Genomic DNA, 114,376 nt, shown 5'->3' with positions numbered 1-114,376 from the left:
CCCTCATGGTCCTATTAGACGCACGGCTTTATAACACAGTGGGGGTCATCCGCAAGAGGCCAGACGGAACATCAGTGGAGGACTTTGGCTTCTCTCGTCACAGGGACAAAAAAACAACAACAACCCAACCTTCTCTAAACGCAATGTCAAGTGCAGGATTATCAATTAGGAAAATGCGCCAGTTTGTCTTTGAAGTGGGTTGAGGCATTTATTTGTTTACGTTTCAACATGAAAGACAACACGTGGGGAGCTAATTCCCGCTGATATAACCGTGACGGGGCGGGAAGCGAAGCCGAGGCGGGAAGATAGCGGGGAAGGAGCTCAAGTTGTCAAATCTGCCAGTGCACGTGTGCCTGCTCCTCTCGGAGGACTGGCGTTTTTGTTCTATATATATTTGAGGTGCATTTACCGGCGCCTTCCTCTTTTCGCTCGTTTCGAGCCAACAAATCTCACTGGTTTCTGTCTTTGTGTAATCCTCGGGAGCGCCGACGCGACGGCGAGAGCCGCGTGCACGCTGTGCCGCAGTGTCGTGGCAAACACACGGGGTCACCACCGCCGCTCTTAGCTCTCTGAGGCTCGTTGTAAATGAAGAGACACAGAGACTTGAGACAATAAAAAAGCGAGGGGAAAACTAAAGGGACTAAGCCGGCGAAGGAACATTGTGTCACAGGATTAGACAACAAAGCCCTTTTCTTTCCGTCCTCGGAAAGCTCTTTCCATTTCCGTCTGCGGGAGACACTTGATGATTTAAGCCGAAAAACAGAGGGGGAAAAAAACAAAGATGAATCTGACCTTCCGTGTTGCGCGAGTGACAGTTTGGCGTGTTGGAAAAAGATGGATGAGATACCCTCTCACATCACTATAGAGAACTCTTTGATGCAATGCCAAAGCTGCTTGAGTGGGTTAGAGGGATTTGGGGGGGGATAAGAGAAAAAACACACGAGCCTGCTGTACATGAAATACATAAAATAAATGATGTGGAATGGCCTGCTGGGCGATGAAGGACAGGACAAGCGGGAAGCAGGCGGGATGGCACCACGGGAGGCGTGATGTCAGGCTACTGGCTCAGTGGCTCGTGGAGCGACCGCCTGCGGTCTCAAACACCTGGCTGGTGGTGCGGCGGCTTCTCCGCCACCCTCACGCCCATGCAAAGCCACGAGGCTGTGGGCTGCTGCGGCGCGTTGGTGCGAGAGGCGCGGGAAGATTTTAGAGGTCACCCTGAGAGAGAGCCTGTTTCAAGGAGAAGCCTGGACTGTAGTAAACACTGGGATTGTGTTTTGTGTCGATGCTATTGTAAAACTCAAAATGATTATTATTGTGATTGGAATAAAAAATTGAATCTGTAGTACAGCATTTACTTGACACGAGGTGGTGTTAGATGGTTTGCAAGTCTTTGGATGTAATGTTGGGTAGCAAGAAGGTTGTGGGTTCAATTCCTGGCCTGTGTGGAGTTTGCATGTTCTCCATGTGTCTGTGTGGTTTCTCTCGGGGTTCTCTGGTTTCCTCCCACAGTACAAAAACATGCATGTGAGGTTGAATTGGAAACTGTAAATTGTCCATAGGTGTGTATGTGAGTGTGAATGGTTGTTTGTGTCAACGTGGCCCTGCAATGAACTGGTGACTCGTCCAGGGTGTCACCCTGCCTTCGCCCTATGACAGCTGGGAGAGGTTCTACAGACCCCCGTGACCGTGAGCTCAGGAATAAGCAGGTCTCGAAAATGGATGGATGGACGTAATGTCAAACTGATTAAAATCATATTGTGTAAGTACTCCATTCCGATCAAATTTGCCCTATCCAATCGGAATTTCAGAACTTTCGGACTGGAGGACGTATAACACAGTGTTGTGACTAAATAAGAGTCCGTGCAAAGGACTGGATTGCTTTAAAGTGTTTTTAATTATGTCCGCCACGTCACCTAACAATTGTACCACGTCGTGGAGAGTGATAATCGTTAAATCAATGGTATTTTAAACAAGGATGATGTTCCTGTGGCGTCACGATATTTAAATGAAACTGAGACACATCGAGCTAACGACTCTATTTTAAGTACTTGCAGGCCTCCAGGTATAGTTGCGTGTGGGATCATGTGATCATATCACAAATGGGCTGCTTGCACAGTGTACGACACCAGAGCAGCTCACAAATCAATCTTCATTTTCAATCGTCTTTATTCAGTGTTCCCATAAACAGTCCCTCAGCGTTTGGATTTGTTGGGTTTAGTTCTGGGTCTTGTAATCCTTCTAACTCCATCAAAAGTCATTATACACATTATACAGGCTACTATTTACTGTGATTTTTAGTAGCAATGCTGATTCTAAATGTGGTCAATATGTCATGGAGGATGGAAGAATTTTGAAAAAAAAAAGAACAGCCAGACTTTAAAGTTCACCAGACAATCCATCAAATGCAGCTAAATTCTTTATTAGTCATTTACTTTAGCAGTAAGCTCCCGGATGAAACCAAGAGCTTTTATGTGAAATAATTTATCTGTGAGCTCGTATGCCCAGCAACTACTGTGCTAGAGCAGCAAAAAGCGAAATATCAATCATTACTTTATAAAGGTCGAAGTTAGAAATAAAACTTCCCCTTTGTTCTGAATCTTGTAACTGAGGCAGCCTCCAGCGAGTCAAATCAATCTCCCATATGCCATAGAACACAACACAGAATGCAAAAAGTGTGTTTCAAAGTCCATCACTGCAGTGGAACAGTGAAAAGACCTTAAGAAAATCGCATATTTCACCCTCTGTTTACAGCCCCTCCTGCTAATATACCAAATATACTTTTGTTTCCTACTAAAAGCGATGCTTTGTTGTACACAGACTGCTAGCTATCTCAGCCTTTTGTGACATCACAAAGTCCCGATTCCCACAACTGCAAGTTTTAGCAGCTATTTTACAGAAAGTGGGTCAAACAAGAAGAAGTAAAGGATAGTTTTATTATTTCTCTTGAGTTCATTGACAGGCTGAAAATGTATTTCACTTGGAGAAGCATATCTCTAGGAAAGCATGTCATGCACAGTCCACTGTGGGACGAGTACGGGGAGATTATTTCTCAGTGAAAACCATGAGAGGAGTGAAAGTTGTCGAAATGTCACGTCTACTAGATGGAAAAAAATGCCAAGGACAATATTGGCGATTTAGATTAAAGTTGACAGTTACTGATATGGAGATACACTGGAGCTGGGAGCCAAGGAAATAAAACACGATAAGAGGATCGCGAAATACATAAAAAGAGATCAATTTGACAAATATGCACATCGTCTGCGAATGCGGCGTTATCGGCCCATTTCATCACATTACCTGGAGGCCATCATTTTCAGCCACCGGCAAGTCAGGACACACAGCGTTCCCGCGGGAGAGCGCGCCTCACCCTGGGTCAGTCCGGAATTGAAGTCTGTGCCAAAGCCAAGGTGCGCCAGGGAGATAAATCCACCTCTGAACAAACTCAAACTGTGGCTGAGATCATGTTCACAGGCACCAAAAGTAGCGTTCCATCCCATTTAGCTTAAATACACCCATTTGGTTATGAGCCCGCGTGCAGGTGTATTCAAATGTATGTATTAGTAACATGAATTCTGGTTCTTTTAAGCGAACCACGTCAAGAAGAGCCAGCTCTTCCGACCACCAAACAGCTCTTCATTTGTGTCTTATGATTGATATACTTAGACATACGTCACTTAAATTATCAAGAACATGATTGAACATGAAAATTGCAGTTTGAAACCTCAAAAAAAATTGCAGCGGACAATTGTTTTCATTGCACTCTGAATCCGTCCAATGAACATCTGGCCCCCTGGTGGAATCCCTCTGCCACACACAGCAGATTGAAACTCCATCCATCCATCTTTGATACCCGCCTCCTCCTGCACTCAGGGTTGCGGAGGTCTGCCGGAGCCTATCCCAGCGGGCACAGGGCAAAGACAGGGTGACACCCTGGACAAGTCGACGGCACATTGCAGGGCCACACACACACACACAGACACACACACAGACACACACACACAAGAAGGCCCCAGGCTGGAATCAAACCCACAACAGTTTTTACAGTGCTAAACACTGTACCACTGTGTCACCCAGACTGAAACTTTTGCATATTTTTTCCAACCATGTCGACCCAGCACATTTGTAAACCTTCATATCGTAAATAACAAATTCCACCACAAAAAGAAGTCAATGGCTTGGAAACTTTACAGGTCACAAGCAGCAGGTGCTTTCATCATTTATTTATTTTTGATTAGCTAAATAAGTAACACCTATGTTTGGAGACTTTGGTCGAGAGTGATTTTCCTGAATACAAACAGTGGATCCTTCAAGACCCGAGGCTGCCTTGTAGATGACAATTACAACCTCGCCATTAGACATGAATTAAGTTTTAAAATAATGACAATGTGAAAATACTCTATTCTCCGGCCGAATCCACAAGGCGAGAACCAACAAGTTGGTCGAGTTCCTCCCGATTTTCACGAAGGAGGAGTGCGGTTGAGGCGTGGAACTAAATCCATCCTAATACTGAGTGGCACTGGCCTGCATCATATCTGCCTTCCGTCTGAGCTCTTTAGTCCCCCGACTGCAGGCGCAGTCAGAGGATTGGATATACTTCATTACTGACAGTGGGAATATTCTGTGGGGGAAGTTTATCTCAAAGTTGTTTTTTTTCCCCCCCTCGTCATTATTATTTCAATTCCAAGAGTTATATTCAGGGGGAGGGGAGAGAAAATTTAGGAGGCGATGTAAGGGAGACCTTTTGTTCTACGGCCCCACAAGACGTGAAGAATATCTGCCCGTGGTCCCTCAGCAGAGACTGCAGGGCCTGCTGCTGCTGCTGCTGCTGCTGCTGCTGCTGCAGAGGTACCTCTCACTGGGAAGGGGGAGATAAAGAGGGAGCACGCCGCCGTCACTCTCGCTTTGTCTTCTTGTCTGTGCGGCGGCGAAAAGCTGCGCACGCGCACGTGTGTATTCTGAATATTCATCCCTTTTTTTTTTGCAGTTTCCTATTATCTATTTTGCGAGACGGAAAACACTCGCGGGGACATATGACAACGCTCACAAAGAACTTTACAGTAGCGGGTGACAGCGAGAGAGCAGGCCTCCGAGCACACGTGTAACCACCATCTGTGTAAGACACACACACACGGACACGCACACACGTACACACACACACACTGGAGGAACCGCAGGAGCTTTAAAAGCTCGCTGCGTGTCTCCCGCGAGGGATTTGCGGAAGATCGCGGCGAGCACATCGCAGGATTTTCCGTCGTCACCGAACACGTGTGCAGGACTCGGCCAAAGAGGAAGACAACATTGACAGATTGCATGAATAATTTGGGAACAAAGTGAGAGGCCTCACAGACCTCTGAATCACCGCCGATGACAGCTGCCTCCCATGACTTTCGCTCCTCTCTAATCTTTTTTAAAGCATATTATTTCCATAAATTCTCCCCTTACAGCTCTAAGCTGCGTCTGGATGCGAAGGGGCTTGCGGAGTCTCTGACACGGGGAGCCTCGGCTTCGGCCTCGGGGACGAGGAGGTGAGGGCGCCTCCAGGAGAGCGGAGGCGCCGCGTGATGTCGCCGCTTCAATCCAAAGCGAAAGGCTTGTTTTTGTCTTTTTGCTGCTTTGGCTAATTTTATCTGGCAAGACGCACAGAAGAGCAGCGGTGGGGATGAATGTGCGCAGGCACGCTTGCAGATGATAAATGGGGCACATGGGTAAAAATGATGAATCTCTACAGAATGGCAGGCATGCATAACGTATATGCATTTCCAGTCAGATCCAACGAGGGGTTGGGTTATTATGGGACTTGTTGATCAAGGAATTTAGATGGTGGCGAACCAAAGGAAAGTTGTTTACATCAACATTATTATTTCACCTCCAGAACAGTTTATTATTATCGTTTTTGACTGGACATCATTGAGGAAACTGTATATTTTGAGACTTTCTACGTACTAAACTTCAGTGATCTGTGATCTAATGACAGCAGTGGCCCAACAGACACCACAGAGCCCTCAAAACATTTCTGTGGACTGGGCTCCTGTAATCAATATCTAATATATGCAGTTATTTTCCTTTTGTATGTTCCTCTTATAATGTTATCTGAGCCGGCACAATACAGACTTTCCTCCAAGTGCGATAGTCCTTCTTTACTTCCTTTATGTGAATTTGACACATAGTCAGAATGTCAATGTTGTGCAAAATGGGACTGACCTTCTTGCTGCAGCAAATCTAGCATTTAATTTAATTGAATACATTATTTATCAATTTATTTTTATTTTTTTGTTTCAAATGTAAAGTGTCTCTGAGTGTCCAAAAAAAACACTAGATAAATTATTATTATTGATCCCAATATGTAAAATAGATTCTGTGCTATTGTTAATTAGAATTCACTTGTTGTCATGTGAACAACACGGACATGTTACATAAATGTCTTGAACTTGTTTGGGAAGAAGTGACAAACTGGGCCACTCTGACTGGAGTCACAAGAAGTCAAGCTGCAGAGGCTGATATAAATAAATAAATTTTTTTCACTTGAGCTCATTATTGAAGAGGGCTTAAAACCCTGTCTTGCGCGTGTGCGTGCGTCCGTGTGCGCGTCACGGAGAGGGTGGAGCGCGGCAGTCAGCGCTCGGCTTCGTCTGGACAACTCGGCCCTCCGGGAGCAGCAACTTGTGAAATGTGCGACGCTTCTCCGGGGCGAGCGGGGAAAACAATCAAGGTGCACTCAGCCCAAATCCCACCCGGCTACCCGATAATCCCTGTGGCCTTTATTAAGGAGTGACCTTTTTCTGCCTGGATTTAACGATTACTTTTAAATAGCGGTTTTTTTATTTTTTTATTTTTTATTTTTTGCAGTGGAAGTGATTAGGAAAAAAAGAAGAAAAAAAGAAAATCCAGTCCCCTGCACCACGTACAGGGAGGAAGACGAGCAGACAGGCTGTTTAATCTGCATTTCACCCCTGGACACACGCGCCTGTGCGCGCTCGCACACACGCAAAGCACCCTCTTTCAAAGTGGAAGTGGAAGGTTTATTAGAGTTGGTGGCCTGTGATTGTGTTTTAATGAAAGAAAGACTGCGGAGGGGCGATAAGGCCGCCGGTCGAGGCTGGGAGGTCCTCGCCGGGATTAGAATAATCATCAGAAAGAAGCCATGTCTTCAAAAAAAAAACGCACACAATGGACGAGGGCCTCTCCTGTCGTCCTCCACTCGTCCCTTCATCTCTCCATCAGCTCAGCCAATTGACATTCCAGCGCTGCCGCCGCCGCGTCGCTCGCCAACCGTCCGCCTCCTCTGTCGCTCCCGTGTACTCGCCGGAATGTGGATTTTTTTTTTTTTCTTTTTCCGGAGATTAGACAGGGGCAGTGAGGAAAACGCAGGGATGAGTCGTGCGCGGAAAAGACGAGTGTGAGACACGACTGATGCAGGAGGAACGCGGGAGACTTTCAAGTAGGAATTAATGCAAACGCATGATAATGAGGCATTCAGGCACAAGTGGCGTCATTAGCCTCTGTGATTTCGCCGTTCTCGTTTTTTAATGTCAACAATCAGCTGCAGACTTTGGCTCACACCCAGGAAATCAGAGTGGCGGGAGTGAGGGGATGGGGGGTGAGGGGGGGGTGCGCCACTTTTCATCAAGGACGCCAATAAATATCTTGTTAATGCAACGTGCGGGCCAGCGGCGCCTTGGCTTATTTAGCTGCATCCAGACATGCAAATGTGCTTCGTTTGCCACAAACTTTGCCGCCACCTGGGGCGTTAAGTTCAGATTTAAATACCATCGATGCCTTCACACTTTTGCATCAGAGGTTGAAATACACACCGGCGCTCATGGTACGAAATATTTGTTGAAAGTTTTAAGCAGCAGCTCAATCTGATTTGAAAAGCCAATTCTTCTGTATTTTCAACATTAAATTGCTCTATACATTATAATTAAGAATGTGTCCCCCCCCCGTCGAAAATGATGCTGTTTACACCAGAAAAAAACAAAAGTTTGGGACCGTGGAAGAAAGTTTCTCTGCGATGCAGATCCTAAACGAGTTTGACCTACCACGCCTTCGACATACGCCGACCCTCACCACTCACCAATCAACCCGGTGCGTTTCAGCCTGCTGGCGGCCAATCAGGATGCAATACACCCGACCGCTCAACAAACTGAACAAATAAGAGAGGCAACTGTGAGACAGAACACAAAACAGGTTGTTCTGATTTGAAACTAATCAAACTCAAGGGTCAAGTTGTGTATAAGGCCTTGCGTACGAATTAATCATGGGGAAAAAAAATATGTGTGTGTGTGTGCACGCACATAAAATATCCTGGATTGCTCTTTTCTGATAGATGCATAACCTGCATCCTCTCCTCTGTTCTTCTCCTCGAACCTCTAAAAATATGAGGCGTCTGGAGTTTTAAATGCTAATGTTGTCTTTCTGCCCGTGGTGTGCCGTGTTTTACTGAGGACGAGGTCTGGGGGGGAGCAAACACTGTAAAGTGGCAGGCAGTAAAACTTTAACAATGACCTCTGCGAGCTGGAGGAAAGCCGTGGGGAATAGTCCAGTCATATCTTCTTCTCAGACTTCAACGACAGACTTTGACCACGTTTTAAGACATACAGGCGGTTGATTGCTGTGCAATAATATAAATCTGACCTGAGCAAGAAATATAGTTGTACCTCGGGATGTGCAATCAATAAATGTGTATTTATTTAGGTCAAGGGTTAGGGTAACCTACCTCCTAACCCATAACTTTAACCCTATGTCATACCTACATCTGGGCAGTCTGTCTTTTTTGTGGATTCCCCTCCCTCTCTTGGGTGTGTGTGTCTGTGTGTGTGTGTGTGTTTCTCTCTCTTTCTCCAGGGGCAGGTCTCAGGTGCAGGCAGCTGCAGATCGTCACACACCTGATGCTGTTCATCCTCTTCAACCCTCCTCTTTAAAAGCCCGGTTCTCCAGCCACTCCCTGCCAGATTGTCGCCGTTATCACAGCAGTAACAACTGTCAGGCTGTGCCCTGAGTGTGTTTCATCGAACCTCTTGATCCAAGTTCCTCACTTCTGTCGTCGGGAATTGACTATCGGCTTTTCATCCCAGGAAAACTCTCTAAAATAAACGGTCAAAAGTCGGCTTCCGCTCTGAGTCTGTGCCTTGGTCCAACCTTCCCCCCACCTGACTGTCGCACCCTAACCCAAACCCCAACCCTAAACCCATCCCTAACTCTAAACTTTAACCCTAAGTCCAACTCTAACCTTAAAGAATATCCTGAAAATATCTGCTAATATTTCTATGCATGGTTCTGATAGATATCCCCAAACTGGTAATCCTCCAATAAAATAGGCCACCTGCTTTAATGAAGTACATGTGTGGGACGTGAAGTGTGTGAGTATTATTATGCTGTTATCTTGTGAGGGAGTCATAGATCAAGAGCAGTCTAAGAGCTTCCACTGCTCAGTAATTTAATGGATGGATTCAGTCTTCCCTGCTTGCACACTGACCCGGATACGTCCTCAATACCAGCACTGACCTGTTGTTAAAACCAATCCATTGTTGTGCATTCAGAGATTCTAATCTGCATAAACTGGTCTCAACCGACCGTTATTTGAGTGACATCATCGATGCATTTTCCTCCACACGACTATTCTGCTCTCTCGATATTTTCTCTTTTGTGCCAGTTGTGAAAATCCCAGTAATCCCAGAACCTGCAGCCCGTCTGACAGCAACAAGCACTTCCAAAACATACAAAGTCACTTTAGCCCTCTTTCCTTGTCATCCCGGTGCTGGCTTGGAACTTCAGCTCCTCTTCACCACGTCTGCACGTCTAAAGTTGCTGCCATGTGATTGGTTGATGAACTAATGCAGTTTAATGTCGTTTAACCTGATAAAGTGGCCAGTGAGAGTGGTTTCGTTGTGAGAAACAGTGCAGCTGTGCTTCGCTTTTGCAGGCGTTTGTGGGGCCAATCAGAGTTTTGCAACAGACAATAAATTCTGATTTCAGTTTATTTGTTTTAATTTCACTGTTGTTGTCAATTATTGTAATGTTTTCGTTGCATTTTCAATCACTGTTTCTGTGGTATCAACACAGCTGTGAGGACTTAAACAATATCACGCCTCATACCGCATCTATAAATATGCCTTTTTGTACCTTATGGAGTAACGGTATCTGGAGAGCCAAAATGGCCGACTTGCATTGCACCGCAGGTTTCCGCTATTGGATGCAGTGAGACATCCAGGACCCCGGTCTGTGTGCGCACCGAGATTGTGTGATGTGTCTGAACTTTCTGAACTTTTTCCTTTGCGAGCTGAGCAACAGGTGTTGATTCCACAGAGGAGAGGCGCCATCAGGGGAACCTTTGAGTGCGTCACCGCATGATGGAGGCAGAGCAGAACAGTGTGTTCCAGCTTGCACGCACTACTCCACCTTTCCTTACCTGACTCATCTGGAGAGCTTATCCTGACATCAATTCAATCGAAGTATTTACACGTAATACCTGAATTCTGATGATAAAAAGCCAGCGTCTGAAGTAAAAAAAAAAAAAAAAAACATAAAAAAAAACTTTTAAAAGTGCATGATGTGCTGTTTTTTATTTTATTTTTTTCACGGATCATTACACAAAAGGCTCCACGAAGGATTGGGTTGTACGCTGTGTTCCAATTACCGGACGTGGGGCGAGCTGAGCGATAAGGCGACAAAAGCCTGCAGGTGACTCAGCTGGAACTCAGCCTTATTTACCTCTTCTTAAAACTCAATCACCACGGTTAATCTGGAATAAAAAAAAAAGGCTTTGTCGGTCGCTGATGTGTGTCATAGCCTGTGTGTGTGTGTGTGTGTGTGTGTGTGTGTGTGTGTGTGTGTGTCTCTTTATGGCAGAGACAGGGGAGGAGAGGAGAGGAGAGGGGAGAGCGAGTTTGTCTGCAGCCTCCCCCTGCGGGGCGGAGGGGGATTATATTCCTCCGCCGTCATGTGTTCTGACATTCAGAACGTTATTAAGCTTCAATAGGCCGAGCTCAGGGTTCACTGATTACGCTCGCACGGGCTGAATCCATTATTCGGAGGTGGGGGGTTGCGGGAGGAGGGGTTTTCTTCACACGTCTGCGGCTGCTGGAAGTCGCTAGCACCTGCAACCGCGTCGCGCAAAACGCACAGCTGCGGCTACGCCCACGTGGTGCACGCTCAGAAACATTAGCATAAACGTTAGCCGCCATGCGCCAGTACTGCAACGATTCCGGTGTGGGTGACAGAACAAATTCGATTTGGGCGCCTGTTTGTTTTTTTTTTTTTTTTTTAAATGCTTATTAAAAAACAAACAGACCAGGGGAGGGACGAGAGTCAGAGCGGAGCTGCTTCTGAAGCGATGAACTCTGACCCTGAGGAAAACTGTCTGCTAAAAGTGAAGAGGCTGCCCACTCATGGGTGGTCCGCGGTGAATACAGCAACATGCGCTGGCTGGTGGGAGGAAGAGAGAGAGAGAGGGACAGAGAGGGAGAGTGCGAGAGAGAGAGAGAGAGAGAGAGAGAGAGAGAGAGAGAGAGAGAGAGAGAGAAAAATCCCCCGCTGCCATAAAAAAAAATAAAAAAATATCAGTGCCATTTCTGGATGGATGGGATTGACAATGGAGGCGCTGCTTTAGCCGCCGGGGTCTTGTAAGGAGGTCATTCTTTCTACAGAGGAGAGAAATATTGCATTGAAATGGAGGATTTTCCCCCCGTTTCCTGTTGGACGCTGCCTTGGTGGGACAGCAGGGCTTCCTAACTTTGACCAACGTGGAAGAAACCCACCGCCCTGTAATCCCTCTCATCCGTCACTCTGTCTCGAGCGATGCGGGCGGCCATACATCTCCCCTCTCCACCCCCCACTCACTCATCCTCACCCGTTCTATTTTCTCTTTTTTTTTTTTACTGTTTTTTTTTTATTTATTTTTTTTTATCTCTGGGCTATTTACAAGCCTCATCCATCTTCCCCCTTGCGGTGGCCGCCTGCTGTTGTCCGCTGAGATGGACAGATGGGAGGCAGGGAAAAGAGACGCATGGGTTCAGCTGCTGGGAGCTTCTCACTGGAGCTTCAGGAGGCCTGAGCAAGCGAGGAAGCGCACGTCTCAAGCGGGGAGTGCTAATCTTCAGGGCAGCGCAGAAACGGGGATGTGTCTTCTGATTGGCTGCGACCGTCCGTTTGGTTTTCCTGGACCCACTCTAATGGTCATTAACAATTTTTAAACTTTTGACTCTTCTTTTATTTGCTATTTGTTAAAGAAGACAAACCGCTGGCTCCAACTACTAAGTCCAATTTCTATATAATAGTATATATATATATGTATGTATAATTGTAATTGTATAGACTCACCAGTTATTTTTTTGTTGTATATTTTATCAGGTCAGGTTGTCGTAAATGAAGCTTCTCTGCATTACTCACTCCTCAGTCCCGCTGTGTCTGTACATGAAGAGACAAACCTGGCCCACGATCCATTGTATGTTTCTTTTTGATGTACCAAAGAACCACCCACACACACACACACACACACACACACACACACACACACACACATGAATGTGCACGGCCGCTCGTGGGTGTGTGAAACAGACATGAAGCCACGACGAGCAGACAACAGTGGAAGAGGGCAGACCGAGAGAGGCGGGTGAATTACCAGCGACCGGCAGGACAAAAATAATAATGAGGACGAGTCAACATCCGCCCGGCTGCCACTGGCTCTGCCCTACCGAAGGCAGTTTGCTCAAACTCTTCGTGAGGAGAGCAAACATTTCCTCCCTGGTTCCCTGCAAGACTCGGCACCGTCTCACCTATACGAGCTGGCAGCGGCATGTTGACCACTATTGATTTCCTTTCCTCCTCCATTTGGGAAAGAATGGCTTGCAGGAGACACTGCAGCAAAGCCGGGCCAGGATCCTTCCGTTGGTGTCGAAATGCAAGGGAGGCGAAAAGGGGGAAACTTCAGCATTCAGTCTATTTTTCAATAGCAGAGGTTTAAATTCTCAAGACCTGCTGCTTCCAGTGACACGTCCGGAAGTGCAAAGCAAGATCATTGGGGGAAATGTTTGGATGTGGAGCAACGCAGCAGTTTTATTTATTAATTCCAAAGAGGAGCAACAATGTCAAGAAATAAGTGATGTCTATTGCCGCACATGGTGTAAGAGCTTGAAATAACAAGGCAAGCTTGCTGGCTGGCTCGCTCAGAGCTGTACCAGTCTCAACAGGAAATGCACTCTGCCAACTGCAATCAAATCACGCTCGCAGCGAAAACCGAGTCTTTTCGAATGGCCCCACCACCTGATAGAGCAGAGGGTTTTCACGCCTTCGCTGGGCTGACTGTCAAACCTGTAATGTAAACAAGACGGGGTGATTAGAAAGATTTACATAATCTTCCAGCAGGCCAACGCTAGTGTCAAAAATAATGCTGCATTGCATTGCAAATTCCAGAATTACATAGACTAGTCCCCTATTCCTCTTCCCCTATATTACCAGTTAGGCTATGTTCATGTTAGTCCACAGGTTTGCCAGCAGGCTACAGTACAGGACTATTCTGTGGAAGTACTTGGCTCCTCCATGGTGTTAATCCGAGGAGTTGATATAGTTTAAATACTTGGGTCCTCTCTGGGTTTTATCTGCGTAGTTTACCACCAAAAGTGTGATTGTATTGTGAATGAATGATGGCTTCAATGCCAGCGCTTTGGGTGCATTGAAAGGTGTGTTTTACATTTAAACCATTATTGTTATATTATTATCATTATTATCTGCACTGAGGGTCAAAAGTAAGTAGCAGAGCAGAATTAATCTGCACCCGAGTGCAATTAACCAGCGTTTACTCTGTGGGTTGCAGTAAGACGTGCACTCCTTGCTTCTTTTCTCTGTTCTGTGCCTGATGTTTTCAAAGCTAAATTGCTCCTGCTGCAAAGAACATCATATGCCTCCATTAGCGTTGGTGCACCTGCAGGTGTTCCTGACAGCCTTCATTATTTCCCACCTGTCTTCCCTCTTCTTCTTCTTCTTCTTCTTCTTCTTCTTCTTCTTCTTCTTTTTTTTTTTAGTATTGTGACGCTGCAGAAATCTTCAAAAGACTCCATAATTTCAGGATGCAAATTACAGGTCGTCCATGATGTCAGGACCCTCGTCACGTGCGGATTTTAATTTTAGATACGGCCTGATTGCTTTGGCTCTTAAAACCAAGGGAACGTGATTTCATTTGGCCGAGATAAAGCTCATTCTGAGTGCGGTGACTCATCCGTACCCCAAAAACCTACAGGAGTGGAAGTTAGTTCCCTCAGTTTCTCACTTCCAACAGTTGATGCTGTAACAGAGCCATCACTCAGTTAATTGTGCATTGCAAGTTGACATTTTGACCGGTGGGAGGCGATGAATTAAAAATGCAAATACAATTTCGAAACACCTTCCTGGCAGAGGGAGAGGAAAGAGTGACAGGAAAATAGAGGAGGAGAGCTGTTAATTATACAGAAGGGTGGGCCTGCGGCTGTCGTCAAGAGGAAGAGTGGGGCCGCCTGCTCGCCGATGTCACTAATCATGCGGTGTGACACAGCGTGACATCCTGCACTATCCACGTGACACGCGCGCACGCTCAGATACAATCTATATTTATATAATGATAACTCTTAGCAAGAACAATGCAATGACAGCTAACCATCTGCTGGGCCCCGCCCCCTTGGATTCTTTTATCAAGTATTCTGAAGGAAAGACACTGAAATAAAAGCAACATTGACCATCTAGTGTTAAAGGGTGTATTAAAAATTAAAATGAATATTAAAACAGTGGTCTGGATGCATAGGAGTATATTAACCTCGACTTTAATATTTCTGTCTTCAACATATCAGAAATATTTTGGATCTATTCACATACATTTATTCAATAGGTAACTTTGAATTAAACAGTCAATTCATGCTGTTTGTTTCATACTGCTGGTGCTAAGTTTAGGGAACCCTTTCTTGTAACGTGAGATGGCAGTTACTAGAAACAAAGAAACAGCAAATGAACATAAAGACTAGTTAAACTCTGTGTGTACACTGTATGAGGAGCTGGCCACAAAGTGGCAACACAGCAGCTCTTGTTGTCATTCAGCGAGCCAACAGGCTAGTAATGGCCACTTGAATAGATCCACATCTGGCGTCTTTCTTAGATCCCAACTGTTGGATATATACAAGTCATGTAGCTCCTCTAAAATGAAAAAATTATATAAATGATAAAATAAAAATAATGGTAATACATTCATTCATTCATCTTCTATACCCACTTATTCCTATTCAGGGTCACGGGGGTCTGCTGCAGCCTATCCCAGCTGTCTTAGGGCGAAGGCAGGGTGACACCCTGGACAAGTCGCCAGTTCATCGCAGATAATGGTAATATAAAGGTTAAATACTGAATACATTGACAAAGGGGGCAGTGGTTGTTCCATTGATTTGCAGTATAAAAAATGGATGCTATCCATTGATTGCATCCAAGTATCCAAGAATGACTCATTTTAAAACATTTGGCCACTTTTGAGGAGTAGTAGTTTGAGAGAAACTTTAAATGACAGTAGTTCAAAATGGACCATCATCATCCGACCAAACATACTTCATGTCATTATGTCTAACTTTGGAAAAGCAAGCGATGGCTCGCTTTGGATTGCCGTTTAATGGCGGTCGTAAAAGTTTCTGACTTAAAGGTCTGCTGCCTCTGGTGACGCCTCCTTGCTCAGGCTCCTATTATGCTAATATTTGAAACCATGATCGCAAAAAAAACCAACAAATGGCTGCCCTGGTGTACAGGTTCTATCTCATCTCCACTCCAGTGCTCACCTGCATCAGTTTTCTGCCCTCCAAGCGCATTTTTCAATACAACCAAATGATTAATTTCAAATGCCTGGTAGACCAGAGGAAAACGGACATTGTGGCAGATTCTTTTTTGCTGCTTTTATCTTTTATCTATTCATTAGAAGCATTAACATCAAAGGAGATGAGGCAAACTTGAGCAGTGGGTGTTTGGAGGAAAATGCCTTGAAGATGTCAGAGGGTCAGAGGTCAGGTGGGTTTGAGACCATAGAAGAGCAACAGTAACTCAAATAATTACTTGTTGCAACCAAGTTATGCACTCAATATGTGTGCGTGAGCAGCAAGATGCACCTAAGAAATGGGTTTGTGGACTCAAAATAAGCGAAAAAAAAGAAAATGCACATTTTTGCTCTTGTGACTCTGTGCGAGTACGAAGTGCAAAAAAATTCAAGTCGATTGCACAATGAAAAGCTTTTGAATGAAACGTTATCCTCGCCCCCTCATCTTTACGAACCCGACAAGGACCATTAAATCGACAAACTTGGTGCCTTTTAATTGCATTTTACAGCTCATGGAACAGGGGATTTTTTTTCTTATTCTTTCCCATGGAGGACAGGCTGCCTGCAATGATTTTTTGGATCACTGCACTCCTTTGTGACCCCTAGAGCCCTTTATTCCACTCCACTTGCGATACCTAAAGTCATATAGCATTGTTGTTGCAGAGTCACTGCGAGTCTCCTTCAGAAATAAACCTGAACAAACATGCGTAGCTTATTCCTTTATTAGGTAACAAATTTTATTTATTTCTTTTTTCAAAAGTCTGATTTCTATAAGTTAGACTCTTACATTTTTTAAGAACTGAAAAAAAAAAAAACCTTTCTTGACCAGTTTCAACTGAAAAAATTCATAAACACCCTTCCTGTTAAAAAAAAAATCCAACAACAACGATGACGTCTCTGGTGAATCGAGTCCAGCAGTAAAGTCCCGTGAGAAGGTAACGCAACAAATAAATATTCAAATGGTGTTCAACCGCAATCACTAAAAAAAAAAAACCCAAAACAAAACAAAAAAGCAAAAACAAAACACCAACTGGAGATTTTTTGAAAAAAATTAAATAAAAAAATAAAGTTGCAACCAAGCAACAAAACCAAACAAAACTGACAGTAGCATGTACAGATTATTCAACATCAGTTCTTGTTCTTGTTTTTTTCCATCCACACTCCTCAAAGAGTACAACGCGGCGCCCAGCTTTCCGTTATGATACAAACATTGAGTCTTTTTTTTTTGTACAAATCTGTCATGGCATATAAAACATTTTTGCAGAGGTATAAGGCCTCCACTGCAGATTTTGCTGTGCTGTGTTGAAACAGAAACACCAGCAAAGAGAGAGACGCATAGATAAGGGAAGAAAAGGGAAAAAAAAAAAAAATCCAAACAATAATAATAATAATAAAGTACTCACACCGTGGGAAACTAATTCAGGTACACCAAGGCGTGTTATGGGTTGTACAAACATTTTCACTCAGGGAGGAGAAAAGCCTTTTTTTTTTTTATTTATATATACATCATAGGTGGAGATATGTATGATTTCAGTAAACTCTTGACTGCCCGTGTGTTGCGAGAGGTCACACATCGGATTTGGTCCGAAAGCAGGAACTCAAGAGAAAAGAAGAAGAGAAAAACAAAAACAAAAACAAAAAAACCCCGACAACAACACAGGACTCGAGCAGCTGTGGAAGCAGAAGAGGACGGGGGGAGCTGCTGCCTTTGTACAGGTGCTGTGAAACGAGCCGTGACGCGCTCTGAAGAGGACCTCCGGGTGTCTGACGGCAGGAAGAATCCCGTTGGAAACCACTTTTTTTCCTCCGGTCACCTTGAAGTAAAATGACACCCTTGGACCGGTCTGGTAGCGAGCGTGATGGACGGTGCTTTACAGGGCTTTAATCGGCCCATTCTTCCCCCCTCGACGAGCTTGATCCCGCTCTGCCCCGACGCGGAACGTCTATATTTCCGAATCATCTTCAACAAGCTGGGGGGGCTGAAATGGCTGCAGTCTGCAGAGAAAGAGCTGAGAGGGGAGAGAGCGCGGCGAGGACTGGCTGAGATGTTTGTGTTGGAGGAAGGCACAGAATGTACCCTTTACATCGCCTCTGGCTGTGATTCATTCCCCAGCGCGGTGCCTCTCACTCCCGCTCTCTGACACATCTCACCTGGAAGAGAGTTCAAGGGCTGATGACACTCCGCGTTACTATTATCGTCAACAAAGGGCAGGGAAATAACCCAATTTTCAGTCTTGCAAGTCAGGTCTGTCACACTGTGACCTATTCCGTTAATTTAAAAAATAAAATAAAATAAAAAAAATGGGGGGGGGGGGGGGGGGATTCTTGGGATGTTTGTCCAGGGTTGGGATCAGCCAGAGGGCCACAGGAGGAGCCCTGTCATCCAGTTCATCAAATTCATGTGCAAATGTGTGTGTCTGCGTTTATATAGACTGTGTAAGTATAGTTTGTGTATGTAAGTATGACAAACAACAAGCATCCTTCCGTCAGCAGCACACTGTCAATTCCAATCATGCAGAGATTTTCTGAAGACGTTCTGAAACTCCGCAAATCGCTCAGAAATCTCCAACCTAGGAATGAATTCAAAGGCTCAATGACGAACACTGTGTCATTTCAGCAATTGGGGATTGGGATCAATGCACTCGATATCACAGAACAGAGGAAGATAAGTTCTGGCGGTAATTAAGATTTGGCTCTCTAATGGACATGTGATGAGTTTGCTTGAGTTTGCAAGACATCAGAGATCCCCGCTGACGTTTCCAAGGAGGGAAATGTAACTCTGACAGTGGGATTTTAGACAATAACAAAGGAAACGATATACATACTGCTTGGATCCACCGACACAGAATGAGCTGGGGATTGTTTTGGGCTGTTGTCGGTGTGGGTTAGTCAATATAAAGTGCACTACCACTGCACTACAACAGGCCCTGGGAATGCGAGCGGGATCCATCAAGGGTGGTTTCGTCTCAACAGCAGTGACGTGCGCTCAGGTTGAATCTTCCCTCCGGCTCTTTAATGCCAAACTTGGGCTGTCAAGCTTTTTGTCATCGCTGCTTTCTGACGTCCTGGGCCTGCCACTCTGAATTCTCACCGCTTGACGTGAGCCCAAAGGAAGATCCGAGCGTTGACCGTCACGGACAAGTCCCCCGCTCTCTGAGCTCGAAGACTCGTCTGTAAATTAGCCAAGAGCAGCTTGTTTGGAGCCCTCAACTGGAGGTGTATCAGCTCTCAATAGACTACGAGGACAGCGTGAGTACCACTAACCACTTAGGTTACATTAGTGAGTTACTGACTGACTGACGGAGACCTTTATTTGTCGGAACGTCGGAACCCCAGGAAAAAAATTCCAACCAAAACTGTTTCAGTGTGTAATATGTGCGTGTGTGACTGTGCAATGTCTTGACAAGGCATGTAAGTGTTAAACGGGGGATGTAGCAGCAATGTACTGTGTGTGTGTGCGCGTGTGTGTTGGAGCCTGTTCTGCAACAGCTGATTCCGGACGGCATCAACCTCTCAGCTGAGCATGGGCGGAGCTTAAAAGCTCCTTTTGGCAGCTTTTTTTTTTTTTTTTTTTTCAAAACACGTGTAAACAGGTGTGTAAAACCTCTTTCGTAAAAACTGGCGCTACGCTACACGGAGCACGTTGTCCCTTTTTCGAGCGTTGGAAACAGAGAGCGACAGGGAGGAATGCGATCAAACAATGTCAAATTGTCACAAAAGTCTCCAGCGCCATCGTCCTTCCTCCTTCTCCTCCTCCTCCTCCTCCGCCACCGCATCTGTGCAAAAGACAAGGTTCCGTCGGCCGTCAGCAGGTTGTACAAGGTCAGCGGTGGAGGCGGAGCTATTGCACACGCAAAACTAACATCGACAGCTCCATTTAGATGGCACGGCGCGGATGTCACACTGAAGGAGAGAGTTTTGCTTTTTTTCTGTTCCCACGTCAACGAGCACGGTAGAAAATTCAAAAACACGCCCCCCCCCCCCCCCCCCCCTCCGCTGACGGCTTCGTTATTGCAGCACGATTCTCCCATTTGTTAGCTTGTTTGTTTTTTTTCCCGCCACAAGTCTTTTTCCAAACATCCATTTCTTAAAAAAAAAAAAGAAAAGAAAAGAAAAGAAAATTAAGATTTTTTGAGAGGAGTTATTATTTATTTTTTTTCAAAGAGTGCACTTTGGCAGTAGTTTCAGTCTTATTCTGGTGTGGGAGGGGCAACACTTTAGTTGGGCCAAACCGGACAGCCATGTTTTTAGTTGATTGATGATTCTGTTTTTCTTTTTTCTTTTTTTGTGAGTCTTGTGCTCTTCTTCTGCCCCACCCTGCCTGTATTCCTCGCCGCCAGCACGGTCGCCAGATGATCACATGCCGGAGGCGCCCAGTCCCATGCTGGCGGTGTGGCTCATGCAGGGCAGCGTCTGAACGGTCTTGGGGAAGTCGTGGGTGAGGATTCGCCCGTTCTCGCCACCGCTCCCGTTACCGCTCATCCTGGTCAGGGTGGAGCAGCGCATGGCGTCGTTGATGGATTGCTGTTGGGGGGGGTGGGGGGGAGAAACACGCAGCGATAAGTCAGCGCACCTGCTGGTCACCAAGGCAACAGTCAGAGCTACAAATGTGCTCTTTTCTTTTTATGACCTACGTCAATCTTTTCCCTCCAGCTTCTGAAGATTTGCAAGACTGTTTTGAAACCTTTCTGGGGGTTTTATTTTATTTTATCTTTTTTTTTTTTTTTTTTAGATGAAATGCATGTACATTAACAGTTAAATGTGTCAGTTTAAAATAAACTGCTGCAAATATAATCATAAGAAAATATTTGTACCTGTCTTTTATTGCGTCAAAACAAATAAAATGTCTGAATTCTTTTGAGATGCGTTATCTATTAATTGCACCTGCTCTTTACTAATCCAACAGGAAAGAAATAGATACAGATTATATTTATTTTTATGTGCAATAGTGCACACATTTCTGTATGTATTTGTGTGTTCCAAATTGCATACTTCTACACTAAACACTTGATGATTCTAGTGCGTTAGGGTGCAGTGAGTGCTAACAGAGAAGAACCGGGGGGGGAACAAAACAAGTCAGGTATTTGCACATTTGCATCAAAACAGCACAAATATAAAGTTGAATGTGGAACAATGAGCGCGTGAGAGGACGTGTTTTCGAACTACCCACCGCTACGGTGGAACCTTTTTTTATGTCTGCTAGCTGCTAGCTACAAACGTCTGCCAGCTTGCTAACATACAGCCGGAACTAACGTTGAGGTGTGCGTTTGGTTTTCGCACACCTCAACGACAAAAAGGTCATTCTTGCCGCAGTAAATTTGGTTGTCTGTCTGTCGGGATTTGCCATTTGATGGTGGCAGAAGAAAAAAACCAAAGACTAAACGCTAGCGTGTTAAGATTAGCGCGCCAGACTGTATACAATGTGCGGTACTGTGATGGTATACACTTTGGAACACACCGTAGCTGATTTGGTTTCGAAGCGCTCTCTCGGAGCCCGCGGGGTGTTTACGCGAGGTGAAGCGCTGAACTAGCCGATGTGCATCCGTGTCCTAATTTGTAGAAGGAGGGGCAGGAGGAGGTCTGGCTGGTTAGATTGGGAGCCGAGGCTTCACTCGTCGATTTAATGGCTTCATTCTCCACTCCGTGGCTGGAAAAAAAAGCCACTGGGACTGAAAGTTGACCTAATGATGTGTGATCTACATAGGTGTGTACGTGTGCGCGTGTGGGTGTGTGCGCATTCCCTTTTCTGTAGCTGATTAAATTGGGCAAAGAGAGTGGATCAGGAGCAACTAGTGAGCGCCGCGCGGGGACGGGAGATTTACTCCGGCCTCTAATTGGAACGCCGTTGCAGCTTCTTTCAAGCCAAACAGCATAAAGGCGCCAGTGGACTAATAGGCTCGGCACCATTCTCATCAGCATACTGATCAGGTGCCACTTCACGGGGCTGATTAAACAAAAGAGACGGATGTTGAAGATCCCTCCTTATCTGGGCCGGCTTCATCCCTTTTTCCTTTGCTTCCAATCTCTCCGCGACGGGTACGTTGGCGAACACAGGGGCTTTGATGTCGCGGGGGTCGAAAATTGATTCACAAAGCGGAAGATAAACAGCTAAGAAATTGCGCTGGGAAGGAACGCAAGTGAAAAAAAAGAGAGAAAGTAAAAAGTGCTCCCCCCCCCGCCCCCCCCCCAACCTTTCCTGGAAACACAACAATTCCAGGTAAAAAGACTCGTCCAGGTAAAATAAAGCAGAGATGGAGACACATGTGATCTGCGAGGGGGGCCTGCCTCATGGTATAACATAGAAAGGAAGTTCACCACAATGGGCCCTGCTGTTGGCGAGACAGTCAGCGAAACAGAGGAGAAGGAGCGAGGGGGGGGGGGGGGGGATAGATGCACCACTGTGATTCAAATTGCCTTTATACCTGCGCTGCGGCGCCAAACGCTTCCACTGCGAGCGCTTCCTGCTGAATTATTGTAATGACTGAGTGTTGCCAGCGTGAGTGCAGAGAGGCGTAAAAAAAGTGTTGTTTGTTTTATTTTTGTGTGAGCCTACATTTCTATGTTACCACTGACTGACACTGTAAATAATAACAGTGTTAAACATAGACAAAATAAAAGTTGTAATAATAATTAAAAATAATTAATTAATACTAATCAAAATAATGATAATATTTTTAAAATAAATACTACTGCTACTACTACTACTACTACTACTAATAATAAAAACACAGTTGGCCTTTTGTAAAAATCAGTGTGTGAACCTGATGTCCTCCCGTGAGGATCTAAAGTCAACTGCAATGCTAAAAATGTGCAAAAACTAGCCAGGATGTGAATAAATAACAGGCATAAGGGCAATTTCAGAATCAGGTGATGCCACAACACTGCTGGGAGCTCAGCGACGTGAAGACGGAGCGGCACAGGCAGAGAGAGAGAGAGGCACAGGAGAGCGTTGGCACTGCGGTGGAGGGGAGGGGTGAGGAGGCAGATGTCATCATCATCAGCAGCAGCAGCAGCAGCAGAAGCATCATCATCATCATCATCAGCATCATCATCAGCATCATCATCATCATCATCATCATCATCATCATCACAGTGGTTCTGGTGGCAGCGTTTCCTACCCCGTGGCTGTGCTCTCTGCCCCTTATATCTTAACAGTGTTGTTGGCGTACAGGCCGTAGCTCTGCAGCTCTGTGTAGGGGGCGCTAGCACCACTGTCTAAGGTTGAGCAGTGAAAGGCCTGAGCGGCTGTGGCGGCAGCGGCCCGCGCGGTGGACACCTTCATTCGGCGCGACTCGGTCCGCGACTTGTAGCAGAACTCCACCAGCGCCACCAGCATGGCCAGGCCCAGGCCACCAATCAGGATGTAGAAGACTCCCGCCACATTGCTGAGGCTCAGCGCGCTGGTCTTGTCCTGGAGGGGGGGGTCGGGGTGGGGGGGTGGGGGTTCGGTGAGGTGGGGAGAGGGCAGAGCAGGACCAATCAGTGAAGCGGGTTAAGGATTGACGAGAGCAAATCAGACAGCTAGACAAGCTCACGCAGAGACAGACAGACAGACAGACAGACAGACAGACAGACAGACAGGCGGACAGACAGACGGACGGACGGACAGACAGAGAGACGCGAGTTTCACCCACGGGAAGCCGAACATGAGCCAGTTCTTCAGCAACACTTTTGAAAATGGAAATTAAATAAATGAATAAATCGATGCTCGCGCTCAAACTTGCACACAATCACACTGGCAACACACGTCAACTGCAGACAAAACTTAAAATAAGAACTCAATGGGTGTAGAAATCTTTTTTTAAAAGAACGAATTAGCTAATTTAGCTAATTTAGCCTCAGCTAACTGAAAGCATCGCATCAATGCTGCCTTGTTTGTTTCTGCCGCATTGTTACAAGTACGGACTACTACAAACCCTCAGTCCCGAGTTTATTTTGTAGTTTATAGTTCTCAACACTCCATAAAAGATGACGCCTGTTTCTCCACTCGTGAAACTGTTCTCCATTCTCGCACGCTATCAATTCCGTCGCGACGTTGACGACTCAACAAACATTTGCGCTCCATTAGAGGGGCCTTATGGATGCCGTAAAACATTAGCTGTCACAATTATTGGCCTCCCACGGGACCGCTCGCGCAACCTCTTTGGCACGTCCTCACACGCTGATTGATGAAATGTCGCATGACAAATCGCTTTTGTCGCGCGGCGTATTTCTCCCGCCCGGCCCCGCACCCCGAGCTTGTGAAGAAACAGGAAGTGCAGCGGGTGTTTGGAAAGCCATTAGTCAAATCCTACCGGTGCATATTAATTGCAAACGGATCCTCTCCGACTGCGTCTGGTGAAAATCGACACCGTCGTGTGGATCGTATTTCCGTCGGCGCAGGGGCAAAAAAAAATAAAAATAAAGCACTTTCGCGGCGACGTTTCCATCCACAGTCGCACTATTTCTGGCTGTGCGCTCGCGGTGGCGGGCGGTGATCAGACGTTTTAATCTCGGACAGGCAGGGGGTCTGCGTGCTTTCGCGGTGATTTATTCCATTCTCAAGGCCTTTCCCCCGAAACGCACTGCATCCATCTGCTCTCGCAGAGTCTAGTTATGTAGTTATGGACGATATAAAGTCAAAGTACAGATGCAAGCAAAACTACTTCTTGTGGGCTGCTTCCTCCAGGGGTCACCAAGCCTCTGCTTCTACCGAACCCTGTCCTCTGCATCCTCTTCTCTCATTTTCCAAGCCATCAACTTTTCATTATCGCTGACACTCTTATAGGTGAACTGCACTAATCACATTCATTCTGTATGCATTCATTATTGCATTGGATTATTTTCGCAGAGACTCACTTGTCTCCTATACGCGCGTCAGTGTGTGTGGTGTGTACGTTGATGACTTTGTGAAGTCCTCACTCAGACAGAAAGACAACCAGACAGCCAGACAGATAAACACAAAGTCTTTACGTCTAACAGGTAGACCAAAACAAAAGTTCAAGTTTTAAACTAGTCATCCGGGCAGCGTTACCACACCATCGACATCAATGCTAACACACGCACGCACACACCCACACAGAGCACTACACAAATAAAGGGCAACGACATCCCACAGCTCATGCATTCATGCAGCAACGGCACAAACAAGTCTTTAGTTCAACATTGGTTTATACAGTGGGTCATTAGTCTCTATCACAGTGGCATCGATTTACATTTATGTCTATTTATAGCCCCTAATGTAATAAAACCTTAAGGCTGTCTTTGAACTAGTGGGTTTAATGAGGACGCTACATCACTGCATCTTTTTTTGTGGGGACACGAAGAAGAGATTCATGTCACACGGGGATCTCTGGCTACACAGCAGTGCTTCACACTTGATCATGCCTCTGTTGGCAGTGGAGCTCACGCTTAGCCCTGGTTCATTAGCACAGGGTGACGTTCATTTGCTTACCACGTGTTTATGGCTACTTGCTAAAATATATTAGTACTTAAGCCAAAGTATAGCAAGATATGTGTTTGTTTTTGTTCATAGTTTTAAGCACCAACATTCAACCAACCAACATGCTTTATTCTGGGACCTCACCCTTACAACAGAATGGGTTACCGCAAGATTAATAATTAGGCTAGGCTAAAGCTAATTCATAAGAGACATTAAAGTTTTCAGTATTTTTTCAGGTCTATGCAAAAAAGTAAATTAGCTTCATTAACACCGACTGTGTTCATCAACTGTGTAGCTCTTTGTATAAACTAACATATTACAAAAGGCACTTTTCGCCCTCAGATCCCAATGCTATTATTCTCTAGTGAGGTCAAGAACCCTTGAATTAAATTGATACGCAGCTTGACACAAAAGACTCAATGTGGGAAAGGGGAAGGAAGGGAGGTACTGGACAAGGGCAAGGACAGGATTAAAGAGACAGCTGCTGTTTTAAGCAGATCTACCGAGGCTGCCAGGGAGAGCTGGAGTCAGTCTTGATGTTACTCTATAGTATATTTAGCACTGTCAGAGGTCTACTTCCTGTTTATGCTTTGTATGTATAACAAACCACTGCAGGCCTCTACAATAAAAATAATTATGACTGTACGTGTTGGTAAAAAAAAATAAAATAAAAAGAAAGTCTGACAACACAATCTCAGTCACGGGAACAAATAGACATTTGAGCATCACTCGAGTACTGGCCCGAATATAAGGCAATCTTTTCTCTGGACATCCCAGTGTTCTGAACAGCGGTTTTTGGCATTAAATATGTTTGACATGAATTAGGCTTATTGTCAAGTTTTACCTCGCCATTATTCCTTGTTTTTGTTTGGTAGCCTTAAAGCAAGAAAATCCAGATCTGTATTAAATGCATTATTTTAAGATACAGCTAGTTTTTGGCTGGGTTGCGTTCAGCCAATGTTTACAGGCTTTAACACCGCAGCTCAGCAAATGACTGAGGTCTTGTTTTTAGTTTAAAACTTTTAAATTCTGTGCAAAAGTGATGATTTCAATAAAGACTGCAGAGTTTGACTTGGTTTGAGCTCTCTGCTGCTTCACGTGAACATTTATGACTTTATGTCGTACAGTTCTGCAGGTGCCGCTGCCGAGTTGTCTTATGTTTGAGCCAATACAGCAGTGCTGCTGGAGCCACAGGAGGAGCGGGCCGTGTGCTAAACGTAAGAGAGGCTGGATTTGGGGCTGGTCTGGGATCAGGGCAGGGGTTGTGCTTGGATATGCTGTAAGGTGACAGGCTTGGCTCGGAGACTGACCTTTCTTCCGGAGTCCTTGCTGCCACACTCCCCTTTATCGTACCACCATTTGTTTTTCAGTTTGTCTAAGACGGCTTGCTCATTGAGTTTCAACACCGCTAGGTTTACTGGGATTCTTCCGAGCATAAGGAAATAACATAAATAACATATTGTACCATGTTATTTTATGTTATTCATTCAGAGACACAGAGCAGCAAATGCAAACATACATTATTGCTTGAGCCAATAGGTAAAAAACAAACCAAAACAAATAATAACTCACCAAATACGCACACACGCACACACACACGCGCAAAAACAACACAAACAATTAGATCACACTAGCATCATTAAGAACATCAGCAAAGTGATATGCATTAATACTCCATCTAGCTTGTCTGGCTGGCTCCTAGGGCAGTAGATGTGTATTACTATATCACTTTGGGTAACCGGCACGCTGCGTAACCTCACTTGCGCAACGCGGCCCTGTGACCTAATGCCACGATAAAACCGCAAAGTAGATACGCATTAGCATCAAAGAAATTACAGACTGATTCATTAGACCCACAGTTGGTCCTTTTTTTCCCTCCAGACAGGGGAGGTCATACAGAATTTATGAGATTATCATTTTTTTTTAATCCATTCACCGCAGGCCCAATTATCAACCCCGGCTTGCCGTTTATTTTTTTGCCAAACCACGGGGAGATTTAGCGTCGCCGGAGTGCTAGCTGCAGCGCTGGACTGCCGGTTACCCCCCCCGACCCCACCCACTCCTGACTGGGAGTGGGCGGCAACCCGCAGGGTTTATCAAACTGGCTCTGACCTTGGAGTCCCCGCCCCCGCTGCCGCACTCTCCCTTGTCGTACCACCACTTGTTTTTCAATTTGTCCAAGAGGCCCTGCTCGTTCAGTTTTAACACTGCCAGGTTTACTGGGTTTCTTGAAAATAATGCGAGAATGATAAGCCATTAGGAGGAAGACACTCTACAGGGCACAGATATAAAAGATATTGGTCGTATGGTGGTGATCATGAAACTGACTGAATGATTGGAAACTCCTGCTGCTACTGGCGTGTTTCGCAGGAGGGCTGGATTTGGAATGCGCGAGTGTTAGTAAGTGTGTTTCTGGCGATGGGCTGGAATGCTGCGGTGCCCATTTCGGGGGCAGAGTCAGGTTTTACCAAGCAGGGGCCTCGGAGAGGAGGCAGAGCAGACGCGATGAATGGAGATGCTTTGGATGCGGAAGGCCGTCTGCGGATGGTAATTTCCTTTCAGTGGCGGCAGCATACAGATCGCTATGGCAACCGAGCTATCAATGTTCGACCCATAAAGGCATCGCGGGCCAACAGGAGCCTGTGTTGATTCATTTAAGGCCGTTTTTGGATGTTTTTCTTTTGTTGGCCAGGTTCAAGTTGAACTCTCAGCTCAGGTCGGCTGGTTAGCAGTGAGGCTAGGCCGAAAGGAAACCATGTGACCGAGACTCAGCAGCCCGAGCATCTCCTCAAAGGCTTGCTCTCTCTCTCTCCCTCTCTCTCTGGTGAGAGTGTGTGTGTATTTCCTATAGCTGACAGGCTGAAGACAAAGACTCTCTCCATCCACGAGCCAGAGGGAGGCAGAAACCGCAATCAGAGTTGGCCGAAAGGAAGCAGATCACCACAAATTGCCTCCACGTCCTCCCCAAAATCCAATTTTTTTCCCCCCTGTTGATATTCTACCTTCCGCTGCTGCAGAACAGGAGAGTCTTCATGCTCAACCGTAATTTGCACGACACAGCTGTAGGGAACACAGAAGTATCCTGAGAGCTGGTAAAACCTCTGAATTCTTTCTTTCTCAGCCAGGTGCCATCAGACGGACAGAAAGAAGTCAAAGTGTGTGAACATGGATGATCCGGAGACCTGTGTGGGTCGGCGGCTGGTTGATATAAGTCAGTAGGTTTGATGTCAAGGAGGCAACTGGAGTGAATGTTAGGGTGGGATGTGACAAATCTCCGGGGAAGGCACAACAACTAGAACGTTCAACAGAATGAGTCAAAAAAAGATTGCAGGTTAAAGGCGGTCAGTGCATCCTGTGAAATAAAGAAGAGGGTTATTTTTCTTTCACGTAAAAGTGATGATTTCAACCAGACCTGCACTGCACAGTATGGTTTTTCAATCGGGGAAGAAGATAAATTTGAAGGCTTAGTCACAATTTAATTGGCTATGCATACAAAAAAAAAATTGCTTAATTGTTTCAACAGAAACTTTGACTTGAAATTTGATCAATTATTTGTTAACTCACTCTCAATAGTCGGTTGGTTTAGTGTCTCGGACTGCTTAGTCCATATCACTGATTGTTGCTTTTGCCTTATAAAGCAACCAAAATGCCAATGTGCAAGCCAAAAATACAACAAACTCTCTGTCGGACTATGATGGTGTGTTTTGCACTAATGGCAAAGCTTTTGTTGTTAAACTCCCATCGGTGCGGGCGGAGATCCAAGCGTCCACCACCACAACCAGCGGCTTCTAAGATTTCACTTTCACACAGTGTTCCTCAGATGTTATCACTGAAGTGAAGAAAAGGAATCCTAAAGTTTATTTTTTTGCCGTTGGCTGAAAGTGCAGCACGAGGCCATGGCAATGCAGCGCAGGTGCGACTGAGCGCAACTCTCTGAATTCAGCAGGCGTCGGCTTTAAACGACAATAACGAGTGGAGCGGCGGCATCCATCAGTTGCAGGTCAAACGCCGGCGTTCCCGACACGACGCTCCCTGCCATGAATGCGTTAGTGAAACTCCATTAGACTCGTGACATAAATCACTCTGCACACGGTTAGCACAAAGAGAGAGGGAGAGATAATGAGGTCATCTCCGCCACTTCCACTCCTTGCCCCCGTTGTAAAAAAAAAAAGAAAAAAGTGCAATCTGACATTGTGAGTTGGGCTGCAGAATAATTTCCCGACTTGTCTCAATTTGGATGGACCCTCTGGGTCGAACCTCTGGCTTTGAACCAAGGTGGGAACCCTTGAAAAAGAAAAAAAAAAAGTCCAGCGGGTTTAAAATGAAATCTGCCCATATGGTGACTTTAATTAAGATGAACGTGCCCAATCTGAGGTGGATGAAAGGCTTCAGATGTCTCTCTCTCCCTCTCTCTCTCTCTCTCTCTCTGCATGTGTATCCAGGTGAAGTGGGAAGTTTGTTTGAGGCGTTAACGTCGGATAAAAATAGACAGCTGCTGCTCTTAAAACATCGGCAATGGCAGGAAAGCACATCCAGCGTGAAGAAATCATTTAGCATAGCATTAATTAACATGTGTGCGCGGCAGCTTCGCTGACTTCACATTCCAGGTGAGAGCTGCAGCCGAGGTGGGAACTGTTGCTTTAAAATTTACATTAGTTTTTCAGTTTTTTTTTTTTTTTTTTCCTGCTGCTTGCGTTTCAAAATACATCAAACCAAACGAAAGGTTGAGGAAGCAAGAAGAGCAGCGAGCGGCACAACCAGACGAGTGGCACTCAAGGAGCGTCCACGCTCCCACTTAACGTCGCTGCTCGGCGCTCACGTGCCTGTGAAGCAGCCGCGCACGCACACACACAAAGATGGGCTTTGGCTTGTGAAAGGGTGGGAGCTGTGTGATGTTTTAAGAGCTGTGGCGAGACGCAGAGCGAAGAAAGGAAGAAAGCGAATGGGGGTGGGGGGGGCAGAAGTGAGATAAAGTGAAGGGAAATGAAGGTCTTTGTCATGTGAGAATGGTCTCAATGGCATTGTTTACTCGCCATTGTTGTTAACAACAACAAAGACGTGGCATGCAGTGAATGAATCGTCGACTTCCACCATAAGGGAAGGAGCGAAATGGTGAAACAAGACAAGTCTGATGGAACAAATCAGCGGGTGGTGGTGACGCGCATGCAGAAGATCTGGTAGAAGCGCCGGGTGGGCGGCTGGCTTTCATCCAGCCTTGCTGCAGTGGCGGGGTTTTACCTGAGGGGGGAGCCCTTGGGCGTGGCAATCCCATAACCTTTGGAGTCAAGGTTCCCTCCCACCTTCATAGTGTCGCAGGGCTTCCTCTGCTCTATGTACTCGTTCATGGTGGACTCCAGCAGGTAGGCGTACTTCCCCTTGGACTTCCTGACTCGCATCACGCCCTCGTCCGTGGTCTTGACGAACACGGACGGGTCGGCCGACTTCATGTAGGACCACATCTTCTCGAAGACGGCGATTTTCGACCTCTGCCGCCCGAAAGAGAGACAGTCAGTTCACCATGGCTGCTTCATTTCCCTTGGTTTGACATTAGATGTGATGTGAAGCTATGTCTTCGGATTTCCCCAATCAAAGGTCCTAAATTATATCTACAATCAGGTTTTTATTTTTTCTCCTAGAATCCAGTGGACCGGCAACATTACATGTTCAAAAAAACATTTCTTCATCCCTTCAATGATATCCTCTGTTAGCGCTTGCTGCTAAAAATGAAGCTTAGTGTCAGCTTCCAGTCCAAGTCCAAACAGAGCGACCACGAGTTGGTCTTGGAGGACCAATGTTGTTGGGATTACGCCACAAAAGTAATCCAACTGCTGATTACTCCTTTAAAAAGTAATCAAATTACTACTTTAACTACTTTGTTTCATAAGTAATCAATTATTAATTACTTTAGTTAAAAAAAGATAAAGTAACAGTTGAGAACGTCTTGCTTCCTGCACAACGAACTGCAATATTCTTTCATTTGAGATGAGATGAACTAAAAATAATGTTTGTATTTCCTGCTACAAATGCAATCGCTGTCCTTTCCTTCTGCCGCCGTCGCCGCCAGGCTTGTTTTGGTGCGTCTTTCGCATATCAATGACGTCGCATGCACGGCTGCATCATCAATCTGCGACATCATTGTTTTCTGTTGTTTTCGAAATTGCAGAAAATATTTTTGTGGATAATAAGACATTTGTAGCCTGCAGAGTATTTCAGAAAAGTAATGGAATCGTGACTTGATAAAGTACTTATGATATAATTACCAGTTTTGCCAGAGTAATCCCGTTACATTACTCTGTTACTAAACAAAAGTAGTTTAATTACAGTAGTGAATTACTTAGTAATAGATTACTCGCCAACACTGTGGAGGATATAGTGAAGCTGGCTGACTGTGTGACATCACAAAGGGTTACTTTTCCCTGACTAGAGGAGAAAGGGTGCGAGGTAAATGGCAGACCTCACATTCATCTCAGAAAGGCTTCACAATGGTTAGAAAACAGAGGAAAAGAGACGGAACATAATCAGTGGCCCTTTAATGCATTTGTACTCTGCAGCTATCAATCTTATTATTTATATCTTCTATTTTTATTTCTCTTTTTTTTTTATTTTTTTAGAGTGGCTAAGTACACAGCTCCTTGAAGGGATTCAGGCCAGGAGGAAATGATTCATGCCTGCAGCCTGACTGACTCCAGCTTTGATTTTAACCCTTCGCTCCCCGTCACCCTGCACCACAGCTGCCAAACCAGATCCCACAGCCCTCCACAGGCCCCCCACCCTTAACCTGTAAACAAAAAAACGCAGCTCTCCAAGTCTGACGTCGTCACTGCTCAACCAAGGTCGCCGATCTTCGCGACTTACCCGGAAGAACTCCTTGGTGGAGCCGGCGTCCAGGGTTCCATAGGCGATCTCCGTCTGCTTGGCCAAGTCCTCGGCGCTCTCTATAGGAGACACCATCCTCTCCACCGTCAGGAAGGCGGCCAGGTTGGCAGTGTAGGAGGAGATGATGATGAGGGTGAAGAACCACCAGACGCCTCCGACGATGCGGCCGGATAGCGAGCTAACAAAAAAACAAAAAGAAGGAACACACGTAAAGATAAATGGATAAACGCGCGGTCATCAACCTCAACAAACAGGCTGTGCAGATGATCCCCCCCCGTGATGGCAGCAGCAGTTAAATTCCATCTTGTTTGGGGGGAAAACAGGCAGCATCACCACCCCTCCCCTCCCCTCCCCTCCTCTCCCCTCCTCCCGCCCTCCCTCCATCTCCCTCCCCCTTCCTCCATCCCTTGGCTGATTCCGCGCACAATCGAGAACAGCGATCTGAAAACCTTGTGATTTTTCACACCTTCCAAATGACCTACATTGCATCACACTCCCTCCGCACACGCAGTCCTCGTCAGCCGCCGCCGCCGCGCTCGGCACAGCTTATAGCCGCAACCCCAATGTGCTAAGGGAAGATAACCACTTCCACAAAGGCTCTCTCTCTCTCTCTCTCTCTCTCTCTCTCTCTCTCTCTCCGTCTCTCAGATTCCTGCCTGCCAAATTAATCTCACTCCAAGACACTTGCCAATACGTTTCATGGAACGTTAATTGCGGGGGGGGGGGGATTAATAGAGGAGAACCCTCGGCCACCGCCGCTGCTCTAATCACACAAATAAAAATTATAATAATAAATCCATGTTTTCAAGCAAAAAAATTCCCCTCTGGGGCTTTCTTCCCCCCCCCCACCACTTCAGCTCTTAGTCTCTTCACCTCGCAGACATGGCAGCTTGAGCAGCAACAGCTGAAATCATGTCGCCTTACGCATCGGGCCCTTGACAAGCGTGGAGGCGCTCGGCGCTCCACGCGGCTTATGCACTACAAGAATGACACAAATCTGAAACAAAAAAAAAAAAAGGGGGGGAGGGGGGGGTGCTTCTCATGATTCACCTTTGCGCCGCCGAACCACTGGAGGGAGAGCGTGAAGGCGAGATTAAGCGTGCGGGAAACGAAAAAAAAAAACAAAACGCAGAAAAAAAGAAAAAGCGAGGAGCTAAAACGTAATCATTTAAGATGCTTTTGCGATGACGTGCGGATGATGAAAGAGCAGCCGCAGAATGGATGTGAGAGCCTTTGAAAAGCTGTTCTGTTTGGTGGTGCTGCTGGTGGTGGGGGTGGTGGTGGTGGTGGTGGAGCTGCCTGCGAGATGTGCGCGCTTGTGTGTCTTTATAAGTGTGTGTGTGTGTGTGAGTGTGTTTTGACTTGTTCACTGATCATCGTTCAAAAGGACTTGGTGAAGGTTAAGCTTCTCTCGCCGCGGTGCAAGAAAACAACACGCTTTCTCTAAATACCTCAACGCATTTTTTTTTTTTTTTTTTTTTTTTTTTTAGCATCGCAGCGGAATAAACCACCAGCGAGTCTTCAGCTCTGCTACAGTCACAGGCAGAGAAACCACTATGAGTTAGTGTGGGCTTGAAAAGGCACCAACAGCACCTTTGTCTCCGAATCAGGTGGATCGCTCAGGTTCCCGCTCCGAAACGTAGCGCCCCCGTCTGTCAGGGGTTACCATTATTGCTCTTAATATTTCATGTATTTATAAACACTCAACTTCCATTGCAGATCAAGAGGCAATGAGCTGGGAAAACCACAAAAGAAGAGCAGCAAGAAGAAGAAGAAGGAGAAGAAGAAGAAGAAAAGCTGTAACCAGTTGTAAACAACAGCTACAGCTGAAAATCATTCAAAAACACTTTCCATGGGCTCTTTACAGGATGGATGCAACAGATAAATTCAAACAATTTGCAAACTTTTTTTTTTAACTTTGGATGATTGTTGTTTGTCAAACAATAATAGTGATCTAATATAGTGACCTGAAAAGAGCATCAGCAGCAACTGCCAGCACCTCAACAAAACCGTTTGGTGAAAGTAAGGGTTGAAAAAAAAAAAAGTATAGTAACAGTGAAGAAGTCATGGAAAGAACACAACAATAAACTACCTGCAGATACTCTGCACTTGTAAACAGTGATACATTTTCTACTTTAATTTTTTTTTTTGCGAAAAAAGGAAATCGTAAATCCCAAAAACTTAGCAGTTGCTGTTGTGCCAGGGCTAAAAGCCAACTTATCAGCCGCGAGGTTGGGCTCCTTCCAAACAAAACAATTATTCTCCTGGCCCGACACCAAGCTGGTGCGTGTGGCTCTGGAAAGCAGCTAATTAGGATTCCTTGGCAAGAGTGCAATTTATCAATCCTGATAACTTCCCACTCCTCTTGTTTACAACCAAAAGTACCCGAAGATTAGGGGGAGAACCAGGCCGCGCGGAAATGTGAGGTGGAAAAGGGCGAAAACGAGATAGTGTGGCGGCGGTGGTGGGGGGGCGGCGGAGGAAGACGTGGCAGTGATGAAAAGCAAACAGGATGGTTCCACCAGAGGCTGACAAACTCCTCCGCTCCGACTGCTAGTGGCCTCCAGAGATGGCAGTAAACAGCTGTCTCATCCTTCTCCCTCAATTGTTCCTTTCCCCCTCATTTCCTCCTCTCCTCTTCCTCTCCTTGCTTTTTCTTCACCGATTCATTCCCTCCGCATCCCAGGCTCTCTCACTGCCTTCAGAGGCCCACTGCGTGAGCTTACAGGGGCCTACTGGAATCGAAAGTGTGTCTTCGGTTATTGAAAATGTACCGATAATATTCACGTGTTTGCGAGAGCAAGAGAAGCATCGCCAACAGAGTATCAGGAATCAGGATCTGCTGCTATAAGAAAGACCAAGGGCGACACCAGACAACTGGGATTCACGTCGGGAAGGCACTTCCCTATATTTTAATTACTGGTGAGAGGAAAACAGCTTCGAATTGATACCATTCAATCTAGCGACCTGATTGCAATTCACGTTTTGATGCTTGAATGTGAAGTAACAAGACAGTCAAGGGAAAAACTAAACACATAAATTCACAGGTGCTGATGTTGCAATATGCTTTCTCACCACTAGATGTCACTAGATCTTCCACACGAGACCTTTATCCCCTATCCGACACCATGAGTCAAGGCCGTGTTTCTTTTTTCAATCTTTCACCTTCACAGTTCCATCTGTCAAACTTCCTTCAGTCATCATCGGGAGTGTCATGTGACGCAGATGTTACTCTCGAATCCAAACCGACGCAGTTCAGCTGATGGCGAATGACAACAACATGACATCAGCAGCATCATGCGACACGAAGGCCGCGCAGAAGTTTGAGAGGCCAAACTGTTGAATAAAGGCTTTTGTCATCAGACATTAGGGAGGAGAACAGGAGGCTAACATCATTTGGGGTGGGGGTGGGGGGGGGGTGAGGTTTATTTCGGGGGGGGCTCAAACAACACTGGCTTGTACTGAGGTACTGACATCAGCGCATTCAAATGGGCGAGAGCACACAGACGCACATCGAAATGCCAGCAAGCACGTGCTCGTTGTTTTCCAAGAACGACAAAATGTGATTGTAGGTTTGTCAAAAAAGAGAAGAGCAGAATAACCAGGTCACCATTTGCTGCATGTGTGAGTGTGAGATGTCTGTTGTGCTGTGTGGGTGTCTGCTGCTGCTTCTCCTGCTGCAGTCCTCCAGCCTAAGTTGTGCAGAGCGACTGGCAAACACACAGCCGTTTTTCTGTGTGTGTTTCCTTTTGAACCCTCCTCCTCCAACTACCCCTGCATCCCCATTCCCATACACACACATACACACACACACACACACACACATACACACCCTCTTTTCCTCCACTCGTCATACATTACCGCGCGGCTCGCGGAACATCCGCCGAAGCTGTCTGATTACAGTAAAGGAAATGTTCCAGGCAGCGCTGCGATCTCCAGTCGTCTTGTTCAATTCAATAGTCTCGTTAAGGCAATGATTAATCAATTATTCACTCTGCCTGGTTTTATTGCATTAGGAGAGAAAGGAATTGGAACGGGGGCAGCGCAGGCAGCCTGAGTGTGCAGCCTGCAGCCCTGCGATAAAGCTGCACATCTCTGCAGCAAAAAAAACAAACACATTTTCATCCCCCTTGATTTTTTTTTTTTTTAACAAATATGTGTAGCAAACAATTGCTGCTTCTATAGACGTAGGATCTTGAGCGTGATAAACTCTAAGCCTTTTGATCGAAGGACACTTTACGGAAAGGAAAACGGGCAAGTAGTGCATCGCTGACGACAGCAACACAGGAAATGCAGTGTGGGCGACGGCGCTTCATTCGCTCAACTGCTCTCCACTGCCAGTTGGAAAGCAAAGTGTGAACAGTAATAGAGAGAGGGCAGCTGATTTTTTTTTCTTTCCCTCAGGGCGTCTCCAACAACTCAGAGAATTGCATTCACTTATCTGAGATCAGATCAATGAGTGGTTTTGTTTTCCCAGACATTCATGTCATTAGAAGTGGACCCCATGGGTTCCTCAGACATCCTCAAACTAGACGGCAGTTGTGGGTCTACAACCATCCTGACCAGTTTACAAGGACACAAAACGGAAGGAAGGTCAACTTGGAAAAACATGAAACGTGCAGTCATGGTTTCCTCAGGTGCATCGTTTCAGGCAGCGATGTCCGGATGCATTTCACAAAACAGAGCAAACGTGTTGAAGAGGATGCTGCTGTTAAGATTCATTGTATCCGTTGACTAAACCAACACAGGCTTTTCAGATCTTTTACATGAATACGATGGTTTCTGGTTTAAAGGTTCCCGGTTATTTGATGGCTCTGTTGATCAGCAGTAGGTTGACAGCAGTGTGTTAATTAGTCTGGATAGTCTGGATCTATGAGTAACATCAGTACGCTAGCCAGCACGTTAGCAAAGTGCGTCAGCGAAAACTCTAAAATCAGTCACAGTCAATCCACCACCCCCACCCACTGCACTGACTTGGGTTCACACTCATTGGCGGGTGTTGTGAGACTATATCGAAACGGTGCTAGCTGCAAAGACTCAGCCTAAAACCTCCACTACCAGAATCTGTTCCGCACGAACACCTGCAACTAGCCGTCGACACCCGAGAAGACCACCACTCCTGCCGGCTATCTTTGACGGACAGCGAAAGAAATTGGAACACCTCTCCCTCTCGTGTCGAAGCCAGATCTCCATCCGCCGCTGTGCGATCTCCTCCCACAACTCCCCGGGAATCTGCTGCGGTGCTAAACTCTCATTAGAATTCCCCTGGCTGCCCTCCTCTATTTCGATATGGTAATTAGCAATGACTAATGACTTTAGCAAGTGTAAAAAATGAGCCGGTAATGGCCACATTACAATGGATTAGGAATTACAGAGGTTTAAACGTGAGAGGAAATGATCTTTAATTATTGTGTGATTCTAAGACAACTGAAAAAAAAAAAAAAAGGATGCCTGCTTGTCTTCTCTCTCGAGAGTGAGCGGGACAGCTGTATGTCTGCAACGACTAGCGGTGATCACTCCTGATAACGACATGCACTGATGTGACTTCCTGTTCTTGTGCGGCTGAAAAGAAAAGACACGTAATGGAAGAAGGAAAAATGTTGTTTGTAATAAAAGAAATGAGTGTTAAAAAAAAAGAAGCCTGTTCCACTTGCGAACTCTGACCAGAAATGTCAGACAAATCAGAACAGCGTAATTTCTTGAATTAGCTGGTCGCACACGTAGCCAACGCGAGGAAATGCTACAGACTACTTTAAAACATTCATATTCACATCTTCATATTCAAAAACTCAGCTCAGTAATAACTGATTCAGTCATCTATATTGTATCATATTATATCTATTTCATACCAAACTAATGGTACTAATTTCGCAGAACTTGGAACATGTAACACTTTGAACGCTTTGAATGGCCCACATAAGAAGAAACGGCAGCAGAAAATACTTCACTAGATGCTGGAGACCAGGTTGCAACAGTGGCGTTGAAAGCTGGGAAGAGTTACGCCAGTTCTGAGGGCCAATGAGGGTCCAATTGGGTCCTAACCAGATGCCCCTAAAGTGACTGTAATCACTATTAACTGCTCCTCAGACTAACATTTTGGTCTTACACCTCAGAGCTATTCAACCACTCATATTGCAGGATTATTGTTAAATAATGTTCCCTCAGTATGCTTTAGGAACACATTAAGCCTGGTGATGATAAAACTTTCATTAGGTTTTACTTATTCCTGCTGGACTCCACGGCACAAAAAGCCTCTCTTTAAATCGTACAAATTATCGTGGGTTTGTCGGGATAATTACCCCGGATGAAATATTCATAAAAGCAATTCTCCTTAATGTTATTCCGCCGCCATTTAGGTCACCGTGAAGGACAGTTTGGGGCCCGGTGCTGTATCTTAAAATCAGAGTGACGTGACAAGCGAACAGAAAATTGGTTTTGATGTGCATCACACAATGCTTTTAGCGCGCACCTAGCCGGGGAGAAGCACAGACACACAGCGAAACTGCACTTAGCAGCTGCTTACGGTGTTTTCGGCGTTCCGCCACTTCTGTGTCTGTCTGATTAGATTTTTTTCCCCAAATGAGCCTCTGCATGTTATGAGCAATGTCGCCACAAATTGTTTGAGTCTACGGTCCATTCTTGTTTGCTCACACTTTGCTTTTTGCTCCGACGCGCTCGTGGTCGCTAGCGTTGTTTATTTTTTCGTTTATTATTTTTCGGAGAGATTTCAATTTTGAGGGAAAGGGGGAAAAAAAAAAACATCAGCGAGGATTTATGCAAAGAAGCAACACTTTGCAAAAACATCTTTACTTCCCCTACACACACCTTTCTTTCCGTCTAAAGGTCAGTATTACCATGCCACTGGGTTGGAAAGAGAACATTATGCTAATCTTGTTGCCAGCCTGCAGCGATGGATACCGAAAGCTAGTTATCACACTTCAAAGTACACGGCGAAAAAAAAAACAAAGACGCCAGAAATCATTGCGATTCAAAACACCATAAATCTGTTATAAGTGCACAGTTGGGAGACAAAAAAACCCCCAAAAAAACAAAAGCAACTTTGCGACGTTACGGCCTGTTTGAGCGACGCCGCGCGGCCGCGGCTCAGCTCCGAGGATCCAGCGTGAGTGAAATATCGCTGCAATTGCAGCGTTTGTGAGGGAATAACATCAGGGATGCGGCCGTTGCCTCGTGTAACCTGAGAGAAGTCAGCGCTGGCAGTGCAGAGTGAGAGCGCCCACACACTTACGCACAGCCTCTTAGTCAGTCCGGCGAGAAGAAGAAGAAGAAGAAGAAGAAGAAGAAGAAGAAGAAGAAGGAGAGCAGGATCCGAGCGCAGACAGAGCACGCAAACATAGACAAATGCGATGTGGAAAAAAAAAAGCCACAAGCGCATGATGACACATATAGATGTCATGTAACCATGTCATCATATACCCAGGGAGTCTCAGGGAGTCAATTTAAAGCTGTTGCTTCCTCGGGAAAATAAAATAATAATAATAATTTTAAAAAAACACGCCTGTGTCTTTTTAAGGTCGCCATGGCAACGCAGTCAGCACTCCAAACAGTACGGCAGAGCTGAGAGAGACTTCAGTCGCTCACTCCTCCTCCTCCTCCTCCTCACTCCTCCTGTTGCTCTCCACTGATTCTCTATAAGGGCAACCGCTCCTATAGTCGGGTGCAATAACAGGGGGGAAAGTGCTCGTTAGGGCTCCTTGACGCACACGGCCAGCGCACGCACACGCACACGCACACGCACTCCGCGTTGGCATATAATCCTCTGAGCACCTGCGTGCACCTTCTCCTGTCAGGCTGCTGGCGGTGTTTGCTTTGGACCAGGCAGATTTCCCATGAGTGCGCCGGTCCTGGTCTATTATTCATGGCTGCAGGAGTGACAGCCACGCGTTTTTCACACTTTGTTTACAGTAATACAAGAAAAAAGAAAAAGAAAAAAGAAAGAAGAAGAGGAAGCCCCCCCCCCCCCCCCCCCCCCCCAGAGCTCACAAGCGCGCACATGCATGTGCGACCCGCGCACGCTCGGCATGCAGATGCGCCGGCGCGCGCCTCCCAGAGGGGGGCGGTGTCTTTGTCTGTGTGTATGCTTGCCTCGGCCCTGGCGAGATCCATGTACGATCAAAAGTTGCCTTCATGCCAATTCCCGGACAGATAAATACATAAAACATGCGGCGCCTGGTGAACTAAACTGAACCGTCTCTTTATGAATAAATGATCCCTTCCGTCCCTGCCGAGTGTTTCCCCCCCCTCCCGCCAGCTGCTTAACGGCGGCAACTCGCTGGCACCACAATTACGCAACGCGACGGCGCGTAACGCAATCTAATTTCTTCTGGTTAATGATATCGATGACGGCAGCGGCGCGGCAGAGGGGGACGAGCAATTCATCCGCCGTCGGAGATCGATAGGTCCCCCTGATCGGAGGCGGTTTAACCGCTTCCTCCCCGAGACGACGATTAGCGATTAGACAACTGTTTAATCTCAACGACGGCCTCGGGGAGGCGCTGTCCGGTGCGCATCTTTATTAAGATGCATCGAGTGTACGATCATTTTCTGGGTTTGGAAAGTAAAGGAAACGGCAAAGACTCCGAGGGGAGGGAAAATAAATATCTGCTCTGTAAACAGGTGGCTGCAGCATTAAGCGGAGGATTTAAATCAAACCGTGCAGGCGTGTCGGGTCGTCTCTCCTGAGGCAACACCCGCCAATTTATCACTTTTGAGTGATGACACAAGAGTTTCCGCTCCTTAAATGCAGACATCTTGTTGAAGGTATCAAGCAAAATGGGAAAAACAAACCATTTCTATTTGTTTGGTTGGGTGACACGTTCCTTTCCAGAACCCTGCTTCCCTTCAAACCCAGCACCTGGTGTCGTGCAGATAAGGGTGCCGGGTCACAGGGTTCCAAGAACCCCCGGAAGTAGTCAGAGGTGAACTTCTCAAGAGTAACTTTTTAAAGAGCACTTCATTTTCATAGTCCCATTTTCACCCGACGCTAATGCAAGTGGCAGGCAGGGACCATTTGGAGAGTTTAAGGGCACAGTGACATTGAAAATTTCCCAGTGCCCCGGTAAGAGTTTCTAAAATAGACCCGGTCAGAGAAGTATTAGCCCAGCACAACTCTGACAAAAGAAAGAGCGTGTCAGTGCCGTTTTTTCCCCCCTCTTCTTTGAGAAAATGTTCAAAACCTGAAAAACACATCTGCAAATATGGAGGATGGCAACTGATCAAAAAATAAATTCCAAATGTCAGCCATTTACCAAACACAGCACCAAGGCAGATGGAAGCTGCGGTGACATTTTCTAATCCTCATGGATTGGTGTGTTGTCGTGTGTTGTGGTGTGGTGTGGTGGCGTGGCATTCAAGTCCAGTTTGTCTTCAAACCGTGCTGCTAAACATCACGTCTTCGCCCCAAAATACCAAAAATGAGCTCCCGAGTCAGGAGTCGCATTCATCTCACCTCTTCTGTGCAAATGACATGTAGTATTAGATTATTCATTTTTTTTTGCCTTGTCTCATCTTCACTCGTCTTGTGACAGAGTATGTTGATGAAAAAATTTGCCCTTCATCAACATGAGTTCTCCTCAGAGTCGTCAGTGGGAGAGGTGGGGGGTTCATTCTGAGTGAACTGTTCCTTTAGTTCTTCCACCAACGTAGCTGGAATCGATGTTTTACCGCCTCTTGTTTGGTTTCAGGAAGGAGAAAGAAAAAAAAACAAACCCAACAGCCTCACGGTTTGACGATAAACCCAGCGTGAGAAACACCGACCCTCCTCGGGCGACCATAACTCGCAACACGCTGGATCCATTATTCAATGATTCTGACCGGCGGCTTGATAAATTGCTGTTGTGGCAGGCGGAGCGTCCGTGGCAGAGCTGATTTATTTCAGCTTACAGTCGTGCGACGGGAGCAAGACTCACACTCGGGAGGGGAGGCGACTCCACGGGCCCATCGAACGCACAACAGCCGCTGCTCTCCACCCGATGGCTGTACATAAAGGTGGGCGGAGTCACCGTGACGTCACCTACTGGTTCAGAAGCTTAGCGGTTGGTTTCCAGTCGGCAACATCTGGAGTTTCCGTTCAGAAACGGGAAGATTCCATAGTTGGAAGTGTGGGTGGAAGTGGAGGTGAGAAATGATCGGAGCGTGAGTGCAGTGAGTGTCCCAACACCCGCCCACCCGCTGCGAGGACGATCACACGGACGGTTGGCTACGGAACTTCAGCCACAGTAATATTTCATTCCACTAGTGATTTAGAACAACAACAGTTTGTAATAGTATGAATTTAGGAATCCTTTCCACATTTTCAGTCTTTCTTGCAACCAACTTTGGCTTCTCTGCAAACCAAACGATAGAATGCAGGTGTTTGGCTCTTCTGTGTGGCCTCCTTTTTGAAGCTAGAAGCTCCATCCATTTTTTTTCATACAGTCAATGTTCTCAACTTAATATTACTCACTCAACTTTTAGCAAAGGTGACAGTAAATAATAGTGTATTTCACCGTGAATGAATTTAATTGTTAGATTAAAGTTAAGAAAAAGGTGTTTCCAGCATTTGCCCTGGAGTTGCATCTAGGCTGGTGCACAACAAGGAAGAGAAGTGATGATAATATAACAACAACAGCAGCCACAGAGCGTCAACACATGGGTTGCAGTGGCACAGTCGACTTCACGGTGAGTTCTGACCGGTAGACTGCAGCAGTGTCTTGTTGTCTGCTAGTAGTCCATCAGTCGTCTGAGTTAAACATATTAAATATATTTTTTTCTCTGACTTTGCTGCATGTTTATGGACTTTTTCCATTCCAGTACTTCTATCTTCCTTTCTTTTGTAACTCAACCAGAAAATCCCCATTGGAGCAACACATAAAATCACCGCTCCTCTTTTGGGAATAGAAAATGTGAGGGAGAATTTCCATGATTTCCTCTGCCACACTTAATGGCTGGGTAACACGCTGAGAGTCACTCCAGCACAATTGCTGGAGTGACTGTTTGTCGGTCTTTCTCTGGTGTGGACTCCAAAATCAACTTGATTTAACAACCATGTCAAAGACAATAGATTTTGATTTCTTTTTTTGTCAAATTCCTCTGTGCTGCCTGTCACATGATGTTTTGTTTTTTTTGGCGCGGGCCAAGAATTGGGATCCAATCTCAAAACAAATTGCATTTCATTTTCCAGAACATGTTTTTTTCCGGGGTGTAGCTGTCTTCGTTTTTTATTTGTCCAGAAGATCTACACAAAGACAACGGCGGCGCAAATTAAACACCTCATCCAAAAGCACACATTGTTTGGAAACCGTGCCCGTTTAATATGAGCGGCTGTCGTGCGGCGGTGCCAGGTAGGAATCAGGAAGAATATCAGGAAAAATAGAGCGCAGGAGGAGGCAGAGCTGCAGATCTATAGAGGGTGACGAGCAGCGGCTGGAAGACAGGACGAGCGAAAAGCCGTGATTGGAGGGGGGTGGATGAATGGACTGGTGTGTGTGTGTGTGTGTTTGTGTTTGTGTTTGTGCTTGTGTGTGTGTGTATGTGTGTGTGTGTGGTGGGCTCCTTCTCAGAGACCACCTGTCTGCAGAGATAAACACAGGGAGGGCCCAGCAGTGCGGACTGGGCTTTATGGGAGGGGCTGGACTGACAGTGCTGACATTTAGAAAGAGCACAGTAAACAAGGTCTCCCAGAATAAATAGCAGGAACACACACACACACACACACACGCGCGTGCGCACACACACACACCAGATGCAGACAAAGCTTAAGCGCCGTCCTGGTTAATGCAAAATCAGGGTGTATCTGCATCCATACGGTGCGAGCATCACGCAGCGCTGCCCACGGACCTGGAAGCGGGCAACTCGTCAGCCGCAGACAAAGGAAGCGGCAGCTGTCTGCTTTTAATAGAATCCGCCTGTACACATAAAGCCATGCTGGGGAAATTAAACACGCCCACCCCCTGATTAATCCAGGACAGCGGAACCGTCGCCAGCGTTTTCTCCTTTGGCCTTTTGTCTTTGATTAAACACAAAGCGCAGCAAGAGTGAGGGTCCACCTTGAGTGGTCAGAACTCGGCGCTCCTCCGGAACGTTCGGCCGTCACCTGGGCGACGAGCGCTACGCCTAAAACCTGCCGTGCAAACCAAGCGCGGTAACAGCAAGTGTCGCGTGTTGTTAATGAAGAAAAACTGCTGGGAACTTTTTCGGTTTTTGTGCAGGGTGACACGTTTGTCCAGCGGTCATTGGTTTAATTACAAATATTTAGCTGCGACTTCCTGTCAGCAAGAACAGCAACAACAAATCAATGCGCACAAGTAGCAGGCTGCAGTTTCCCCACAATGCACCAACAAATAGCGAGAGATGCTAGCCAAACGCTTCATCCTTAGATTTCAATGATGAAGACGATTCAGTGGATGCATCGTAGACTACATCTTCACACCTTGTCTTAAATCACAATTCTGATCTGACTTATTGATTTTATTACTCCCACAGTTTCCTGCCTTCCCTTCCTTCACCTTCTTGTACGTCTTGCGTTTTTTTCGCTGAGATGGAATTTGGGTTCCAGAGAGGAAAGAAGTTGACGATGAACCGCAAAAGCACAGCTGAGGTTTTTTTTTTGCATCCTAACTTAAAACTAAATCTGTAAACAAAGCACATCATTAAAACAGGCCACTGCTGCATCTTCAGTGATACCACACTCTTACCAGAGTTACACAGAGTCCACATATGAACAGAGGCACGACTGTGGTTTCACTCGCTTCTTTCCTTCGTTTGCACTCACGTTACTAATCCGTGCCGCACGCACAGTGTTATCGCAACTATCGGAGAGGAACGTGAGCGGAAGTCGGAAGGTACGCTTTCGTGCAATCTCACCGTGCGCTCGCAACACTTTAGCAAAGACGTCGAGATGCACCTTCGCGTCACGTGCCGCGCTGTGCCGAGTCGAGCAAGTGGGTCACCCGAATTTTCAAGGAGAAAACCGTGGCTTCAGGCGAAGCGTTCAGCTGGGTGAAACATTCACTGTTTTGCACGGCGCTAGGTATCCCGATGTCTGCGAACCCTGAGCTGCTGAGTGTGACGTGAACCCACACATGGACTGTTCTTGCGTCTGACGTTTCAATATTATGTGCGGCCCAATTGTGAACGAGCTACGAGTTGCCATCACATCCAATAGGGCTTTAAAGGCTAGCAAATCCCTTTGGCTGTTCCCAAGTGGTGTCACCGTGAAAAATGATATTGCACGTTTGGTTTGGCGTCATTTTAATGCCAGATCTCCTTCCGGACGCAACCTTTGCATTTATGCCCACTTGGAGAAACAACAGAGGGCACGCAACACTCAAAGAGCGCCCCCTTGAGGTGGCACTTTTTGCCGGGAAATGTCTGGGGATGGCAGCCCTCTCAAGACTCTACACCGTCACAGCCCACTAGGCCATTGAAGCCCTCAAAGCTATTCACCAAAAATATAAAGAGAGACAATGAGAGTCACCTTGGAGAGACATTGGAACATATTTGACTGGAGTCCTTGGAGATCACAAAGGCTCGCAGCAGTCACCTTCACTGATGACACTTTTCCCCACCACTTGAAAACCTCTTTGAGTAAAGAACCGTGGTGGAGCAATAATATGATATATCTTGCGTTGATGCATTTTAATGTGTTCAACCCCGCTCTGGAAAAATCTGTTTTGTCCTCTCAAAGTGCCCGTGAAAGGTTTTCCTCCGCTGATAAAAAAAAAAAAAAAAAAAAAAAAACACATTAAGATGAGGAGCGAAAAATGCGCGGAACCCTGTGTGCGGTCAAGCCCACACACTGAGGTGCATGCTCACACAAACACACACAAACGCACAAAAGCGCACTCGGAGATTAACCGCTGGGAGAGAACAATATGAGAATGGATGGTGACATTCTCTCTGTCTTTGTGCAACCGCGCCGGGAAATCAATAGTTATTGCGGATGCATCTTCCTGAGCTTTAAGAGAAGAGAAGAGGCTGCCCGGGACGAAAGCCTTTACATCCCGCAATGAGCAACAGCAGAGTCTCCGGGCAGGAAAACGCGAAATGTCAGGCCGAGGCCAGTGGGAGTAGAGAGCGGCGCTAGCTGGCTAAGTCATGTAGCGCTGAGCACCTATGTGCCGCACGTGGGTCCATATAGGCAGCGAGCGCTCCCTCCCTCCCTCCCTCGATCCCCACCCTCCATCCGTCCTATCTTCCCTTTGATATTTGTGCAAGGTAACAGACTAAAGGGGGAGGAAAACACGTTTTAAATGCCACGAGATGGAAGATAAAAATGAAGTGCTGCCGCCGCCACGCAGAGGAATAATTTCTCTAACCTTCAGTGCCTCAATCAGGGAGCGTTTGACTGATAACTGAGGCAATTTGTTCAGAAAAAAATAAGACAACACGTGACTCTGTCGGCACTGCAGCGTCTGGTCGGAGAGACTCTCTCCTCTTGTCTCACACAGTATTGACGCGCTAGGGCTGAGCGGCCCTCCACCCCTCTGCCCGCACCTGTACATAATGTACGCGGCCGCCTTAATGTTTAATAAGACAGCGAGGCCGCGTGTCCGTGTCCTGACCTCTTTCTTCTGGCTCGCGGCTTCGCGGTGATAATACTGACATTATCCTCTCATCTCCCTTCCGCTCGTCCCTCTCTGGAGAGCTCGCCAGAGTCGACCTCGGTGTCTCTAATTTCAGACATGTAATGAGATTTTTAATTGGTGACCTTTCGATAATGGCTCCTCGCCTGTGCTCGCGAGAGCACTCGAGGTGAGACGCTTTCCCGCCGCTCCGCGGTGCCGCCCGGGGCTTTCCGGTGTTTACCTTCCCCCGCGGGCTGATTGATTAGTGGGACGGCGGGATTTTGGGATGTTCTTTTAAGTTAAGGATGCCAAAGAGGTTTTTTTTTTTTTTTTTTTTTTTTGTCCCCACTGAAAATATGTTTTTATCCCCCCCTGGGGTGGATCGTCAGACAGGAGGAGGATGAATATGAGGAACTTGGCCGAGTCATTAACTCCCTGCGCTGCTCGTCGTCAAACTTTCAGCACCGCTCCGTGTGACAGTGCGCGTTGGTGCTGCAGACTAGGGAATAATGTCTTGAGGTGTTTTTCAGACTCAAAGCAGTCAGACCACCGTCCCGTTTCCTTCCAGAAGTCTGAAATTGTCAGATTTTGATATTTAAAAAAATGCAGTTGACTTCAAAAACTTTTTTTTTTTTTTTTTACCAACTGCTTCACATTTGAGGCAATGAGTCAATGTTTTCTTGCTAGCTGTCTACGCTGCGGCCGTTGCGTCACTCGCAGTCAGGGGTGGTGTGACGCAACAGCATCCGCCGCTTGGGGAAGACGACGCGAAATCGTTATTTCCGCTAACTGCACAGTTTGTTCAAAACTTTCCGAAACAGCGTGAGTCATCCCGAAGCCAGCCACGTTTCAAACCAGGAAGTAGCCAAGATGAGATAAGATAAGCAGGGGGGCGGGGGGGAGAAGTGAGGACGTTGATCAAGAGGCTGGGGGAGAGTGGACACAGATTATAATGTTGAGCTCCTCTGTGGGAGGGACCAGGATGGACAGCCTATGTTGTTTTGGAGATAAAGCCAAGAGAGGCCACGCTGAGGTGTTTTGGTCGGTTCTGGTCGTCAGAACGAGCACATGGTTGTAGTGACAGAAGATATGATGTCAATTGGTGCGGAGGCAGGTGATTGGCTGTTGCCCCCCCTGAAGGGAAGCAGCCGAAAGGAGAAGGAAGTGGTATGTGGGTCGCGGTCAAAGTGAATAAAAATCCTCTCATTTTCTTACCGCGGTGAAATGTCACAGCCCTGCTGCATGAAGGCCCCCAGAGAAAACCAGAGGGAGTTGAAGATCCCGAACTCGTTGGTCTGCTCCGGACTCTGCTGGGCGGCGCTGGGCTGCGTCGGCGCCTGGCCCTGCTGCACCCCGTTGGCCGCCGCCGCCGCCGCCTGGGTGGGCGTCTGCGGCTCGCCCCCCTCCTCGTAGTCCTCGGCGTGCCACTCGTACGGGCTGAAGCGGCTGACCAGGAAGAGGACCACGCTGACGCCGATGTAGGCGAACACGATGCACATCCAGATCTCGTAGGCCAGCGGGTCCAGGAAGGAGAAGACGCCCGGTTTGGATTTGGTGGGCTTCTTGATCATGATGGAGATGCCGAGGGACATGAAGGGCTTGGAGAAGTCGATCACCTCCTCGCGGACCAGCGTGATGGTGAGGGGGGCCACGGCCACGTCGGCTTTCTGACAGAGCCACCAAAGGAAAAAAAGCTATTTGTAAAAATATAAATATAACACTTCTTATATGTTTTACATAGATCGTTAGCTGGCGCGAGAGAAATGAAATGGTCAGGTGAAGATGTTTCAAACACGCCAAGCAAGGTGACGATGATATTTCGCTCTCAATCAGTGTTTCTCAACTGGTGGGTTGCGGAGCAGTTTTGATTGGGTCATGGCTTCATCTTCAAAAAGAGATTTTAACATACAGGGTGCGCCCCAGTACCTTGCATCATTTCGCAGGCCAATCATTTTGGCAATTCTTGCTGAAATAATTTCAAATTTTTACAGAATGTATAGAAACAGATCGAGATTTTACATTAAATGTTTTATTTTTGTACTGTTTTCAGGTTGAACCAAGCCATTCACTCCCAAAGAGAAGTCATTTTGCGTCTTGGAATATGCTCGCACAGGCGGTGCACATATTGAACACTTAATAATAATAATGTTCAACACCTAAACTGTTCAATTTCATTGAGCCAGACTTGGTAGTTTTCAAGATAATTGCTTTTTTAAATGATATAACAATTTTTGTGACACCCTGTATATGAATTTATAGAGAAAATGTCCTCTTATTTTTGCAAGACATACAATTCAATTCAATAATTTCAATAATATTTACGAGACATGATAGAAGGTGGGCTACCGTGTTTTATTGTTGTGGACGAAATTTCAATGCTGTGGAATAAATTTGGGTCACGGCATCATGATAAGGAAAAAAAAACATGCGGGTCCTGAGACTCAACCAGTTGAGAACCACTGCTCTACACCTTCTGTTCCCCCAGAAAGCTGCTCGCATCTCTGCAGACATTGAAAGCGGCAACACATCATTTCTCTCACCATTAGAAAGTACAGCACGGCCACACAGGAAGATCTTCACTGCAGCAAGAGCAACGGTCCATATACAAGTCTGCGTTGACTTATTGAAATAATAAAATAAGTTCCTACTCACCCCGTAGACCAGCTCTCCCACCATGCCGTTCCACATCTTGGTTTCGGGATCTCTGGCTCCGTACTTTCCGTCGGTGACGACCTTCAGCTTGTACTGGTAGCCCACGTGCTTGGCGATCTCGGCAGCCAGCTCCACGATGTAGCCCTCGTACCTGTCGTTGCCCTGCAGCTGCTCGTGGTTCTTCTTCAGCATCACGTACGGAGACTCCTGCAGGATAGTAATGATTATTAGTATTTTTTTTTCTGGCTGTGCGTAGCTGCAATCAACTCAAATGTTACAATTGAAAGAGAAAAGTTTAAAAAAAAAACAAAACAAAACATTGTTTAATCTTAAAACTACAAGTTGCAGTCGTGAAGCCTTCACCTCATGAGGGAAAACTGAGAAAAGACACCAAGAGGTTGCGATGTCTGACACACTGTCTGTGTGTAAATATATATATTCCTGCCCTTTGCTCCTCCTCCAGCCTGCTCTTGCTACACCATACAACATTCATACATCTCACACTGATTGGGCGTCCAGAGGAATTACTGTCGGCACCTGGGACCCCTCCTGTTTTTTTTCTTTGAAAATTGAATGAAAAAAAAACAACAACTAAACAAACAACAAGTATTTGAAATAGAACGCCGTTCCACCGGCAGCTGGCGGGTCTCAATTCCCACAAGTTATGTGGTCCCGCTTATGGCTAAGGCCGTGCTGAGCTGAGCAAATCCCACCATCATATTTCACCAGGGGGGTCTTGAGACGGCTGGTGGTGGTGGTGGTGGTGGTGGTGGAGGTCGGGTGGTTTGGGGGGGTTTGTGTGTGTGTGTGTGTGTGTTGGAGCCCTGTTAACAGCCCAACTGCTCTGTGCGGCCGAGGTGAAGGTAATCATTTCTACACGTGGAAAGCCGAGAACCGCTGGAAGGGGAAGCAACGCCCAGGGGGGACAGAGCGGTGAGAGAGGTCCGGCGTGCAGCGCTCTGACACGCACGGTCGACGCCGGCAGACAAGGAGAGACACACAACATGCTGCACGTAATAGGACTCACAAGGGTCCCTCACAGTCCTCTGTCTTATCGGCCTCCGTCTCACTGAGGTTTACTGTCACTCGGCAGTGATGGGAATAAACCAAGACACAAACACTCACAGGCGCCCGCATAAGAATTTGAAAATAACAAATCTTGACGCCTTTCTGATCCGCCAAACCCCCAGACACGGTCTCTCGTCTGGTCTGTGGACGTGGCTTCAACTTCTAATCCTGGAGGCCGAATATTCTCGCACAGATCGTGACTGATGATCTGCCGTCTTGTGCAAATCATGATTGTGCAAAACTTGGAGCCTTTCATTCGTCAATGGATCAAAATAACAGATTTTGATGCAGGAGTCTCGCCATTCCAACTCGCCAAACTCCAACTGGAGGGGTTTTCAATCAGTCCTTGGATTCTCAGGGAAGAAACTGCTGCACGCTGCCCCCGTCCCTTGAAAGAGGAAGTGCGAGCGATCGCAAACCTGGCTGCTAAAGAGACGAGCGTTGATGATGTCAGTCGCTGCTGTTTCCGTGTTTTCCGACTTGCGAGAGGCTTCGGCGAGACTTTCCTGATAGTTCAGCAGAGCAGTTGTAGTCATCCGACTTAACACACGCTAACAAACCTGATTGATCAGCTTGAATGACAACCAGAGAGGGTTCATCCAAGTTTTCCTTTTTTCAAAACACTTAACATTGGGTCTTCACCAGATATTGGATACATGGACCGTTCATCTGCTGTGCAACATACACAACTATAACACAATGCAAAGACATACTGAATATTCAACAGGTACTTGGTGGATTTTTGTTTGGGTTTCCTGTGATGTAACACTGAATGAGACGATTCTCACACTTCTTTTCTCCTTCCCTCCATCCGCCCTTATGTAAAACGAATGGCGGGTGCGTTAAGTCAGCAGGAGTGACTCCTTCACGCTGGCAACAACACATTCGCAGAAAGCGAGCGCAGATGTTATGAGGTGCAAAAAAAAAAAAAAGGAAAAAAAAAAAAATCCTACAGCTACCCCGCAGCCCAATAACTGTTCACACCTTATCTCTATTCACCCTGGTTTCAAGACAGAGAACCAATTTATTTTCCTAGAAAAGGGGACACTGATAGAAGATTATGTCAGACACGGTTATTTTTGGTTGGCACTGTTGGGAGACAGCAAGCCCGGGGTTTTTAATTGAGATTTTGACTGATTCTTCCAAATTAGATGTCATAAACTCCAGGTTACCACTTTTGCAGTGTGTCTGCAAATTTGCCAACCAGGCCCCCCGACACCCACTTTGATACATCCATTTCCCATTGAATTCTCAAAATTCCTGCTTCCCAGTATGACCTGCTAGTAGGAGGCTGTGTTGTTGTTGTTGTTTTTAGATAAATCTTTTTCAAAAGCTCTTATTTTATTGGTGACTTTTAAACTCCTTTACTAATGTGTCCATGCATTTTCCCCATTCAAAACGTCCTTGTTTTCTTTCTAAATTGTTCGAAATACAGCATTTGGTCCCAGAGCAAAGGAAACAACAACTAACTGTGTCACTTAAAGTTCATTAAAAAAAAAAGAAAAAAAAAAAAGAGGCTGCAATCTGCATTGGCAACACGGCTTTTGCACAGCGTGTAAGCATAAACCTACGTAGAGGTGCACATCTGTGAGTCAAGCAGGCATGAATCATGAACGTGACTCATAGACTCATCTCTAACGTCTCTTTTAAAGCGTTGCCCGGATCGGCGTCGTGTTTCCACTGTTTCATTGTTTTCCCATCATTCTGCATGGCCTCCCACCTTTCAAGATCGAGCCAACCCTTCATGTAACCAACGGAGAATTTGCACAGAGTTGATTTCTTTTGACACATCACACCTCACAGAACTAAACTTGCCACAGAATTAAAATAATAAATAACGATTCTAGTGACAATCTGCAGCATAACCAAGCAAATTACGTGGTGACGGTGATCCCCCGTGACAAATTACATCTCCACTGGATAAATGAGTTTCGAGAACATAAAAGTGGAGGCGACGGCTTCAGGCTCTGCAGCGGGAACATCCTCCTCCTCCTTCAAGTACACACCTCTCGCTTTCATATCCCTGTATTACAGAACACCCAGCCATTTGCTCCTTCTGAGGAAATGTCACAGCAACCCAGGCGCTGTATGAGCAGACTAAATTTCAGAGTCCAGCAACTCAGCCTTCTCAATACACTTATATTACTGTGGCCAAGAGGAGTCGGAGGCACTGAAATCGACATCTGAGCCACAGAAAGGTGGACGGTGAAAGGCAGGACACACCGCAATTCCAAAAGCCTTGGAAGTGAGTACTCTTGCTATAGGAACTGTGGCAGAGATAAATGTACACCTGGCCTTTCTTTCCGTTTGACTTTTCTTCTTTTTTTCCCTCCGGGTTCCAACTTGAAAAGTCTTACATGATATCGCTGAAACTGGAGACTAGAGACACATTTTGTTGTAACAACACCTCGGAAAATTACATTTTCACACAGCTGCTCCACTCACAACCTGTCAAGGACTTTGAATTAGATAATTGTATTAGCCTCAATAGAAACATAGCAACATCGACGTGATTCTTTGGTTTCATTTTTCAAGTGCAGTGTGAGTCAGTCTACCAAACTATTAGGTGAGAAAATGACCTGAGAACTGACAACTGCCTGAATTTAAAATATACTTTTATCCCCAATATTGCACAATTTTTCTTGAATCTCACTCTGATGTGCAACACATACAGAGGTTAGCAATGTAGTGTGGAAAGGAAGGTCCTGTATGTTGCCAGATATAATCACAGATAAATCCTCCCAGGGCTCAAAGCTTTTGGAAATTTGATTCATGAAAATGATGAAATTCCCAATTTTTTGTCCCAAATGCAGTAGTTTAATTGTGACTTACCAGGATAGTTGTGACGATGTACGTCCTGTTCTGCAGGCCGTATGTGTCGTTACTGCTCCTGATGAGGCTTGCAGTGGTTACATACTTTTCGTCTTCGTTCCAGTAGCCGACCTGAGACAAAGAAAGAAAATGTGTCATAAATAGTGCATTTCCTGAAAAGGACTTCCATTATGAAGAAATTAAATCTTTATTTAGTTTACATTTCATCCTGTAAATAATTAACAAAAAAAACAAACCCAAAGCAAACTCATTCCAGTGCCGTTTAATGTAAATTACAATGACACCAGACACTTTGCAGAGGCTAGACTCTGAGAGTTAAAGTGCTTCTTACGTCCACTAAGTGATGTAAGTCAAACTAAATGAGGCAGCTGTTTTTATTTATAGACTAATTTTCTTCAGAGGGGAGATGCTCTCGGTTGACCCAGAGCTGCCGCCGACTGGCTGCCAGGCACAACCACGACACAGAACTTTGTCTTCCGCTGCCCAAGTTTAATTTGATAATAATAAAAATGCAACATAAATATTTTAAATGTTTTTTCCCCCCACAGGGGACATTTGGAGACGTCAGCGTACCACTTTTTTTTCCCAGTAACTGAAGCGTGAATGAAAAAAAAAAAACCCAACAAAAAACATCATTACGCATTGCGACTCTTGGAACTAAACTTTGTGAATATTAAACAGGCGACGGGCAAGAAGAGCGCCGGCAAAAAAAAAAAAAAGCAGTTTGCATAAAAGGGCAACGGAGACGCTTTATGTAACTTTGCTGTGTCTTTCGAGAAGCCGTTAAAGCTGCATGCGGTCGTCAGCCGACACAAGAGGAGCCAGATTGGCACAAGGCTGGCAGCTGGCTCGGTCGCCAGCAAGTAGAGGCAGACAGTGACGTCGCTCTCCGGATGGTGGCAGTTCAGATGCTGCCGTCGTGCTTATATAGAGCAAAAAAAAAAAAAAAAGATTAAATAAAAAAACGGCCATGTTTACAGTTTAGAGTAAGTAAAGTCCTTGCGCTGACGAGGCTGCAGGGTTACGGCTTTTTTTTCTTTCTTTTTTTTTTACAGCAGCATAACTTCTCCAATCAAGAAAATGTTTGCTTTAATGCTTTAGAATTTAATACACTTAAAAGTCACGAGAAAAAAACAAACAAATGTTTTGCTATCAAGAGTTTTGTAATGAACAGTCAATGCAAAAGCAGGCCTCGCCACTCACTGAGCACCACATGGTCAAAAATGGGTTTTAATTTCTTCTTTTATGCACATTTAATTGTATTTTTTTTTTTTTGATGTTGCATTATTTGTCCTGCAATTTGCTAAATTCACCTCATTACTATTTTCCAACATTTGTTTGTCTGCAGCCTCTCAATGAACTCTGACTGCATGAGAAAAGTTCATCCTCTGCTTGCTCCACTTCTACGAAAGTGACACAGCGTCACAGTTCTGCCTGATGTCATAAAGGGCACTCGTGTCTCACTTGTATCTTGAAAAATGTATAATAAGGGACCTTTAATTAATGTATTTTTATTTAGTTTGGCTACGTTCAGGCACAATACGCAGTGTGGGGATATAAAATCGAGTCGAAACTTGACTTGACGGCTAAATAATGGACTTGCACGAGCGATGACATTCAGGGACTATCTTGAACGGCTCCGTCTCTTTCAAAAACAAACAAACAAACAAACAAACAAAGCAATTAAAAAAAAAAGCACCTTCTTGGGTCCAGAGGGCGCCAGCTCCATGACGCTGACGGTGTAGTTGGTTCTGCGGCCTTTCTCGTTGAACTGAATGTGACCGGTCAATCCGTCGATGCGGACCTGTAATAGAGTCACATTGACTGAACTGATGACTCGGAGGCGTTGGGAGGGGGTGTGAGGGGGTGTGAGGGGTTGGGGGGGGGGGGGGGGGGTCAATCTGTCCAACAGATGGGTGAATAATGACGACAACAACAGCTCGCGGCTCCTCAGGAGGATTTTCCCCTCACGCAGCATCGCACTCGGTTACTGGTGAGCACCGTCCAGTTTGCACGCGCTCACTCGCCGTATCTGCACGTTGCTTATCCGTGAGCATCCGCAGTGTGCGTGGTGGTCTGAACCCCCCCCCTCCCCCCCCGGTGGAAGTGAATGACAGACGGCGAAGAGCGTACAGTGCGGCGTGTTTGTCTTTGGCCGTGTGATGGGAGTTAATTGAGCGGACGCGGCTTCACTCGCCAGTCTGTCTCTCCGGGGCAGATGGCGAGATCGACGGCGAGCAGGACGCCGCCGCAGACGGACGGAGCCTCGGGCCGCACGCACTTACGAGCGTAGCCTCGTTTGCCGTGTGCCGTTTGATACACCTCCATGCAAATGGCCTTCCAGAAGGTTGGGGTGGGGGGTCGGGGGGGGGGTGACTAAATAAAATATAAATGATTAAAATAAATAAAGCAAAATGAAACATGAACTTGTTAATGTCTTGTCAATGGCCGCCTGCACCATTTGTTATTACGCGGGGAGGTGAAATAATAACGATATTAAAGTAAAGGCCCCCCACCGCCGCCACTCGGAGCGTTATCCTCGCCGCATAACCGTAGATTACACTTCCTAACTCAATTGCCGATGTCACTTCTGATGACGATCACGGCTGAGTGTCATTGCCCACAGGTTTTGTTTACCGGCCACAATGTCACATCCGATAGCGCGCGAGCTCGCCGGCTGACTTCATGTGAACTTTCGCGCGACGGAACGAGACCTAATCTGTTCAGCCAGCCGGGGGACTCACGAACGCTTAGCGCATGTGCCACTCAAGGAGCGGCCGCGCGCGCCCGTGTGCGTGCGCGCGGCCAGTTGCGCAGACCTGCTGCAGCGCCCTCTGGATGTCGATGCCCTGTCCCCAGGGGGCCGGCGGGTTGGCGAGACACTCGCCGGCGTTGCCCCTCCGGGAGATGTCGATCCTCTGTCTCCTCAAGTTCTGGAAGGCCGTGGACATGACCTTCACCCCGTCATATGTCAGCGCGCCGGTGTACTGTTGGAAAAAGAAAAAAAGAAAGAAAGAAAGAGAAAGAGAGGGAGAGAGAGAGAGAGAGAGAGAGAGAGAGAGAGAGTTCAAACAAAGGGAGACAAGAATAAAAATGACAGTTAAAATGCAATATCTTTCCTTCCAGCAGCAATACTTGAATTTCTATTATTTATGGTAATTTTCTTTTTGGCGTTGCTTTAACAAAATAATTCCTACGCCGACCGATTTCTTGTCTGATAGACGTGGCTGAGCTCAACTAGCAGGCAGAGACGGATCACAGCCAGTGTGTCCGCCAGATAGCACAGAAACGCACTCATAACTCTTTCTTTCTGCAGTGTACTGGTATGATGCTCGCAAACAGACTAAATGATTGGGGCAATAACACAGCAGGTGCGAGAAAAAAAAAAAAAGTGGCGACCCAAACGCCGAAAGGTGACAGACAGATGGACTGAAAAAATGAGCAGACGAGAGAAGAGGAGCAGTACTTTGAGTCCACTTTTGGGCATTTTGGAGTCTTTGATGTCGAACTCCATCCACTGCTGCACCACGCGGCTGACGCTGGGCTCCGAGTTGTTGACCAGCTGGAAGCCGGTGATGTTGGCTCCGCCTTTCCTCAGGTCAGTCAGGTCGATGTCCAGGAAACCCTGAAGCAAGAGGCAGACAAACAAAAAGAACATTAATGACGCTCATTGGCATTTTTGTGTTAGCAAAATATTTTTTTAGTCGCTTTTCATTGTGGCCATCAATGAAAAGGGACAATTCAGACACATAAAGTGGCGTAATGCTGCGGTGAAACAGACTGTACATTGTCATTGGCTGGTCATTCTTCAGTAATAAAACCAACCTGCAAATACCAGTTAAGCTGCAGATTACACAACATTTATCAACTTCTCCATTTATTGTTGTTATTATTATTATTTTTAGCTCGTCCCAACTTCAAACAATTCCACGCAGACTGGCCAACAAGCGGCCACAAATTACATGTACATGTAGTCCAGTTTAACGCCTCGATCACAAGAGATTTACGGATTTATAGCACAAATGAAAAGGACAAATCCTTGTAAGTCCACTTAAAAGAGGTCACTCTGTTAAGCAGGCTTCACTGCCCTCTCTTCTTCTTCTCTTCTTCTTTCCTTCCGCTGCCCAGCGACAATTGCAAAGACATTAAATTAAGTATTTAAAAAAAAAAAAAAAAAAAAAAAAGCCTAATGTTGGAAGCAGTTCCGGGGCTAATCTCTCGCGGAGTGTGTCTTCACGGGCTGCCGTAACAAAAGGCAGGTTCAAAAACCATATTGGCCGCCGCCAACAATCGCAGGGTAGCCTCGGGCAGCGCGGGGGGGTGGGGAGGGAAGCGATTTACTCTAATGGCATCTCACGCCACCTATTTCACTCCCTCGGCTGTTATGTGCAGAAGCCTGCATGGGAGGAAGGGAGAGTGAGCTGGAGGGGAGGGGAAGGGGAGTAGTCTCGTCTCTCAGCAGGCTGCCTGTCAGCGTGCGGGGGAATGTGTGTGTGTGTGTGTGTGTGTGTGTGTGTGTGTGTGTGTGTGTGTGTGTGTGTGTGTGTGTGTGTGGCGCGCGCGCATGCGTGTGGCAGATTTGCCGGAGATTTAAGTGCAAACTTTTGACTGATGAGCAGGAGAAACACGCCCCTCGCCGGAGCGCCTGCAGCTCCGCAGACAGTGTGTGTGTGTGTGTGTGTGTGTGTGTGTGTGTGTGTGTGTGTGTGTGCGTGCGTGTGTGTGTGCGTGCGTGTGTCTGACAACGCGCTGCTCCCGCTCTGATGTTTATTTCATGTCCCCCTTTAGAACTTCGGCTTCTCTCGCCCGCGCACTTCCGACGGATCTCCACCCGTTGAAAAGAAAAAAAGAAAAAGAAAAAAATAATAAGAAGAAAAACACGGTTCGGAAAAAGTGAGAGCACGAGTCACGGAGGAGGCGACAGGCGGCGAACTACAGCTGCAGAGTTCAGGCCGGCTGCGTTCCATTCCGTTGTCTTTTGAGAGAGGCGGCTCTCCAACCCACCACCACCTCCTCCGCCACCTTCCCGCCACACACACGCACACGCGCACGCGCGCACACATCTTCACTGTACCTTTGCGTTGCCAGGTGTCCATATTTCTCACTTGAACAGACAGAGCCGTGTCTTTTTCTGCTCCATGTGTGAGTTAATGCAGTGCGGCGGGCGAGCGAGAGGGTTACTATAGAAACTGGCTGCGGCAAACACTGACAACGGATTCGGGTGTCTCCAGCAGATATTATAATCTTATTAAAGTATCTTAAGTATCTTAAGTGACTCAATTCCCTCCCCCACCCCCTCTTCTCTCTCTCTCTCTCTCTCTCTCTCTCTCTCTCTCTCTCTATATATATATATATATATATATATAAAGAAAAAGGAAAAACAATAACAAGATGAATCCACAGTATTGTTTTCCACACGCACAAAAGGCAAATACAAGCTGCACATGAGCGCACACAAGTAGGTAATTTAGGAGAGGCTTCTAAACAGACGCAAGGACACAGAAAAGTCGTTTTTTTCTCTCTCTCTGTACAAACCTTTTAATGGGCCCATTACAGATGACTGCGGCCACTTTGCCTATCAGCTGTTATTAACGTCCAGGCCTTATCATTTCAAATTAAATCTGGCAAACGGGCCAGACGAGAGAGATTGAGCCAATCTAAAAGCCCTGTGGTGAGAAATTGCCCGTGGCAGCAGCTGCATGCTAATGCTGTTATTACTGGGCCGTCTGCGGACGTCAATTTCCTCTTTGTTTGGCTGTATTTAGCGGGGTCTGAGCTACAGGGCCCTGGCGCGCATTTGCATGGAGGCAAATGCCAGCGGACAATGAGAGCTGCTGGACTCGCGAGCATGTGCACATTAGCATGGTGACCTTTCGCTGCCACCGCGGCACAGCCTGCACAGGTTAGCGTCCGCGTCGCAGCCTGTCCTTTAGTTTGAGCCCCTTGTCCACATGTACGGGATGTTTTTTTTTTTTTTTTTCAAACATGTTTTGTTCAGCCTCTGGTTAAAATAAATAAATAAGTAAAGTTATAAAAATAACTTTGTGCACATCCAACTGTATATCGTTAGCCTAATAGCATAATTGCCTAAGTCATTTTTTGGGCAAATTGTGATATCTGAAAAAAAAAATACCAATGTGCTTGCTAAATTATTTGTTTTTTCTTGTTTTTCGAAAACATTCAAATATGACTTTGGCGACTATGCTATTAGGCTAATGATATGAAGAATGTCATGAGCAAGGGGTGGCGCTATAACCTCGAAGCATGCCGCGACTTTGATCCAAAGACATTATTCTACTGCACGCACAACATGTCCCCAAATGATCCCGAAATCAAAACAAATACTTTCAAACAGTCAAATTGGGTTTTCTGAAAACCATCAGTTTTCCAAAAGATTCAGTTTAAATGACCTAAAAGTCTGTTATTGTGGAAAAAGGGCCAAACGGCGAAAAACAAACAAACATAATTCCCCCAACCCCCGACTCTGAACATTGCGTTCTGAAAAGACGTACATGTGGACAAAGCCCTGAGGCCTCCTTCTTCTTCTTTTTTTTTTTTTTTCCTGTGTTGTTGTTATGTGCTTGATTTAAAAATACAGGGAACAAATCATTTTGGCAAAAAAAGGAAATGAGATGAGAGAGTATTAAGGACATCAAATCAGGTCGTTTTCGGCTACATTACGCAGAGCACACACACGCACACGCACGCACGCACACACACACACACACACCCCTATTAAATTGGCAATCAGGCAATGAAATCCTGGCAAACTGTAAAAAGACTCATTATTTTTTATGACGGCACAGCTCACCAGCAAAGCACACACATTTCGGCGAGAAAACGGCGAAATTTCATGCAAATCCATCGTCGAGAAATAACATTGATGACGATAGTAAAGACCTACCAGGTTAGCCAGGATGTAGTGGTAGCTCTTTGCATTCTTGCCTTGTTCCACAATCTGAGAGACAAGGTCAGAGGAAAGACAAAGAATATAAAACAAACCAGCATCCAGCCTGTGTGTGTGTGTGTGTGCGTGTGTGTGTGTATGGGTGTGTAAAACTGGGAGTTGTTTTGACAGTGTCTCAGCAGTGTGTCTGCTACACAGTAGAGCACTTGACCTTGAGCGCAGCAAACAGAAAGTAGGTTTCTGGGAAAAGGATTCAGGGTAAAGGAGAGGAAAATGAGGATGTAAAAGGAGATGCAGCCTCCCTGCGGTTAGATTTCACACCTGGCGATAAAGTCAACAGCCGTACAGATGAAGTGCGTCAGCCTAACAGTGGAACCGGCTCACATGAATACATGGCTTTGCTCTTCAGTAGGACCAGTTAAAGCGTTTTGAAGTGCGACCCGTCCGTTTAAGGTAACCTCGCACCGCCGCCGCCGCCAGGTTAGCGAGATCTCGGCTGTGAATTCCCACCCATCCATCTTGTCAAGCTCCAACAGATAGCGCTTCATTTGGTCTTCATTTCCAAGGCCACTTTCTTTCGGGGATGAAGGAGTGGGAGGTGCGAGAGCGGGAAGCAGCTGGTCGGAAAAAAAGACTGAAGGAGACCAGGAAAAGGAAGCTACTTGTCAATGATGGTTACAGCTAATGAGATTAGCGTGAGGACGCTCAGGAAGTGGCATTATGGACAAAACTGGACTGCATCTTCACGTTGAGGAGGAAAACACAAAAACAGCACACACTGCACACATTTTACTGCACTATGATATGATTCAAAATCATCCACTAAATGTTTGGTGAGGTAACAAATCCTAAATAAAAGGTCTTGAAAGACAAAATTATATTAAATTAGAAATGTATGATTTAGAGTTGACAGAGAAATACATTTATTGAACATGTTGATGTGAGACTTTCATGGGTTTAAAAATACTCCAATTAATTATTCATTACGAGTAAATGTCACACTATTGACAAGACAGCCGTCTTCCTTCTCCTCCTGTCCTCCGTGTTAAACAGTGTTTACCACTGGAGCACCACTGGAGCTTCAGGTTGGAAAAAAGATCCCACCAGCACTGCGGTTCAGCACCGTCTAACTGTTCCATCCAATAATAAAGTCTGTCAGGGCTGTGTGGGGGGAGGGGCTCCTCTCCTCCCTCGCCTACGCCGCTCCATCTCTCTTCGACCCGCCACCACTTCTCTGGCGGCAGGCGTCACAGGTCAGGACACTGTGAACATCCCTGCGTAGCACCGCAGCGTAGCGTTAGCGTCAGCGCCCGCGGCGCTTCGCTTATAAGTGGAGGCAGGAATTTCAGACCGGGCTCTGAGTGACATTGGAACGTTGGCGTGGATTAAAAATAAAAAGCAGGTGGGGGCCGGGGGGGGGATGCCTCTGCATGCCGGTGGGACCAGAGGCGGCATCTTTGTTCCGCTGGCGGCTGAGACAAACCGTGTGGGTGCTACATGCCATCGCGGCTAATGGGCAGGAACATCGACGCCGCATCCGACAAACACGACAGCCATGGCGGGAAGGCGGGGAGCTTATTTCTCATTCCTCCGCCCGCTCAGGCACCAAGCGTGACCTCACCCGTTTTCCACGCCTCCACCAACCCCCCCCTCTCCCAACCCGTGGATTCTTGAGGGAGCGCGCTAATTTGTTTAGCGTGCCATGTGTGTCTAATGACGCTGTAGGTCACAGCAGAAGGTGGCATTTGTTATTAATGGTGACCCCCTGCACATGGCGGACCCTGCGGCCGGGCCCGGGGCTAGGAAAAGAAGGAGGGTCGCAGGAGAAGAAGAAGAGGAGGACGAGGAGGAGGAGGAGGACTGTCGGATGGAAATGTTTTTGGATGCGGTGGCTTTTTCATTATGCATGCAAATTCGCAGAGTCACACAGAGTTGAAGCCCAGGAGTCCCCCACCACACATTTATCATTTTTTCCCTTATTCTTATTCCCTCTTGCACGTTTTTCCGAGGTGGCTCCTGCACCATGACAAATGCTCTCCGCGGATGCGACCAGCTTGTACAAGCTGCCGCCCTCAGGACGCCGTCAGAGACGTCAGTGGCAGAAAATCTGCGCAGAGAGACGGAGGAGGAGCGGCGACGGACGCAGGAGTTGATTTTGAAAAGGGGAGAGTGTGAGAGTGTGTGTGTGTGTGTGTGTGTCTGTATGCGTGGGTGCGTCTTCATCAGATGCAGGTGATTGATGGCTCGGCCGTCTGGATGGAGCCTCAGCTGTGGTGAACTGGTGAGAAGTGATGCAATAACCTGAGCCGAAGACACGGGGCCCATCAATAACAGTCACACAGTCAGCCACGGTCGCCACATACACAAGGTATGTGCGGGAATCATTACCGTGCATGTTTGTGTGTTAAGAGTGCGTGTGTGTGTGTGTGTGTGTGTGTGTGTGTCACAGTGCAGAGCAGAAAGAAGGGATTTGACAGAAAGCCAATAAATCATGTGATGGGCATGAATGAGCAAAATGACGCGACACTGACAGACGTGTGGATTTCATTCAGTAGGAGGTGCAGTTGAACTGGCTCCTCCTTTATCTGTGAAAAAAACTTTTCGTCATGAAGCATCCCAGCGAGCTGTCGGACAAAAATTAACAAGCAAACTAAAAAAAAAAAAAAAAAAAACTACAGCAAGAAAACCCCTGAGTATGATTTATTTTAGCGGCCACTAAAGTGGCTTCACCAGACGCACCACGCTCATTGTTCATGCTATCAGTTAAATATGGCTTCCGGCAAGTGAATTCACTGTGAAAAAAGTGTCGAAAGACTCAGTTGCAGCTTCATCCCTTCTATTACTTTCTAAACAATGGGCACTTCATTTTTAGTTTTTTTTTTTTTTTTTTTTTACATTTTAATTAGTGAGCGGGGAGAAAAAAAGAGTCACGTTTTTAATTCCTGGCTGGCTTTTAAAAGGCAAATGAGCCGGCGGTGGGACCACTTGGTGGTCATAAAGGTGATTGCAACACTACATGATCATGAGTGTTTAGTCAAGAGGGAATAATTGATTACTGCGCGCTGTTTGCAGCTTCATTAATGAGACCAAATTCCCAAAAAGACAGTTCACCTTAAAATGAAAAATGAAAAAGAGGCCACGGTGGACTTTCATTGTTCCTGCACCGAGTGGAATTCTAACCCTTGGTGAAATTAAACGTGGTTTCATGGACCAGAAAATATGAATTCTGTTTTTACTTTTCCCTCTCTCCTGCTCTGATTACCGGTGGAGATGCAAAAAAACCCCAAAAAAACACAAGACACCTGCCAGACGTGCTCTGCTATTGTGATTGATAGCGAAGCCCAGTTTAGTTATGGCAACTGCGCCATAAATGGACAAATTCTTTTTGGGCGACGGGGTTTTCACAAATAGACAAATGTGACACGGGGAACCTTTCCGAGGCGCCGCGTTGACTAAGCGAGGATCCTATCAACTGCCGGCTCCAAATGCCAGCGCTGACGTTATTTATCGCTTCCTGTCTGCGATGCTCCGGGAGACTAAACGGCGCGGCGGACCGCTAACCAGCCCCCGCGCTGCATTTATATCAACTCCTCCGCTTCCTGCCGCACGCACACCTTTCCCCAAGATTGAAGTCGCCTTCCGTGTGTCAGTTTACACGTCACCCGTTGCCTAGCTTGCGCCGCTGCTGCTCGTCTGGTGAGGTGGTCAATTCGAGAAGCGCTTCCTCCGAGAATCTTTGCCAATTGGCAAAATATGAACTGTAAAACGTTCCCACATCCTACTGTGCAGCATTTATCAGTGTGATGATTGATGTGGTCGGGTGGTTCATGTCATTTGTCTGGAATTTGGCAACCAAATCAGCACGCAGTCCCAATCTGCTTAACTTTTCTGACAAAAGTAAAAACATTCGGTTGAAGAGCTGAGTGTATCTATTTGCCCATCCTAGAAAAATCATCCGAAACTCTTTCAACTTTGGTCGCAAATTCTAACTAGAATCCACAATTCAAGCAATTTTGCTTGTCACATCGATGATGTGGTTCAATTTTCCCGCCTTTCCTGGCGTGAAAAATTGAACCACGTGGCACGCAACAGGCAGGGATTTATTCATTTTTTTCTTTTATGTGCTTGTCTGCAAGCTAACCTCACTGCAGAAAGCGGCGGGGGAGGTCGTTACCTTCTTGAGGATGCCAGTCAGCCGCTCGGTCTCGCAGTCGATGATGATCTGGCCCTCCTTCCTCTTGTCCAGATCCTGAAACACCTTCAGGAAAGAGGCCTCCGTCATGGTCTCCACGTTGACCGAGGTCACCAGCCAGTTCCTCTCGGCCGCCGTGTCCAGAACCTTCTGCAGCACCGACAAGCCTGAGCGGAGGAGAGTGACGGAGAAGGACACGGAAGAAGTTATCCAGACCGACGGAGAGATCAATGATGAAACGATCCGGTGGTTGGCGATTCAGTGCCGGACCGTGTTTGATTAGCCCGCGGGATCCATAAATAATCCTGCGGGTTAATCTCACTCTGTGTGGTGGTTTTAATCTGGGGAAGATGAATTGAAAGAACTCGCGGGACAATAAAAAACAACAAGTGCAGGCAGGCGCGGAAAATGAAAAAGCCATCTTGATAAGATAATCCATCAGAATCTCCCTCTGTAGTTCGGGTGATTAAGCACGAGGAGGAAGGCAGCAAATTTAGCACACTGACACCTACAGGTGTGCTCCTCCAGCTCGCGCAGCGAGAGGCTAACCCGCCGCCGCCTGCTCCCGCTGGAACCAAAACAAACCATTTACTGCTCGCTCCGCCGCAGATGACAAACTCTCTTTACGTCCCACCTGCAACAATTACAGGTGGCGCTACAACCGGGGGCCCGCTGGCAGCGAGGCGGCACAGTGAGGAGCCAGTCGGCTAAAGCCCCCGCGCGCTAAGACGGGAAATGAAAGGCGATTAGGGAACACATTGATCTTGAGCTCTTGATTTACAGTCTGACTCAGTGTTGCGCGGACGGCTTTGCCGCTGGCAGTCGACCAATCAGATTGCACCGAGCTGGCAAGCCACAGTTGCAGACCGCAGAGTAAATAAAGTACTTCCAGACTGGCAGCCATTACCCAAATGAGTTACAGCGATCACATTAACATTTTTAGTAATGTAAACTGATACACGATGCAGCTGGATTTTTTTTCATTTATATATATATAATATATATATAATATATATATATATATGTTTTCCACCCCTCCAACCACTAAGCTGGCAAACACTGTTAAAGCCGGTGCAGGCCCGCGCATTAAATGTCTGGTGCATCCCACTGCACACACACACACACACACACACACACACACACACACACACACACACACACACACACACACATTCGGTGCTGAGTAAATGTAAACACGACTCATCCATAACAGCCGCGACACTAACGAAAGGAAATGAGAATGAGAAACGCGGAGACAGCCGGTGAATAATGACGGCCCGCCCTTATTGAAATGCAAACCCGGGCGCTCTCCAGATAATTCAGGCTACCTTTGTGACACCGGGTCATTAGGATCTTAAGAAAAAAGACGAAGGAGAAGAAGAAGCGAGAGAGATGGATGTTTTGTCATCCCGGCGCAGAGACCACAATGCAGGACATGAAAATAAATCATAGCGCACGTAAGGGCTTGAGAGAGAGAGAGAAAGAGGTAGAGAGAGGGCGAGTGTAAAGGCAGGTCGTATGGCACGGTTCACGCCGCCTTCCCCCCCCTCCTCGCCGCCGACCGATTTAATAGCGGCTGGCAGACTGATGATAGGCACGGGGAGGAGACGGCGGCCAGGTAATCATGACTGAGAATAAGTCCAGTCGAGTCCTGATGAGAGCGAAAGAGCGCCTGAGTCATCGCAGGGGGGACCTAGAGGGGATTTCAGCACCACGGACAGCGGCGCGACAACCGCCTCTGACGAAGCCGCGTTTCGCACGAGGAGGAAGCGACGATTGACGCTCTCAACGCTCTCAACGCTTTTCTTAGTTACTCACTTGCTGGTAAAATATTCCTGACCTTGTGTGACCTCGCCTGACACACCAGACACACACGTTTCTGAATAATCAGACACGCATATCGAAAGAAAGGTGACTGGGTGGAAACCTTCTTCTCTGTCTGTCCGTCTGTCTGTCTGTCTGTCTGTCTGTCTGTCTGTCTGTCTGTCTGTCTGTCTGTCACATCCGAGGGCCACCAGTCAAACGTGTTTCCACCAGTCTAGTCAGCAAGCTGTTCCTCACGGAGCCACATTATTAGACGTGTGTCCTGGCCCCACGGTGAGACACAATGTTGCCAAGCGTTCAACAAAACGCTCTGCCAGACAATTGCTGGGGGCGGAAAAAAAAAAAAAGCATACAAACATGTTGTACACCTATAAACAAAGGCTTTCAGTGCCGTTTTTTTTATGCCCACTACATCATGTCCAGCTTTACTCTTCTTTTTCATTTTTGTCCTCCTCTGGTCTCATCGTGTTTACACTCCCCTCTCTTCCTTTTTTAAAATGTAACTGTGTGGCATAAGCCCCAGTATGACTGGAGACCATGCCTGCCTGCCTGCCTGCCTGCCTGCCTGCCTGACTGGCCAAGGTGGACTCAGTCCTTGAGAGAAAATCCTGGAAGGGAAAAACATCATCATGGAATCTGGCTGTCATCAGCATCCTTCCGGCCAAAGGCAACACATGAATCTCCGGGGAGCCGGGAGCACAGTGAAGGATTTTAGGGAAAGCATTTCCCTAAAATTGTTCAGAAAGGATTTAATAGAAATCCAATTTGTTTTGAAAATGAAAAATAAAAAGAAAGAAAGGTAGCGGCATTTGCGGATGCAGCTCAGTCGGATGGCGAGAAAAGTATAATAAAAAAAAAAGATTCCGACGCTAAATGAAAAGAAATCTATTGCTACAGCTGATTAGTGTCGGCATATTTGTGGCGTTTGCATGATAATATGGCTTTAATCAATTTTAATACTAGTGTGCAAAGGAAGGGCGCGTGCACGGCTGCGTGCACTCGCAGCAAATGAATTCCTCACAACTAAATATAATTTTATCCCAAAGGACTACTGCGTAGTATCCAGGCAACAGAGGACTAGTGATACATTTCACTGGCTACATCCCACCGCTCAATCACACAAGGGCAAGCCTGCGCTCAGGCATGTGCGCGCGCACACTCACACACAGGCGAGAGTTTGGGAGTAGATAATGAAAGGATCAAGCAGATAAATTAAAAAATGAAAGGAAAGAGATCTGTGATGGGTGATCAGCGCAGCGGGAATCCCGGATCACTGGGGTCCGAGTCCACCGTGAAATCTTCCCTGTCGCTGGTGGAGGACGTCTCTCGAAGCTGAATTAAATGGGGCCTACAAATAACAGAACTGTAACTGCTCGACTGTTCCGAACAGTTGGAAAAACATCCTCGCTGGGGAGCTCGCGGCTTTAGTCATAGAAGAACTTTGAACTCACTTTAATGAAACAACAAAATCTCAGCGTTTTGAGCTCTGCTTTTTCCAGCTGCGGTTTGGGAAAGAAAGACACCCGCTGACCCGGGAGTTCATTAAAAAACACGCTGAGGATGTGCGCTCATTAAAGGCACGGTGACGGTAAAATATGCATTAAAATAAGTTCCTCACGCGTGTTATATTCGCGCGGCGCAACTGGACGAACCTGGAGGGGGAAGTGCGTTACAAAATGCTCATTACAACCCAGGGAGAGCTGTGCCTTGAGTCGGAATTGGTAAGTATCGGCGCACGGGACGCATGAACGCACCAGTACGCACACAACCCGGCCTCCCGTGGTAACAAAACACGGTGCATATCTACAAGTCGCGGAACAGATGGCCTGCACGGCGATACTGGGGGAGAAGCGCCGATGGGGTGAAGACTAAGAAGTGGAAGCTGAAGGAGGAGGATGAGTGTGCGCTGCTTCTGTACAGTGACAAGCTTAAATTGTTAAAGCTGCTTCGCTTTAAAGCGCTGGGTTGTTTGGTTTTGCATTCAACCAAAAGGGACTCAACCTAAGGAGAGCTCAGAGAAAAGCTCAGTCTTTTGTGCTTCCGTGCATTCAGTCGGGAGTCCGGAGCCGGCAAGGTCACGTCTCACTGCCGTGTGTTCTCTCTTCGCAGCAGTCCGCCAGAATCAATGATGGTGGCTCATTTGCTTCAGTGAAGTTGGTAAGCTGGCGAACACAGCGATAAAGTTTTTGGCTCCCAGGTTACTTCTGCGTTCCGTAGCCCTATGGAGCGAAGGCAGTAGTCTCACTTCCCATTGTGCCTCTGTAACTCACGTGATGGATCAGAACGGATCAGCCAATCAGAACACAGCACATAAAATCTTTTCTGGGATTTAAAGGATTTAAAGTTATGACTTAAAATATACAAGAGAAAGATTTATTATGAACCATGATTTTGGTCCGAGACGTCCTTGTGGCGCATTTCTGCTGCAGTACCTCGAGTGGCCACTAGTATTTAAAAGTCCAGTATCCAGTTCTTGCAAAACATCAATGCTCCGCACAAGGACAGGGGTTGAAAATAAACGTCCTGATGGCCACTCGTTGCTGCATAATAGCGACGATTGACCCCCGGCGCCGTCGCCATGGCGATGAGAAGGCAGCTAATTGTTGGGTTGACTCCTCATTCTGTCTGTGGCCGCAGTGAGGGGAGCCTCCTATGTCGATGATTAGACATCCGCTGAAGCGAAGCATCGATTCGCCGTGCAGATATTCAAGCGAAAAAAAATGCCCCTCAATCCACAGAGGTTTTTTTTTTTTTTTGATCCGCAATTGCAAATGATGCAGCCGCAAACGCCAGCGCCGTCCTACCTGAGTCGGAGCTGTACATGTAGACGAACTTGGTCCAGCCGTAGTGGTCGATCACGCCCACCAGGGCGTCCTGCAGCTCGGGCCTCAGCTGGATGACGAACTGGTTGGCCGTCTCGATGGGGAAGGACGGCGTGACGAAGCAGACGTGCAGCGCTCCGCAGAAGGACATCAGCATGTTGACCGTCTTGCGGTCGTACAGGCCGATGATGGCGTACACGCCCTTGGAGAACTGGGAGCAAACTGGCAGAGAGGAGACAGAACGGAGGCGTTAGGAGCCGATTACTTTGGAAGGGGCCAGTGTGAAGCATTTCCAAAGGGTAATGGAATGACTTTTAAGAGAAGAAGTCATTAGGAGGGTTAAATGGCGCGAACTGGCACCTCAAATTACAACAATGAGGGAAATGGAGATGCCACATCATTGAGTGTGGAGGATTTACATCAGGCAACAGAACCACACAAACAAGTTCAGATTCGGACATAATGATTTTAAATTTTGTGGGTTTTTTATGCTACAAATTGACGACACAGTAGATCATGAAGTTGATAGTCAGAAGTTCATCCAAAAAGCATTGTGAATAGTGTTCAATATTCTTTTCTTTCTTTGTGTAATTTTCCATCACACTTTTATTCACTACAGACTCAAAGAAGTAGATGAAGCTGGAAGGGAAGAAAAACAAAAAGGGAACAAAATCAGAAAAGAGACATTAAAAAAGTCTTTTCACCATCCACCACGCAGTTCACCATTTCAATTTTTAGACACACTCGACTTTCACACAACAGTCTTCCCCATTTCATATTGTATGAAGGGATTGTGCAGACGCAGCCACTTTGTGTGTGTGTGTGTGTGTGTGTGTGTGTGTGTGTGCGTGCTTGTGCTTGTGCTTTACGGCCTTGTGTGTTTGTCTTCGTGGGGGGGACTCAGTGTGTGTGTGTGGGGGGGGGGAGTATGTGGGGGGTGGGGGGGGAGGAGTAGGCGAAGGCAGATTAGGAGTAAAGAGGTTAATCAATGCATCCCCCGGGTTCCATTGGCATTTTACAGGCAGCGGCGGCGGGAGGAGGAGGCGGCTCCCGTCCGTCCCTCATTTGCTTTTCCCCTGTCACTCTCTCTCCGCTCCTCCATTGTCTGGCCGTCACGCCGACACCTCTCACACCCACTAATATCTTAAAATACCGTGCAAAATCACTCCGCTGGTGCCTTTTATTTTTCCCTTTCGAGGGCGAAACCTCCCTGTCCCTTCCTCCTGCCGACGTTATTTTCCACCGCCGAGATGGGCGGGCTGGACGTATCTCAGTATTTACCAAACAGATTGAAGTCCCCCCCCCCCCCCCCACCCAGTCCCCACCTCCCAGCCCTGCGCTCGGAAGGGGCCAGCTTGCCGCTCGGAGCTGGAGGGCGGGAGAGACAGAAAGGAGGATGGCCCGCGACCAAAACGCCTGAACCTGCCACAGACCTGCACCCTCCAGGCCGGCACGTGTGTGTGAGCGAGTGTGTGATTGTGTGCATGTGTGTGTGTGAGTGTGACGGAGGCAGAGAGGGAGCGATGCCGAGGGAGCAGAGGGGAGGGAGGGAGATTCAGCAGTATCGCATAGGGATACACGGGCGCACACACATGAATGCACACACACACACACACACACACACACACACACACACACACACACACATACACGGGTGCGCACGGCTCACACATATGCAGGGTGGACGGCTCCAGCAGCCTGGTGACTCACCCTACTTAAAGCGAGCCCTGAAATAGACATTTTAAGCCTCGCCACACTGACTCAGTGACAGAACTATCTTTCCTTCACGGGCCGCGCGCGCACGCTCGCTCGCGCCATTAAATCGACACTCTGCCTACTCCAGCACACATTATAACCCCACCCCGACCCCACCCCCCACCTCCGCTTTACAATTTTCCAGGACCAATTTCAGCCCTGACCTCCGTGTTCTGTCTGGATAAAAGGTAAATGAGAGCTTGTTTGACTACTTGTGCCGGATCCCATTACGCTGCCCTGCAGCGGGCGGCTCTCTCTCTCTCACTCTGTCTCTGTCTCTCTCTCCCTCGCCGAAAAATGAGTCACTTTTCGTACCTGGAGTTTGCCCCGATGACGAATAAATGCGCAAATAAATAAATAAATAAATAAATAGATAAATAAAAGGAGGGAATATACACACACGCGCGCGGATGCAGCAGCCATGTGGCCCGGGCCCACCTGCCGCGAGCTGGCACGGAGGAGCTCGTGCACGCTCCGTTCGTCACGGGCGCCAACACGGTACAGCGTCAGCGCTGCTGCCCTTTCGCGGCCCGAGGTCTCCCGGCATATTGTGTGTTTCGCGCTGCGCCACATGTGTAACAACAATAGGGGGCGCAGGGTTGAGAGAGCGAGAAGTCATCGACGAGAGGTCCGGCAACACCTGTCCGAACTGGCCCACTTACAGTGGCGGCAGCAGCAGCAGCAGTAGAACTCAGAGCTGCGTGTCGGGGAGACAAAGTGGGATTGTTAACGTTTGGACATTCTGCCATAATTGGGTTTTCTAATCAGGGAATAAGCAGATTGGCAAAAACCGGACTGAATGGATTTTTGTTTTTGCCTTTCTTTCTTTTTTTTACACTAATCATCTAAATTCTCCCTTTCAATGCATACAAATGATAACAGGAAGAGCGACCAGACTGACAATTCCCCATTTGCCCCCTCTCAGTACGTCTTCTTCTTTGCCTAAGAATAAACAACAAGTGGATTTGCATTTGGTATGGCCAGTGCGACACACACAGAAAAAAAAAAGAGGGATATTGTGACGGAGCCAATACGAGCGCAGCAGGCGGAGCTGTCAGAAAGAACTCACGCCGCCGCTGCCGCCTCCCCTGTTCTCTGTTTCCAGCGCCCTGCAGCTGTTCCTCTGCTTAGCATGAGCCAAATAGCAAATGACAGACGTGTCTGTGCCAGCTGCACCGAGAGGGGCGTGCATGTGACAGTCCGCTCCTCCGTCTGAAGTTTTGGGTGGACGGTCACCAGGGTTTGTTCGGCAGCAACAAAGCCATATGGAGACGACAACTTCTAGCAGGCGCAAGCTAACGGCGGGGCCAAAAAGCCAAAGCAGGCGAACCGCTTGCGCGCTTCAGAACAAAGTGGCTGGATTTTTATCTTTAAAGGGATCCGCGAGATCAAGGCGGCTTTTTACAGAGCGGACAAAAATAGTGCAACATTAACGTCATCATTTGAAGGGTAAAAACAAACAAAAACAAAAAAATGTTGTTTTGCTTAAATTTTGTGCGTTTGCCAGCAGCGTCAGTGAAAGTTCTCAAGGTGCCCTTCAGCTGGAGAGCGTTCTGCTTCGCTGGAACTATACCCGGCATGCCAGATGGAACTGCTCCCTGAATCCTTTGGATTTATCTCACGTATTCATCTGGTTAAGAGCCGAGCGCGCGAGCATTCTGAAGAGGGGCGGTAGGAACGCGGGGAGGAAAAACCTTCCGTCTATCGCATTTGGGTCGGCCAATCAGATCTGCGACATTGCATCACCGCCGCCGCGTGGCTTGACCACCAAGAGACGCACTTTTAGCGTCTAACTATGGCCAGGTAGGAGTGAAATGCCGTAGCCTTTAAGTGCTGTCAACGCTAATCACATTAGCGGGAGTCACAATTTACAAACATGTTGCCATCTGTCTGGGGTTTCTCAGAGCAACTTGTAGCAGTCCCACTGTATCGGCAAAAGAGAGTGAGTGGATATCTGAGCAGGTTTGAAATTCACCAAAAAATGCTTCCCGCTTGTGGTTGGCAAGATGGATGAGCTGGATTTACGGGGTTCAAATCAACTCAAATTAAATCTGATTGGTTTTGCTGGAAAGGTCCAGTTTGTTTTGGGAGGTGTGAATGTGCAATCGCACTTCTACGCAGGTCATTTACAAGAGGCCAGCAAAAAAGCAGGAAGTAGACTACAATGCGGAGAATTGCAAAAACAACCAAAACAAACTGTCGCTTTGCACGGTAGGGTTGGTGGTCAGATGTGGGGCGAGGAGGAGAGGCACGTTGGTAAGCACTCGCAAGAAGATGCCCTGCATGAAACAATGGACTGTTTATCCTCCTGTTTATTCAGTCTTCCCTCCCAATAGTTGTTGATGCAGCGCCACCGCAGGTGAGGAGGGGTTTCATTTGACAGAATTCGGTGTGAAATCCCGAAGGAACCGAGTCTCCGAGTCTGCCGAGACCGCTAGGTGTGAAAAACCACCTTTGAGAAGCTTCTTCCTTCACGTTGGTTTCACGATCCTGTTTTCAATGTTGTCGATTTGTCAAAAAACGCTGCGGACGATTCAAGCACAATTTGGACAAAACGGTGCTTCGAAATTAAAAATAAATAAATAAAAAACGGCCAATTTGGGCTGGACACTGACTCTTTAGAACGTGGAGCTTGCAGTATGGAGCACGTACAGTTTGGATTTACTCTGGGTTTACTGTGACAGCGTGCAAACTGCACATTTTGATAAGGCTGTTTCATACACATTCGCATGCCTCCAGCAGAAAACACACACACACACACACACACACACACGCACACACAAAGAGAGAGTGAGAGAGAGAAAGAGAGAGAGAGGGAAGACAGGATTTCTACAATTTTCCTCCTCTGGGACTAACATGCCATTATCCTGTGCAGCAGCACTGAGGGAATTTCACAGCTGGAGGGAGCGCACTGATTGGAGGGTTGTTGTTCAGCCATCCGTAAAGGGCCTTTTTTTTTTTATATAAAGTGGAGCCCAACAATTGAACACTGACATTCCAGGAGACCACAAAATCTGGTGAAGCTTCACTTCATAACCGCCAAATAACAACGCGACTTCCGCTCGGTTTTTTTTTTGTTTACAAGGGAAAATGTCCAAATCCTGAAGTTTGATTATTTTTCGGAGTGGAAGGGGGGGGAAAGGTGAGGGGATGATAAACACAGAATATGGATGTGTTACGGAAGAGTGAGCGACTAAATCCAGGCCAGCTTGGCCCTACCTCAACCTAAACCTCACCGATTGATTTCCAGAATCACAAACTGCCTTCATACACGCGGTCTAAATCTTTCCTCCACGGCCGGGTTCACGCTGTCCATCCAATGTCACCTTTTTAACCAGCAAAACCAGGGATTTAGGATAAAGCCTGAAAGTGTGGGCCACGACCATCCCTGTTCACGCCATACAGGGTAGAGAGGTTGAACCAGCCAGCGAACCGAGAGCCATTGTTTTCACTGTAACGCCTGCAAATTGCTGTCTGCAGGCAGGAACAACTTCCTGTTTCAAAAGCAAATTGATAAAACATACATGTGTCCAACTACCTTTTGCTTCCATACAGTCTCTGTTTTCAACCACGGAAAATCTTTGGTGCTGACATCCAAATATCTTCTTGATTAATAGTTTAGTTAGCTATACATTTAAATGGATTTGAAATGCTTACATTTATGCATAAGAAATACGATTGGAAAGTAACCAAGAGTCCAAAAGTGTCTAATCCAATTCAAATGTTAAAGGAGGCCAAATGCCAAATGATAAAGAACCCTGCAAGTTCTGAGAGTGAAATTAACTTTAAGAATAATAACAATTCTTATTATTATTCACTGATCATTTGAAAACATGCCAATATACAGTTTTTTCTAATATACGCCAACAAAAAAATATCTGTCGGCTGTGCTTCCTCTGCATCCATTTCCTGTCATTTCCAGGCTGCCAGTTTCTGGGTTAAAAAACACAATAAAACGATGGTCAGAAATACAATATATGTGAAAATGAAAAAAGCCCCGGCAAAGTTTCATTTTGGCTTTGACGGCAGTTCCTCTGAGCGTCCCCTCAATATTAAGTTCAAGCTTTTTCTTTTTTTTGAGATAGAGAGAGAGAGAGAAGCGACAGGAGCAGGACGGCTGCCGTCACGCCAGCCATTAATATGCGCCACCTTCGGTCAGGGTGAAGGGTCAGTCAATCAAGCGCGTAGCCCTCCGAGGGGGGATAGACGCGCCTGACACCCAAACACTGGAAGACGCCCGCTCGCCGTCTCTCCTCACTGCAGCCACCCGTGGCTAATCACTGTCAGATGATGTGTGTAATGAAAGCAGAGAGCATCTCGTGGTTCCCTCTGGTGCCATCCGTCTTCGGCGGGCCTAATCAGATATGCAAATGAGAGGCGGAGAGAGAGAGCGGGAGAGGGAGCTGGGCGAGAGAGACCGTATCTGATTCCAAACCTGAGCGCGTATACTTTATTGGCCCTCAGGACTCCGTCGTAATCCTCAAATGATATAAAAACAAAACAAAACAGCCTTTACTGGTTTTTGCAGGAGAGTGTCTCCTGCTGAAGGATCCTCCGTGACCATCGCAGTGCGACGCAATCAATTGGCGAGTGTCAGGGACCGAAAAAGGGGGTGGGGCAAAGTGCGGCGAGAAAGTCCGAACGTGGCGGAGTGGAAGAGGAACGTTCCACGCCAGGAATTCACTCACGACTTGATTGATAATTTGCTGGTTGACAGCACGTCAGTGTGACACTGGGTGGTTATCTCGCACTGTATTTCCTCAGTTCTACCAGACGGCCGCTTCATCCACGCTTCCTGCTCCCCACCAATCACGGCCCGGCGTCGGCTCCACTGCAGGTGGTCGGTCACCTCGACCTGCCTTAAGGTCTTCTGTCTTCCAACAGTTATCATTATTTATTTTGAACGTGTGCCTCGCACACATGATGAGGACGAAGGGTCTCTGGGTGTGCGGCCTGTGCACATTCAGAGTTACATCAGTCAGCAACGATGGTTGAGAGCTGAAGCTTCTTCAAAAAATGTCTGAAGACACATTTATTTTCACATTTCCACAACTGGAATTCTAAATCTTGACCACTTGTGTTCCATCCTTTGATTGGTCAACAGCCTCGGCTATACGAGCCATGTGCTGAGCACTTGAGGCCTGCATTTGCTGGTGGCAGGGCAGGCAGGCAGGCAGGCAGTCACCCAACCAGAGACAAATGTTCCATGGCATTATTTGTCTGGTAAGCACAGATGGATGTCATCTGCAAAGAGGGCGATGCTCCATCTGCAGACACATCGACGCTAGCAGCTAGCAGCTAGCAGTTGGACGCCGTTGCAGGGAAGACCAACCCCCTCGTCAGCTTCTCCCACCTGGGGAGATCAGAGCCGCTGGCCGGCCAAAAAGCCTTGAGAGCAAAATTTCAGACAGCGTGTGATAATCACTCCGGGATTACACCGATGAAAAGAAGGATGAAGTGAGGTTAATAGAGGCGAGCCAAAAAAAAAACAGCATGTGTTCCTTTTGAAACGCAGGTGAGGGCGGACAGAAGGCGACGGCCGGTCCGTTGGAGCGGGAAGAAGAAAACACGGGCGATTGTGTGTCTGAGCGCGGGGACGAGGGGAGGGAACCGCTGCGAACAAAAGGGAGCAGATGCCAGCCGAACAGCGGGGCGGAGCGGTACCACGCAGCGGAACCCCACCCCCACCCCCACCCCGCCAAAACCACCACCACCACCATCTTCTCAAAGTAATAAAACAATGGCACCTCGCCGCCTCATTAAATGGCTAATGGAGGGTGTGAGAGCGCTCCCCTTGGCTAGCCACCCCCCCCCACCACGTATGCTGAGCCGTGGATTCTCCCTCCCTGCCGCTTCAGCCCGGCGTCTCCAATCTGGATCGCCTCGGAGCGCCGGCGAATAAATGCTTACCTGGGCAGCGGGTCAGAAACCCCGGCCCAGAGCAACTCCTGTCGGGGGGTTATTGAATCTCCCATTATCTCCTTAACAATCATCCCTTCCCAATTATCTCCCCATCTGCGTATCAGGGCGGACAGGTGCGGAGGGACGGCCGCGTGCGCACTTTGATTTGATTTCCCTGACAGAGCGGCTGAAGGGGGCGGGGGGGGTACGGAGGGGGGACACACACTCACACACACACACGGAAACCAGCACAACCTGCATGCTAATTCACCGCACGGGAAATGCTGTATAAATTAGCAGCCGCCTTTGATAAATTCCAGCCGAGCTGCTGGGAGACGGGCGGAAGCGTCGCCAACGGATCTGAGCAGAATCTTCAAATAGTGCTGGAAAATTTGTTTGTTTTTTGCACAGACAGAATCAATGGAGGTGAAACTCCAACTGATTTTTTTTGTCCGGCAAGAATTGTTTTCCCTAATCTCAAAAACCCAAACAAACAAACAAACAAAGAAACGCGCAGATATCAGGAGAAAACATTTTCTAAATTTCAAATTTTTTTGTTGACAAAACCAGTGAGGGGTCGCTGCTACCAGTGTTGTTTGCTGCGAGAGCGACTCGCAGATCAGACGGTGTGGCGTCTGTCCTGGAACGCTAACGGAGGTTTAGGAATTAATCTGCACTCCTCAGCAGCAGCAGCAGCAGCAGCAGAAAGGATGATATCAAAAACTTCCGCTATCTTTTGTCATCGTTGGGCCTGCAATTATGCGCAGTAACGTGGGCTGCACGTTAGCATATTTCCAAAGGCAATGAGAAATGTTGCGTAATCAGAATTAAAAGTTTTATGAACCCGCCCCTCCTGCTCCAGGATTGGTCCACCTTCGCCTCCGGCCACCCCCACCGCCCTTGTTTAAATAATTTGATTTTCTTGCGCTGAATCTGCCATCGCCGCGGCAGCGGGCTTTGTTTACCGTGCAGGAGCAGGCAGGACCGGGGGACGGTCGGGGGGGGTCGGTGAAAGGTCACTTCCATAATCTGTAGAATCTAATCACGCGGCGCTTCCTTTCGCTCGCTGACTTGCAACAGCAGCACAGAGAAAGGAAACAAATTTTTTTTTCCTGTCCAGAGTCCCTCATTTATCCGTCTGCGGCAGCGCCGTATGGGATTTCACTCCTCCCACTTTTTGCCGGGCTGATGTCGCTCAATGACCGCAAAGAATTAGGCGAAAAAACAGGAGAAAAAAAAACGTCCATCCAGACGGCGGCGACAGCCGACTTCTGCCGAGGAAGCATGTACAACGTGTCACGCTGTTTAAAAAGCGCTCGTCGGCTCTGTTTGCCTGCTAAACTACCCAGAAGCTCCCGAGACGCCGCCGCCTGACAAAGAAACGGGCCAGCTGCTTTCTTGTCGTCTTTTTTTTTCTTGCAAGAGGAAAAAAAAAAAAAAGAAACGTGACAGCTTGCCATCAACCGAGGCGCCGCTCCTCTTCCTGCTCCGCCCCTCCTCCACCCGGCACAAATTCTCCAACACATTGTTTTGTAATTGCCGGCCGGGGCTCTGACCGCCGCATCCCAGCTGCCGTCAACCCCAGAGACGACGGATCTGGCTTTGAAATACTGCGCCAGATCAAAAAGTGGATACGGGGGGGACACGGCATCAAGGGTTTACATGCGTTTACACCTTTTCTTCATTCCGATTCCGAACATTTCTGGTCAACGATCTTAACCTATTTCACAAAGCAGGTTTTCTTGGAAAGCCCGAGTCTGTTACCCAGGAAATGAGGGAAACTCTGGGTTTTACGTTTCACAAAGAGAGGTGACTATGAGTCACAGTCAACTCCTGAAGGAAGAGACTATGTGAACCCAAGATATAATGGTATCTGATGTTCTCCAAGGGCTTTTGCAACGCTACGTTTTTTTGTTTTTTTTTTCATCACAGCAGCTGTTTTACAAGCACAGATCGCTGATGTACAAGCAACAGTTTGATACTAAGGGCCTCCTACAACAATAATACTATTTTTATTTTTATTTGGACTAGGCTCCAGCTAAACCTGGCTAATGACAAAAAAGTGGAGGCGACCAAGTCATCTTATTGGCCATGAAAGGAAAAACAACAATATGCAAACCTCAAATGGTGGATTCATTGATTTTGGCAACTGCTCAGAAATTGGCGGCGAGGTGATTCAACGACTTATTTTGCTCATTTCCATCCGTTTTCTTTCTCTTCCCTTCACCCCGGTGCCCAGCACACAGCCGCCTTCCTTCCTTCCTCCCTTCTGCTGCTGGTAAACAAAGGCGCACATCACGCGGCCAGCCAATCTCACCCCTCCACCCGCCCTTTTGCTCCGCACTCTATCACTCCGCAGCAGAGGGAGCAGTTTTGGCTGATCTACATTGATTGCTGGGGGCCATTCCCTAGCCACGGTGCTCCAGAAGAGAAGACAGGAGAGGAGGGGGAGGGAGTTGGAGGGTTGGGGTTGGGAAAAAAAAAAAAAAAAACCCAACCCGACTCATTCATCAAAGCAGCACCTGCCAAGACTAGAGCTCGGGAGAACCGCCATCAGTTTCCCTTCGTATTTTTCCCCCGTCCCTCATCTTGACAAATATCTGTCCATATCCGTCCACTTTTTCCCATAACACACTCGGCCCTGCTGCTGCTGCTGCTGCTGCTGCTGCTGCTGCTCCCTCGGAGCGTGCCTGGACACCGCTGCTGCACCTCATTGACTGACACGATGGCTACACAATAAAAGACAACACCCCAGAGCCTCAGTGACACCAGCCCCAGGCCAGGGAATTGTAGGCTAACCTCCGTCCCCGCCCACTTCCTCTGCTGCACATGCATCCCGGCCGAGGCGCACCTATCGCTGGCGGTGGTATTCCCAGAAGGGGGAGGGGTTTGGACTAATGGGGGGACTGGTATGAGGAGTATTCTGAAATACAAGCTCGTCCGCGCAGAACCTATAGAGGAGCTTTAAGGAGCCGCTTCAATTGATTATCCCACAAAGCAGTTAATGCATATTTCAGCTTATAACTCTGTGGAGTTGCATTGAATAAAACATTAAATGCATCTGTTCTGATTGTCTCTCGTAAGATGTTGAGCGCGCGCATGTGTGTGTGTGTGTGTGTGTGTGTGGGTATGGGATCGCAGAGCTCCAGCAAAGCAGAGTCACACACAAGCACATATGTGCGGTTTGCAAGCGAAGCAGGGAAACTACAAGTGCAGCGTAAAACATTAATAAAGGGATCGTTTGCTCCCGCCTCTGCCTCACTCGCAATCGCACGATGGATTGAACGTAATCCTTGTAAATGTTATCAGCACCACCTCGTTTCTTCAAGGTGAGGTCCTGTCAATACAGCCGCCATTAAAAAAAGGACATTTTTTGATCAACGTCATTTCAGAAGTGGTTTCATTGGTGCGATGGAGTGTAACAAATAAAATGCTGGCAAAAATGTCAATGCAATATTAGTATTAAATCAATAGCATTGATCATTGCACGCACTTTAACATCAGGCTGAGTCGGACTCTTAGATTTATGAGCCATTGAAAAGATATAATGCATCGAGTCACAAAAAACCCTGAAAATGGACATGTAGCATTCCAAGTCGTTGCACTAATGTCATATTTGGCATTTGGGTCATTTTGTGTCTTTCCTAAGCTTCCTCTGCTAATTATATGAATCACTCCTTGCAGCACTCTAGAATATTAGAAGTGGCCCTCAGTCGTCCGGTCGCATACATATTTAATTGGCGGTGCTGAGCTTCAGAGAGCAGCAGGAAGCTGAGCAACCGACTGACCGGCCGGCCAACCGACTGTCATCTTGTTTTATTTCTCTGGTGTGCGAGGTTGTTAGCGACATCAATTTTTATCACAATCCTATCATGGCCGTTTTGTTCTCAGGACTCATTAGTGCATCAGTCTATGCAAGTGGACCTTGTTAGCTGACCTGTTCATAACTCAAAATAAAAGCTGGGATGATGGATGAAAATAAAAAAAGACACTGTGGCAGACAAATAAAAGGAAGTACGTCCCAAACAGCTCGGGTCAAAGTTTCAAGGAAGTCATTTTCCCTGGTAATTTAAATATTTTCCCCCTCATTTCCTTTTCGAGATTGCTTTTATCAACCTGGGGGTTGATGCCAAATCTGCCTGAATGCGCAACTGTTGGAATAAAAGCGTTGAATTCCTGAGAGCCTGCACTTTAATGAAAGGAGAACAGTGTTATCAGGCGTAATTGGAAAGCCGGAACATTTATAAACAACAGGTTTATTTGATTTCACCATCAATTGCACCTGAACCTGTTGGAAGGCATCTTCCCACTTCTGTCCTGTTCTGACGGGAAACGGGTGCAACGTTTATTTTGCACGGTTGCTGGGACGTTGTTAAGGACGTTTCCACTCCTGTGTCGGCTCGAGACGCCGCTCAGAGAAACAGGGGTTGTTCCCACCCCCATTGGTTCGGTCCATTTGGACATTTCGCTGAACCCAACAGCCAAGGTGTGATCACCTTGGAGGAGCCGGTCGCAGTCCGAGAAAAAGCCTGAAGTGGTTTGTCGGCAGTACGAACAAAAACCAGCCCAGCCGATGAAACAAACAGCCTCAAGTGTTTGCTGCCTGGCAACAGGTGTCAAAAGATCTCTTCGTCAAGTCTGGACAAATCGGTCTTCAATCTTCATGTGCTGCCGCTGTCCTCACTCCGCTCAGCAATGTGTTTGGCTCATCTCTTGCCATTTGTTTGCTCACGATTTTATTAAATTAAATAAAAAAAAACAGAAGACAAATCCTTTTTTTCATTGGGTGTCCAAGATTTTGGAAATGTCTTTGCTCATCAGCCAATGAGACATTTTATCTGAGTTGCACCAAGTCAAAATGCTTTATATTTGTCGTTTCCCTGATGCTGTTGTGAGGGCGTCTGTGTTGTGTCAGTTTACAGTAACACAATGTGAGAAGAAAAAAAACCTTAGGTGAACATCCAAATTGAATCGGAACAAATGATGCGATTGGAACTGAGAACACGCAGGTGTGAAAGCGTCCTAAAATTTGTGGACACACGCTCTATATCAGACCCTTCACACCTCTACATCGCTATTTCCCCCCGGTCACATGACACAACCTCACCCTGAACGCGGCAGCATCCGTGAGTTGTGGCCATCGCGGCTCGCTATGGACAAAGCTTGTCACTGATGGGCCTGTTGAGATGTATTTCCCAACAATAGCAGGACTTGATTTACCGCCAACATCCACCAGCAGCCGCTCCTGAACTTGACCTCCGGACGCTGCTCCGTCTCTGCCGACAGACGCAGAACAGCGTACGTCCCATCAAGCCGTGCTAAATCAAATCCATCCGCCAGGCCTGAGCTCCTTCCCCTCTCCTGTGTGGCCGTATTGATCAGCCGCGGAGGCCTCTGCTCTGCCGCCAATTGATCCCGGCTGCTTCCTTCTCCAGTTCGACCTTCACGGGGGTTGATACTGGGTGGCTTTATCGCCGGGCGGCCACACAAATCGCCTTTTCCATGAACTGCAATTAGTCTTAATGAAAGGTTTATCATCGGGACGGCCAGAGCCGGACACAAAATCAAATGGCAGTTAGCCATCGCGGGGGCTAAACGTACATCTAACTAATGGGTGCTCCCCTCTTCCTCCCCCTGGCTTGAATGTTACTTTTATTCACCAGGAGCATTTCTTTTCCCGCCACCCTTCTCTCACCAAAAATAGCGGAAGCTTAGCCTGAATCTCACACACACGCGCACTCGCGCGCACGCGCGCACACACACACACGTTGGATATCAAAGCGAAAAGTGGAGAGCATAGGCGTGAGCCTGCAGGGGATTTGACATGAAGCTAGCAATTCACTAACGTCCTTATTATAAACCAAGTCAATAGCAGATTATGGTAATGTGATATATAACTGAGAGGAGCTGTGACTAATATTCTCCCATGTACACACAGCATCCATCCTGCTGGCGGTTATTTTTAACCGCTGGAAAACACGGCAAAACGAGTGACTCGGCCCAGGAAGCACCGTCGGTGAAAAAAAACAAAACACCACAACAACAACAAAGGCGCATATACATGGGAGAGGAGAGGCGACCCCTACTGATAAGTGCCAGGGGGCTCATGGGATTGCGGACTATGTGCGTGGAAAAGGAAGACAGACAGAGGGAAAAAAACAAGGAAAAAACAAAACAAAAACGAGATATATTTTGCAAATTATGGACAAGATTTGCAGTGCAGGTTGGCCGGTTCTGTGGCTACACCTTGAGACAGCCCTTGTGATTGGCCAGCCATTCATAGCTAGCGGTACTAGCTTTCATGGCGTGATGCCCGACCCCCATTAAAAACAAAACAAACGGGGGAGAAAAAAATGCAGATACGTTACTGTGATAATCAGGTCGGCTTGTGATGTAGGAGGCTGCCCAGAGTCTGAACAGCTAGTTTCAGCAAAGTAAAATGGAAAAAAAAAATGGCTTGTCTAAAAATGAAGTTCCTACGTTAGCGTTATTTGGCAGGCCAGGGATGCAAAAACAAAAAGACCGAGCTGGATATGTATGTTTTTATTTTTCAGAATAGGGCCCCCTTTAAATGCTAAATGTTTAATGTTAAAAGGCGAAACGACTTTGAGGTCAGACAAAAGGCAAAATCGCCGTCAAAATTCCAGAACGAAATAACGCTTCACCGTCGAGGGGACGACGACTCGGCCTTCACTCCTCTTTCACATTTAGCACGGCGCCGCCAGCAGCCCCGCGACCTCCTGCCCTTCCTGCTCCGCCGGGCAGGTGCTGGCGAGCGTGGCGTGCACGTGGGTGTTCTTTATGTGCCGTGCGTGCGTACGTGCGCGTGAGAACGACCTCGGGTAAAGGGGTTGAGGGACCCGCTTGTGGCAGGAAGCGGCCAGTCATAAGAGCCAGCTGATGAGTATCGCCCTCATCCGGAGCTCCATTCATCGCCGCGCACAAACGGCCCCATTCACCGAAGGGCTCCGGGCCACATTCTCACCCTCGCACTGACTTCACAGGGGTGAGCTGTCACTCACTCCCGAGACATCCTACCTACACAGATGCCAGCATGTTCCTGGGCGGCCCCCACACCCCCCCGACGTCCAACTCCTCCTCCACAGGCCCGTGTTAAATAGACACCCAGGAATAGGCCCCGCCGCCTTTTCTCATCTGACTCATTATAAACAGGCCCGGGAGGCCCTTCTCCCTCCCTGTACAAACAGCCAATCCTCTTAGAACGAGCGACACGCGGCAGGAACGCAGTGTCACTTTAGTCCGTGCCTCGTCCCTCCTGCGGTGAATCTGTGTGACACGCTGGCACCGCCGCCCTGCCATCATACGCGGGGGGGCTGGCGAGAGACGCGTGACACCTATGGGGAAAGACGTTGCGCTTGTTGGGAATGCCGCACGAGACGAGGAGACGTGGAGGGTTGGCGATGTGAAAACGTGATATAGGCGCACAGTTTTAATCTAAAAATGTGTATTTTGAGAAGAGTGAAACGTGATGGAATTAGCAGATGACACTACAAAAGTTTCCTCAAACAGAAACTTGTCTGGGTTTGTGGAGTCGAGCGTTTATTTAACGAGACTGTTTCAATTAAACAGTTTCTTTTTCAAGAAATTTCTGTGGCTCGATGTCAAACTAACAAAGCAGATTATGGAAACGGAAACAGAAACTTTTTGACCAGCGTCACGTCATTCGCAATGCAAGCAGGTGCAAAAAGGCTCGCTTGAGAAATTATAGCATATCCAGGGGATTTTGGCTGAATTGTTCTTTTTTTCGTGGGCATACGCCTCCACAGCCCCGCCCCCTCCAGGGCCCCTTAACCTCACCACCCCCAGCAAGCTAAAAAAGCACAATGTTTGATCAACTGGAGAAATCCCTGGAAATGTCCAATGGCCCAACCCTCAAATTCCCATCAGATTCCCTTCAGACTGAGCGCAGGACCATCTCGTTAATGAGGGCATCCTGGGCTTACATTTCATTACGCAGCTCTGTGGCCGCCTCCCGGACCTAAATGGCTGGAGGCTCGGAAGAGTAGAGGGGGGTGGAGTGAGGGAGCGCTGCGGTTTCCAAACAGTTTCTCTCATATTTGCCTCATGTTGTCTCATAAAATACATCTCAGAAACACCGTTCGGCTGACAGAGACGGTCCATGTCGAGGGGACATTTACAAAAAAAAAACCCTGCACTTTTCACCAGGGAGCCGGTTGGCACAGAGATGAACATGTCGCTTTCTGACAGTGACAGCGTGCCAGAAACAACACAAAACGGAATGTCTGTATATTTGCACGGTCGCTGTCGCACATAATCGCTCTAAATCAACACCGATTCTATAAGCCCGTGACTGAAACTCAAAAGAACAGCTCTGAACAGATGGTATAGCACTTTTTCTGTTTCCCCCCCCCCCTATTTCATTCCTTCCACGGAAGCGCAAAATGACAAGTGCGCAAGTAGAAGCAACTGGCAGCATGAGACAGATTTAATGCATCATCTCTTGACCAGACATCTGTGCTTATTTAACATAATTGAGAGACAGTTTCTTTCCCTTCTTTAAGGCGGTTAGCGGGGATTGCTACGGCCACGACGATGATTGCAGCAATCAGCATCAATCATGATGAGTCCACCAAAAGAAAAGTACGTACTGTACGTATGACAGAATAAAAAGGAGCCCGCGTGAGTCGGCCCATTGGCCACAGTGCAAACTCTGTGGAACCAGTTCATCATCGCAGCGTCCCAGTCTGGGACGTGGAGGGTCAGCGGGCTTCAATCAAGGCCGTCTGAGTCTCGACGCTGAGAGAAAATAAACCATCCCGAGCCAATTAACAGCCTCCCGATGATGACTTATGGATGAGCGGCGGCCAGATCGTAAAACTGTGGCACACATCGGGCCGCCGCGAGCCAATTAGCGGCCTCCCGATGACGACTCAAAGATGAGCGACGGCGAGAACGGAAAAACGGTGACACACATTGACTCGAATGCCGCTGTCATTCCTCGCGCAAATTAAGGAAAATGAATTGAAAAGCATGTGTGATCGCAAACAGGATGAGGGGGAGCCAGAGGTTTCTACACGGGGGAGAAACATTCCTCAGTAAAAACAAAAAAACAAAAAAAACAGCCGACGGCGGGCATCCAGGGACCATTCAAGAAACCTCCTCCGATGTTCTTCCATTATCTCGGCTTACAAGATGATTCCCAAAGCCTTTGCACTGTGGCTGTGCAAAAAAAAGAAAAAAACTTTGTCACTGATTTTTTCCCCCCCTCTTTTTTGCACTGCAGCGAGCCAGCGGCTTCTTTTCATCTCTATTTGTGCTCCCTTCACCGAACAGCATCCATGTTATCAAGAATCCGTGCGGGGCCGCTGGCATCGCCGGGAATTATTTTTGCTTTGTTTTTTTGTTTTTTGCCAACAACATTCAGTAAATACCATCAGCGACATGTTTGGTGACCCCTCAGGATGTGAAAGGTGGAATTGCTGCTTGCAGGAAGTCCTTATTTCCAAGGATCTGTTCCTTTCCTTTGACAGCAGCACGGGGAAAGACGCAGCCACTTTTTACACAGAACGCAGTAAAGTCACTACCAGGCCCACACCAGCACTTTGGTGTATAATAAAAAATGTTGGCACCCGGCAACAGATATTCAGATATGAGTTGATAAGCATCACTCAGATACAGAGAACAAGCACAAATACACTTGTGGCAAGAGACACTCGCGCAGGCGTGGACACAAGTGTCTCCGTTCCCTGCCAAACAGTTGGTGTAATACAACTGATGCAAAGCGGGTCTGTTACTGCATCAAGTACTGCATCCAATCAAGTCACAATAGAGGCACTCAGGAGTCAATAATAAAATAAAACTATACTTGGGGCAAAAGGCACATTCCGAAAGCAACATTTTCCCGCTTTTGCTGTCAGACGAGCTCGTATGTGACACTGCCTGCAGCAGCCACACAAGAGGTAATCAGACGTCTGGCAGACAGATGATGTCACGCACTCGGCAAAGTGAAGCGCCGCATCGTTTATCATAGGATCTCCCCACTCTGATATGCAACTTCACCATAGCGGTTGAGTGAGTGAGTGAGTCAGAGTGCGAATTCAGAGGAGCGAGAGGAGTGAGAAACTGCTGTCAGCATGGCCAAGAAAAAGAAAAAGAAAAAGAAAAAAAAAAACAGGAAACAATTGCCGTCACACTACAGTCGCACTTTTGTGTGGAACAGCTCGAACGTTTTGCACAGTGGAACACAATCGCCACGTCCAGCGTGGAGGAGCTTCCAGCTCCCCGCCGAGGACTCACATCACCTGCCAAGCCGAGCGGTTCCTTCCAACTCTCATCATCCCCACCAGCCTGAAACACCACCGCGGTTCTAAAACAATAATCCTCCCGAAGGCAAGTGGTCGGAGATGATGTGCACGGCTCCCCCTTCTGATACCATCTCCTCTACGGACGAGCTCGCGGACATGTGGAAGGTAATGGGGCAGCTTTAAAAGTTGGAATGGCTTCTGTGTGGGCGTGAATTCACCTCAGCGGCGCGTCTGCGCTGAGATCTGCAGGCAGGCAGGCAGGCAGGCGGGCAGGCAGATCATCGCTCTTCCATCCAAACCCCCCAGAAAAACCAGCATTACGGTTTTGAACCTAAAACGTGTCGAGGTGTTTTTTTCTCCCCACCATCTCCTCACACACCGCACCAGCAGGGTCCTCATCTTGCGCTGCGCACCTTTTGTCTCACCTCCTATTGCAAGGTGCAAAGGCGCACGGGTTTTTTTTTTTTTCTCTCTCTCTCTCGACAGAGCTTTAAAAACGAAGAGACCTGTTAAAAGCTGCCGCTGCGCGATGATGGATGTTTTTTTTTTTTTTTTTTTAATTTGACGCTGCAGAGGTTGGAGCAAAGAAATCATTATGTTAAAATAAAAATCCGGCTGCGGGGAGGGGAAAGAGGAGACGCATCGCCTACGATCCCACGCAACAGTTCCAGCAAGCATGCAGGGGGAGGGGGGGATAATAAGACAACAACAAAAAAAGCCGTTCACGACAAGTTAGAATGCCTGAGGAGCAGACAGCGCAAACCCGGCAGCAAGGTGCAATACTTACAGGCGTATGTCATGGAGAAGCTGTTCCCCATCTTAACCATATCCACCTGCGGCACCAGTTTGGGGATGTCCTGGTGGTGCGAGAGGGCGAAGCGAAAAACCTCATATTCGTGCGATTCGGTCGGGAACAAGCCCCCTGTGGAGCGGCAAGAGGAGGAGAAGGTGAAGATGAAGAAACAGACATATTGAAATAAAAGTTGAACCGGGGCTTCGAGCGGAGGCGAAGATCTCCCGGCGCGTGCCTGCGCGCCACCCTCACCTATGTTGATGTTACTTGGGAAACTTAAGCTGGAAGCCAGGCACATCCCCAGCAGACTGGTGAGGAGGACGCTGAGGCTTCGCCGCATATTTCCGTTTGCATTGGCGAAGGGGGGGCGAGAAAAAAAAAGGGAAAAGCCCGAAATATCCAAGCATTAAATGAGGAGGGGCTCGTGGGGGGTCCCCCGCGCCCGCGCGCGCCAAGTTGGACCGTGCGGCGTGCAACCCTCGGTCGGTCGGTCGGCCGGTCGGTTCTCCCTCCTTCCTCGCGCTCCTCCTGCGTCGCCGCCCGTCGTCTGTTCAGAGCCGCATCTCCGTCCGTCCGCGCGCGAGGCGAGGCGAGGCGAGGCGAGCCGAACCAGCGAGAGCGCGAGCGAGAGCGGCGACGGGCGCGTGCAGCTTCCTCTCGGTCTGAGCTCCTTCCTTCCTTCCCTCCTCTCTGCTCTGCTCTGCTCTGCTCTGCTCTGCTGCTGCTGCTGCTGATGGTGATGCTGATGGTGATGCTCTCGCGTCCTTGGCTGCTGTTGTATGAGAGGCAGAGTGACTTCGGCGCACAGCCGCACTGCAAAGGAAAAAAAAAAGAAAAAAGCAAAACGCAAAACGCAAAAAGCCCGCCTAAAAAACTGTTGAGTCTATAGGTTTTTTTTTTAAATAGTCAAAACAGAGACAGAGATGTTTTCTGTCTGCAGGAGATTCCACTCCTCCTTCTACTCTTTTTCACATGATCTGTTGTCAAGCCGCCGCAACATGATAGAGGACAGGAAATGGAACGCGATAGGTATTTTTTCCCCCCCTCACAGCAACACAGGGCAACATATCGCCCCGCAGAATGACTCCTTCTGCCTGTCAAACTTTAGCAGAGAAAATTTCCATTTGTGTCTTGTTTTGGGTGGCGCACACACACACACACACACACACACACACACACACACACACACACACACACACACACACCACAACTGCAACGTGATGCTCTGTTCTCGTTTCCACTAACTGGGACAATAAAATCCAGCATCAGCATTTGAATCTCCTTTCTTTTTCTTTTTTTTCTCCGTAACACCCTCATTACTCGATTCCAACGGACTCGAGTTTAAACACTGAATCTGAGTTTACAAAAAAGCAACCTCCAGGGTTGCTATTACAGTTCTAAAGTGCGACTGTGTGAATGTATTTATAAAGCCACAAGCCATGTTTGGCGAAAAAACAAAAATGCTGTTTCAAAGAACTGGAGCTCTCGCTCTCACCGTCTTAATGAGCAGCGCATTCGCATGCCGATGACTCAAACCACTCGGCAGGACTTTTTGTCCTCGAGACACAGGATGCAGCCCATGTTGACTATGTTGACATATAGGCAAAGTGCCAAACAAACAAACGTTTATAGTAGTCAAGAGGAACTGACGGCAGTCACATCACTGTGTGGAGGAGGTCAAATCAGCTCAGTTAGAATTGGAGATGAGCTTGTGCGTCAAACCCACTGAGGGCGAGACTTTTAGTTCAAATCCCTTTTTTTCTTTCAACAGAATCGGAAGATCTGCAAAAAAAAAAAAAAAAAACATTGATCAGAAGAGAAAATGAGAATACATAAGCGGCAGGTGAAAATATAGACCTTTGAAATAGGAATGCTAGAGGTAAACGGTTCTCAGGCCCGCTGCCTCATAAATAAAAGTGTGGTCATCTTTATTTCATCACTTCTCAGAACGCTAAAGGTTTGCCTGACACAAAATAAAACCTTCCAGTTCCTTTTTAAAAAATATCGCCATTGTTGGAAAGACAAGATGCGGGACAAAGACGGAAACGCCGTCCTTTTGTTCACAGGGATGATAATCGTTCATAGATCATCGTGTAGAGTGTCTGTCTCGAGGTTTTTAATAGAAGTGAATATGAAGAGTGTAATGAGGCTAATCCATCAAAATCTGCTGCTTCCACTTCAGTCTGGGAGGAAAGGGAGGGGCCAAAAAAAAAAAAATCCATTGTGTTTTTCCGATGACTAAGCCGCTGCACTTGTGGCGTCAAGTACGTGTGTGTGTGTGTGTGTGTTGCTGCCTGAGGTCAAAAACAAACAAACAAAAACATGGCTAGCACGTGGTTGAAAAGGTGGCAGTGAGCAAAGTGAAACAATGCAGGCATATTATGTTACAGTACGGTATATAGAAATCACTGAAGAGCTGCCAAACAACAGTGACTGAAACTTTGTTTCAACACCTTCATGGTGGAATAGTAAAGTTAGGAGCTGTGGTTGTCATATAAACAGCAACAATAGTAACTAAGCAACTAGATCATAACTTTCTAGCAACTGGCAGTCCAATAGACTGCAATAACAACCAGAAGTGGATCACAATAACAACCTAACTGGTTGTAAATCAAGACTTAGCGCACGGTGTTTTGCGTACCGTCTACTAATGTATGTGTGTCTGTGTCCCACTGAGGATAGAAAATTAGGTCAATGCTTTAATTCATTAAGAGAACAAGCCTAAAAAAAAAAAAGAAAAGAACACCGGATGTGCTGTAACAAAACGAGCACAGCGATGAATTGAAATTGTTGACTCTTCCTGACAATAAACCGTCTAGTACCAACCCCGAGTAGTGGCAGCGTCACCGAGACTTCAAAGGCCAGAATTCTCACAGAGCCGTCTTGAATGGCTCGCGACGAGTATCATTTTTATTTTCTTTTTTAAAGATGATCTTTATAAAGAAGGACCAATCAGCGTCCCTCGAGGAGCAAATGGGCGGGAAGCGAGTGGTGCACTAGAAAGCTTTGCATGGTTACCAACTTCAGCGATCCGCCTGCTCGACTTTAAACGCAATAGATAGAACTTTCATCCAGCAATGTTTTGTGTGGGACTCTCTCTGATGGATTTAGGAACTATTTCATCAAGTGCCTATAGGTGGGTGGGTGATTTTTGAGCCTATGGGAGCGAGCCGCTCTTCCCATTTATCGAAGAGAACCGAGAGAGGAGCAGCCAAACGCAACGGACGGAAGGCTGCGAATGAGAGAATGGTCCCTCCGTCACGCTGAGGTGATCAATCTTCACGCGGCGCACAGGAGCCAGCAATAGATCCTGGGTTTCTTTTTTCTCCTTTTTTGGCTTGTTACTCGCTTTGTCTGCACCCTTGATTACTGCACTTGTTGACTGACAGACAAACGCAGACAGTGGAAGCGCAGCCGGCTCGGACAAAGGCCTGGCATTAGCTCAGAATCGATAGCGGGGCGGCATACTGGCCGGCCGGGAGTCGAAACCCGCTCGGCTTCTGCTCACCGCCTTCATTTGGATGAGTTATTGACGCGGGGCTTAATTGGAGGCTCAAGTAATTGATTCCAGTAGATCTGCTCAGAGTCGCTCATAAGCGGGAGGAGATTTTAGAACGCTGTCAATCGGGAAGTTTCGTGACATTTTGAATTCTGCTCCGTCTGTTCAGCAACTTTGTATTCTTCAGGTGTTTTCTACCCCAAGAGCAGCGTGCCACATGATTTGGTTACACGCAACCTTGCGTCGCCGCCGCCACCTGGAGTATGTCACGTTTTTGGGAGGGCTGCTCTCGACAACTCGAAGGGGAAATATGAATACTGGGAGCAGATAAAGCATTGCCGGAGCACATGAAGTCAGATGTGACTCCTTTGTGCGGTGACAGCGAAGTCAAACAGTTGCCTGGAAACACGTTTAAGTAGGAGAAACTTTTTTCCCCCCCCTCATCAGTGTGCCTGAATACAAGGAGTTACAGTTCTTTTTTTTTTTCTTTTTTTTTTTTTACAAGCTGTAATTACCACCGTCTGGAATAATCAAAAATATATATATATAAAAAAAAAAACAGCCACAAAACAGGACGCCCAAAAAATGCAGCAATTACGATTTTAAGAAAGTTTAGGGGGGAAAAAAAATAGTTGCCTAGCAACATTACAAAAAAAACCCGCCAGGGTTTCCTTTTCTTTCTCCAGAAGATCATAAAAAGGCAGAGATGCTGTAATGACTCCCCGTGAATGCACTCTGTTAGGTGAGGGAATCAAAGTGAGTTGTATATTCGACCGTTCCTGAAGATTTTATTTTCTTCAGCTGGCTTCAATTTTACTTGCAAGAGAAACTTGTCACCCGCTGCAAAAGGTGCATCTGGTACAGCAACAGTGGAAGTGTCTGGCGGGCGACCGGGTCGGGTGGCAGTGAAATTCATTACCTAATTCGTTCAGGTAATCGAGATGAGAATATCAAATGCATGTTTTTGTATCAACCGCCGCCACCTCAACACAAGCAGGGGGGGGGGGTTGAGACCAAAGCGAACAGAACATTCCTGACCTCGCTGTCTTCTGCCACACTTGAATTTTTCATACCGCCGTTAAAATCAAATCCATCTCTGTAATCGCGGTGAAAAACATTAGCATAACCCCCGAGAAGGATTAGATTTCCGCCCGGGGGGTGGGGGGGGAGAGCGTTTCCATTATGGAGAGACTCTCCTTCTGTGTACAGGAAACGCGCTCCATCAGAGAGACGCCAAGCATCAAACAGGCGTGGAGGCGCAAAGAGTGAAACACCGCCGAGTCTGGAACAATCCTGCTACCCTCTCGTCTCCTCCGTCCCTTTTATCACCATCCAGGTTTTTCTGCCTCTCTTTCTCTTTTTTTTGGGGGGGGGGGCCCGACCCGCTGGATCGCGCGCTACCTGCATAATTGCCTTTCCCCTCCACCGGTCATGGGGGAAGTGGCGTTCTCCCAACGTTATCGTGGTAATGCTGATTGATGGAGTCGATGGCTGAGCGGTTACACAACATCGAGCGCCCCCCCCCCCATTCTGCACACAGACATGACAAATTTCGGACAAAACAAATTGTAACGGCCCGGGGGGGGTTGTGACTACCTATAAGATCATGAAGGACATAGAGCACCGCAGCAGCAGCAGCAGCAGCAGCAGCAGCAGCAGCAGGAGGCACTTTAGGTGTCCATTGTTGCAGTGACGCAGGGGGAGGATGACGAAGAGGAACTTCACAGCTGTGGCTGCCTAACAGGGTGTGAAAGGGAAGTCTGGATAAATCAGCCAATTTCCAAGCCTTGGCGATGTCTTTTCACTGATCCTTTCCAGACCGAGAGGAGCACCACCGCCGAATCGTCTCGGGCTTTTATAACAGTAATTGCACAATAAAATCCCTGTAAACATGTTGCGTAAGGTGCAGATCACAGTGTGGTCATTTATTTAGAGGGCTCATCGAAAGCATGATTTATTCATTATCATTAATTATTAAATATTTTCTTGAAAATATTTCTTGTTCATGAATCTTTTTGTAATTATATATTGTGCAGTCCACAGCTGATCAATCTTCTAATAATAATGTTACAATCTATACCAATTGTGTTAAAAGCATTTTTTTAATGCTTTAGGTTAGAGTAACGCACTACACCTGAAGTTGACTCATTTCGCCCCATTAGGCCACTTTGTCTTCTGGTCTTTTCAGGATGGAGGCACCCAAAAATGGAACTGGCACTCCAAAGGGGCCGCTTCTGGAAACACAAGCTGTTTTGTTTTTCTTTTATCCCCCTTCTTCTTCTCTCTCTCCCCCCGACTCCACTCCACTCCACTCCGCTGCACTGCATACGTAGCTTGTGGCCTGTCACGAGAAGCGCACAGATGTTTCTAATGACGCTAACAATGGCGCTGTTTCACTGGAGTGTCGGGAAACCACGACAGCGTGACAGCGCGGGTGTGCAAACAGTGGCGGCGCGCTGATGGAGGAGCAGCTAAATAATCCCATTAGTTACACCTGTGCTTCTCCCACTGTGACACGCTACAGCGTCTGCTGTCAATAAACATTAGGAAAGTGAACTCCGGCTACAACAGCAGAATCCAGTATCTTAGCCAGCTAGCGTGACACCCGTGACACTGCTGCTGCTTCTGCTGCCTAGCGTACGTTATTTCCAGGGATGTCATGAATATGTGATGACCAAATTAATTACAACACTGTTGTGTAATTAGAGTTAACTAACAAGGCAGCTGGTTGTTTCCTAATTGCTTTTGCTGAAGAGGAAAACAGGTCTTGTTTTGTCGATATGAAACCTTTATATTCCCCCTGCACCCGTGCACACTGTTCGTCCGGCTCGTTTGAATTTAATTTTCTCTCTTTTTTCCCCACACATTAACGACGATGTCGCCGTAACAATGACAAATCCGAGGTCTGCCAATTGATACGTCGTTTGCTGTGACGCCTTGTAATCACTTCAAATATCCGTCTCGCCGCGTCCATTCTGTTCCACCTCCGCGAGAAAAGCATTAACGACCAATCATAGCCAATAAATGATGCGTGCGGCTAACAGGGCGGACCCAAATCAGATTAGGCACTTACAGGGGTGGCCGAAAGGAAAACAAATGATTAGCGGGACCTTGAGCTGTCAATCAAATAATTGGCCTTGGTGTTAGCAGGGAGCCGCTTGCTAGCTTCAGCCGTTTGAGGATGTAAATTAGAAGAAAGTTCGGAGCAATTGGCTTTTGGCCAAGGGGTCGTGGGGGGGGGGGCGTAGGAAAGTGAAATTTATTAACTTTCAAACTATTGTGGACAGCAGACTAATTACACCAACAGCATCGGTGGCCCGACACAGAAAGCGTTCCACAGTTGTGTTTCTGGAATTTCCATTATGGCAAAAAGGAGAGAGAAAGCGAGGAAAAAACGAGTTGCGAGATCATTAATCTTGTGATTGTGAAAACCTCCCTGAGGTGTCACTGCGAACACATTCCCCATCTCTCTCTCTCTCTCTCTCTCACACACACACACACACACACACACACACACGTGTCAGCAGGCCTTACGGGTGATGAGACTGAGACTCTCTCCATGAAATTAGCCGTCCGTCTAATATTTGCTCGCGCGGGGGGAAATCAGCGCTCGGCACCCCCAATCAATTCCAGCACTTGCGTTCGCTCGCTCGCGCGCTCTGACGCCGGCGACTAACATTTTCGGGGCGGGCAGGTGCGCGGCACCACGAGCTCGTTAAATCAGCGGCGGCTAATGATCTCGGCGGCTGACTGACAGGCTCGGAGGACTGGGAGCTCGTTCCGAGGGTGGCAGAGGTGGGAAAGGTCAGCGGGGCATCCCGGTGGAATGAGGATGGAGGCGGCGGTGGTGGAGGCGGGGGAGGGGGAAAGCTGTAAACAAAGGGAAAATAAAAAGCAGCTGGCGCAGTTCAGGTTTGCATTTGAACTTTGTTCTCATACAGAACAAACAGTCTCCAGCGACGCAGACTCAACACTTCATCCAGCCTCCGAAAAGTTTCCCTCTTTTGGGGAAAGAGACAAACAACCAAACGAGGAAAAAAGAGAAAAACGCAACAACAACACGCACACACACACACACACACGCACGCACAAAAGTGCCCGTTAAGCGTTGGGAGACTGTGCTCTGCGGCTCACATATCTGCGCTTTGATCACATGGTAGAGCTGTTTACGGCACAACACTCCAACGGAAGCCGCCCCCCCAGGTGCCCCGCGGTCGGCTCGGAGTTGTGATTCAGCCGCGAGCCTCGGAGATAGCGCGGCGCTCTCAGGGCGGCGGAGCAGACAAGTGTGAGTAATACAGGTGAACGTGGCCGCGGTCGGCGAATCTGGAAAAAACCAGGTCACACACACACACGCACGCACGCACGCAAACACACACAAACACTCACATCAGAGGAATTCATGTTACTGTACTGTGCTTTTGCTGCATCAACACATTTATTCCCCCTCCTCCCCCACCCACTTCTTCTGCTTTTTTGTAGGGTGGAAACCAGCTCCCAGAATATTTGCATGAGGGCTCCTGCTGACTGCCAGCGCATGAAAATGAAGAAAACATCTCCCTCAGGCTTCCGCGAATTTGTTACGTTTGGACAGAGACACACTCAACGTGTTTTCTCAACCTCCCCCCAGTCCACTATCTCTCTACGCCGTGTTGAGCTAACCAGCTGCTGGTATCAGCTGCGTGTTTAAAAAATTGTTAATCCTTTAATTATAATCCCTAAAAACCATGGTTCCTGGTGGCTGGCGCACTGAGGACAACACTCCTGGAGCGGTCGGCCTATCAGGAACGCTGCCTTGCATGGTTGCAGCTGATTCCGAGGAAACTTTGACTCAAACGGTCCGTTGCCATTATTGTTACAAAATGACCTCCCTGCGCTCGCAATGCAAGCGCGTCTCCATACATGTGTTTTTCTTTTCCGAGTGCTTTCCGCTTGGCTGTGAACTTGGCATAATTCTTCTCCACTGACAGCGGAACGTGCAAGTCTACATCCTTTGTGGTATAATCAACCTGACGCGCCAGATGGATCCATCTTCCTGCGTGCATCTGGTTAAAGAGGAGCCTCTAAAGCGCTTGAGCGAGGCTACAGTCTGTCACGTCCAAAGTGGGCCAATCGGAAGGCCCCGTGGTGCTGGAGGAGACGTTATAGCTGCACGGTAGCGCCGTCTGTCTGCAAGTAGGAGGAGAAAAAACAACAATCCAGGTTGGATTTGACGTTTCCACTCTTTAAGCAGCTGCCTTTATTTATGACTCACAATAACCCCTTCTTCTTCTTCTTCTTCTTCTTCTTCTTCTTCTTCTTCTTCTTCTTCTTCTTCTTCAATCCCTGGCTGCTCAAGATTCCAAGATTCTGAGAGCTGCCTCCGCCATTGCTTTTACCTTTCAACACTTCACATCACTGCTTCTCATTCCTAATTCAGCTAATTAACAACCATTTGTACCCCACGTGCCAAGTCTGCGCCTTAATGGTATTCAGGTGCATGGCGAATGTAAGGATTTGCTTCTCGCATTCAGCCCAGCCTCACTGTGTACCTACCGTCTTCACCCACCAACGGAGACTGGCTGCGTAAAGCTTGGAAAACGAAAAGCCAATTGAAAACGCTTTCGACTGATATTCAGAAGGATGAATGAAAAACCATCAGTTGCCGTACGAGGTTGCGTGTAATAACAGCACAAGTGCAATTTCTTAAAAAATAATAATAAATTGAGTTGACTTGATTGGATTTCTCAGGTGTTCCTATGTTAATTTAGCAGGATGAAAATGTTGTTGTTCCTTCTTGCGCCGGCGCTCCGCAGAGATGACAGCCGGAACGTACGAGAGCGAAGCCAATTTGACTTCTTCCACGACGCTGATAAAAAACCTGAGTATTGACTAATGGCGTGTGAAATGCGGAGGGGCTCCGCGCTGGGATTTGCTTGTGCTCAAACAATGGAGGGGTGGAGGGAAGAAAATGCAACTCGATCCTCGAGGCGGGAGGGAGAAGAGAGTGAAAAAAAATTGGGGGAGGTGGCGGATGGGAGTGGTGGCGGCGGGGGGGCATCCTGTGAAGGTTTGTGAAGGTCACAGCACATTTCTGGGCGCTGAGAAATCAATTTCCTTTTGCGGCCAAAATGTCCCTTGTGTTTTATTGACCCATATCTTTTAAGTTGCCAACCCTATTGGCTGGTCACCGCCAGTGTCTTGGATTCCAAAAATGAGAGCAGCAGCGAGGTGGAGCAGTTTGTCACCCACGGAATTGTGTATATATGGGTGTGTGTGTGTGTGACAGGTGCATATATACATAACATATACTGTATGTACACTATTATATATTATATATATATTTTTTCTTATATTTGTATGTATGTATGTATGTATGTATATATATATATATATATATACATATATATATGTATATATATATATATGTATATATACACACATATACAGTATATGTGACAGGTGCATATATACATTGTATATGTACATAACATATATATACACTCTATACATATGTATATACACTCTACATATATATGTATATGTATGTATATTTTGCAGCTGAATTACCTTTTTTCTGCATCGGTGTCTGTTGTGATGTTGTGCATGCACACGTCAACTGTTGGATGCTGATTCCTTTTTCTGTGTATACGTGTGTGTGTGTGTGTGTGTGTGTGTGTGTGTGTGCGTGCAGCGGTGGCGGGAATGTCCACGTCAAAGCGGCGAGTCCCCGCTCCTCTTCCTCTGCTTCTTTGAGGGACGGTGAAGGGACGCCCTGAAAGCCAATCTGCTCCTCTGCAGATTAACTCGCTCGCTCCGGACCTCCTCCTTCCCTCCAAAAACACCCACTATCTCCAGCGTCTGCCTTTCTTCTCCTCCTCCCCTCCTCCCTCATTACTATCTCCCTTATTGCTTCCTTGTACTCTGTGTCTCCTTCTGTCAATCACGCTACCTACCCGAGCTCTCCCTGCGTGTGTGTGTGTTTATGTGGGAGGCGATGAATCTGCAGACGTGGTGGAGGTGGGATGGAGATCTGCAGTCTTGGCTTTGAGAGCAAAAACAGAAGCTCCGCGGCGAGGCCGGCGACGGCCACTGGCCGGGGGGGGGGGGACGTGCACGCACCCACCCCCCAACTGAGGCCCGGTGCCACGCTGACAACAAGCCCGCCGCTTCCCTCACTGATTTGATGTGAGTGGCAGCGGCGAGTGTTGCTTCCTGTCCAATTAGCTCAGCATCTCGCCACTTCCTGTCTGTTCCGTGAGGCTGCCGCGGCGAAAGGTGGCGAGTGGGGACAGAGGCTTGGAGGACAAACACACCTCGATGACCTGGGAGGATTCCTTGGACCTCCTCCCCCCATCAGATAGGAGAGGGGGAGGGCAAAACAGGAAGAATTAAATATCAAAAGGGTTGAAAAGGGTGAAGCACGAATAGAGCAGCCTTGGTTAGAAGTGGAAAAAGATGGTGAAAAACAAAAAAAATAATAAAAAAATAAAGAAATGAAAAATCCTGCTCCTTCTCCCACACAATCCCAGGCTTTTAAAAAAGAGTAGAAGTTAGTCCTTCTGTAATTGGATTTTGGCACAGGAAAACAAAAGGACACAGGGGGAGGGATTAAAAAAAAGAGGAAAGAAAAGGAGCAGGCAGCTCGGTGAGTTTTTTTTTTTGTTCTTCTTCTTCCTCTTTTTTTGGCGCTGTGTAAAAAGCAGCGGGTGACGTGGGGTTGCCGCATGAGCCGAGCCGAGCCGATCCGAGTGGAGTGGAGGAGGGAGGGGCCGCGAGGAAACAGCGAGGGCGCTACCACTCCGGGTGCTTTCATTAGCACTCTAAATGCTAATGAATAAGTTCACTGCTTTTGAAGATGCAGCTATGTTAAATATGCATGGGTTATCCAACGCAGCGCGTGCGGCAGCGGGGAAGCGGGGTGGGGTGGTGGGCGTGGGGAAGGGGAGGGGGCGGGGGAGGAAGAGGAGGGCGAGAGGATAAAGATGGGAGAGTGGAAGGGGAAGTGAGGAGGAGATCAGGATATCCTCACCCCTCGTCTCCCGCTTCCCCTCCTTTGGACTCGCAGTGTCTCTTCTCCTCTGCCAACTCCTCCCACCCCTCCTCCCCCTCTCTCGCCCCTCGCTCGCTCACTCCCTGACTCAACTCTGCCTCATTTCTCTCCGCTCAACGGCTCGCATGGCAACAGAAAACATCCTTGTGGAAATTCTTTGAGGAAACAAAAAGAAATTGAAATTGCTCCCCGCTAATTGTTGGGCAAATGAGCGCTAGCGTGGCTTTTTCTCTCTCTCTCTCTCTCCCGTCCGCCCTCCCTCCCTCGCTCCCTCTCTCCCTCCCTCCCTGCAGGGACAGATGCAGAGTCAGTCATTAGTGTTAAGTCAAAAGACATTATGCCAAGCTGCTTGTGGCGCAGTAATGGGCCGGCACTTTGAGAGAGTGACAACAAGGGACGGATCTCGGGCGGAGAGCGGCTCCGTCTTCTTCTGTCCTCCTAGCAGGAGTGAAAAGTGTTGCGTGTGTGCTTTTGCGGATGTCAAACACAATCGCGGCAAATCCTCACGCGTTTTGCTGCACGTTTGACACCCCGGCGTGTTGTCATTTGGGCCGTGGTGTTTCAGCCTTGCACACCGCAGATTAAATAATTGCATGTTTAATGCACTTTAATTTGCAGTTGTAGTATCTCGGTCATTAACAGGTTAATGGCTTTCCATTAATGTCTCTGCAAAAAGTGATGATGGGGGCGGTGTGTGTGTGTGTGTGTGTGTGGGCTCCTCCAATTTGATTTCCAATTAATATGTATGAGTAGACCCTGTTTGAGGGAGCTGATATGAAGACACATTTTCACAGCGGCGCCGAGGTGACAAAGCTATCTGATGACAGCGGCTCAGGAAGTGACCACGCTATTATTGGCCGCACCACTCCGACGGCTCCACAAAAGGCGAAGCGAGGAAACCTTTGAACGGAACGAGACCTCGAGGTCCTCCTCCAGATGCATCAACGTGTCGAGGCGAATAAGAAGGTGGCGATGAGACGAATGGAAAAGATGGTTGTCACGGCTCTCTGAAACTAATATTATCTGTGGAAAAAAACACCCAGGCTAACAGGTCCGAGCTCAGAGTTGGTATCACCTGATTATCTAGGAATCTGGCAGCAAAATCATACAAGCTGTCGGCCTCATAAAGACATTCATAGAGTTTAGGAGAGAAGAGGAGGAGGCTGTGACATGGGAATTGATTCATAAGATATTTAAAAACAACAAGATGAGATGCACTGGAGGCGATCAGTCTTTTCCAAATTACTGCTTAGTCAATATTACCGGTGAGCTTCTCTCAGAGGTAGAAGATGAAACAAGATGAAACCCAAATATCAGTCCAGTGGAACTTGATGATGCATGCATACTCACCTGCAGTTCATCACCATCACAGTGTGAATCATATTTGTCCAAGCCAGAAGGCCCAAATGAGCTCTTCTCTATTCTTTTCCTCTGGTAGGGGAGGTACGATGATGAAAGATGAAATACACAACACATGGTGCACCAAAATGAATAGTAAAACACACTGACGGCAGACATTAGAGCTAGACGAAGTCGGATAAAAGGTTTCCAGATGAGCAACATTTGCATTTGCAGACAGTGGGAGCAAAACGAGACCATGCATTTCCGCACAAATCCCACCGAGCAGGAAGACTTTGAAGTTAAAAACGCAGCCCTCACAAACATATTCCATGTAAATGATAACATCACTGGAGCTACTTTCTTTTTTTTCCCTTCTCATATGCACTGATATGAAAGCTAATGACCGGCTATTTGACTACTCACAGCTGACAGCATTAAGCACATTTACGCCTACATCTGCGCTAACTCTCCTCCGCTTTTATGAATTATGCTGTTTAAATCCCGGGGCGGGTCGGCTAGGAGGCACCTAATGGCAGCTAAATGAATTCACGGGCAGATAAGACGAAGGCTGCAAACGGCGGCAACATCTGTCAGAGATGGAGAGAGGAAGGGAAAGTGACACAGGAGGGAAACCTGTAAAAAGTGGGGGAGGGAGAGAAATACAGCGATGCGGAACACAAACGGAGTGTGAGAGCGGGAGGAAAACCTGGATGGAGGCTCTCAACAAGTGAGGAGGTGGGAGGCAGCGAGCAGAGAGAGTCTGCCGCCCGCCACAGAAAGCGTCATCCTCCCCATCGCGTCCTCCAGATGCCAAAGCTAGTAAAGCTGGTGGCTGGCACGTCCTCAACGCTGCGTTTTTACAAGCAAAAACGCTCTCCTCAGAGCCGCCGTCACTCTCCGTGAGGGCCCGACTGAGGAAGAGGAGGTGAAGGAAGGATGTGTGCTACATGCTAAAGTTGCACTGATGTGCTGTATACAGGAAGAGATGAAACAACAACGGGGGCGTCGGAGGGTTACTGATGAGAGGCGGGAAGGCTCGCAGAACCATCCGATGTCCTCTCTTTATCTCCCGGCGAGTTGCGATACGCAGATATAGGCGACGCGGGAGGCTCGATAGCGGCGAACCGGCCGGGAGGCGGCGGCGGCGGCGGTTGGGGGGGGTCGAGTGCAGCCAGGATGAAATGAGAGCAGAGTGTCGCCATCACCTCGGCTCATCCTCAATGAGGCCGGGAGGAGGAACATTATGCAGATGAGCCTTAATGGAGCAGTTCCTGCATCTCTGTTTCCTTTTCCCCCTTCCCCCACGCCTCCCTTTCTACCGTCCACGTCAGTTCTGCTTTGCCTACTTCCTCCTTTTCCCTCCAAATGTTCTAAGTCATGTCTGCTCCCCCGCCCCACCTCCTCACTCCGGAACTTTCCAAAAAAAAAAAAAAAAAAAAAAAAACTCTCTCTTTTGGTCGGCAGCAGCGGCCCCGTCTTCACAGGGGGAGACGTCGCCACTGATCTCCACTTCAGACGAGCGACCGGCTGATCAGACGACGAATCTGGGGCCCCGTTTCGGATGCGAAGACGTGATTCCGGCAAATTCAGGAGCGAGCCGAGGCAGACAAGGTAAACACACATGAGGGATGAAACAAAAGGGAGTCACTGGGGAAGAATGGGTGGAATTTCGAGGGTCCGCCCCTGGATGATGGCTCATCAAGCGACACTCTGCGCCGCGTCATATCTAATTGCTCTCACATCTGTTCCTATGGAAACCGCGGTTGCCTTCAAAAGCTGCCGAGGGTGGATGTTTCATCGCCTTTCCTTCCCGAGGAGGGAGGGGTGGCGGCGGTGGTGATGGTGCCACCGCCACCGCAGCGTGGATGGAACACTCGCAGTTATGAGCTTCCGGGGGCCTCGGAGGACTGACGTCAGGAGCCGCGGGAAGGTATGAGAGCGGAGGGGCCGGGGATAAAGGCGTCACATTTCATATACATAGAAATGCATAATGTATCGCCCCAAATGAGGGCCATCGCAAACAGGATGAGACCGTGCACGCACACACACACACACACACACATACACACGGCAGAAACCCCCGCGAGCTGACAAAAAGAATGAATGCTTTATTCAGCCGCTCGCATGCAGCCTTGTGTGCGCTTCTGCATAAAATCCAGGAGCCTTCTCGTCTCCCAGACTGGAAACAACATCGGCGAAGCGACGGGACGGTTTGCCTTCATCGCTTCATCGCGCGTTATGTCTTAACAGTCGGAGGGCGCTATTCAAGCTGGGGATGTTAGACCCTGATGTTATAGATTTTCCCCGCTCCGGCCTTGTTGCAGGAGCATTTTCTTTTATGGATTTCTTCTGCAACAAGCATTTTTTTTTTTCATGCAGTCCCCTTAAGTGACGCATTTACAGGTAATTTCGCCCTGATAGATAAAAATAAGAAAAGAGGAAAATAAAAGTGGCATTTTCAGGGGAGGAGAACAGACAGGAGCTATTACTTCTTTGTTTTCCTTTAATAGTAAGTTTCATTTCCTCTTTGTCACGGCAATGTCAAAAACCGTCTCCCTAATTTTGCCGGGGCCGTACACAACACTCCTCTTTTCAGAAGCGGCTAATTCGCCGTGAGTAATAAGAGTTTAATTGCGACAGTCCCCCCCCAAGCCCTGAGGCAATTTTTGTTTTCAAATTAATACGCCTGGTGGGGTGTAAAACTGCAAATTGCGTTGATATACCATACTGGAAACTCATTAACGCATGTTTGCAGTATATTTTACGTACCATTGCAGCCAGTTTTGTTCATGGTATTGTGGAGTCACAGCCATCCTGTTTGTCCAACTCATTAAGATCTTTGCCAGGGAATCCCTTAGGGCAGTGCGTTCAATAGGGGCAAAGTAGTTTCTTGGTCTTATTTGGTTTCAAACTCCTGAAACTCAGTTTTAATGCTAAGACCTTCACACCTCTATAACAAATAGCATCAAGTCACTATCATTTTATTACTTCCAAGAAATATCTTTGAGAGCCTCAAAGATACAATTTAGTCCTGAGTTCAGCCTTTGTGCAGTTGCAGTTTTTCTACCTTAACTCTTAAACTGTGTTGTGGTTTGCTATCACTAGAAAGTGTGATTGGCAACCTCTGACAAGAACACACCTCACTTTAGAGAAAGAGGAAGAGAGAGCAGGAGGCTGCGACCAAACCAAGGTGTCTTCTGACGCCTTGCAACCAGAGCCATATAGTCCTACAGCAGGGCAGCCAGGCGCGCCGTGTCAACGCCGTGGAGCCTCTATTTTCCCAGTTACGAGCCAATGAATCAAAAAAACTATTCTGAAACTATTACTTCAAGGTAGCAAACGACATCGCATTGCTTTAAAGAGCCAGACCATGCATGACTTTTTGTTCTGTTCAGCGAAAAAAAAAAAAAAAAAAGGTGGGAAATCGCGCAGGTTTCTTCTTATCCCCACCTCATTTCCCCCCGTTTATGGCCCGGCGGTCCTCGGCGGCAGCTCAAAGGAGTGGAAGGTAATGTCTCGCTTCTGCGGCTATGCCTCTTAGCGGTGAGTCTCGTCTGGGAGGGTCACTTGTCGCTGCACAAAAGCCTTTCATTTATTTTTGCAGCCCGGCTTGTGCTTATCTCGGCCTCCGGGAACGAGTTTAAAAGCTGAGGCGGGCGGACTTCACAGCCACAGAAAAAGAGTGTGACCATCTCTTCTACCTGATGACCTGTTGTCATGAATGTTGGATAATCAGCATTGGAGTGCTTATAGGGGCTACACATAAAATCACTTCACTTTTAGAAGGAATTGTTGCATGCATAATACATCAAAGACGTTGGCAGCGGTTCTTCAACTGCTTTTCCTGAAGTCAGTGTTTACATTAGAGCACTGAAGACACCAAAGAGACTGCACTGCAGTAGATCAAGTCTGAGAAAAAATATAAAATAAGTGCAAGTCGTCTAAAATGCCATTTCAGCATAAACTGGAGGGCAAAACACCACAAAATGTTACTTTTACAGCCTAAAACTGTTGCGTAAACTGGCCCATAAGTGACTGAGCCCTGCATTTGCTGTTACGGTACATGCATTTAAATTTGCTGCACAGAAGGTCGTTCTGATGGTTATCTTACTTCCTGCTATTTCAATTAGAGCAAGGCTCTTTGTTTTATGTAATGGTCGATGTCTGTAGTTGTGCGTGTGTGTGTGTGTGTGTGTGCGTGCGTGCGTGCGTGTGTTTGAAAAAACAACACAAAGCACAGCACTGATACCCTGCTCTAAAGGTGCTGCTCTTGGGAAAATTACACAGTGTTCTTAGCTCGGGGCCAGTAGTTTTTTCATGTTCGCTCATCCAGCCTTCAGCACGTATCGAGGAGAAGAAAAGCTCCCTCAGCGACGCAGCTTTTGTTATCAAGCTTTTTCCAACAAACCACTCAACCTTTTCACTGTCTTTACCCTGTATTTTACATCTGGTTCTTTCACGTGTCACGTGCCTCCCCCCCCTTTCCCCCTTCTTCTTTGTCTCATCTCTTTCCTTTCCCGGTTTCTCCCTCCGTCGGCGCTCAGCTGTTGAGATAAGCTGATGCATGAATTCCCCACAGCTCCTCATCATGGCCGCTTGCCTTATCAAGGTCAAGAGAGTGCTTTGCAACACTTACAGCATTTTATCGGCGCATTATCCGAGTGCAGGGGAAGGCGAGAAAGCGAGGCCCTGCGGGCTGGAATTCACCGGCGCACCTTATTAAGCCCCCTGCTGTTTTCCATGACAGGCCAGGAGTGGGTTTAGTGTTTCAGCTGCTGAGCCCACATAGACCTGGGGATCCCCCGAGACTAATCCCCAGCCCCTGATCCCTATTCTGGAGCAGGCCGGCCTTGCCAGCTAACCTTGCGCCTGCTCTCCAGCAAATCCTCAACCTTGACTCGCTCACAGCGGGCAGCTGTGTTGGACTGAACATCAAGAGAGTCACTCTTGTGTATGTGAGTTTTCTCGTAGTAATAAACAAAAATAGAAACAAACAAAAAAGCAAAATTAAATCTACACTTACAGTGTATGTAGATGACATCCTGATCTATCTGATTTATTTTTGGCTTTTTTTAATTTGATGTTTGTCTACCAAAAGTGACCATGACATGACTTGACGGGAGAAAACCTGGTTAGCACAGACTTTTAACAGAGGCCTCTTTGTAAAAAAATAATAATAATAATAATACTCCGGAGCACCATAAATAAAACACTGATCAGGACAGAAGAGATAAATGCTTCATTTAGGTTTAAAAAGCAGCAACACCTTTGAAGTCATAAACTTCACGAGGCTATTTTGCTGAGTTGGAGGTCAGAGTCAGTGGCCCGGCTGATTGACTTACAGGCAACAACAGTGCTTTAAACGTGTTACATCTGAAGGGGGGGGGATCTGCTCTGATCACTACGTGACGCGAATCAACAATCCACTGGCCGTCTGTCACCGTCGAGTCCGTTTATTGTCCTACAGGTCACTGCGTTGGAGAATTGAGAGTGTGACTGACAGGTGCAAAACACTGTCGCAAGTCTTCGAGGAAAGTCGTCGCCCGTAGCGCCGAGAAGTTTGGGACGGATGGAGCGTAACGGCGTTCCGAGACAAATGACAAAACTTCAGCGCCGTCAAGCTACGCCTTGCGGCCCTGCTCGGTACAGTGGCGGAGGCGGCAAATGTCTGTCCCCAGGGGGCGATGTAGAGTTAATCACGGTGTTTCTCAGAGCCGCGACCAGGCAGGCACTCTGCAGGGGAACGAACTCCCGCTGCATTAAAGGACTCGCTGGTTGTGAGTGTTTTTCCCCTCGCGGACGTGAGCAGTTTGTGTAGTTTAGCCCTGAGTGGCGTTCGGCTTTGTGTATTTTGCGATGAGCTCCTTTATGAAGTGATCAATCACAGCACTTCTTATCTTTGGGTAGCTGCCGCCCTGTAGCGCTGCACCATGGTTGCTCCCTCAGTTTCCAAGGGTGATTTGAAGCGTTTTGGTGGTGTTTTTTTTTGTGCACTTTGCAATTACTTGGAGCAACAGTGTGCTCACATGGCGCCTGGTCCTCGAGCCAAGCAATCCAACATCTGCTGCATTGTTTGGTCTAAATGGGCTTTTACTTGGGCTGGTTTTATGTTTAAACTTGTTTGATTTTAGATGTGCACTGCTACTCGCATCTATCAAGTTCTTTTCCAAATTAAAAGTCCCTATAATTTAATTAATGAGTGCCGTCTGTTCTGAGTGTGTAGATTATTTAGCTGTGTTGATTATTATTATTATTATTATTATTTTCATAGAATATAGCTACAGCTTATGTACAGCTTTAAGCTGTTAAGCTCCTTTCATTTATTGGTTGTTAATTACTGGAGGATATTCCCTATTTGCATTTTTCTATATTTCAATTTCAGCTTTAACAGCTTTTATATCATTTCCCCCGTTTGTTCGTCCGTAAATATAGTGTAAAAATATTGAATAACACATTTTTTTTAATATATATATATATGGCTGTTGTTTGTATATAGTAAGAAACACATTTAAAACTGTGACTCACCAGCTAATTGGCAAATGTATTTGACAGTAATTGTGTCATCTGAAGGAGTAATAGTTGAATAGTACCGCTTGCCTTTTCATCCGTTCTGCAGGTGCGCAGCCTCAAGACAGCCCTCACACCTTGCACTAGTAATATTCACACCCGAGTGATTGTACATGGCATGTATTTCTTCCGTAGTCATAAATAAACCCCTGCAAATTGGCTTGAATCTAAAACACCTGAAAGAATAACTGCGAGAGTTCCTCGGAAGCCTAATATGTGCGGCGCATCAGTATTCTCGCGCCGCGCACCTCATCATATGCGTCCCCCCCCCCAGAGTACAATAATTCAGATTGCCTTGAAATCAAATTTCACCAATCCACTTATGGCTGCAACAGAGGTTTTTTTTTTTTGCTGTTTGAATACGAGGCGATATTGCCGCAGGTGCACACATCAATTAATACGGCCGTGGAACGGGTTCCAAGAGATTCAGGTGAGTCCACAGGATCAGCCAAGCAGGGCTTATCTCCCACTGGCAGCTGCACGTGGCAGAAATAACTCCATTAAATAGCCATAGCCGTTGCATGATAATGGCCACACGGCTGCCACTCTGGGGGACTCTCACCCCTTTAACGTTAACTCCTCCCATAACCCCCCTCTACACACACACACACACACACACACACACACACAGAAAGAGAGTCCAATTTGTGTTTTTTTTTTCCTCCAGTGAATTAACTTTCATACTCTCTGTCGTCACCCGGACACAGATCCACTTGACTCATCAATCACCTCAAAGATAACACTTTCACAGCACTCACTCTTTCCTTACCTCTGTTTTGCCTTAAGACAACATGTCAAGGGTAATTCAATTCGAAACTCTGAGTTATTAGCTCGGCACGCCGTGCTTCCCACCGTGACGCGGGTGCCTCGACTCGACTCGACTCAAATTCACGCTGGTGTTCCAACCACAGGAGGCCTCGGGGAAACTTTCCTTTCAGAACAAGAAACACAATCAAACACCCACCACGTCGCTGTTGCATTGGCAGAAATTCAGCGTCTTGACTCAAGGCTGTCTTACAGCGTGGGGACGGGATCTTCATCCACTTTAACATATTGGAACTCCCCCAACGTAACACGGAAATGCTGCAAATATTACTTGTAAACTAAGAGTGTAGTCATAACAAATCTAAAACTTTCTGTTATAGCCACGAGTGTATTTGTGTCTATATCACTCTTGAATGCAGTCGGAGGGACTGCCACCCTTTCAACACGTTTGGTCCTGCAAAATTAATTCCAATCAAAGGCAGTGACAGACCAACACTCGCATTCCTCAGACTTGTCCATGGTAATTGTCATGTGCAATTCCAGATGGCCTCTTTCCCAAAATATTCTGAATTCATCTCATGCATTCATCTTGCAAAAAGCCCAGTGAGGGTGTCTGGAAAGAGAAAGAAAACTTTGGAAGGTGGCTGGGCAGAACCAATCAGATTTAATGAACCACAGCGATAGAGTCTTCCTGTTTGTGCAATGAGTCACACCACATGATGTTAGCTGCAAATGACTGCCAAATTGCTAGCCATAGCATAGTGCGATGTACATGTTGTCCTCTGAGCGACGCTTTCAATGTTGTCTTAATTTTTGGTTTTTTTTCCCATGTGAAAATACCATCCAGCAACGTCGGCATCCACACTTATCTCCTCAGCGTCGGCCATTGTGACCAACGTGTAGCAGCTTAGCTTGCGGTCTTTCAGCGCATCTTGAAGCAGCAGCCGTTTGCTGACATACCTGCAGCTTTTCATCTGTAAAGGAAGCGGACGGGTTATGGGAAGGAAGCTGATCGGATATAGACTCCATTGAAAATTTAAGACCTCTGGGAAATCCGGTCTGTAGGAAGAGTTTGCAAGATGGATGAGGCAGATTGCAGAATTGATATTGGAGCGATCCAGCTGCAGTGGAGGGTTACACTGATGGACAATCCAGAGGAAATTTGTTGTCCTATGAGGGCAGTTAATGAGTTGTATTGTAGTAATATGTAATGGAGGAAAACACCTCAATGTCAAGTAAAAGGCTTGGATGGGTAAGAAAGTATTTCGACTAATAGTTCTAATTGGACTATTAGTCAACTAATAGTTGACTAAAAGTTATTTTGTTCCATAAAAAAAATTAACAAACAGTTACAGCCATCACTGAACAGACCTTAAAACATCTATTCATATTTATCACAGGAAGATAACAAAATAAAGGATACAGGAAGTAAAACAGATCATTTTCTGATTAAAATGGTTCTAACCTCTTGAGGCTGCATGTTACTGAATAGAACTGCAAATCTTGGTAATATATCAATGAGATAATGCGGCTGACTCGCAGCCATTCCTCAGGCAAAGCATAAATCAGTAATCTAATGTAGCAGTCCAAATCACCCATGATTCATCTGTCGCTCCTAATCTCCAGGATATCTCTGAACGTAGCCTGCATTTATGTGCGTCCATCACGCCATGGAGCAATCTCTCCCCAGTAAACGGCCATCAAAGGTAGAGAAGTCACCAAAATGAATATTGTTGAGGAGGCTTAAGAAAGATGTCTCTTTGCACTCAAACTTGTTTGTAGTGGCAAAAAGATGATTGTATTGTTTGTTTGTTTTTTTGTAGAGATTTTTTTAAATTTCCCCAACCGACATTTGACGTACACAGATCATTTTAGCAAACAGCTAATTACTGACAAAAAGTGAAAAAGGCAAATAAATCCCACATCTTAAATGTTACAAATGGTGAGGGTGGCATGATGTGAGGTGGGGTGGTGGTGAGTGGAGGTCGTGGGTTCAATTTCAAACGTCGTCTTGGGTTTTTTCATGCTCCTTGGGATTTTCTGCGATCAGATTCCGGGGTTAATATCCAGTCAATGCCCTCGACCAAATGCACTTATAAAGATCTGGATCTCAGCCTCGGGTGGCTCGCACTGCTCTTCCAAAGAGGATTCAGGTCAAACCCAGAGAAAAGTATCTTTTTCAAAAGTCTCTTTTTCCTTCTACCATCGCCACCACTACTGACAGCCACAGATCTATACAACTTCATTTAAACTTATATTCAAATGTTGGTTGGTTGGTTGGTTGGTTGGTTGGATGGATGGATGGATGGATGGATGGATGGAAAAAACATTCAAAATTGTTGTCAACTAAGCTCATAAACCCTGGTTTGATAAATAAATAAATAAAATTGGAAGCTTTCATTTAGTTTACCATGAAGCGTGGCCTCACCTAGGAACCATGACTAACTCGATTTGGTACACAGCACCGGTCTCTGCACTCTGTCATTTAAACTGGGGGAAAGAAATTAATTTTCTGTAATGCAAACAGGAAGTCTGAAAATGGCCTGAGCAGACAAAGATGTCTCACCACGTCATATTATTGAACTCAATTTGCATCAGTATTACTTTAGATTAATAATTTATGAGTGTGCAAAATCACCCACGGACGCCTGTCATCTCACAGCAGAACAGAGCTTCTGAATGCTGCTTTGTGAACAGCAAATAGAGAGGGAGAGGGAGCTTTTCTGCTGTTCAGAGGGAGTCGTGTGAGTCATGGTCAGGTTGAAGTAGAAAACTCCTTTTGGAACAGTATTTAAAAAGAATGAAAAACAGTTACAACGCTGAAACTTGACGCAAAGTTAACTCGTTAAACATCTACAAACTTTTTTGAGAGTTTTTTGGTAGCTTAAGTAAATTTAAAGGTACAGTGTGTAAAATTCTGCCATCTAGTGGTCACATTTTAGTTGCAGTGCTCATTCACTCACCCTCCCTCTCCCAAGCTTGCCAGTGAAGTACGGCGGCCTGCGCACACAAACTTGGATACCTTGTTTACTTTCTTCTCTGTTGGTTTATTTGAGGATGCGAGTTCACCCTAAATGCGAAATGTGCTGTCAGGCAGGCTGTATTGTCCACACAGGGCTTGCAGCAAACTGGGAGCAAGGCCTTTGCTCTATGTTCTATATATAAATTAGAACCATTCTCTGGGTAGCCACAGAAAAAAAACAAATTACTTTTATGTACTGTGAGTATTCACTTTTATTAACATATTAACGGGTAGTATATTAAGCTTTTACCAATATAACAATTATAAATCAGGCCAAATTTTACACACTGGACCTGAGAAACGTTACAATGTGGGACCTTGAAAATAAAATGAAATAAAAAAAAAAATAAGATAGCAGATGGAAAGAAAAAAAACAAGGAATTGCTTAGGCCAGACACCCTAGTAATGAATGGACTGTTCATTTTCATTCACTAATTTCAACCATCCCCCCCTTCAGCCCCCCTTCGCTCCAAATCCTTGGAGAGAATTGGCTTGAAGATCCACAAATGTATTCCCTCTGGCTCAGTTAGTGGGTAGGACTGCCAAACTTATTTTGGTCAGCGCTCCAGAGATCGGCTTTCCAGGGGGATGAGACAATCATGGAACAGGATATAGTTTGCTTTAAACACTTGTGCAGCAATAGACTGCACCGGCAGCCAAAGCATTACAGTAAATATGGTAAAATACTCTGTGGAAATTGTGTCACTACATGAAGAAAAGAAGAAGTATTTCAGCCTCCCATACAGCACACACAGAAATGTGTATGTCAGGGTTGTAAACATAAAGACAATCCTTGTCAAGGACAAGGATGTTTCTCTCATTAAATTACTGCACGTTCCCACTCAGCCAGTCCATGTATGACGCTAATGGGATTACCTGGCTTGGAGAGCATGTCTGACACAAAAGCATTGTTATGATTAAGGACTGAGGACGATTAAGGCAAATAAATTTGACTCCAAAATCCTGTTTGCTCGACTGTGAGTTAATCTGCAGATTAAGTTTAATTCAATTGTATTTTATTTTTTAAGATGTTTTAACCTTAATCCAATTTTAGGGTTAACATGACATGTTATTACAAGGAACGTTTCCAAAATCTTTTCTAAGTATCGATTTTTTAGTTCTTTTCTTTTTTTTTTAAAGTCACGTGGAGGAGGGAAGATAATCAGATGAACCGTCTATCACTGTCAGAAATGACAATTAGATTTTTTTTATTTTTTTTTTACTACAAGTTAGCTTTAGCTTTAGAGATTTTGTCAGTGTGAGTGGTGAGGAGTGCAAACATGCAGTCGTGTCTAACTACATACTCTCCAGAGCCAGTCCAGAATAAAGTGAAGACATCGTCTTATTTTTTAAACAAAGCTTTCAGTGCCATTTTCATTTTGATCTTTTTTATGTAAAAATTCCATCTAAGTCATGACAAAACTGCCGGTGGTCAAATATTCATGCAAATTGGATATTTTAGCTGCAGCTTGCAGCAATCGTTTCCAGCGTTTGCTCCAACTGAAGATGGTTAACGATAAAGAAGCTTCAACAGTCCATCTCGCTTGATTAGACGAGCACACAACCTGTCAAACACAGGAAGGGTTTAAGATCTGTGCATGGGTCTGCTTGAAAAGTTGCTCTTAGAGTCGCTCGAGCAAAGGTCCATTGCATCAGGTAATTTAATGAGTTGTCGCTCCCTCATAGCCTCATAGTTCCTATTACACATACACATTTCCTTTAATTACATCGAAGCATCCAACCTGCCTCTTGAAGAGACTTAAAGTAAAAACAATGACATAGTCGTTACACAGTAATAACATAAAAATGTTTTTGTTGCAACGCTTTGTCACCTGGTGGGAAAAAAAAGTCTTTTCAACACTGACATTTTTGAAAATATCACCATCCAACTCACACAATAGTAATGTTTTTTTTATTGGTAGGTGGCAAACAAGATGTGGAAAAAAAGAGAAAGAAACTGCAACAAACAACACATAGCAGATGTTGTATCAGCCGAGTGGATTCAGGATCAATTTTACGAAATAACTGAGAGTGACAAACAAAAACTAAAAGGTATCCAACGTCAGCTCACAGGTTTCCTTCAGGCTTGCCTGTTTACCAGCTAACCACGCTCGGTGATTGCTGTCACATATGATTTATGAAACATTCTCCCCTCAACACATCACTATTAATCACTGTCAGCACAATTAGCGGCCATCACTTTGCGCCGTACTTGACTTTTACCCCACTGCGGGTCAAATCCATGCCGCTCGCTCGATGAACCAGAAATCCATTCAACATGGAAAAAAGCCGGTATTAACGTTTCACTCGTCCCAAAAATTACACATTTCATTTGCACGGCGAGCCCCGAGCGGTGTTCTTCTTCGAAGCTGCGACACGATACTCTTGATGGCCGACTGTCAGGGAAAGCCAAGGCTCCTTTGTTAAATGCGTCACTGTTGACAAGCGCTATTACTGCGAGGGGAATCAAAAAGCCGAGTAGACAGATTTCATTCTGCAAACACCGACGATGACTCACCGCCTCGCCGGAGTGAAGTCTGATTCCTCCGCACACCCCAAACCGTTCAAAGGGGCTTCATATATAACCACAACACTGTCTTCACACATTCATTATGTTTGAAGGGCCTTGGCAGGGGAGCAGACAAAAAAACAACTGTCATCAGCTTTGCATGAGGCTTTGGGTAAAGGAGAAGACCCGGGGCGGCCGGTAAACCTTGACGGGAAATTCAAAGGCGACGCAACGTATTTATTCTTTGAGAGACGTTCGGGAAAAGAAACACATAAAGCATGTAAACATGAAAATATCCATTCTGTGCGATTTGTGAAACATGGATGTGCTTTTGATACATTTTTTGTTTTGGAATGTTATACTATGGAAACACACACACGCAAGTAATAAACCCAGAAAGGAAAGAAAAAAAAACATATGGACGAGTAGGCAGAGCAAGACTGAAGACTTTCAGATCTGCACATTTGGGATTCATTCTTTTTCTCAATTATGTTTCTTCTCTCACGGATCCTCTCGCGCGAGAAAAATCTCATCCAGGACCAAAAAACTTGAAACATGAATTAGCATTAATCGTCTAATGTATTGGTATGATCACAATGATTTATTAAACGTAATCAGCTGTGCAAATACGGTCATTCGTTAAAGTATGGAGCACACAAATTAAGAATTTCTAATGGTTTCACCCCAAAACTCAATGTTTATTTATTTATTTTGTTTTTGTTTCGGGAGTAAAGGTTCATTTGGGGATTCATTTCATATTCATTATTATTCATAAACTGCTAATGGCCCGGTTCTTTCCAGTTACAGGGCACCTGAGGTATTTTGTCTCCAGAATCCAAACAGACTGAAATACTGTAGCGACGTTGCGGACTGCAGGTCCCCTTTCTTGACGCCTACCTTGTTTCTTCCAAGGACCAGAAAAGACAAACAA

At 46.9% G+C, this 114,376-nt stretch overlaps 1 protein-coding gene across 2 annotated transcripts; it reads right to left on the bottom strand.

Annotated features, from left to right (window-relative positions):
* Positions 1 to 19,979: 19,979 nt before the first annotated feature.
* gria1a (glutamate receptor, ionotropic, AMPA 1a) lies at positions 19,980 to 88,437 on the bottom strand. 2 transcript variants are annotated; one of them, XM_076041540.1, is made up of 16 exons: positions 87,963 to 88,437; positions 87,705 to 87,839; positions 68,958 to 69,197; positions 64,312 to 64,496; positions 60,135 to 60,188; positions 56,697 to 56,855; positions 56,050 to 56,217; positions 54,930 to 55,034; positions 53,231 to 53,341; positions 49,331 to 49,537; positions 47,894 to 48,345; positions 32,091 to 32,289; positions 30,474 to 30,721; positions 27,348 to 27,462; positions 23,091 to 23,225; positions 19,980 to 20,338 (listed from the first exon to the last, which is right to left on the bottom strand). In XM_076041540.1, the coding sequence occupies exons 1-16, from the start codon at positions 88,048 to 88,050 to the stop codon at positions 20,171 to 20,173; spliced, it is 2,769 nt and encodes a 922-aa protein (XP_075897655.1). In that variant the 5' UTR covers positions 88,051 to 88,437; the 3' UTR covers positions 19,980 to 20,170. The 2 variants fall into 2 exon arrangements, with proteins under 2 accessions (XP_075897655.1, XP_075897656.1); XM_076041541.1 differs by having other exon boundaries at positions 20,199 to 20,338; positions 22,933 to 23,225.
* Positions 88,438 to 114,376: the final 25,939 nt, after the last annotated feature.

This window comes from Nelusetta ayraudi, unplaced genomic scaffold (genome assembly GCF_046127955.1).
Source record: "Nelusetta ayraudi isolate G7.1 ecotype Tasmania unplaced genomic scaffold, CSIRO-AGI_Nayr_v1 ptg000068l, whole genome shotgun sequence".
Classification (NCBI taxonomy): domain Eukaryota; kingdom Metazoa; phylum Chordata; class Actinopteri; order Tetraodontiformes; family Monacanthidae; genus Nelusetta; species Nelusetta ayraudi.
Note: the sequence above shows the minus strand (reverse complement) of the source record. Positions and strands in the feature narration are given on the sequence as shown.

Excerpts from the sequence above, each read along its gene's own strand:
- gria1a (XM_076041540.1), bottom strand. The coding sequence starts at position 88,050 with ATGCGGCGAAGCCTCAGCGTCCTCCTCACCAGTCTGCTGGGGATGTGC. Across the intron at positions 60,189-64,311 it reads TGACTGGCATCCTCAAGAAG|ATTGTGGAACAAGGCAAGAA; the intron begins GTAACGACCTCC and ends CTTGTCTCTCAG. Across the intron at positions 23,226-27,347 it reads GCGGGGGCGGGGACTCCAAG|GACAAGACCAGCGCGCTGAG; the intron begins GTCAGAGCCAGT and ends CCCCCCCTCCAG.